The 137,906-nt window shown below is 37.8% G+C and overlaps 1 protein-coding gene and 1 non-coding gene across 3 annotated transcripts; both read right to left on the reverse strand.

Annotated features, from left to right (window-relative positions):
* Positions 1 to 1,332: 1,332 nt before the first annotated feature.
* MMRN1 (multimerin 1) lies at positions 1,333 to 105,976 on the reverse strand. Of its 2 annotated transcripts, none has more exons than XM_012179683.5 (9): positions 105,885 to 105,976; positions 83,781 to 84,617; positions 51,671 to 51,790; positions 48,474 to 48,580; positions 35,831 to 35,932; positions 34,042 to 34,212; positions 21,015 to 23,000; positions 3,755 to 3,907; positions 1,333 to 2,479 (listed from the first exon to the last, which is right to left on the reverse strand). In XM_012179683.5, exons 2-9 carry the CDS (start codon positions 84,368 to 84,370, stop codon positions 2,058 to 2,060), a joined length of 3,651 nt encoding a protein of 1,216 aa, XP_012035073.2. In that variant the 5' UTR covers positions 84,371 to 84,617; positions 105,885 to 105,976; the 3' UTR covers positions 1,333 to 2,057. The 2 variants fall into 2 exon arrangements, with proteins under 2 accessions (XP_012035073.2, XP_012035072.2); XM_012179682.5 differs by having other exon boundaries at positions 34,042 to 34,215.
* LOC114115453 (small nucleolar RNA SNORA57) lies at positions 24,684 to 24,832 on the reverse strand. Its single transcript, XR_003589793.1, has one exon. It is a non-coding gene; the product is annotated as a small nucleolar RNA SNORA57 (small nucleolar RNA).
* Positions 105,977 to 137,906: the final 31,930 nt, after the last annotated feature.

Here is a 137,906-nt window from a genome sequence, read left to right on the forward strand (position 1 = left end):
TGTGGATATATCTGAGTTTGCTTAAATATTCATCTGTTGCCTAACATGTGGGTAAAACCTAGTTTTTGGCTATTACATACAAAGTTACTGTCAACATTTGTATACACCTCTCTGCTTGGACATGTGCATTCAAGTTTTAGAAAATTTGAAAAAAAATTGTTTCTGCTCTGAGGAAATAATATTTTCACTTTTAAGATTGGCAGCAGTTTTAAATACTGTAAGTTTTGATTAGTATGTCTTTCTTGGGGGCAGTGAGTACTCCTTAACATGAGTAAACTGGATAACAATCTTCTCAAGGGCCTTTTGATAGAACTTTTAGCAAAGTAGAAATATACGCTTATCTTTTGTTCTTGAAATTCTCACAATTTCCTGAACTACTGTGAAACTTACCCACTTATGTGCCTCTGTTTCTCACCAGTGTAAAGAGAATAATACATGATACATATCTCATAAGGTTAGTACATTATTCATAGGATTATAATAAGCATTAAATAAATTAATTGATGAGGAATGTTTTCCATACCAAAAACTTTTACTTCTTTCTTAGAATGTCTTACAGGAATTTCTTCTTCAGAAATATCTTTTTAAATATATAAGGAATGTGTGTTTAAGAGTGTTCACTACAATAATATTGTTATAATGAAGCATTGGAGATAATCCAAATGAACTTCAAAGGGATTGTTAAATCAATTATGGTACATCTGTAGGAAGTAAGATAGAGAAAGGATGCAAGTGGGTGCTAGAGAAGAAGGTTCTAAATCCTACCTTAGTCCTTCCTAGCTGTGGAACTTGGTTAATACCCACCTTTTAAAAATGTTGTAAGGAATCAATGAGATGTTACGTATTAGCTGCATAGAAGAGAACCAGGGCACAGGAAGCATACCATAAATCCATACATCATAATATCACCATGGGATATATGCACCTGTTATAAAAATGCAATCAGGTCTGCATGTGTTGCCATAGGATACTTATTATAGAAAGGTGTTTTTTATTTTTCCCCTGTATATATTGTATGGGCTTCCTTGGTGGCTCAGTGGTAAAGAATCTGCCTGCTGGTTCAGGAGCCCCGGTTCGATCTCTGGGTGAGAAAGATCCATTGGAGACGGAAGTGGCAACCCTGCTCCAGTATTCTTGCCTGGGAAATCCCATGGATACAGGAGCCTGCTGGGCTGCAGTCCATGAAGTCACAAAGAGTTGAGTGTGACAGAGCACACATGGTTATTGTATGATGAAAGAAAGATAGAATATCCACTTCTGTGTCTTTAGACTTGGGTGTAAATGTTCGTGTGTTAACTATTTCTTTATTCTCTAATTATAGGAAGAAAAAAATAATCTTTTAGAAAAATTTTATTGATATATAGTTGGCTTACAATGTGTTAGTTTGTGGTGTATAGCAATTGATTGAGTTACACACATATATATATGGTTTTTCATATTCTTTTCCTTTATGGCTTTTCACTGGATATTGAATATAGTTTAGGAAGGAAACAATAGTAAAACATATTTCAATTTTCTAATTCAAGTTTAAAATTTTTAATTACAAGTGAAAATTTCAATATGTAAAATTTTAAACTAACAGAAAAAACTGAAAATCAAAGTTAAAGGAAGACTTCTTGGTCTTTGAGTGCTTTGAACTTATGATTTTAAGAAACATATGTTATATATTTATGCACACAAGGAATCACAAAAGTTAAATGTTTTGTTGAAAAGATTACTGTGACTGGCAATATTGACTGATTGTCCTTTTATAATATTCCTTTATATTGCAATGCCTTAACATGAAAGAACAAAAATAGGAATGGTTATGCTAAAAAACTAATTTTGTTTTCTATGCTACTAAACCTCTTTAGGAGCAAAAATTCCTTCATATATGGGTTGTCTAAAAGATAATTAAATAATTTTGTGAAATAAACAAACTTAGAGCCTTACTCAGATTTTACAAAGAGATTCGTTTTCATTCATGTTGAAAAACCAAAAACAGAGCAGATGTGCATGCAAAGATAAATAAAAACCCTGGCTGCTTCTCAGTAAAGGTGACTATCTTTCATGCTAATTTATGTACGGTATAATAAGTAACCACTAAATGTAGTGGCAGGGGGAAATTTGGCTGGAATTGTTCCTTTTACAAGGCGCAACCACACTTCCTGCCCATAATTCAATTCTAATAAGGCATCCCCAGTCAAAACCCTATCACAGTGTATTTCACTGTTTCCATTTTCAGACTCAAATGTAAGCTTGTCTACTCCATCAACCACTAAAAATCCAGATATATGAGCACTAACTGACTCAATGGTATACTTAAAAACATACACCCCAAGATAGGGGATTCTGAATTTTCCAGTTCTTGGCGTATATGAGGCTCCGTAGTTGACATCCAAGTTATTAAATAAGATAGGACCAGGTGTAGTCATTCCGAAAGTATGAGATGCAAAAAATGCCACCATCGGTGCATATCTGTAAGTTCCTTTTGAAAAATCTGTTAGTGGAAAAAAATGGAAAGAGTTGATTTTCATGTTTTGATCTTGTTTATATCTTTAATCTTTATCTCAGTTACAAAAAGGCTTAGTAGAAGTAAAATGGTCACTCACTGGACTTAACAAGGGCATGTGTGTCTGGATGTCTGCCTCTTTTCCTGCCTGAACTACCCAAAATTGCTTAGTCTCTCTGAGACTCAGTTTCTCCACTTAGATCATGGTAGAATGACAGTAACACTCAATATATCATTCACAAAAATGCCTCAAAGATTAATTTGTGTGTGTCTTTGATCTCTCCAGAGATGAAGGGATTCAAAGCATTTTATGATTATTATGGTATGCCAGAATGTTTTAAAGCCTCTTGCATGAATTAAAGCTGACATGATGTAGAAACAATTTTTTCTGCACGTTGTCAAACAGTTTCTGGAGGCTAAAACGGAAACCCAAGGAAATCATATGCACTATACAGAGGTAGACAAAAGCAATCTTCTATGTAATTAATGCCAAACGTACTTACAAAGGCTGAGATTTAAGAGCAGACTAAAAAATTCACTCTTTATTATGCAGCATATTATTAAGAAAAGCCTGATTTGAAACATATTTTTGCCATCATTTTAAAGAGAATATATATTAAGCACTGCACACATTTTTCTTGTGTGAAAATAAAAAATGATACACTCTGGAAGTAAATCTATAGCAACCAATACTTATGTAAGTAAATGGACAAAAAGGCATCTTGCTCTACTCACTACATTTTAGCATAGTCTAACAGCCCTCAGCCAGTCAGAACGGTATTATGACCTTCATAGAAGACACTGCTATGCACTTATTAAAGCTTTATTCAAGGGATCAGGTTTGATATGAATCAAAGATGTATTCTTGTTTGAGGAGAAAAAGTTTATATATATATATGTATGTATATACATTATGTATACATATATATTATATGGCATATATATAATATATATTTTATTTTAAGAAAGTATAATTTATATTTTCTTATGCAATATATATTTTAAGATGCACTAAAAAAAAACAAGTTGGGGGATTTTTAATAAACTACTTCTATTAAACCAACATTGAAAATTTCAACTAGTGTATATGAATTAGTTTACCTGACAAAACCATGTATGTTATTCAGTGAATTTCAGACGTAAAAGGAATTAATCCTGAAGTGAGTCCAGATTAAGCAGGTCTAAACATTCATTTGTAAACATTTCAAAAAATATTTTTGTTTAGGACATTGAGCAAATCCAAGGACACAAGCACTTTCTTACCTGGAGCTAAAGCATTTTCTCCTGCCACCTTGACAGTACAGTTGTCACCAGTAAAAGGATGTCGGCAAGCACAGATAAAGCTAGTTCTTGCATTTATACACGTACCCCCATTCTGGCACGGGGATCTACTACAGTATGAATACTCCTCTGTTACTGAAAAAGAATCAAGACAAAAGAGGGTAAAAATGACCTGTTTTTCTGTTGATGTCAAATTAGAGTTTGCAGCAGAATGGGAAAAACACTGAGTCAGAAATAGGAAAAATGCATTCCCAGGCCCAGATCACCCACCGATGCAGTCATGGGATTTCACGAAATATCTGAACTCTCTGAGCTGCTGCTTCTGAAGCCCTTTCCTGCTTCTTGGAAGTGAGAATAATTCTGTGATCCACTGCATTTATATGTGTTAAATATTAAGATTTTTGTCAACTGTAGAACTAATAGGCTATCTGGACACACAATCACATACAATTGAAACCAGTGCATGATGAGGGTAATATTTCAAATCACAGAAGGAAAACAGTCTGATCAATAAATGGTGCTAAACTAACTGTATTTTCATAAAAATATAAATTCCATGTGCATAAAAATACTAAATGTGAAAAATGATTACATTATAATCAAATAAACAGAATATCTTTGTTGAGCTTTAAAATTTTAGAAAGCTCTTTCAACACAAAATAAGAGAAAAATCCTGATGTTTGACCACCTAGACTCAAAACTCATTTGCAATGAAAGCCACACATTATGAAATTTCAAAGTGCTAGGTGAAGAGAAAATTTTGTTTTACAGACACAACAATCTAATGACTAATATCTATAATAAATAAAAAGTTCTGACTAATCCCCACAAAAAAGAGTGTAACCCTGTAAAAATTGCGGCAAATGAGCAAGTAATATGAGCTGGGAAGTCAGTGAACAACTATAGTTTAAAACTTATTCAACCTCATTACTAATTAAGGAGTAACAAATTACCATCAACAACATTTTATATCAGGTGGCAACATTTAAAAACAAAACAGGCATGCAGAAAAATAAGCATTCTCATATAATGTTGGTTAGACCGTATATTATTGGAACCTTTGAATAGGACAATTTGACAGAATTAAAAATGTTCATTTGCTTTGAGCCAGAAATTTCTCCCAGCAGAATATATATTCCAGACCCACTTGCACAAAGATAATGTTCAAGAAATTTCTTCATGATGTCATTTGCACTAGTGAAGAATAGTAGGACCCCTAAATGACCACTGATGAAGGGACTTGCTAAATGAACTATAAATCTTTTCAGCAGAGCTTCCCTGTGTCTCAGACAGTAAAGAATCTGCATGCAATGGAGGAGACCTGGGTTCTATCTATGGGTCGGAAAGATTCCCTGGAGAAGGGAATGGCAACCCACTCCGGTATTCTTGCCTGGGGAATCCCATGGACAGAGGAGCCTGGTGAGCTACAGTCCATAGAGTAACAAAGAGTCAGACAGGACTAAGAGACGAACACCATTACTACCACTCTCTTTTCAGCAAGGGATATTCAGTTCAGTTCAGTCGCTCAGTCGTGTCCGACTCTTTGTGACCCTATGAATAGCAACTCACCAGGCCTCACTGTCCATTACCAACTCCTGGAGTTCACTCAGACTCACGTCCATCGAGTCAGTGATGCCATCCAGCCATCTCATCCTCTGTCGTCCCCTTCTCCTCCTGCCCCCAATCCCTCCCAGCATCAGAGTCTTTTCCAATTAGTCAACTCTTCGCATGAGGTGGCCAAAGTACTGGAGCTCCAGCTCCAGCACCATTCCTTCCAAAGAAATGCCAGGGCTGATCTCTTTTCAGAATGGACTGGCTGGATCTCCTTGCAGTCCAAGGGACTCTCAAGAGTCTTCTCCAACACCACAGTTCAAAAGCATCAATTCTTCGGTGCTCAGCTTTCTTCACAGTCCAACTCTCACATCCATACATGACCACAGGAAAAACCATAGCCTTGACTAGACGGACCTTTGTCGGAATATTAGACAGCAGTAAAAGAGTGGGATAAATCCCCAACATACTCAATTTGCTGAAGACAGTGTTTCAGTTCACTTATTAAATATAGAATAATTTCAGTTATTTAGAAAGCCTCAAGTTATAAATATGGTCATAAACAATAAATATGGTTATAAACGTAATACATAATGTGGAAAGAAAAGGTTGTAAGAATACATTGCTGGATACAGTTACCGCTATGGCTCCACCTTGTGGAAATAGTGTAAACTGTTTACAATTCATTCACTTCAAAACATGGTCACTGATGGTTTTTAAATTTAAGGTTATTTGCTTTAACATCTATCTCGAGTGAGATCTATAAATATTTTAAATGCATTATACTTCATATTTAAATAATTCAAATTCACATAAAATGTAACCAAACTGCATGCCTGTGTAATTAGAATGAAAAAATTTTTTTAAAGTCCGGCTGATTTACAGTGTTATGTTACTAGTTTCAGGTGTACAGCATAATGATTCAATATTTTAATGAACTATACTCCACTTAAAGTTATGATAAGATATTGGCTATATTCTCATTTTGGAAAAATATTTAATGGATACTTGTTAAGTACAGAACCTTGTAACAAACAACTAAAGATGGGTTGGCACTGATTTGTCAGTTGAAGCTATTTCTACTTCATTACACAGTCAGCTACAAATCTACTTTTGTATATCATCTGATTTGTATTTTTTTTACTTTATTACTAAAATATTTTTTAAATGGTTAGATACCTTTATAAGTTCCTGTACATATTTGTGTTCAATGGGCAATTTGTCCTTGAATTAATAAAAATCAGACTCTAAATAAAACATCATTTTCTTTTTTGTTTTAGATCTTTCCTGTCTGTAGAATTGCATACATTCTTTTAATTGTTTGATGCTCTGAAGTTCCTGTTGAATTTATCAGGCCTGTGTGCGTGCTTAGTCACTCAATCGTGTCCAGCTATTTGTGACCCCAGGATTGTGGCCCACCAGGCTCCTCTGTCCATGGGATTTCCCAGGCAAGAAGACTGGAATGGGATGCCATTTCCTTCTCCAGGGGACCTTCCCCGCCCAGAGGTCGAATTCACGTCTCCTGTGTCTTCTGCGTTGCAGGTGAATTCTTCACCCACCGAGTCATCATATGATTGCACATTTGTGCCTACTTTCAATTAGAGTGTGAGCTTTTGTGAGGACAGGGCTCAGGGTTCCCACTTAAACTTTGTGTCACTACTGACCAGCGCAGTGCTTGACACATAGAAGTACTGAACTGTCTTTGTAAAGACGAATAAACAAAGCGATGGAAGATTGAGTAGATGATCTCACCCTTTATCTAATACTCTATTTCTTTCACTTTTTCTCAAAGATCAGGTAGTGTTTGATCCTATGATGTCGTTGGTGTGTTCTTCTAGAGACATGGAATTATTTCAAGCAAACTTTCCACAACTTCTATCTTGGGCAGAACTTCAAACTCCTTCTAGTCCATTTATTTTCTTTGATGAAGATCAGTACAATTAAGTTTGGCCAACTCAATATTCTCTCATTTTGTGCAAATAGTGTGACTAACCTGTTAAGATTCATTTCTCTGCTCTGAACAGAACTAAAATTCCTTTACCACTGTACTGGAATGTTTCATAAGTCTCAATTTGTTCTGATCTTTGCTTTCTGAACCCTGATATGTGCTCAAGTTATACTTCTGTATTAATCCTACTTTCACATTTTATAAAGACTCTTGTTAAATTTGAACTGCTTGAAGAACTCCTTACATTTTCAAAGCCCTCTGTCTTTGCCAATATTTACCATTCTTTATTTTAATTGCTTGTTTAATGTCTGAACTCCATGAGAAGAGAGGTTGTGTTTAATTTACCCCTCTATCCACTTAATTTTTCTCAGTGCTCATTCAGCACTTATTCAATAGGCATTTGGTGAATAATGGAGGGACACTTCATACTGATGTTTTCTACTTCTATTTTTGTTTGTAATACACTTAGCACCATACATGTTTTATATAATATTTTATTTTTATTTATTACTTATTTAAATTATTTTTATTTTTAATGCCTAGTTCTAGATTAGCATCACGATTTTATTTTTTTATTTCATCATTTACACAGTAACATTGTGCAGGACTGATAACTCTGATCCCTGCTGAGGTCAGAATGGAGTTTCTAACAGACTTGTGAGAAGACCTCTCAGTGCCTCTGGGCAACTTTTGTCATACACAGAGGGAAGCACTATATGAATCCACCAGTATCTGCTCTAGAGACTTTGTCTACACAACATTATAACTTTCCTTTATCTTTCATCCTGATGCCAATGCTAACATGTTTTCACCCTCATACTAATGTATGTATTAATTTCAGTGCTATTCTGTTTCATCATTTATCAAAACCATACCTATCAAATAAGTCGTATCCTTTCATTGCTCTAAAAACACTTCATCTGTCCCTTTCCAACAACTTCTAGAAATGTGAGCAGTTGTTTATATTACTTTTTCAGATTCATTGCCTGTTCATAATGAACAGGCACTCATACTCTGTTCATTAGTTAAAGATGGATGGAAACATTGTTTTCAACCATCTTTACTACTTTTCCTTCAAATTATCAGTTTTTATTCTGTTCTTTTAAATTCACATCTGTGGTTATTGATCTTGTTTGTGGGATCATTTTCTCAACACTTCAAATATAATTTAAAGCTCCTTTAATCATATCAGCAATCTTTACCAAATAGATTAGCCCTGTCTCACATGATTTACTCTAACACTTGTCATTTATATTTATCCTAAGTCACCATTCAGAAAACAAAATATTTTTTACTCAACATTATCATCTGTTTTTGCCTTTTTCTTTAGAGTTATAATCTTCAATCAAAAGAATATTAAAAATGGCAAAGGTACTGAAATATGTTCAACAATGTTAGTCATTAAGAGAATGCAAAATAATATCACAATTAAATACAATAATAATCTATTAAAATAGTAAAATAAACACTTGGCAATGCCAAGTGCTGATAAGATCATGGAGCAATTAGGATTCTCATACATTTCTAACGGAAATGGCGAGTGGTTGACCAGTTCTTACAAAGTTAAAATTATATTTATTTTATGACTAAGTTATGCTACTGCTGCATAACTCAGGAGAAATGAAAACTATGTATGCACAAAAACCTGTATGTATGAATGTAAACCTGAATGTTTACAGCAGCTTTATTCATAATCACCTCAAACTGTAAACAGCCAAAACATCCTTCAATTGCTAAACGGGTAAACAAACTGTAAGTCCATCCATACAATGGACCACTATTCGGTGATAAAAAGGAACACATGCAACAAAGGATCTCAAATATACCAGGTGAAAGAAGCCAGGCTCAAAAGCCTACACAGCATGAAAGATAAAGAAAAGTTATAATGTTGTGGTGGACATAGTATCTAGAACAGATACTGGTGGATTTGCATAATGTTTTACATGATTTAATGTAAAAGATACTCTGCAAAAGATAAAAAGGCAAGGGGAGAAAACATATCACTTTTGACAGTGACTGGGAGTAGAGGTAGATTTGATTAAAAAGGCACATAAGAGAATTTGAGGGTGTGATGGAACTGTTCTCCATCTTGACTTTTTCGGAGATTACATGACTACCCATCTGTCAGAATTCACAGACTGCATGTCAAAAATAGTGAATTAAAGAAAAAAAAAAAGTGAATTTAACTCCATGTAAATTATAGCAACAATAAATAGACATCTCCCCAACATTTTTATTTCTATTATTTTGTTTGCACAGGTCCTCCTTCTACATCATTATGTCTTTTAAAAAAATCTTTTCTTTTTTCTTAAAGACTTTGATTCAGAGGCTCATGTGCTTGCCTGGTTCTGACTGCTCCTTTTTCTCTCTCCCATGGTTCTATCTTCAGTTCTCTACTTTTTCTCTAGCTACCTAATTTACTTCTGTGCCCCCAACTATCATCTCACTGCAATAATTTCCAATTTTTATCTACAAACTCTTTTCTGGTTCCAGACCTACATTACTCATTGACTTTTGGACATTTCCATAGGGATAGAGGTGGCTTAGTGGTAAAGAATTCGCCTACCAATGCAGGTGATCTTCCCAACCCAATTGGGAAGGAGGGTGTGGCAACCCTGGAGGAGGGTGTGGCAACCAACTCCAGTATTACTTCCTGGAAAATTTCATGGACAGAAGAGCCTAGCAAGGGGCAGTCCATGGGGTCACAAAGAATCGGACATGACTGAGCGATTGGGCATGCAGAAGTTCACACACACACACAAGGATAGAGAGCTTTAAACTAATGTATCACAGACTAAACTTCTCTGCCCCTGTGCATCTGTACTTCCTTCTTAAACTTTCTCTTTCCATTAATGGAATGACTGACTTCTTATCCCTGATACTTTATTTAAATGTTGGTGTTATTTTTATTCTAAGATTTTGTGTTTTCAATCGGCTGTTTTCTGTTAAATATATATTCACATTTAACTAACGGTCCCAGTTTTCATTTTGTTCCTTTCTCTATCACCTATTGAGGTCTTAATATATTCCAGTCAGGATAGTTGTAATTTTGTGACTGATCTGTGGAAGAACTTATAATAAATCTTAATAATGCACACTCATGATTATGCTATCAGTCAGTTCAGTTGCTCAGTCATGTCCAACTCTTTGTGACCCCATGGACTGCAGCATTCCAGACTTCCCTGTCCATCACTAACTCCTGAAGCTTGCTCAAACTCACGTTAATTGAGCTGGTGATGCCATTCAACTATCTCATCCTCTGTAGTCCCCTTTCCCCCCTACCTTCAATCTTTCCCACCATTAGGGTCTTTTCCAATTAAAAGGGTCTTTTCCACCTGTTCTTTGCATCAGGTGGCCAAAGTATTGGAGTTTCACCTTCAACATCAGTCCTTCTAATGAATATTCAGGGCTGATTTCCTTTAGGATGGACTGGTTGGATCTCCTTGCAGTCCAAGGGACTCTCAAGAGTCTTCTCCAACACCACAGTTCAAAAGCATCAATCCTTCGGCACTCAGGTTTCTTTATGGTCCAACTCTCACATCTAAACATGACTACTGGAAAAACCATAGCTTTGAGTAGATGGACCTTTGTCAACAAAGTAATGTCTCTGCTTTTTAACATGTCTGGGTTGACCATAGCTTTTCTTCCAAGGAGCAAGTGTCTTTTAATTTCATGGCTGCTGTCACCATCTGTAGTGATTTTGGAGCTCAATAAAACAGTCTGACAATGTTTCCATTGTTTCCCCGTCTATTTGCCATGAAGTGATGTAACCCGATGCCATGATCTTCATTTTTTGAATGCTGAATTTTAAGCCGTCTTTTTCACTCTGCTCTTTCACTTTCATCAAGAGGCTCTTTAGTTCCTTTTCACTTTCTGCCATAAGGGTGGTGTCATCTGCATATCTGAGGTTATTGATTATCTTACACTCTTGCTCAAATATCTTTCATTGTTACTAACAGAATGAATTTAAACATATGATACTCCACACAGCGTATAAATGGTTGATTTAATGAATGCTCAGCCCAAAACTGCTTCTTTCATGAGATTTGCCCAAACATCCAGTTCTTAATAAGACGCTAAACTCTTATGATAATAAACTCCTATAACCCTCATTTAGTGCTTAGCATATGCTGTGACGTCTCTCTTCTTTCATGTTCAAAACAGCTATATCAACATGGTGTTCAGAAGCACATGGAAAAAACTTTTAAACATAAAACATAACAACAAAATACCACAGTACTCTATACGTACATCTTCCACTGTCAACTTGTGTTACAACAAAATTACAAAGTTTTCTTTATATTATTCCCATTGCCTTCAGGGTTCACTATTTTTCCAGATATTGAACCCTATCCCATGATTTTATTTACTAACACTACCCTTGGCTCCCTATACACACGCAGCACATCCCAGAGTACTCTGATTTTCTACCTTTCTCTACTTTTTCTTTTATGCATAACATTTATCACCTTTTACCAGATTATATAATTTACATTTTTGCTTATCTTTCTCTATCCCTGACAGAGTGTAAGCTCCAAAAAATAGAAATTTTTAAAAATGTTATATATCCCAAATATCTATAAAAGTACCTTATTTTATTGGCACTTAATATTTGTGCAGCTACCTCTTGAATCTATTATAAATATCGCTGAAAGTTTTTAAATTTAACACTTGTTTAAGATTATAAAGTCTAGAAAAGAGTTCTTAAGGCACTGTTGATTATAAAAATGATATCCTTTTTGGCAAAAGGTAGATGTGTATTTTAATTTCTACATGACTGGCAAAATGAGACTGAACAATTTTCTTTCACTGACTTCTTTAGTTCTCCAAACACTGTATAATAAATTTTTGGGTAATTAGTTTGAGAGGTAAAGAGACTTGAGTTTACATTAACCAATTATATCAACAAAACAAAATGCCATGTTATATTTCCCCTGAAAAACAGTGATGTTCAAAATAAGTAGATTTGAATAATTCAAATTAAATTTACAATAAAATACTTATTATTTCTCTTAAAAAATATTTCCTATTATTTAAAACCAAATAGTGTTTATTATTAAACATCTCAACTAGCCACTCTGGGACCATGAGAAAATATTAATACTTATTATTTCTGAGAAATAATACTGAGAAAATAGTTATTATTTCTTTTCAGATCCACTTTGAAGCTATGCATAGTAAAACTGGCAATTGTAAACTTTTGGGGTACGTTTTTCAAATTTCGTGTGCAGTTAACATATGGCATAACTATTTTTTTTATGTTGCAATTTTTTGTCAAGATGCGAGAATCATGTCCACTCAGACAGCTGTGCAACATGCTCACAATTTGCGATTTAATAATCCCAACAGATTATTCCTCATGCTTGACAATGAGTACGACACAAAATAATACTACAGTGTCAGGTGCAGTTTTGAAACTTATAGTGTTGTTAGCAACCAGTGGAAAGACATCCATTCACTGTATTTAATCACAGGCCAGTTAATAATTAGATCTGGTGTAAAATCTTTGGTGTCAAAGAAACACCAAAGATGTTGTTGAAAAATAGCTGTTGTGCTTCTTGTCAAGAGACTAATCTTAGCATATGTAGTGACTATGTAAATGAATCCTGGTATCCTGTCCCATTTCTTTTTTATCGTCAGATGCATGTGTTATAAATTTGGCTCAGATGAGAATGTCAAGCACAAAGCGTTCTGACTGTTCACCTAGATTCCATGGTCACTTTACGACATGAGGCAGGAAAGAATTGTCAGTTTTGCCAGCATCTTCTCTTCAACTGTCATCCTTCCATACACAGGGGAATCCTCTGAAAAGCTAGGGGATTCTTTTCTTCTTCTTGGGAACAATGAACAAAAACTACTTCATTTAATATTCTCTTTGACCCTGCTTTATTGACACAAACTGGGGATGCTATCCCCAGAGACAGGCTTGCTAACCAACTCTGGCACAAAGAATGTATTTAAGATCATGAGCAGAAAAGAGTTTATATAGCAGGCCTGAGACTGCTACCTTTAGAAATGCTGACTTTCAAGGATTTGCCCTTGATCCATATCTGGGAACTTGGCTTCTCTGATTAAAAAGTGTCTTCATAGTGCCCTGACTCATTGTACAAATGATATGTTTTAGGCGGAACTTCTGCTTTCCTTTTAGAGTTTTGATATGTGCTTACGTGACCAGCCCTGTTTAAGATGAAACTTTGTGTCCCCCACAAACTCATATGTGAAATTTCTAACTCCCAAAGGGATGGTATTAGGAGGTGGGACCTGTGGGAGGCATTTAGATATTTTGGGTGGAGCCTTCATGAGTAGGATTAGTGCCCTTTTAAAAGGGACCCCAGAGAGCTCTCTCCCTCCTTTCCTTTCTGTAATGTGAGAAGAAAAGAAGTTGAGTCTGCAGTCCAAAAGAGGTCTTTCATCAGAAACTAACCATGCTTGTCTGATCTCAAAACTGTGAGAGGTAAAGTTCTATTGATTATAAGCCACCTTACCTATGGTACTTGTCATAGCAGTATAGCAGTGTGAGCTGACTAACAAGCTCCAGTAAAAACCTTAGGAGTTGGATATCTGGTGGACTTCTCTGGGCAGAAAAATTGCATGTTACTGCATGTTTTGGTGACTGGGGAAAAAAAAAAAAAGATCCCACACACAAGTGTGACCCCCTTATAGAAGAGAGCCTAAGAAAGCCTATGCCTGGATTTCTTTAGATTCTGCCTGGGTCCTTTTCCCTTGCTGATTATATCATGCATAATTTCACTATAATAAACCTTAGCTGTGTGTGTAGCTATTTTCTGGGTACCATGAGTGCTTCCAGTATATCGGCAAACTTGCGTGACATTTTGGATACCTTATGAAACACATTGTAAACTAAATTCAAGCAACAATCCTTCAAACTTTAATTAGCTAATAGTCACTATTTTGTATAGAAGTCAACTTATCCTGAGGCATATGTGAGAATGATTATTTTTTATAACATGGAAAAGTATATCAAGAGCCGAAATACGGTGGATAAAACTCTAAAACTTCTGCAGATCTCTTTTGTGCTTGTAATGCACAAGCATTTTTATACATTAAAGCCTTTACATTTTTAATCTTGTTCTTTTTGACTTATTGTTATGTGATAAGCTTAAGCTCATTTATAAACATGTTGAGTTTAAAACACACAGACTTATAAATTAAAAGTAGAACAATGGAATACCATGAGCATTTAAATTATGTTAATACATGGAAATAATCACATATCAAATATTAAGTGAAAATATTAAAGAAAATAAAATATAAACTGAATATAGCTGAGAAAATTTTATCATATAGTCATAACCATGTTAATAACACACTGTGTTCCAGTTGATTTCTTTGATCCTTAAAATAAACTTTGTAAGATAGATATGTTATTCTAATTTTATAAATGAGGAAAGTATATTTTAGGAAAAAAGGCTTATTACAAATAAGTCTTGCTAGGCAATTCAGTGCTTCTTAGTCATCCACAACTGCCTCTATGCTGTGTCAAAAAATTTATAAATGATTTTAAAATGATATAATAGTTAAATGTTCACAAGTTTCTTATTTTTCTTTTAAACTGCTTATATTCACAGCAATGATCATTTTAAAAGTTGTATATCATACACTACCAAACCTTTTACAGAATCTTTCTTAAAAAGAGTAACTAAAGTGATCGTGATGAATGAGAGGTTTATTAAGGAGAGTTAAATATACCTGGTAAATACAGGGGAAATAGTTAAAGTAGAAAGCCAGTGGTCTCACGAGCGGAGGACACAGCCTCAGCCATGCTGCTGACATTGTTACCACAGGATTCAGCTTCTCTTGGAAGGCAAGCAGCCAAACTCTTTCTGTAGGGACAAGTCTGCCAACTGTACAAACAAATCTTCAAAGTGGAAATGAAATCCTCTTGATGTCTATTGGACTATTGTTTAGAAACAAATCAAATATTTAGGGATTCAACTGGAACAGTTTATCAGCATTGGCCTAGGAGGAATCATAGTCAGCATAACTGAATATGGAAATGGCTCAGAAGGAAGTGAGGGGAAGAAGACTCTCAATTTTACCTGCTATTGCATCAGACCCAAGAAGATCTTGTGAAAAACAAATGGTAACTTTCAATCACAACTGCCCACTGGCCATTATCATGGAAAAGCTACACTGAAAAACAGCCGCTTACTTCTCTCTGATGAGAAGCAGAAAAAAGTGGCAGTATTTGGATTCTCAAGAAAGCAAACTCCCTGGGAGTATCAACTCTGGTCACATGGAATATTCAGATGTGGCCAGACTCTGAAGTAGGTATGATGCATCAAACATAAGCAGAAGGAAGAGAAAGGCGGGTGAACACACTTCAGAGTCTACTTGAGTATCGTGGTTCAGCTGAGCCCTGGGTCCAACAGACCAGGAGTCAGGCTGTCTCACTTACAAGGCGTGACCTTACGCAGAGGGTTAGTTTACTCATCTTCAAAATAAGAATAATGATAGCTACCTCATAAATATCAAATGAAGGAACATATGTAGAATAGTTTGAAAAGAGCCTGGGATGTAGTGTTATTAAATAGTATTCAATATTATATCATTATAGTATTCCTATTACTAGGCTTCAAAGGAGGTTCTCAGTTATTAAGATTAAACAGAAAGAGACTCACAGATATAGAAAACATTTATGGTTACTAAAGGGGAAAAGGGAAAGGGAGGAGGGATAAATGAGGTTGTGATTAATATATATACACTACTATATATAAAATAGATAAACAGCAAGGACCTACTGTATAGCACAGGGAACCATGTTCCACATTTTATAATAACCATAAGGCGAAAGAGTCTAAAGAAGAATATATATAATCTAAAAAAGAATCTAAAGAAGAATATATGTGTGTCTAAGTGAATGCTGTGTTGTACACATGAAACAAAAAATATATTATAAATCAACTATGCTTCATTAAAAAAATTAAATTTAAAAAAGTATGTTTATGTGGATTTTATTTCTACAAATTGTACTTATTCTGCAAATGACAGTGGCTCAGTTCAGTTCAGATCAGTCGCTCAGTCGTGTCCAGCTACTTGTGACCCCATGAACTGCAGCACGCCAGGCCTCCCTGTCCCTCACCAACTCCCGGAGTTCACGCAAACTCATGTCCATCGAGTCGGTGATGCCATCCAGCCATCTCATCCTCTGTTGCCCCTTCTCCTCCTGCCCCCAAACCTCCCAGCATCAGGGTCTTTTCCAATGAGTCAACTCTTCTCATGAGGTGGCCAAAGTATTGAAGTTTCAGCAATAGTCCTTCCAAAGAACACCCAGGACTGATCTCCTTTAGGATGGACTGGTTGGATCCCCTTGCAGTCCAAGGGACGCTCAAAAATCTTTGCCAACACCACAGCTGAAAAGCATCAAATCTTCGGCACTCAGCTTTCTTCACATTCCAGCTCTCACATCCATACATGACCACAGGAAAAACCATAGCCTCAACTAGATGGACCTTTGTGGACAAAGTAATGTCTCTGCTTTTGAATATGCTATCTAGGCTGCTCATAACTTTCCTCCCAAGGAGTAAGCGTCTTTAAATTTCATGGCTGCAATCACCATCTGCAGTGATTTTGGAGCCCCCCAAAATAAAGTCTGACGTTGTTTCCACTGTTTCTGCATCTATTTCCCATGAAGTGATGGGACCAGATGCCATGATCTTAGTTTTCTGAATGTTGAGCTTTAAGCCAAACTTTTCGCTCTCCTCTTTCACTTTCATCAGGAGGCTTTTTAGTTCCTCTTCACTTTCTGCCATAAGGGTGGTGTCATCTGCATATCTGAGGTTATTGACATTTCTCCTGGCAATCTTGATCCCAGCTTGTGCTTCTTCCAGTCCAACATTTCTCATGATGTACTCTGCATATAAGTTAAATAAGCAGGGTGACAATATACAGCCTTGATGTACTCCTTTTCCTATTTGGAACCAGTCTGTTGTTCTATGTCCAGTTCTGTTGCTTCCTGACCTGCATATAGGTTTCTTAAGAGACAGGTCAGGTGGTCTGGTATTCCCATCTCAGAATTTTCGACAGTTGATTGTGATCCACACAGTCAAAGGCTTTGGCATACTCAATAAACCAGAAACAGATGTTTTTCTGGAACTCCCTTGCTTTTTCCATGATCCAGTGGATGTTGGCAATTTGATCTCTGGTTCCTCTGCCTTTTCTAAAACCAGCTTGAACTTCTGGAATTTCATGGTTCACGTACTGTTGAAGCCTGGCTTGGAGAATTTTGAGCATTACTTTACTAGAGTGTGAGATGAGTGCAATTGTGCTGTAGTTTGAGCATGTTTAGCATTGCCTTTCTTTGGGATTGGAATGAAAACTGACTTTTTCCAGTCCTGTGGCCACTGCTGAGTTTTCCAAATTTGCTGGCATATTGAGTGCAACACTTTCACAGCATCATCTTTCAGGATTTGAAATAGCTCTACTAGAATTCCATCACCTCCACTAGCTTTGTTCATAGTGGTGCTTTCCAAGGCCCACTTGACTTCACCTTCCAGGATGTCTGGCTCTAGGTGAGTGATCACACCATCGTGATTATCAGGGTCGTGAAGCTCTTTTTTGTATAGTTCTTCTGTGTATTCTTGCCACCTCTTCTTAATATCTTCTGCTTTTGTTAGGTCCAAGGAAATCCAGCCAATCCATTCTGAAAGAGATCAGCCCTGGGATTTCTTTGGAAGGAATGATGCTAAAGCTGAAACTCCAGTACTTTGGCCACCTCATGTGATGAGTTGATTCATTGGAAAAGACTCTGATGCTGGGAGGGATTGAGGGCAGGAAGAAAAGGGGATGACAGAGGATGAGACGGTTGGATGGCATCACTGACTTGATGGATGTGAGTCTGGGTGAACTCCGGGATTTGGTGATGGACAGGGAGGCCTGGTGTGCTGTGATTCATTGGGTCACAAAGAGTCAGACACGACTGAGCAACTGAACTGAACTGAAGGGATTAATATGGCTGAACTATATTTACCATATCATAGCAAAGGTCAAAGGAAACAGCCAAATTTAAGTAGTATTTCAGTGTGCCTCACAGCTGGTATCAAAGCAAGTAGTATATTTTGCAATTGGTTTATTCTTATAGGAGAATTTAGCCTGAATCCACTGATTTTATTACCTTACGTATATTTTACCTGCTCAGCTGTCCAATGAATGCCACTAGCTTCATGGCTCATAGAAGCAGACCTGGCTTAATGAACCTGAGTATCTATGCATCCACTTGAAAGGGCCCCACATATTACGTTGCTATTCCTGCATAAAGTGAATATCTACCCCACATATAAAATTAGGCCAATAAATCTCCATTGCCCTGACATCATTATGGGTTATCTTTACAAAGATAAAATAAAGAACTTTTAATTAATTATTAACTTTAGGTCTATAAAAATTCTACTTACAGTAAATAAAGAAACCAGAAGTAATTATATCAAAGCATCAGTAAAAAAAAAGAATCAATACTAAGTTAATTATTAGCCCATTAATATACTGGTATATAAATACTCAATGCAATTTTTATAAGCTCCTAGCATGCATTCTTTATAATGAAAGAATATCAAACTGTTAGTTTTTTGTTTTCTACTGAATCTCTTAATTTTGAAGCTATTTAAATGTATAGTTGCTGTATTGATACAGGTATTTTTTTGATTTAAGGGGGGAAAGACATGGCTTACCTGGTGTATGATCACACATCCTATGGAGCTTAACAAACTCATTTGCAGTGTCCACAGAGGAAAGACCAAGGATTAAAATAATATGGAGGAAGAACAACTTATTTTTCCTAAAATTATTATTATAAGAACATCTTGTATTGAAACACTGCCTTTTCTTGGAAATATGTAAAGCCTAAATAATTGTTCTGTGATCCCATAGGGCGGGATTAGTTCTCCTGAGTCAGATTAATTTGAAAGGAGTCATACATAAATAAATGCAATAGTTTAAATAGTGAAGAGATATCTCAACTTTGTATTATTCTGTGATTTTTAATATTATCAGAACATTCAGAGATAAAACATGAAGGGTCGTATTATTCTAGGATAATGACTATCCTTTTGTAATTAAAAAACAGTAAAGTACAAAATTCATCCAAATGAGTGTATAATTTAACAGCAGACTTGTATGAGAGGTACACTGTCATTTCTTTTAGGAATAGTATTCTTTTCATTGTGAAAAGATTATTTAATGTTACTCATATGCCAAACATCTCAATAAAACACTTCTTTCATACAGAGAGACTATTAAGTAGTTTATATGCACTACAATAAATTCCTCTTTCCTCTCAAATGTATGCTTCCCCTCTGGAGTTTACAATATTTGTCAATGGTACTTCTACCATCTCATTTCCCAAGTGCAAAACCACAGAATATTCTACTTTTCTCCCCTTCCCAAGTGCCATGCATTCAGGCTGTGAATGGCTCGCATATTTTTTTTTTTTAATGATCTAGTCTGTGACTGATACAGTCTGGGACTGGATATTTCTGCTAAGGAGCTCAGCAAAATACCTATTGCAATTCCATCACATGAATGGAAGAATCTGAGATTCAGAGAGGTGAACTTACTCAAGGCTACACAGACATACTGAAACAACTAGGACTGGAAATATGTGTTGTTGTTCCTTAGACCGTTAATTTTCCCACTATCTTTTCATCTCTGCTAATATTACTTTTACATTATTCATACCCATCTCCTCTGATTCAGCTACCTCTTCCCAAGATCTGGTTCTTACGATTTTGCCAATAATGTCCTAACTGGTACTCTTAATTTCATGCTACACACAACTACTTGCTTCATGCTCCTGAGACACAGTTCTCACCATACCCCAACACTTTGCCCAAAATTTCCAAAAACCACTCTTTACAAAATCATGTCTACCTGCCTGAAATGTATCTCCCAAAATTTATAGGTTGAAATACTAACCCCCACCGTTGATGATATTAGGAGGTGGGACCTTTGGAGGTGCTTTGGAGATGAGGGTTATGCCCTCATGAATGGGATTAGTGTTCTTATCAAAGACCTCACAGGCTCCCTCACCCCTTCTGCCATGTGAGGATACAGCTAGTGATTACCAGAATCAAGTGAACCAGGAAAAGGGCCCTCACCAGATTGTTACTATGCTGGCACCTTAATTTTAGTTTCCCCAGCCTTTACAATGTTGAGAAGTAAATTTCTGTTGTTTATAATCTACCCAGTCTGTGGAATTTTGTTAAATAGCCCAAAGGGACTAAGATACTTAGCTTGTCATTCAAGGCCTTCTGTCATCAGCCCAAACTGAATTTCTGCTCACTGTACATTCACTGGGCCAGTCATTCAACAGATATACTCTGAGTTCCTATGGCACACCAAACATTTCGCCAGGTAACACCAAAATGAACAGGACACAGTCTAGTCTTATTCATCAAGGAGCTCATTGTCTAATAAAGTCCTTTAATTACATATGCAAAGAAAATGTTCTACAAGAGCAAGCTTGATTGTTTTATCGGGGGCCTGTCAGAAAAAAAGTTAAGACATATAGAACAAGTATTTACACTATAAGCATTTGTTTTGTATTGATAACTGCTTTACACAGGATGAAATAAGATTCAAATAATATATCAGAGATCTTTGAATTACTTAGCTATTTGTCCAAGCTCAGTTAAGTGCCAAAGCTTATGATCTTGCTAAACCATACATATCTACTAAATAGACTTATATAGGAAAATGATTAAAAGTTATTTTTTGATAATAGCTTACCAGGAAGTAGAATGTTGTCTGTGTTTCTCTGGGCCCGGCCTATCTGGACAGTTGTCAGGTTCACTGTTGTTTTAAGAGTATTTGGTTTCTTCAGTGATGTTTTTATCTGCTTCTGTGACTTGACAATATTTGCAAGACTACTGGACAATGATTGATTTATATGCCAAGTTAAATTAGATAGGACAACTTGAGTTTTTGTTTCAATTACTGATTCCACATATTCTGTCAGACTTTTCTGAAGAAGTTGTATATTTGGTAGGGAATCTTTTATCCTCTTGGGTATGGTAGCATTTAGTTCTGATATACTTCTAGAAGCATCATGACATATTGTTACTACTTCATAGACAGTCTTGTTAATAGAAGAGAGATTAATAGAAAGATGGATGGATTTTGCTTCTAGTGCTTTAAATCTGGAATTTAAGACCTGCAATTGTAGAGCCTGGTTGCTCTCATTTGTAGCTGCACTGTCTTTTTTTAGTGAAACATAGTAAGGTATGAGCATCTTGGTCACTTTAGACTCAATGCCTTGCAATCGAGTTTCAAAATTTTTGGAAATTTTTGTGGCTGAGAGTATTTTTTCCTCCAGATGACTTATATTTTGCTGGAATTTTATCACTTGGGAACTGGTTTCATTGAACATTTGGGAAATCTTTTGAAAGTTGGATGGCCTTAGTTTTTCATCTTTAGGAATATATGCAAGGGCCTTGGCAACTTGCAGAATGAAGTTATATCTCTGATTGTCATTGATCAAAATCTGAATAGAGTCATTCAATTGTTGGAACTGAGAAATAAATGTCAATATAGTGTCCATATTTTGGGTACATTTATGATGGCTCTCTGGATCATAGTTTATTCTATGTAAAGTTTCTTTTAATACATAGTTGTCTTGAATGAAATCAATGGCATCATTTACAATAGTTATTGTCTTATTTATACCATCTTCCGTTTCTAAGGCATGTTCATCAATACGTCTCTCTAAGGCAACCCCACGACTCTGTACTTCATTTCTAAGTAAGTTGTATCTTCTTGTAAGTTCTTTGGTAAGTACATTAAGACTGTTAACAGCCCTAGTCAGACTTTCCACTTTTTTCTTTGTAGCTACTACTTCCTTTGGTTGTTCATAAGTCATTGTCTCTCTCAAGGATGCTCCCTGCTCGAGCAAAGGTTGAAGAATCTCCATATCATAAGTCAAATCATTTAGTTGCTCATTCATTTTATCCATTTTATTGTCCATTGGAAAGAGAAACTCAACCAATGTTTGGTTTAAAACTTGTAAATTCTCTTCTGTATCCTTAATTTGAACTTTAATATCATCTCTGTACTTGGATAACATGTTTTCACATTCCTCCCTGACAGATTCTTTCTCCATCTCCAAAGCAAGGGTGAGATTGTTTATCTTGCTGTCTTGGGCATGGAAATCATCAGATATCTGCAACAACATCAAACCTTGCTTCTTTATATTCTGATGTAGAGTAGATACGTATTCAGTGATGTTATTGCTAACTGATACAGGAACTGGAATAGTCTTCTGATTTGATGCTTGTTCAGTTGATAAAAGATGCTCTTGCACTTCCTTCATTTTAGAAAGGGTCTTGTTGAGGGATTCATAATATAGAATTCTCCTGGCGCGCTCCTGTTCTAGAGCATCTTCTAAATGCGTCTGCTTTGCTTCTAGTTCTTTAACAGGCCTCTCACACATAAAGGTCATTTCTTGTCTTATATTTACAATGTGATCTTTCAGGTCCAGTATATCAGTTGAAGTAGGCCTATTTTCTTGCATTAAAACGGACTTTTGCTGGACTGCTACTGAAATTACAGATTCATTAACTTGTTGAATTATTTGTCTGACATTTTCAAGTTCCTTGGAGACGGTTGATACAGTCTTGAAGAGCTGCGCTACGGTCTCTTCTATGTCAATTTGAAAAATTTTAAATTGTTCTCTTACTATTTCTTTTACCAGATCATTAATGCTTTTGGACTTTAGGCCTGGAGAAAGAAATAAGAAACAACAATAAATGACATACGATTTTAACTGTGTAAACTATATCTCTAAAAATATAAAAGTTTGTGACTAAACATTAATGACATGAAATAAAAACATTTCTTAACTACATTTCTTATGAAATTAAAAAAAATTACTGGCGTTCCTACAAGGTGATCATTTCTTAATTGGTAAGTCTTGAGGGAGAAAAAATCAGTTGCAGGTAGTACACACTAGAACTGTAGAACTAAGTTTCTTTGAACAAAAAGACATGAAGCAAATACGATGGACTTCAGTTAACAGACCCTTGTATGCAATGATTCTAGCCTTAGTTTTATATGAAAATAAACAGTTTGCGGCTTTCTGCCTCAGTACCTAACATTAGCTCGTGACTGTTTATTAGCTTTCTAGTGCAGTTGACCCTTGAACAAAGCAGGGATTGGAGCACTAGCCCTCTGCACAGCCAAAACTCCACATATTACCTGTAGTGGCCCTCCATTATATCCAAGGTTCCTCTGAATCCCTGGTGGCTCAGTGGTAAAGGACCTGCCTGCCAAAGCAGGAAACATGGGTTTGATCCCTAGGTTAGGAAGATCCCCTGGAAAAGGAAATGGCAACTCACTCCAGTATTCTTGGCTGGGAAATCCTGGCTTGTTACAATCCATGGGGTCACAAAGGAGTTGGACATGACTGAGTGACTAAATAACAAATCTCTGAATCCACAGTTCCACATCCTTAGATTAGACCAACTGACTGTGGATTGTGAGGCACTGTAGTAAGTACTACTGAAAAAAGTTTGCTTATGCTTATGTAAGTGGGCCTAGGAGATTCAAACCTATGTTGATAAAGGGTCAATTGTAATTAGGTTTCAGAGCTTGTATTTTGTGCTTCTAAAACTTAATATGTTGACTGCAGAAAGAAATTTCATGAGGTTCCCAAATGAGGAGCAATAAGAAGTAATAATCAAAATTCAACAATAGTTCATAATAAGAATGAAATAAAAATAATGAGATGTTTGGGGGAACCACAAAACTAAGTCAAACAAAGAGAGAAATTTAAGATATACATGACCTATCATAACATGATGTTAATTCTTTTTTAGGTGATTTTATTTATTTATTTTTAGTTTGATAATTCTTTAATTTTTTTTATTGAAGTATAGTTAATTTACAATATCATTACATTAATGCTTAACAAAAAGGGGAGAGGAAACTTGCCATTAATAAAATACATACTAATACCTCCCTTTTAGAAAGAACAGATTGATCACAAACCAGAATTATGGACATCCAAAAAGCAGCATTAAAAAAAAAGGAAAAGAGGAAAAAACTCTTGAACTATTCAGAATCGTTTAAAACAGGAAATAAATATCTTTAAAATGTAAAAACAGACAAACCAGTTACATACAAAAAAACAAAGTGGAAAAACTAAAACATATTTGAAGCATATTTATAGTATGTGGCAATGAAACAGATATAAATGGAAGATATGTCCATTCAAATCCAACAAGTAGCCAGCATTTATAATGCAAAATACAGGTAACATATTACAAAGTATTTTAAATTGTAGGTCTGCGCAATGGAGTATTGTGAAACAAGTTATGGCTACTATGAAGACTATTCAAGAAAAATGATTAGCAAATAAAAATATATAGTCTCAACATGTCTCTATTTTTTTTTTTTTTTTCTCTGTGTCCCGGCGCTTGAGGATAGAACCGGCGGACTGCTGGCCGCCGGTACCGAAGACATGACGCCGAGGGGGCTAGAGCCCGTTCCCTCTACCTCCGTACATTACGCGGATCGGGACTGCACGCCCGACCCGCGCCAAGAAAAGGAGGGTCATGTCTCTATTTTTTAAACAAGTTTTTAAAAGTATTTAAGTTGCTTGAGAGACTTACATAAAGCATATTGTGGAACAGCAATTATATCAAATGGAATGATGTATTGCTTGAGCATCTTATGTGGTACAAAGACAAAGCTGTGAATGGATAAATATTTCCTTAGAAATCCTAAACACTAAAGATGAATGTTGTTAATAGATCTTTTAGGGTCTAGGATTTCTAGAGCACAAAATTTACATTTCTAAACCTATTGGACACTGAAATAAACTTATAAGTAAGTGAAAATCAACTTGCATGTAATAGAAAAAAAAAGCATGTGAAGTATGAAATAGTAATCAGTGACACACAGTACCAAAATACTAAAGAAAAGCTAAGTTTATTAGAAAAGATTAAATAGCTGCAGTTAAGATAAATTATACTGAAACAGTCTAGCTTTTGCATTTACTAACATGAACAATTATACCAAGAAAGATTTTAAAGTATTTTTATTTTTTAAATTTTACTTAGCATTTGACACACCACTCATTTATACAACAAATCTTCATTGAGTATATTCTAGATGCTACATAGAAAATGAAATTTGGCCAATGAGATTTATGACATTTAAAACAGAATATGGTAGCTTCACTGAGTGTAAGGCACCACTTAATAGAAAAGATATTTTTATGGCACTTTATATAGAATCATTTAGTCATTTTCTGTTAGTTAAAATCATCTTTACTTCTCATGGCAACAACTAGATGAAACACAATAAAATAATAAAGGTTAGGAATCAGACTTCTCTGAAATTTATAACCTAACAATTTTGGCTTTAAAATGTTTTTCAAGATTGACAAGGTAGGGGCGGCGGTCCTAAGATGGCGGAGGAATAGGACCAGGAGACTGGTTTCTCCCCCACAAATTCATCGAAAGAACATTTGAGCGCCGAGCAAATTCCACAGAACAACTTCTGAATGCTGGCAGAGGACATCAGGCACCCGGAAAAGCAGCCCATTGTCTTCAAAAGGAGGTAGGACAAAATATAAAAGATAAAAAGAGAGACAAAAGAGGTAGGGACAGAGATCTGTCCCTGGAAGGGAGGCTTAAAAGAGAGAAGTTTCCAAACACCAGGAAACACTCTCTCCGGTGAGTCTGTGGTGAGTCTTGGAATCTCAGAGGGCAAAATAACCAGGAGGAAAAATAAATAAATAATTAAACCCCACAGATTATGTGCCTAACAGCAACTCCCAGCAGTGCAACAGCCCAGATGCTCACATCCCCCACTAGTAAGCGGTGGGTGGGGAGGGGGGTGGCCCGGGCTGGGGCAAGAACAGGGAGGGGTGGGCCGCATTGCTTAGGATAAGGACTGGGCCTGAATGCCCTGAGGGCAATCTGAGGGAACTAGCTTGAGATAGCAACCCAGACTGTGGGATAGCTATCCCGCGATCCAGGGAAAAGCCTTAACCACCACCAGGCACGCTAGCAGAACAAAGGACTGAGCACAGCTAGCCGGCTGCGGACCAGCCCATTCCCCTGCCAGCCGGGGTGGGGGTTGGGGGGGGGGGTGGGGGAGCCAGAGCCAGAAGGGGGTAATTGCGGCCCCAGAGAGGAATCCTATACCAACTGAAAGCAGACTTCGTTGCTAACCAAGACTTCTTGGGATTCTGGACAGTCAACCTCTGCTGGGAGGGTCGCAGCTAGAGATCAGCTTCTCAGAAGAGACACACGGAACACCTGAGAAGGTGCGCCCGTTGTACACCCACAAAACCGAGTGGCTGGGATGGGGGAGGGATAAGTTGCAGCCTTCAACTGGGGGCAACTATGTGCACCAAGGACCTGGTCACCTGAGATGCTCGGACCTGGGACGGGCACAAAACGCAGGCCCAACCAAGTCTGCGCCTTTGTGGAGTACCTGAGAAACTGAACCTGAACCTGAGCTGCTTAGACCTGGGAAATGCATGCAAACCAGGGCCCACGTCAGACAGTTCCCAGCAGAGCAACCTAGAGTCTGAGCAGTGTAGACTGGGAAAGCACACACGCCGTGAGCGGGGGCAAACCCAGTGTGGCTGAATCACTGTGAAGACATGCCAGTGATATTTGTTGGCAGTGTTCCTCCCTCCCCAAAGCACGACTGAACAAGCGAGCCTAAAAAAAGCGACCACCACTGCGCCTCTTGTTTCAGGGTGGAAAATAGACACTGAAGAGACTAGCAAACAGAAGAAGCTAAAATAAACAGAGGGAATCACTTTGGAAGGGACAGGTGCAATAGATTAAAACCCTGTAGTTAGCACGGACTACATAGGAAGGGGCCTGCTGCTGCTGCTGCTGCTGCGTCATATCAGTCGTGTATGACTCTGTGCCACCCCATAGACGGCAGCCCACCAGGTCCCCCTGTCCCTGGGATTCTCCAGGCAAGAACACTGGAGTGGGTTGCCATTTCCTTCTCCAATGCATGAAAGTGAAAAGTGAAAGTGAAGCCACTCAGTCATGTCCGACTCAGCGACCCCATAGACTAAAGCCTACCAGGCTCCTCCATCCCTGGGATTTTCCAGGCAAGAGTACTGGAGTGGGTGTCATTGCCTTCTCCAAGGAAGGGGCCTATAGACTGTGAAAAGTACAAGCTGGACCATGAAACTATCTGAAAATGAACTGACCCCACACTGTCTGCAACAGCTCCAGAGAAAGTCTCAGATATATTTTTACTATTATCATTTTTTAAAGTAAAAAAATTTTTTATTTTATTTTATTTTTTTGTTATTTTTAAGTCCCCATTACTCCAATAATTTTCATTTTTATAAGCTACTATTAGCTTGCAAAAAAAAAAAAAAAAGAAAGAAAGACCCTATTTTTAAAGCAAACTTCAAAACCAAAAGCTGGTTCTTTGAGAGGATAAATAAAATTGACAAAACATTAACCAGACTCATCAAAAAACAAAGGGAGAAAAATCAACAAAATTAGAAATGAAAATGGAGAGATCACAACAGACAACACAGAAATACAAAGGAACATAAGAAACTATTATCTGCAACTATATGCAAATAAAATGGACAACTTGGAAGAAATGGACAAATTCTTAGAAAAGTACAACTTTCCAAAACTGAACCAGGAAGAAATTGAAAATCTTAACAGACTCATCACAAGGACGAAAATTGAAACTGTAATCAGAAATCTTCCAGCAAACAAAAGCCCAGGTCCAGATGGCTTCACAGCTGAATTCTACCAAAAATTTCGAGAAGAGCTAACACCTATCCTACACAAACTCTTCCAGAAAATTGCAGAGGAAGGTAAACTTCCAAACTCATTCTATGAGGCCACCATCACCCTAATACCAAAACCTGACAAAGGTGCCACAAAAAAAGAAAACTACAGGCCAATATCACTGATGAACATAGATGCAAAAATCTGTAACAAAATTCTAGCAAACAGAATCCAACAACATATTAAAAAGATCATACATCATGATCAGGTGGGCTTTATCCCAGGGATGCAAGGATTCTTCACAAATCAATCAATGTGGTACACCACATTAACAAATTGAAAAATGAAAACCATATGATTTTCTCAATAGATGCAGACAAAGCCTTTGACAAAATTCAACATCCATTTATGATAAAAACTCTCCAGAAAGCAGGCATAGAAGGAACATACCTCAACATAATAAAAACCATGTATGATAAACCCACAGCAAACATTATTCTCAATGGTGAAAAATTGAAAGCATTTCCCCTAAAGTCAGGAACAAGACAAGGATGCCCACTCTCACCACTACTATTCAACATAGTTTTGGAAGTTTTGGCCACAGCAATCAGAGCAGAAAAAGAAATAGAAGGAATCCAGATTGGAAAGAAGAAGTAAAACTCTCACTGTTTGCAGATGACATGATCCTCTACATAGAAAACCCTAAAGACTCCACCAGAAAATTACTAGACAAGGCTATGGTTTTTCCAGTGGTCATGTATGGATGTGAGAGTTGGACTGTGAAGAAAGCCGATCACTGAAGAATTGATGCTTTTGAACTGTGGTGTTGGAGAAGACTCTTGAGAGTCCCATGGACTGCAAGGAGACCCAACCAGTCCTTTCTGAAGGAGATCAGCCCTGGGTGTTCTTTGGAAGGAATGATGCTAAAGCTGAAACTCCAGTACTTTGGCCACCTCATGGGAAGAGTTGACTCATTGGAAAAGACTCTGATGCTGGGAGGGATTGGGGGCAGGAGGAAAAGGGGACGACTGAGGATGAGATGGCTGGATGGCATCACCTACTCGATGGACTTGAGTTTGAGTGAACTCCAGGAGATGGTGATGGACAGCGAGGCCTGGCGTGCTGTGATTCATGGGGTCGCAAAGAGTCAGACATGACTTAGTGACTGAACTGAACTGAACTGAATCAATGAATATAGTAAAGTTGAAGGATGTAAAATTAACACAGAGAAATCCCTTGCATTCCTATATACTAACAATGGGAAACAGAAAGAGAAATTAAGGAAACAATTCCATTCACCATTGCAATGAAAAGAATGAAATACTTAGGAATATATCTACCTAAAGAAACAGAAGACATATATATAGAAAACTATAAAACTGGTGAAAGAAATCAAAGAGGACACAAATAGATGGAGAAATATACCACGTTCATGGATTGGAAGAATCAATATAGTGAAAATGAGTATATTATCCAAAGCAATCTATAGATTCAATGCAATCCCTATCAAGCTACTGGTATTTTTCAGAGAACTAGAACAAATAATTTCACAATTTGTATGGAAATACAAAAAAACATTGAATAGCCAAAGCAATCTTGAGAAAGAAGAATGGAACTGGAGGAATCAACCTGCCTGACTTCAGGCTCTACTACAAAGCCACAGTCATCAAGACAGTATGATACTGGCACAAAGACAGAAATATAGATCAATGGAACAAAATAGAAAGCCCAGAGATAAATCCTATGGACACCTTATCTTTGACAAAGGAGGCAAGAATATACAATGGAGAAAAGACAATCTCTTTAACAAGTGGTGCTGGGAAAACTGGTCAACCACTTGTAAAAGAATGAAACTAGAACACTTTCTAACACCCCACACAAAAATAAACTCAAAATGGATTAAAGATCTAAATGTAAGACCAGAAACTATTAAACTCCTAGAGGAAAACATAGGCAAAACACTCTCCAACATAAACCACAGCAGGATCCTCTATAACCCACCTCCCAGAATGTTGGAAATAAAAGGAAAAATAAACAAATGGGGCATAATTAAAATTAAAAGCTTCTGCACAACAAAGGAAACTATAAGCAAGATGAAAAGACAACCTTCAGAATGGGAGAAAATAATAGCAAACAAAGCAATGGACGAAGAATTAATCTAAAAAATATACAAGCAATCCCAGCAGCTCAATTCCAGAAAAATAAAAGACCCAATCAAAAAGTGGGCCAAAGAACTAAACAGACATTTCTCCAAAGAAGACATACAGATGGCTAACAAACACATGAAAAGATGTTCAACATCACTCATTATCAGAGAAATGCAAATCAAAACCACAATGAGGTACCATTTCACTCCAGTCAGAATGTCTGCTATCCAAAAGTCTACAAGCAATAAATGCTGGAGAGGGTATGGAGAAAAGGGAACACTCTTAACATTGTTGGTGGGAATGCAAACTAGTACAGCAACTATGGAGAACAGTGTGGAGATTCCTTAAAAAATTGCAAACAGAACTGCCTTATGACCCAGCAATCCCACTGCTAGACATACACACCAAGGCAACCAGAAAGGAAAGAGACAAATGTACCCCAATGTTCATCGCAGCACTGTTTATAATAGCCAGGACATGGAAGCAACCTAGATGTCCTTCAGCAGATGAATGGTTAAGAAAGCTGTGGTATATACACACAATGGGGTATTACTCAGCCATTAAAAAGAATACATTTGAATCAGTTCTAATGAGGTGGATGAAACTGGAGCCTATTATACAGAGTGAAGTAAGCCAGAAAGAAAAACACCAATACAGCATACTAACACATATATATGGAATTTAGAAAGAAAGTAATGATAACCCTGTATGTGAGACAGCAAAAGAGACACAGATGTATTGAACAGTCTTTTGGATTCTGTGGGAGACAGCAAGGAATGGATGATATAAGAGAATGGCATTGAAACATGTAAAATACCATATGTGAAACAAATTGCCAGTCTAGGTTTGATGCACGATGCAGGGTGCTCTCTGGGCTGGTGCACTGGGATGACCCAGATGGATGGGATGGGAAGGGAGGTGGGAGGGGAGTTTAGGATCGGGAACACATGTACACTCATGGCGGATTCAAGTCAATGTATAGCAAAACCAATACAATATTGTAAAGTAAAATTAATTAATTAATTAATTTAAAAAGAAAAAAAAAGATTTACAAAGTAAAATAAAACTTAAGTGTAACTGAATTTATTAATTGTGAATAATAGCAACAATAACAACAGATTTTAAAAGAGGAAAGCAGCATGATCTGAAAACCAGGAAAAGAATGAAAATAGGTGAAAACACTGTAAATAGGTATAAAATTCAGTATAGAATCCTGAACAAAGTAATTATGAAAAAATTAAACAATAAAAGTAACAATTCATGCTTTAAAATTTTAATGGAAAACTACATTGGGTAAAGGGTAAAAATTATAGCTAGTGTCTGAAAAGGAATCACAGATTATTACCTTTAAAAACTTGTTTCAAGAAAACAAGCTTTTCAGATAATATTCATATAATTTGTCATTATAGAAACATCTGTGCAAGAATCTAACTTTTGCAAAAATATGTCAAAATGCCTTATGTCAATATCTGAGGGAGCACATCATTTTAAGTGTAGTTTGATTCTGTTTTATGTGACTCAATGTGCTACTGCTGCTGCTGCTGCTGCTAAGTCACGTCAGTCGTGCCCGACTCTTGTGCGACCCCACAGACGGCAGCCCACCAGGCTCCCCCATCCCTGGGATTCTCCAGGCAAGAACACTGGAGTGGGTTGCCATTTCCTTCTCCAATGCAGGAAAGTGAAAAGTGAAAAGTGAAGTCGCTCAGTCGTGCCCGACTCTTAGCGACCCCATGGACTGCAGCCCGCCAGGCTCCTCCGTCCATGGGATTTTCCAGGCAAGAGTACTGGAGTGGGGTGCCGTTGCCTTCTCCCAATGTGCTACTACTTCCTAACAATTCAATATTGTATATGGTAACTTAAGAGATATATCTGATATCAGATACCTTGGCATGTCCCTCCTGTGTCTGTGAACGCATGGCCTATTCATAACATTTAGATAACTCTTTAAGTGTTGGGGCATTTGATTTTAAACAGTTTCTCCAGCTCCTAGCAGATAAAGCAGTGCTTCTCAGTCCGATGTAGTTTAAGTGAGAGAAGGGTCATGGTTTTGCTGGGAAAGTACAGTACCTTCGGGGTGAATTTAGCTCTTGTTCCCTGTATGAACGTTTATTAACAGCAAGCCCTCTGGTTCTTTTAACTGATTGGGCTCAGCTCACAATTAATGCCTCCTATTGAAGACGGACTGTTGTTGTTACTATGAGTGCATATTTTTCCTGTGTCAGGGCGTTTTTTTGTTAGTGGGTTCACAAAGGCTGTTGACAGGCCTAATTCTCTCAGGTTGTGATAACTAAATTTTGCTAAACAAATTTTATTACCATGGTTATAGTTGATTGTGTACTGTTCCTATTTAACTTCTTTCTCATGCTATCACTTCAGGGAAAATATATTCCTTTCTCATTCTTGCTATGAGTTTTAGCCATAGGGAACATACCAGAAACGTAAGACAGAGTCTTTCTTTCAGTTGGTTAATAGCACTAATAATTTACATGACTGAAAAAATAATGATGGCTCTGTACTAGTAAATAATATGGAAATCTTCACCTTTTTATTTCGTTTATTTGCGAACCACATAAAATAGAGAAAAAAATAACATGAGTGGTAGAAATGGGATGCACAGTGAATATTTTTTATGTACAAAATAAAGTGAAAGGGACAAGTAATCCTAAAACTTGGAAACATACAATAAGCCCAGTGAATTGAGATGCTCCTAGTAACCAAAACACATGTCTAGAATATCCATGGCCTACCTGAAATCTCTCTGCCAAATTAAGTCCTCCTGATCCATTACTTATCAGTTGACTTGGTTTTTCTTTGTAGAAGCCTTCCCTGATCCCTTTAGATTGGATTTATTGAAGTTATCAAGGGGTCCTATTGTATTGCTACCATACCAATTACTCACTATACATAAAACTCTCTGGTAGGCAGAATAATGTTGCCCCTAAAATGTTCAGCCCCTAATCACCTGAACCTGTGAATATGTTACCGTCTATGGAATCTTGACAGATATGATTAAGGTTAAGAACTTTGAAATGAGGAGATTATCCTGGATTATCCAGATGGGTGCAATGTAATCATATGTGTCCTTAATGAGAAAGAAGGCAGAAGAGTGGATCTGAGAGCTGCCATGAGGACTCAACAGCTGTTGAGTTGGCTTTTGCAAATGGAGGAAGAAGGCCATGAGCCAAGAAATGCAGTAGCCTCTAGAAGCTGAAAACAAGTTTAGTCATCAAGAAAATGGACCCTTAATCCTACAACTGCAAGAAAATGAATTCTAACAACTCAAATGAACAGGAAATGGATTTTCCTGCAGATCCTCCAGAAAGGAACAGAGACTGCTATTTCAAGAGCACAAAATTCAGGCCAAACTGACTCAGATTTCTATGAATAATGACCTGTGGAATTTAGAATATATTTTATTGATTATATTTTATTGATTATATTCCATTAGCTAGATCGTTTCTGGGGTAATAATATATTTTAGATTTATCCTCAATATCTTTATCAATATTGAGACAATCATGGATCTATGTGCCTTGATAAGCATCCCTTGACCTCATCTTTCTCTTGAACTGGAAACCACAATGGAAGCAGATTAAGTATAGCTCCATTTAACTATAAAAAATACAAATAAGGCTATAACTAGGTACACAGTGTCAGTAGGTCAGATGAAATATTTAAAGATTTGTCTGTATTAGTAAAAATATATTTAGATGATTCAAATTATTTCAGAAATTAAGGGATTTTAAAGTATCTTATTCCCCCAAAAAATCTGTTTTAGACTTCTCTACCTCCCAATCTAAAGAAAAGATCTTAAAATGATGTGGGAAAATATAAATGAGTCATTTGCCTTCTGTCTCAACTAAATGAATAATTTACTTTTACCTTTTAGAAAAGATTGAAATTCTCTGGTTTTGTCTTCATTGATTTTCTCTTCTAGTGAGGAATATGTGCTCCTTACATCACTCACGGCCAAAGAAATATTGTCAATCTTCTTCTGCAGAAGGGTTAGTTTCGTTGCCTGGTAGTTCATCTGGTCAGTCATTTTTTGTGTCACTGCTGATATATAAGGTGAGAACATAGGAAACATTTAAAAATTCATATTTAAAACCACTCAAATCTCATGATAGATCGTGTGGTAATTCAGATAAACCGTGTTTGTGCTTCATATTTGAAAATATAGATTATATACACTTGGCAAATGGCATCCTAAATTTTATACTATTTAGGGGAAGAAATTTATAAAAAGCATTCTAATATCTTAGAAGTCTAAAATGTTTTAATTTTGCCCAGAATTTTCAGTCTCTCTTTTCTTAAAGAGTGTCTGTTAAATTTTCAATAGATGAGGAAATTGAGAGTCAGAAAACTAAAATAACTTGCTTGAGGTTACCAAGCTAATGTCTCATCTTCTGCTTTCAAAGATGTAACTTTATATATATATATATATACATATACATGTGCATACATACTACATACATATACCTACACATGCATATATTACATATATATGTAGTTTGTATCTGTATTCTGAGAATTTTTTATTTACTGCTGCTGCTGCTGCTGCTAAGTCACTTCAGTCGTGTCTGACTCTGTGTGACCCCATAGACGGCAGCCCACCAGGCTCCCCTGTCCCTGGGATTCTCCAGGCAAGAACACTGGAGTGGGTTGCCATTTCCTTCTCCAATTCAGGAAAGTGAAAATTGAAAGTGAAGTCACTCAGTCATGTCTGACTCTTTGTGACCCCATGGACTGCAGCCTACCAGGCTCCTCCACCCGTGGGATTTTCCAGGCAAGAGTACTGGAGTGGGTTGCCATTTGTTTACTGAGCTATTCTTTAATGAAAGATAAAGAGATTCAGAATTTGGTTAGAATAACTTTATAAAGCAATGATACTTTCCATACCTTTACATGTGATTTCAATAATTCAAGGAGGCTTTCATTGTATTTTGTGAAAATACTGATGTTTGACCCCTTAACAAAAATTGAGTACAGTTTATAAGCTATATTCACCTGAATTCTTAAAGAGATTCCCTTAAATCAGATTCCTCAATTTGAGTGCCTTGTTTTGTATGACTAGATATATGCCAAATATAGATGTTTTTAGCAGTAACAAACTTAATGTTTCTAAGAGATGAAGCCTAAAAGGAATGGTGAAGTATTTATGATTAGAAAGATGAGAAAGTATGTGACATGCCAACTTTAGATCAACATGATATTCTTGTTGATTCTGAGCCACAATTCTTTGCCCTAGTCTGTCATCAATACACCTTGGCAATCTCTTATCAAACAAAGGAAGAAAGGCTTCTTAGCTGCTTTAAAAAGATCAAGTCCTGCCATCCATGCCAAAGTTCTTCCATAATTGTACTCTTTGGAGGACAATAATGTGATTTAAATTTGAAAACCTGTGAATTCCTTACAACCTAGTGTGACAGCATTTCTATTCCCTTCTGTGTCTGTACAGAGAGCTCCAATAATTACACACGTTCCCTTCATGTTGGGAACCAGCAATTCATTCAGTTTCACCTAATACACAGCAGCAGTAGAAAAGGGTCAAGAGGTACATTAATGTGTCCTCATCAAACATTTGACAGGCAAGTGATGTATTGTTTGTAAGTCTTCATAAATAGAGTTGACAATGATTGGGTTAGGGACAATAGTAATTGCAATCTGTGACCTGGGTCACCACAGTCTTGGGGCTGCTGCTCCAATCTTCCTCTGCCAACAGCCGCGTGACTTTCAGCCTGTTTGCTGTGTATCAGCTGCTGTTGTTCCTGGGCTAGATAGAAGCAAAAAGAGAAGAGAGAGAGAGTTAAGCACTGGGTTTACCTCATTTTTTTCCAGTCCTGAGCAGCAATGTGGCTAACATGCATTTTCACATGTACTGAAGCACGATGGTCATGGTCCAATATGACTGCAGAGTGAGCGGCTCTGCCCCTATCCACAGGATGATGTGCTACCACACTGGAAGTGTAAGATTCTAGTTCTCTTTGAAAAAAGTAAAATCATTCAGGTTTCCTTGTAATTGAAAATGGGTGATAGTTTGGGGGAAGCTGTGTAAACTGGGGGATGTATACTATCAGTATAATTGAGGGGACCTTAAACTCAGCTGTGTTAAAAGCTGTAGCAACTTTCTAAGTGGACTGTCTCAAAGACGGTTTGCTTAAACAAAGCAATTTCCAACTGGTGGCCACTTGAAAGTAAGGGAGAGCTGCAAGTGTTTTACTAAGAGAATATTTGCTTAATAGTGCCACTTAGAAGGGTTTTCCCCAGATTTTTAAGAAATACATAGGTTCAAAACAGAAACACTGTAAGTAAAAGCAAACCATTACAGGGCATGTCTAAAGGGGATCAAGCAGTAAAATCAGTGAAATTTCAGAAAAATAGAAATTCTTATAAAATAAATTTACTCTCTTGAAACATTGCTTCTTTTTTCCCATGAATCAAACAATATTTTAAATGGGAATATAATTTTTCACTGGGGAAAACAATTTAGAGGAAGATTTATTAAAAATATTGAACACACTAAGTAATATATGTCTGTAATTTGCAGACTTCTAATGAACAAATTTATTCATTGAGGTCTGAATATCAGACACGAGAAAACAAGTGCTTGGTGTCTGTGTTTCTTCCCATGTGAAATTATGTACCAATGAAACTGCACTTCTGGCATATGTTAATTATGCTCTGTAAGGATATGTCGCTGTGACAATAATACTAAATCATCTCTACTCCATAGAAAGTGTATATATTTGGCGCTAATTTGACTTAGTCTCTATTGTTGGATTAAATTTTGCATTGCTTTCTTTAGAGCACTGAGCTAAATTAATGAATCTCCATTCATGTCTGGAGTTTTTGTTTTGATTTTCTTCTCTCCACTGATTAATAGATAGCCTGGCATAATTTTTTATTTATTTGGAGGAAGAAGACAATCTGTAGCTTGTGGAAAAGTGTATGCATTTAGGAGCTATGGTAGGTGGTGAAGAGTATTAACTTTTATGCTAAATAATTGTATAATTTTTAAAATCAAGATACTTTCTTAGATGTAATAAAGCATTTTCTTGGCAGCTAAAATCTATCTACTTAAGATTGTTACCAAAGAGTAAAGTATTGGTTTTCAAACCAGGGTCCCTGAATCAGCAATATCAGCATCACCTAGGAGTTTTAAAAATACAATTTCTGCCCCCCCCCCCCCCCCACAGACCTGCTAATTTAAGAAACCCTGGAGTGAGGCAGAAATCTGTGCTTTAACAAGCTCTCCAGTTGATTCCAATGCACACTGAAGTTTATGAATCACTGGAATTAAATCCATCTATCAAGATAAATCATTCTTAGCAACTTTCAACCTCACTAACTTACCTGTTCCTCTTAGCCATGGAAGAGTGTTCTGGATATAGGCTTGTATTTATAGCAAAAGGAAAAGGTGGCTTTAGCAAAATGAACAAATGGTCTTTTCTTTTTTAACTGCTAACCTTTCTGAGCCAGATCATAGGAGAACAAAAAGAGCTGGTGCATTGGAATGCACGCCACAAACAGAAGATTTTGTTAGGAAGTAATGTGTGATTATGGTAAAAACAAAGACCACATATTTTGTGGAATACAAACATGGCTGCTCTTCAAACTTATTTTTCTATTATTAACTTGTAAAGCATATTATGTTCTTGCTTTTCTTCTTTTTTCCTAACATCTCTTTGAACTAGTAGTTTTTTGTCATGGATGGAAGTCAGAAGTGATTGTTAACTTTGAAACTAAGTGTCAACGTTCTGTCCATCATCCTTGCCCCATCTGAAGATTATGAATCATAGCTCTGTTCTAGGGAATTGAGAATGTGTGTATATATAGTTCTTTAAACTCTGTATGTGATTTCAATGCATGACCGTGGTTAAGAACCATTAATTTAGAACAAATTTCAAAATTTTCTAATTCTAATAAATAAAGTCAATGTTATAAGGCAGAAAATACCAGATTTTTCTTTTTCTTTTTCTTTTTTTTTTTTAGAAAACACCAGATGTTTTTAAGTTAAAAATTGCAGTCCAGATTACAATTGGATTGATCTTTCAGAAATTTTTAAACAACCACTAGCTTTGTTGATAGCAAGAGTACATGTTAAAGACTTGATTTAATAAGTGAATAAAAACCTTTAGTCTCCTACCATTCCATAGACAAGCAGACCTTTATAAGGAGTAAGTGAAGTGAGGTGGATGTGGAGAGTGGTTTTCACAGTTCCCATTCCCTACTATAGATAATACTATTCTCAGTGTTAGGACACACAATCCCCAAAGAGAGATTCCTAAGTGTGTGCATGTGAAATCTTTGAGATACCTACCCAGCAATCAAATCTAGAGCCCACTGACAATTTCAGTATGTCTCAGAAATAAAAGGGCCTTTCCACTCAAAGCCTAGGCTATAGCACCTCACTCTTATCTGGTAACATCCCACAACGCCCTAACTCCAAAACTGTATTCAATCAGTATGCACCAATGTGACCTAGCAATTATTAAAATATTGAAATACAGCCATACATACTGGAAAATATATTACGATAAAGTGTAATAACTCATAAGCACTTCCCTAGTGCCTCAGTGGTAAAGAATTTGCCTGCCAATGCAGGAGACACGGTTTTGATCCCTAGGTCAGGAAGATCCCCTGGAGAAGGAAATTGCAACCCACTCCATTATTCTTGCCTGGGAAATCCCATGGATAGAGGACTAGACAGACCTTTGTTGGCAAAGTAATGTCTCTGCTTTTGAATAGGCTATCTAGGTTGGTCATAACTTTCTTTCCAAGGAGTAAGCGTCTTTTAATTTCATGGCTGCAATCACCATCTGCAGTGATTTTGGAGCCCCCCAAAATAAAGTCTGACACTGTTTCCACTGTATCCCCATCTATCTCCCATGAAGTGATAGGACCGGATGCCATGATCTTCGTTTTCTGAATGTTGAGCTTTAAGCCAACTTTTTCACTCTCCTCTTTCACTTTCATCAAGAGGCTTTTTTGTTCCTCTTCACTTTCTGCAATAAGGGTGGTGTCATCTGCATATCTGAGGTTATTGATATTTCTCCTGGCAATCTTGACTCCAGCTTGTGCTTCTTCCAGCCCAGCGTTTCTCATGATGTACTCTGCATATAAGTTAAATCAGCAGGGTGACAATATACAGCCTTGAGGTACTCCTTTTCTTATTTGAAACCAGTCTGTTGTTCCATGTCCAGTCCCAACTGTTGCTTCCTGACCTGCATATAGGTTTCTCAAGAGGTAGGTCAGGTGGTCTGGTATTCCCATCTCTTTCAGAGTTTCCCACAGTACATGTATTTTACTAAATATTATTTAGGAATTTACAATAAATTATTAAAAACACTGGAAAAGAGACAAAAGTTTAAATTTTCAAAGTATTTTAGATATCATGAGTGGGAATATTTTGAACCTTAGAAAAAAATAAAAATGTTATCAATAATGAGCCAAGTCCTGGATTGTCTAATGATACAGTGCAAATATCAGTCTGGAACATCTTTTGCTATATAAGATATCAAAATCAAAAATAACAAATCAATATCAAAAATAAATTATATTTTAAAATATAATCTGTATATTTGAAATAAAATCTACTTGATTTTCAATACAAATTAGTGAACTGTTTTGTTTCCTTTTTTCAGTCCCTATGTTGTGTCCAACTCTATTGTTGACTCCATGGACTGTAGCCCATCAGCTTCCTTTGTTCATGGAATTTTCCAGGCAAGAATACTGGAGTGGGTTGCTATTCTTTTCTCCAGGGGATCTTACTGACCCTGGGATCACACCCTCCTTTCCTGAATTGGCAGGTGTGTTCTTTACCACTCAACAACCACAGAAGTTCATCAGTTTTTACTTAATATATAAATGTTGACTTCAAATAATGATCTAAATTTGTATCATTAAAAATTACTAGACTTTTTTTGTCTTCAATGACATTTGATTTCTGTTAAAATTAATTTGTTATCAAGAGAAAAATATTAAAGAACTTTATGAAATTGCATGTGTGCTAAGTCACTTCAGTTGTCTCTCTTTCAGACCCTATGGACTGTAGCCTGCCAGGCTCCTCTGTGCATGGATCCTCCAGGCAGGAATTCTGGAGCGAGTTGCCACTTCCTTCTCCATGTGCTCTCCCTATCCCAGGAATCGAACCCATATGTCTTATGTCTCCTGCATTGGAAGGTGGGTTCTTTACCACTAGAGCCCACTAATTAGTTTCATGAAACAAGCTTTTGTAACAATAAAAATTTTCAAGTAAAGTAAAGCCTTTGAAATAAAAAAACTTCAAAACGCTTTATCAAATATATTAGTAAAATTCAATAAAATAAGAATTTTAGAAAAAATTAGAACTTTTAACATCATCATGAAATTCAGATCAGTTTTATGTTTTACATTTGGAAAACAAGGTTGTTTTTTTTTCTACAGAAAGGAAAAGGAGAATTGGTTTTCATAAATGACATTCTAAATCTTTTTTAAACTTTATAAGGAAAAAATTATTTCCCTTTTAAACTGAAAATAACATGAAAACTGATAAAAGATATTTTAGATATGAAAAATGTTTACAGATACTACTTAATACAAAAATTAATAAGGGAGAAATTACATGAGAAAATACAGATTTTCTAATAACTTATGTGAAAATGAAAATTTTATGACAAAACTCAAAAGTATAATGTTTAAGCGCCTTGATTTATAATGCCCTAAGTTTGATTAAATGTTTGCGGAGCTGTATGAATTGATTAAATAGGACACTCCTATAAGAATTTTTATGATTTAGTTAATAATAAATATATTAAATATTTAAAAATACACATAGAAATAATGAAAAAACATAATGTAATCACTGTTAACTCAGTGATGTCTAGTAGATAATTCAGTCACATGGCAATACCATTGATGTTAAAAGAAATTATAAACTTACTGAGATTTCATGTCACTCATGGCTCTAAATCTGATGAAGAAGTCTTTAAAACAGACCGAGGCAGACCTATATTAATCATATCTCTGATGGGGAGATCATTTAGCTGGTGTCATCCATGTCAAAAAAAAGAGCACATCAATAATTTATAGAAATTACTAAATTGCTTAGAATTTACTTGAATGATACAATGACTGATTTGTGTTATGATTTATATTACTAGGTATATAGTTTTATAATATAAGTAACATATGCACTGGAGTGGGTTGCCATTTCCTCCTCCAGGAGTAACTTAAGAAAATAAAATAATATTCTTAATTTTTTATTTTTATATTGATTTATATATTAATCGATACCAAGTTAGTTGTCAAGTTTTTGAATATAACCCCTGCCCCTTGCCATAATCAAGAGGCAGATTAATTGAGGCAATCATGATCCTGACTAAAGTGGAGTAACCTCAATAAAAATTGCAATAGCTTTTTACACAGTACATTCCCAAGGGTTTAAAATACGATGCTAAAAGTTTTCATTACAAATTATAAGGCATTATTTTATATTGCATTATATTTTAATGAAATTAGGTGTCTTCTCTGTACAAAGTATTAAATCTTTCATATTTAATGTGGAGATTGTAACATTCTATTTCATTGAATGTTCCTGATTTGGAAAGTACCAGCAAAAAGAGAGTCGTCCACACACACACACACAGTCACACAAAAGGAAGTGAACAGTATGCTATGTGTGTTGGGTCTTATTTGAGGCAGACTATTTCATCCAATTATGGTTGTCTCTTTGCCACTCACTCCAGGCCAGATCCTGAATGTGCAAGAAGTGAAAACAAACCTAGGTAAGAGGTAAAGGGTCAAGAACAGAAAGGAGGTATACGAAAAGAATTTAAGTGTAATTTTCTATTCCCCTTAGGGTCAAAAGAATTTCAAGTAAATTTCATTCATGCAATCTGGAAAAATGCCACTGCATTGCCAATGAGAGAATAGTAAGTGACACACTGGAGCAAATCAGCAAATTAGAAATAAAAAGACAATAAAAAACTTTAGAATAAGAAAATGGGAGAAGAGAATTAAATAAAGAAAGCTTTCAGATAGTCTCAGATGGTAAAGAACCTGCCTGCAATGTGGGAGACCCAGGTTTGATCCCTGGGTCTAGAAGATCCACTAGGGCAGGGACTGGCTACCCACTTTAGTATCCTTGCCTAGAGAATTCCATGGACAGAGGCTACAGTCCATGGGGTTCGCAAAATGTCAGACATGACTGAGTGACTAACACTTCAGGAAGAAAAAGAGAAATAAACCAAAAAGGATAACGATGAACACAGAAATATTGACTGAAGCCTTTAGTTTTCTTGCATACTCATCTTTGGTGCTTCATTCCTCAGCATGTGGAAATATTTTTATGAAATAACAGTTAATATTTCTCCATATTTATATTAATTAATTTTTTATTTAATGATTGCTTTACAGAATTTTGTTGTTTTCTGTCAAAACTCAACATTAATCAACCATAGGTGTACATATAACCCCTCCCTTTTGAAAATCCCTCCCATTTCCCTCCCCATCCCACCCCTCTAGGTTGATACAGAGCCCTGTTTGAGTTTCCAGCCACTATGGAAGATGGTATGGAGATTCTTAAGTAATCTAGGAATATTTTTCTATATTTTTTAAAGTTTTAAAAAGATTGATTTGAAAGAAAATGTAAGTGGAAAGAAACCCTTTCAATATTGAATGACAAAAACTAATGTGATTGCGTGTGTGTGTGTGTGTGTGTGTGTCTGCATAAAACTTCGCATTTGCTCTTAGCTATAGTCATTTTTAATTAATTGTTTTAGGAGGAAATGGATGAAGAATTTTATTCCAAAGTAAAAGAAACAACCATTAAGCACCACAAAAGATCTTTGAGATCCAATTGTTGTATGAACCTCTTTTCTGTGGAATTCATTGGATGGGGTCTCTGCCAAGGCTGTTAAAAACCTGAAATGCCTGTTTAACAAATTCAATAGTTTGTTATCTTTTCTTAGCTCTGTTTGTTGACTGGAGTTCAATACTTGCATTCATCCCAATTTATTTCTCCGGATTTAGATGGTGGAGAAGCACTGATAGGATCTCTGAGAGTGGAGTCAGTTACTCTCCTGTGATAAAATTCCTGGTTGATCGATGCTTTTTCATTTTTTCATTTAGCAATCTTTCTGTCTTCCTTATGTATTCTCTACCACAGGACTGCCACGATTCTAGGTTTTCCAGGCAATCATCTTATCTTGCACTTAAGCAGAGACCTTTGTTTTGTTCCATAGGTACAAATTTCTAAGTCTTTTTTTCTTGATCCTTTCTAAGAGATTGGTGCTGAGACAAAAGGACATTTATTTAGAATAATTCTACCCAGATCTTTATGTTCTTCTGATTTTTACAAAGTTCAATATATTTTTAAAATTGTATTTCTTTTTTCTCTTTTCCAAATATAATTACTTTTTTTCCCCTTGCATTAGAATCTCTGATCTTAGTGGATCAGGGCTTAAGAGAAACAAGGTCAGCAAGTGTCAAGAGCAACCATTCCTTTATTAGGTGGTTTTCCTTTCTTTCTTTTAATTACATGGGTGTTATTTATTTTTTTTTTTAGTTTTTTATTTTTTTTAATTTTAAAATCTTTAATTCTTACATGCGTTCCCAAACATGAACCCCCCTCCCACCTCCCTCCCCATAACATCTCTCTGGGTCATCCCCATGCACCAGCCCCAAGCATGCTGCATCCTGCGTCAGACATAGACTGGCGATTCAATTCTTACATGATAGTTTTTCTTCCTTCCAGGCTTTTGAGGCATATGGAGGAAGTCATTAATGGCGTCTCAGTAATAGGAAGCTTGCTCTCTCCACCTTAGACCCAGACACCTTCCTGTGTGGTTTGACAAGGCCAGTTTCCAGCTGATCCTTTGATATCAACTCAACACTGCATGATGATGTTGAGTACATATGTAAACATTTACTGAGATTTAGTAGCTAAATAGAAAACAGTTTGATGCAACAAAAGTACATTGTGTTTTTTGACTAAACGTATCATACTATTATTGAGCAGAGGAGGTAATGTTCTTTTTCAGGGGAAGGTGTTAATCACTACCAAGAACTAGATATGCAAAAATATAAGAAATATAGTTTTATTTGTTTCAAATATTGTAATGAAATATTTAACTATTTAAAATTTAAATATTTAATTATTTAATATGTAATGAAATATGTAACTTTTATGGCATATTAATTGAAGTAATTTTCAAAATAATCTTACTAGAGAAGCCACATATTTAAAATAGTACAATAGCTCTTACATAATTTATTGAGTTAGTGCACACTTATGAAAATAAATATTTTTGTATATTCATAACATATGGCAGGGCCTGTTTATTCTAATAACCAACTAATTACATTTTTCAACATTCATAGTAACTATGATATATTTTAGAAAAGTTTTATAAAATACCTTTTTACTAGATAGAGGATCTGATTAAAGCTGACTGGATTTTTTTGAAAACAGATTTTTAGACAAGTTTCTTTTCCCTCCTCTCTAATCTAACATTATTTGAACTTAAATTCCTGTCCTTTGTGTTATTAGAGCAAGCCAAAATTTCCTTTAACTACTTCAGAACATTTTAGAGACATCTACTGGAAAAGCACATTATTGCAAAATTTATAAAATTGTTTTAGAAAGTATGTCATTACTGATATTTCAAAACATATCTTGGATACCATATCAGAAATCTAGGTCACTTTGTGAAGACAAGCTTGCTGACCCTCAAGAAAGGTGTAACAAATGTAGAATATATAAAAATGTTACTTTGATATTGGACTTGGTGCTCCTTTTTCTTACCAACAAAACTCTATTCACTTATGCTTTTTATTTTTATTTTTATTTTTTTTAATTTTTTTATTTTTTAAATTTTAAAATCTTTAATTCTTAATGCGTTCCCAAACATGAACCCCCCTCCCACCTCCCTCCCCATAACATCTCTCTGGGTCATCCCCATGCACCAGCCCCAAGCATGCTGCATCCTGCATCAGACATAGACTGGCGATTCAATTCTTACATGATAGTATACATGTTAGAATGCCATTCTCCCAAATCATCCCACCCTCTCCCTCTTCCTCTGAGTCCAAAAGTCCGTTATACACATCTGTGTCTTTTTTCCTGTCTTGCTTTTTAAAACTTAGTTTCTTCTTAAGAATGTGACTGTTATTTTAATAGCTAATCTAGAACTTCTTGCCAGAATTTTGATTCTCTGAGTTGCAGCAAAAACAGAATGTGTGGAAAGTTAGTAATAATATAAATAGTATGTTGGAGAATAAGACCACAGAAAGAAATGCTCCATGGGGTTTGTCTTTTTTTTGATGCTTTATCTTATATTGGTATATAGGTGATTAACAATGTTGTGCTGGTTTCAGCTGTACAGTAAAGTGATTCAGTTATACATTAACATGTACCTGTTTTTTTTTTTTTAAATTCTTTTGCCCCCATGGATTTTGGATCACACATCCTTTCCTAACAGGTTGGGGATTGGTCTACTGAAAGAGACAGAAAAAGAGAAGGGTAGAAAGTGAAGCAGGAGAAATAAATGAGAGTGTAGTTGCCAGCAATTCCATTTTCTGATCTATTGATTATATATTTAAAAAGACCTCCCTAGAGCAATTTAAATTAAAATTGTTTCTTTTTCTATTATGAAGTTAATTTTGTTGTGGGAAGGAAAGTTGTGGGGAAACAAGGATTTATGACACTCATGTAATACTTTACAAATTTTCCATGAATAAAATAATTCCCTCTTGTTGTAAAGGACTGACACGGAAGTAATTATAATCATAGCTACATAACCAGGTTATTTCAAACCCTTGAGGGCTCTGAAGGGATTTAAAGAATGGATCAGCCACACTGATTGTTCTTGCCATATTTGGAGCTGCTTGTCATGTGAGACAGCATGGAGAGTGCTGTCAAAGGGAACCTGACAATTTTCTCTCCCACATATGAATAAAAGACTGTTGGCACACATATAAGGTGTGATGAAAGGGGAGGAGTACCTTGGTATGTAATTGGGTAGGAATCAGAAGGAAAATGTGTGCACTCCCCCCTCACCCCGAACCCCTGCCCCAAGGATAGATGAGATAATGAAGAATGGTTCAAGGGACAAAGGGACACAGTACTCCTTGATACTACCAGTGCATCAAATGCGCTAATGAAAAATTCGACAGCTTTTATGTACTGCGATGTAAAGTGAAGACTGGGATGGTCAGGATATTGTAGGCAGCAACAGTAGGTTCCCTTGGAATCACAGTTGTATTAGGGTTGATTGTATGACAAAATGACACGATGGGCACATCTACCATCAGAAAATTATTCCCACTATAGATTTCAATGGAAAGACCTTCCCATAGCAGCGTAACCAGCAGATACCTGCATAATTCTAGTTACAGTATTGTGACAGACAGTCAGAGTCAGAACTGTTGTGGAATGTGTTTGTTAATGGGGATTCAAGATAACAGTTTGTGAATCTAGTATTAAAGGTATCTACAGGTTGCTTCCATTATACCAGAGGGTGTTGTTAAAAAACAAAGCAAATCCCGTTTGGATTCAGCTTAAATATTTCATATAATACTTTGAAAAAAGGGGAAAACAGTACCTAGTAGGTATGCAAAATTGTCAACTAGTCTCTTTTTTTATTGTGTGTGTATATTTATAATGATGGAATTCTGTGTTTTTCCCTCCTGGGCATAAACAGCCCACCTTTAGTGATTAATAATCCATTAGCAGGTATAAAAGGAAGAAGCATGAAGGAACATAGTCCTCATCAGCTGGAGACGATGACACCCTTTGACATACAGGCTTCTCTTCCTGCTACACGTCTGCATTCAGTCTGTTAGGTACAATAGAACGTGGAATGACATTCAAAATTTCTAGAAGGGTATATTGTGAACCCTTCTGAAAAACACTATATTTAAGAAATGATAATGGAATTAATAATCTTAAGGATCTTTTTTCATAAGAAGAGAAATATAAAAATGAACTGTAAACTTTAGAGTAGAGTACTACATATTCTCCAGAACTCTTAACCATCTGACACACACAGACTATAAACAAATATGTTTTACCACAGAGAGTATGTCTGTGTACCTGATGGAAATCAGAAATCCTTTGAAAGCTGGATCATATTTTGAGTTTTTTTAGAACATGCTAAACTACCTTCTTTGCAAATATTTTTGGTATAGATTATATTTTGCTTAAAACTTTGTTTTACCTGATGCTATACTCTGAAAATGTATTAAATAACATTTCTGAAATTCAGCCCAGATCCAGAATAAAATAGCAGTACAGTGAAATTTGCCTACAGATTCTCAGTGAATGGGCTAGAAGAACCATATATAATATCCTTAACTAAACTGCAAGTTTCCTAGAGCTTTTATATTATAACTTTCTTTTTTTTTAATGTGAATCATAATGGTTTCTCCACACTTACATTAATTTTTAATCACAGTCTCTTACACTGTTGATTGAATTCCCTGCTACCTCTAATGGCCTTTCTTGAAATATTCATTCATTTAAAATATATATTCTGATGCAGTATTTTATTTTTCAAAGGAAACCTATTTAAAGCCCAAAGCAAAATAATAGTCACATGGATGTTAGACCATAGCAGGTTACCATGCATTTGATCAAGCTTGCCACCAGACAATCCTTAAACTTTGTTGAAAAATGGCTCCATTAGGATATGTTTTAAAAAGGAGAATTTCACTTATAGATGATATTATTTAAAATGATTGAACTGGAGCAAAACTAGAAGGTGATTTTATTTTTACATAGGGTCACTTCTAAGACAGTTTACTTAAAAATATAAAGTTAGGATTTCTGATATTTTAATAAGGCATTGTTGATACCACAGAGCTAAGGGAAATTAAAATATTTAGACAGATCTCCAATTATTCATCATATGAAACCAATACAAAAATGAAAGAATTTAAAGGATAGCTTATGAAATTTTACGGTGCTGGAATAGCTCCCATATTAAGAAGCTCTAAAATAGTAACTCTTGGTAGTTTTACTTCATGTTAATTTACTTGAGTTCAAAAGAGAAAACACAACTCCTTTGGAATCAGTTGCTTATTCTTTAGTAGTTTTACGCTTCTCATTGTGATTATGAAATTACTATTAGAATATACCCTTTTAAAAATTTTAATTAGAGGCTAATTGCTTTACAATATTGTGCTGGGTTTTGCCATATATTCACATGAATCAGCCATGGGTGTACATGTATTCCCCATCCTGAACCTCCCTCCCACCTCCTTCCCCATCCCATCCCTCAGGGTCTTCCCAGTGCACCAGCCCTGAGCACCGTCTCATGCATCCAACCTGATACCTTTTAGCTGGCATTTTGGTCCACTGAATCCAGGACAGCACTTCCATTCTAATGAGGTAACAATCTTATGTTGCATCCTGTACACAGAATTTGGTATCTTCTGAGATCTAGAGGAGAGGAGCCCAATTGGGGGAAAACAGATTATTTGTCTCACATTAAATTATTAGTTGGAATAAAAGTGGGATGATGCCTGGAATATAATAAGCTTATGTTAAATGTTATCTGTTATTCTTCTTATTATAATAATGTTCATCATCAACATTGCTGTCAAACTTAGAGTTCTTTAAATACATTATAAAAAAATTAAGGTTTATACTCTTTGGTATTTAAAATTTATACCTATCATTATGTTTTCTAAAGATACTACAATTTTTCCCTTGATAATGCTTTTCACTAAACCAATGTTAAAATCTATTTTAATTCTAATGTTTAAATAGCTTATGGGAATAATTAGTTTTAGTTCTTACTATTTCTTATATCATTAGGGTTAAAAGAATCCATTTTCCTCCAGATCAATATTAAACAACTTGAAACAAGTTAGATATCGGTGATCTGATTAAAAATATGATAGCCACTATGATTTTAACCTGTACTTTCTTATCTCTCAAGTTTTTAAATTAAACTACCTATTATTTCTCTTATATAGTATCTCTCTTAGAGGGAGAGAGAGAGGGAAGAAGGGAGGAAGGGGAAGAGGGGGAGAGAGAGAGAGAAAAAAGGATCTAACATGAGAAAGTGTTTCTGAGAAGAAACCATGAAAGGGAAATGAAGACACTCTAGCATTTCAAGTTAATAATCAATATATTAATAAATAGTGAATGGCACTAAATTGCAAGCTTTAAATGTAAGTATAAATCATAAATACAACTTGGTCACATGATTCTTATCCCTATGACTTTAATATTTAGGTAATACTTCTTATTAAATGGGTCTGTGAAATTGGTTTGTATTATCTTGTTTAATCCCCATATTAGTTCTATGAGGACAGTATTACTACCCTGGCTTGGTGATGAGGAACCTATTATTATCTTAATTTGTCACATATGATTATGTGGAGACAACAGTAGCCACTATCATGGATAAACCCTGATTATGTGGGGAAATGTATTATAACAGGCTGGGTCTTAGTTTCTATGATAACTTGGGTGATTAATTATGTGTGAAATTATTTCTCAGTTTTAAAATGAGCTATAAGACATCTTCCATCTCTGAAAGTAGGCTAATCATTTATCTGTATTTATTTCTGTAAATAGTAATCAGCAAATAACTCTGTCCAGTGAAACAGCATCTCTAGTCCAGCAGCTAATGCTAAACAGGGAGTAAGGCAGTTTGGGAGAAGACGCTAGAGTTTATCAGGGTAAACTCAAGCAGTTAGTTGCATTACTGTTGGACTCAACTGTTCCTGCTTTGACAAACTGTATCCCTGGTGCATGTGGCTCAGACAAAGAAAAACTGACAAATGTTGCATTTGCACTGAAATAGAAAGTAAAAGGAGAGATTCACTCAAATGTAAAGAAAGATTAAAAAATGGGAACAAAGATGCATATTTCTAGTTTGTTCAAAGAGAAAAAAAAAGCTCACCTGAAACTCAGAAGGGCAGTGTGATTGGGGTTACTGTAGTGATATTTTCACTACTAAAGAATTAACAGTCCTTTCTTTGTATTGCACGTTGACTAGGAAATTGTCATAAAGGGAGGAAATGCCAGAAGAACTGGAGCTCAGGTCTCCCAAATCCCTAAGATGTGCTTAGCTCTTTGGACCTTGGACCTTGGACCTTAGCTATGCTCTTAGGGACTAAGAAACACCCTGATTTTATGTATCCTTACTGCACACTGTTCAAGACTAATTCATTGCCCGAGTTATTTGTATGACAATTTGCATAACGTTAGCCATCATGGCCTGAATAACAATTTTAGTTTTTATTGCAGGCTTTCCTGAAACACCCCCAGCTGAGCTACTGTGACTGCATGAATTCAGAGAATTTATCACTCAGCCTCACATTTTAGGAAAATTACATAATTAAAAAAACAACTCTAAGTAACATAAGTCATTAAAATAGACACAAGAAGAAAGAACCCACTTAGCTGCTTTACCAAGCATAATTGCAATTAGTGGCTTGCCAAGTTATGGGCTTCTTTAGCCTAGTCTGAAAGGGAAATTATCAATAAACCTTTAGAACCATATGAATTTCATGGAATTAAAGGATTGTGGTCTAGTCATAGAATATAAGTAATAGTAATAATAAAAATAGAAATAAACATAAGAGTTAACATTTATTAAAAACCCACAAAGTACCAGGCACTGGGCTAAGCATATTACTCCATTTATCTCACATATGCTAAAAACACCCATAAGGGGCAGTTCAGTTCAGTTCAGTTCAGTTGCTCAGTCATGTCCGACTCTTTGTGACCCCACGAACCACAGCACGCCAGGCCTCCTTGTCCATCACCAACTCCTGGAGTTCACCCAAACCCATGTCCACTGAGTCGGTGATGCCATCCAACCATCTCATCCTCTGTCGTCCCCTTCTCCTGCCTTCAATCTTTCCCAGTATCAGGGTCTTTTCAAATTAGTCAGCTCTTCGCATCAGGTGGCCAAAGTATTGGAGTTTCAGCTTCAACATCAGTCCTTCCAAAGAACACCCAGGACTGATCTCCTTTAGGATGGACTGGTTTGATCTCCTTGCAGTCCAAGGGACTCTCAAGAGTCTTCTCCAACACCACAGTTCAAAAGCATCAATTCTTTGACGCTCAGCTTTCTTTATAGTCCAACTCTCACATCATACATGACTACTGGAAAAAACATAGCCTTGACTAGACGGACCTTTGTTGACAAAGTAATGTCTCTGCTTTTTAATATGCTTTCTAGGTTGGTCATACCTTTCCTTCCAAGGAGTAAGCGTCTTTTAATTTCATGGCTGCAATCACCATCTGCAGTGATTTTGGAGACCCCAAAATTAAAGTCAGCCACTGTTTCCACTATTTCCCCATCTATTTGTCATGAAGTGATAGAACTGGATGCAAGGATAACTAGTTTGTGCATTTTAGCTAAAGATCACACATTTAGTTCAATGTGATGTGCTCTACCCTGACCCTACTGTACATACATGTACTTGGTATGATTAACTTTCTTTGCATATTCCAGGCCAGACATGATTATGGTATAAGCAGTGGGTATTTTCAAGAAACACTACATACCTTTGAGGACAGGGTCCACTGGTCCAGCCACAGGGCCCTCTGCCACTTGGAACATAAGTGACTTGGTTGTCCAGTATCACTGTTGGAGATAATCTGGTATGTACATAAGCACACCAGTTCCTAAGGAAGAGATCATTTATATTAGGAAAATATTATTGTCAGAGAGCATTCTTTTCATCAAGATTATTTTCTTAGACCTATGTCTACTGCCACTAGTGTGTATTAGATACATTGAAAATTTGATATCTAACTTTAAAATATCTAGAAATGAGAGAAAACATGCCTATTATTGCATGACTGTATTTATGGATAATAAACATTGTAAGATCAAAGTAAATTAAGAATAAATCAGAGATAAAACCAGAATCTATACTGTTCACCTTTAAGCTAAGTCAAAATCCAAGATTGCCCTTATGCAAATTATCAATACTGGACTGAGATAGTGACTCAGACATAGATCCATTGAACAATATGCAGTAAGACAAATGTAAGCAAATGAATGTTGTAAGGTTCAAAAGAGAAGAAAAATTGTTATTAGCTACAAGCGATACGATTGTGAATGAAAATACAGCTGTCTAGGTTGGTCATAACTTTCCTTGCAAGCAGCAAGCGCATCTTTTAATTTCATTTCAATCACCATCTGCAGTGATTCTGGAGCCCCCCAAAATAAAGTCAGCCACTATTTCCACTGTTTCCCCATCTATTTGTTATGAAATAATACAATTTAGGAAAAACATTCATAATCTTTCCCAGGTTCAAATAAGCCAAAAATATTAACATTAGATGAAAATGATCTATGGAGTTTTAAGCTAAAAATATGTTTAATATTTATATTATGATAACTAAGTACTATAGAACTTAAATGAAAGTCTTTAAAATACATACCAAGATATATTAATGTGTTTCTGTTTCAGCTCAGTCTCTCAGTCGTGTCTGACTCTCTGTGACCTCATGAACTGCAGCACACCAGGCTTCCCTGTCCATCACCAACTCCTGGAGTTTACCCGGACTCACTCTTTTAATTTCATGGCTGCAATCACCATCTGCAGTGATTTTGGAGCCCCAAAAATTGTCGGCCACTGTTTCCCCATCTATTTGCCACTGAAGCATAGCTGGAAAATCCAGCTGCCCTCCCATCTGTTTTGCATGACCTTTCAATCATCAGCAAATACTTCTGCCTCTAGGAATGGAAGACTGGGTAGGATATGGCTATGTGACTTTCTAAGCTATCACTATGGAAAGCATATTGAAACAAAATTCACGAATGCCAGGTACTGTATCCAGAAATTAGAGACTTGTCTAGATGGTGTTAAGGTTTTGACCTAGCTAGAGTGCTCACACCTGCTTCTTACATTCATGTTGTTAATCTTTTGTTCATAAAATGAGACATATTATGAAATATGTGAATGGACTTCTCTGGCTGAAGTCTTTAATGTTTAGGCTCCTAAACTGGTTCAAACTAAAATAACATTCATGAAATAGTGTCTTTTAGACTTCTAATGATTATATTTATTATATGCAGATGGCTATGTGATTTGACTTAACTCTCTGCTTCCATGAGAGCCCTGACTTGATTACAGTACCTGAGTTCTTGGTTGTAACAAAATGTTCTGAAAATAGGAAAAGAAGGGAAAAAATGACTAAAGAATCCCTTGAAAGGATTGTCATGAAGTTTACTCTTACACTAATAAATTTCATTCTCACACTAATTTGATGAGAAGCCAGTGGAATAGGTGCAAGAACACAGTTTGGTTTATATCAAGACCAATTTTAGCTGTTGTCAAAGAGAAGCAGTTATACTGAACAAAGTAGTTATCCATAAATATTTGAATCGAGCGTTTAAAGAGAGGGAACTTTGTTTAGAAGGAATATTGCAGGTGCTGGCATTTGATAAGTCTCTCTGAGCTGAACTTTGATTATCCTGGGATGAACTTAGGGCTTCCCTGGTGGCTTAGATGGTAAAGAATCTGCCTGCAATGTGAGAGATCTGGGTTTGATTCCTGGGTCAGGAAGATCCCCTGAAGGAGGGCATGACAACCCACTCCAGTATTCTTGCCTGGAGAATCCCATGGACAGAGGAGCCTGGTGAGCTATAATCCATAGGGTGGCAGAGAGTCAGACAAGACTGAGCGACTAATACAGAACAGATTGAACTTATTTGTAGGATTGCCACAGGCAGGCTAATAAGTTGGATAAATCAACAGAATTGATTTTTAAATTTTTATTCAATATTTATGTGGAGGGAAGGTTGAGTACTTTGTTCAGGGAGAAGAGTGGGTCCAGGATCCCTAGAGATCAACCTTCTAGGATGCTCTGATCCACTTAACTCTGCCCCATACGTGCCCACCCTGCTCAGCAAAGCAGCCCTCAGCCAGGACTAGCTGGTGTTGTTCGAGAGTCTCCCTAAGGAGTCACTCCCTGATGCTGTGCTACTTATTAAAGTATCTCATTCAACCCCATGAAGTTCTCTCCCCTAAAATCACCCCCCAAATCACAGTTTTCTCCCCCTCCCAATATTTCCAGTGATGTTCAGAGCTTCTCACGGATGGGCACTCTGGGCAACTGGCCACTAGACCAAATTCTTAAACTGGTGTTCCCTCCACTGAGGAACCACTGATCTTGGAAAAGCTACAGAATTTGGTTGAGTCTATAAGAGAAGAGTGAAAAAACTGGCTTAATGCTGAACATTTTGTTCTTCCCATTTTTCCCCTATAATAGGTCTGAAATCTTGGTCTACGCCTTGCTCATAAGATCTGTGTCTTTGCTGTTTCCGTAAATTGAGGGACTAACACATCAAGTCAAGAAGTCTTTTATTTTCAAGTAAAATCTTAACCAGAAGGGAAAATAAATAAAACCTATTAATAATGGAGTTCTCAAAGATAGAAATGGATGCTAAGGCAAAAACTCTGCTGGCTTCCCTCCAGGGTAACTGAGATGGCCCTGCTTATGAGAAAAGTTTGAAAACAAGTAAGTAAGAAACAAATCAATACTGTTAAAATTTTCTCTGCCACCGGAAGAAACAATGAGTTGTCTCAATGTGATTTTCTGGTGCTGGACTGTAAGCAAAGATGGGACAATAGCATCGTGGCTCTTTTTTTTTTTTTGAAGTATTCCATATCAAGGAGAAATTCAAGCACCATGAATCCCTTCTTTCTTTCATTAAAATGCTGAGCAGCTAAATGCAAATGGTCCATTTAACTCCATATAATACAAGTGGATTTTTAATGTCACTAGATATAACACTCCAAAAATAAGCTAGTATTTTCATAAGCCTATTCTACCAGAGAAATTAAATATGGCTTTGGTTGTACTAGTATTTTGACTTTCTGTTCTATTATATCAACACTCCAAATAGTTAATCTGTTCACCCGTATGAATCAAAAAATGGTACTTCTATCATAAATGGATTGGAAACGTTCTAGAGAAAACTTAATCAGATCTTCAGTAGCATTTCCCAAAATGTAACAATCTACCCATCTGTAAAAAGCAACTAGCTAATCAAAGTTTTGCCTCAGTTCAGTTCAGTCACTCAGTTCTGACTCTTTGCAACCCCATGAACTGCAGCACGCCAGGCCTTCCTGTCCATCACCAACTGCCAGAGTCCACCCAAACCCATGTCCGTTGAGTTGGTGATGCCATCCAACCATCTCATCCTCTGTGGTCCCCTTCTTCTCATGCCCTCAATCTTTCCCAGCATCAGGGCCTTTTCAAATGAGTCAGCTCTTCGCATGAGGTGGCCAAAGTATTGGAGTTTCAGCCTCAACATCAGTCCTTCCAATGAATATCCAGGACTGATCTTTAGGATGGACTGGTTGGATCTCCTTGCAGTCCAAGGGACTCTCAAGAGTCTTCTCCAACACCAATTCTTCAGTGCTCAGCTTTCTTTGTAGTCCAACTCTCACATGCATACATGACCACTCGAAAAACCATAGCCTTGACTAGATGGACCTTTGTTGACAAAGTAATGTCTCTGCTTTTTAATATGCTCAACATTCAGAAAACTAAGATCATGGCATCTGGTCCCATCACTTCATGGGAAATAGATGGAGAAACAGTGGAAACAGTGTCAGACTTTATTTTGGGGGCTCCAAAATCACTGCAGATAGTGACTGCAGCCATGAAATTAAAAGATACTTATTCCTTGGAAGGAAAGTTATGACCAACCTAGATAGCATATTCAAAAGCAGAGACATTACTTTGCCAACAAAGGTCCATCTAGTCAAGGCTATGGTTTTCCAGTGGTCATGTATGGATGTGAGAGTTGGAATGTGAAGAAAGCTGAGTACCAAAGAATTGATGCTTTTGAGTTGTGGTGTTTGAGAAGACTCTTGAGAGTCCCTTGGACTGCAAGGAGATCCAACCAGTCCACTCTGAAGGAGATCAGTCCTGAGTGTTCACTGGAAGGAATGATGCTGAAGCTGAAACTCCAGTACTCTGGCCACCTCATATGAAGAGTTGACTCATTGGGAAAGACTCTGATGCTGGGAGGGATTGGGGGAAGGAGGAGAAGGGGACGACAGAGGATGAGATGGCTGGATGGCATCACTGACGTGATGGGCATGAGTTTGAGTGAACTCTGGGTGTTGGTGATGGACAGGGGAGCCTGGTGTGCTGCAGTTCATGGTGTCACAAAGAGTCGGACATGACTGAGCAACTGAAATGAACTGAACTGAACTGATGCTTTATTATTTCCCAACTACTGTGTCCTATGTCTTGGAGAAAGATTATTCTCCAATGTCTTGGAGAGTTGTTGAGACATATGGGGTAGTACATGTGAACAAACCAGAGCTACAATCCAGTCTTTTTTTCGAGGCGACAGTAAGCGATATTACCCAAAATACAAATTCACGTTTTTAGTCCTTTGTCCAGAAAATGAGTTGTATTTTGTAATATCTGGATGGACCATTATAGCTTAAATCTCAAGTGTTCTCAAATAGGTTTGAAACTTGCCATCAACTATCTCAGAGACTCACAATGCACATTTAAACATATTTCTGTGAAAAAGAAAAATAATTAATAGTTTAAACTATGTTTTACTTAAATATATTTGACCATGAATGCTTTTACTTAAAAAAACTTTTATGTATCCTACATAATACAATTTGGGAAATATTGGCTCATCTTTTTTCTTTTTTTGGGTGAATACCCTTAGTCATGAAATTAAAAGTCTCTGGTGTTGGACAAGACTCTTGAGAGTCCCTTGGATTGCAAGGAGATCAACCAGTCCATTCTGAAAGAGATCAGCCCTAGGATTTCTTTGGAAGGAATGATGCTAAAGCTGAAACTCCAGTACTTTGGCCACCTCATGCGAAGGGTTGACTTATTGGAAAAGACTCTGATGCTGGGAGGGATTGGGGGCAGGGGGAGAAGGGGACGACAGAAGATGAGATGGCTGGATGGCATCACTGACTCCATGGACGTGAGTCTGAGTGAACTCGGGGAGATGGTGATGGACAGGGAGGCCTGGCGGGCTGCGATTCATGGGGTCGCAAAGAGTCGGACACGACTGAGCGACTGAACTGAACTGAACTGAACTCCTTGGAAGAAAAGTTATGACCAACCTAAACAGGATATTAAAAAGCAGAGACACTACTTTGCCAACAAAGGTCCATCTAGTCAAGGCTATGGTTTTTCCAGTGGTCATGTGTGGATGTGACAGTTGGACTATAAAGAAAGCTGAGCACAGAAGAACTGATGCTTTTGAACTGTGGTATTGGAGAAGACTCTTGAGAGTCCCTTGGACTGCAAGGAGATCCAACCAGTCCATCCTAAAGGAAATCAGTCCTGAATATTCATTGGAAGGACTGATATTGAAGCTGAAACTCCAATACTTTGGCCATCAGACGCAAAGAACTGACTTATTTGAAAAGACCTTGATTTTGGGAAAGATTGAAGGCGGGAGGAGAAGGGGACAATAGAGGATGAGATGGTTGGACGGCATCACTGATTCAATGGACTTGAGTTTGAGTAAACTCTGCGAGCTGGTGACGAACAGGGAGGCCTGGCGGGCTGCAGTCCATGGGGTTGCAAAGAGTCGGACATGACTGAGCAACTGAACTGAGCTGAAACTTTAGTCATGCTTGCCTTCACTTTTTAAACCAGAGGTTCTCAAAATTCTGTGCATATTAGAATCTTCTAGAGGGTCTGACTCCTGTAGTTTCTAACTCAGGTCTGGAGCTGGTGATTATCTTTATTTCTACCAAGTTCCGGGTGAAGCTGACTCTCACCACCTGAATACCAGTCTATGAGTAGCACCTGTTCTAAATCTCGGACCCATGCTTCTCGCGTTAATATGCAAATACCCCGAGGATCTTGGGCCTGAGCCCGCCCTCAGAGATTCTGATTGGGTGACTGGGATGGAGTCAATAACCCCTCATTTCTGAGCGGCTCTGATGGTATTGCTGGCCCACAGACCACGCTTGAAGGAGATGTTCTCTCGCTTGGATCTCTCTGAAGGTGAGGGACCTTAAGAGAATACAGGTAGAAACCAGCGTTTTTTAACTTCCTCCTGTGTCTAAGACCAGAGACACCCACTTCAGTTTCTGAAAATTAGTCAGTGTAAGTGATTATAATAAATGAGTTTAGCAATTTAGTGAAGATTAATATAAACATTTTTATAATTAATAAGAAGTTTAGACATATGGCTAAGATCAATTATAGTTACAATAGCAAAAATAAGATTCAGTTCAGTTCAGTTCAGTCGCTCAGCCATGTCCGACTCTTTAAGCTTATTAAATTTTAAACAGCAGGTAAAATGTTGACTGGCTTAACCTAGTTTCATATTAAATATATCATTGATTAATCAAATGGAAATAGCACCAGCTTAAAGGGGTCTTGCTTCCTTGAGTAGACTTTGGTTAATAAAACCTTGAGTTATTTCACAGAGACAGCACTGGGCATGTGCAAGACAGGAACCCTTATCTCCAGAATAACCGTAGGATCATGAATCTTTGGTTTGTGGAACTCAAGAGGATAGAAATGTTGCTACTTGAGGCTTTCATGAAATGAGAAGTTCTTCAGTTGGGAAAATCTGGCTTCCAGCAGCAGGGAGAGCTTACATGGACTAAGCCAATCAGGTTCCAAGTTTAAAATTCCTCTGAAAAAGTGAAAGTGAAAGTCAAGTCGCTCAGTCGTGTCCGACTCTTTGTGACCCCATGGACTGTAGCCTACCAGGCTCCTCTCTCTATGGGATTCTCCAGGCAAGAGTACTGGAGTGGGTTGCTATTTCCTTCTGCAGGGGATCTTCCCAGCCCAGGGATCGAATCCCAGGCTCCCTCATTCCAGGCAGACGCTTTAACCTCTGAGCCACCAGGGAAGCCCCAAATTCCCCTAATCCCTGAGCCCTGGACGCAAGAGATGGCCAGTCAACCTTGCAATACACTTTTATCTTCTCAAAAGCTGGTACCTTGGTATTGGCTTCTGTACACAGTGGGCAGAGAGGCCTTGCTAGGTAAAGATTTTGGTGACCCTAAGGGACAGAAATCTTGTGACTGTCTGTCAAAGGCACCAGGGGCACTATGGCCCCTGGCAGCAGGTGGACCCTTGCCACTGACCCTAAGTGGCCACCCAGACCAAGCTTGTCTAGGGGTCAGCAGTCACGTTCCTGTATCCTGCTGCTGCTCTCCAGGCTCCTTGGTGCTGCGTTCACTTTTGAGAGATGAAACTGCTCCAGGATCAGATGTCTTCCCAGTGAGAAACCTCGTTAAGAGGTGCCTGTGCTGAAACTGTGCTGAAACCTTCTCAGGATTGTTAGATTCCCACCCTAAGGGAGGATGGTGTGGTTTCTCTGGTGGCTCAGACAGTAAAGAATCTGCCTGCCATTCAGGAGACCTGGGTTCGATCCATGGGTCGGGAAGATCCCCTGGAAAAGAGAATGGTAACCCACTCCAGTATTCTGGCCTGGAGAATCCCATGGACAGAGGAGCCTAGTGAGTTACAGTCCACAGAGTCGGACAGGACTGGGGGACAAACACTTCCACAAGTTAGGGTGGGAATAAAAGGTTATAGCTGCTGAGGTACTCAAAGGACTGAGTCCCAGTCTTTTGGATTTCTTTGTCCATGCTTGTCTGTGTCTATTTTGTTAGGCTTGGTTAATAGCCATTGGCTTTTGGAATGACTGCAGCAAAGTATTAAACTTGATATATTAAAAAAAATTTTTATTTATCTATTTTAATTTTGGCTGTGTCCTGTCTCCCTTGCAGCTCGCAGGCTCTATAGTGCAGGCTCAGTAATTCCGGCAAATGGCCTTAGTTGCCAGAAGGCATGTGGAGTCTTCCCTGACCAGGGATCAAACCTGCATCCTCCGCATTGGAAGGTAGTTTCTTACTCACTGGACCCCCAAAGTCCCTACACCTGATATTAATGAGGGTCTTCTGATTCAGGAGAAGATGTCACTCTCTGACTAGAAATTTTGCTTTCTGCAGGGGTTGGTCTTTCACTCATGCCTATATGATTGCCTGGAGGTATAGATGTGTGTTCTTAATGGAACCAGCCCTGATTACTCTCTTATGTGAGAGTGTAAAGAAGAAATGAGGGAGTGTAAATCAGGAAAACTGCCCACTTCAGAAGAACAAAGTCTTTGCCTGGATTAGAGGAATTTTCCACCTAAGACACATCCTTGGTATCATTTCCCTCTAGTTTTCCTGAGGTATAGAGGGGAGACTTCCAAAATGGGGTATCTCAACCATTTACTTGCAAATTTAATGGGGGAAAAAAAAAGAAGTATGTGATCATACAATCAGCCTAAGGAGCAAGCATAGGAAAAATAAATGGGAAATACATGAAGTAAAATTAGTAAAATGGGAGCTAGAAGAAAAATCATCTATTTCCAAGTTGGTCAGCATGATATAAGACACCCATGTAACTTCAGAGTGAGTTAATGAAAGAGATTAAAACAGGTGGGGCAATGTTATTAGACAAATAGTAATTTAAGGAAGGTTGAGATAGTTAAAGCAGTAACAGGAAAAAAGAATTTTATATAATTACTTGCAGTTTAAATAAATATGGTAGTCAATTTGGCCTACATTTAGCCAGGTATAAAACAAAGCAAAAAAACACCTTCCAGAACACATAAAACTTTAAGAGGATGCTTGGTAAGCTCATTGAAAATAGCAGTTGCTGCTGCTGCTAAGTCGCTTCAGTCGTGTCCGACTCTGTGCGACCCCATAGATGGCAGCCCACCAGGCTCCCCTGTCCCTGGGATTCTCCAGACAAGAACACTGGAGTGGGTTGCCATTTCCTTCTCCAATGCATGAAAGTGAAAAGTGAAAGTGAAGTTACTCAGTCGTGTCCAACTCTTAGTGACCCCATGGACTGTAGCCTACCAGGCTCCTCCATCCATGGGATTTTCCAGGCAAGAGTACTGGAGAGGGGTGCCATTGCCTTCTCCAGAAAATAGCAGTTAAGTAGTATTAAATACATTTAAGAGTGGCTGGAGAAGGTTGAATTATCTCAAAGATGGAGACACTTTCTAATGGAAATATCTAAGAATCATTTGGTTACAGAACTCTATCAGTAAGTTTGTACCTGTCCTTTCTTATAACATGGCTCTTTCAATTATGTGCTTTTATTCTTTAAACGGTAACATGTTCTTGCAATTTCTATATAAAACTTCCTACTGTATATATAGTAAAATGAAGTTATGAAAAACAACAACAAAAAAGAAAATGGCTTTCTTTTGTTACACAGCATAGTTCTATCAGCTGGAGTCGGAGGAAAATGCCAGAGAAAGGTCTTTGAATTATAACACTCATTTACAATTAGACTTCTTTTGTAAAAGAGGAAAAATGGGAAGAAATTTGCTTTATCCCTGTTTGTTGAAAGGGAAGAAGCCTTTATACAGTTGAATACATTTTGGTTTTTCCTCACTGACAATTTTAACCTTCTTTTGTATGAGCCAAGCTAGCAGGCATTAAACTGGTTTTAAGGGTGTGTGTGTGTATGTATGCAGGGCTTCCCTGGTGGCTGAGCAGTAAAGAATCAGCCTGCCAATGCAGTAGACACAGATTCCGTCCCTGGGTCAGGAAGATGCCTTGGAGAAGGAAATGACTACGCACTACAGTATTCTTGCCTGAAAAATCCCATGGACTGAGGAGTCTGGAGGGCTACGGTCTTGGGAGTTGCAAAACGTCGGACATACTTTGGTGACAGACAACAACATATGCATTTAAGAAAGGAAACTCTGCCAGTAGGAACAAACATTGGTGGTGGTGCTCAGTGCCACGGACTGTAATGTGGAGGCGGCTTTGAGGTGAATGCTTTCTACCTGGAAATTGCCCAGATGTCTGTGGTCTCGCTGGGGAGGTAAAATGCTTTGGTTTTCTACTGGGAAGATTAAAACCCAACATGCTCTGACAGAAGTGAGCGCTTGATTATTTCAGCCTGTTTAGTTGTTCAGTTGTGTCCAACTCTTTGCAACCCCATGCACTGCAGCATCTCAGGCTTCCCTGGCCTTCACTGTCTCAACCTGTATCCTCTGTCAAATTCAGCTTTGAATCTCAGGCAGCCTCCTCACTTCACTTTCTTCAAGGTGATATGGTCACCTCTTCTACCCTCCTCATCAGGTAAGCTTTCAAGGTGGTGAGTGAGACAGAGCCTGGGCTTTCCTAAGATCCTCTGCCATAGGCAAGCCCACATCCAGCAAGTTGGAGAAAACTACTAAGGATCCGCTGACCAAGCTGGCGGCAGTCTTGGGAATGCATGGATGGATTTCCTTGGCAACTGGGTAACACCTGTGTACACTATACTTCTGACAACCATCTCTAATGGAAAGCTTTCCAGTGATCCCTGAATGAGTCCTCACATCCGAGCTGGTCACCTTTGAGACTGTCATTCTCTTCAGTGGTGTCTCGGGGACTTCTTATAGCCAAGTCACTGCTATGTTGGCTTGTTTCTTTCCAGAAACCAAACCAGACTAGGGACTGGTTTCTAAATCCTAAGGTTCTTCTTACTTTCTCTCTCATGCCTATTGAGGCTGTTTCATTTCCTTCTTTTTGAGGGGAGTAACAATCCATTTGCAATCCATTTACAATCCATTCTCAGCTCTTGAGTTTAAAATTAGGATATTGACCAAGCTTTGATGTAGAGGTTGCATGCCCACCCAGGTGCTCTCTCTCTTTCTAAACCTTCACTCTTGGAGGGGTGGGCTAACCCCTCAGAACCAGCATTACTGTTAAGAGATGGTGAGGAGGGCAAGGCTCTACTGTGCTCAGGTACTTCCTATGAAGGAAAATGTATGCTTTGAGCCCCAGATTGGTGCCTTCCTTCATCTCCTGTGAACTCGAGGGTGCAGCCAACGTTGAATCACCCAGACCTTGAGTTTCTGCCTATTGACACCAGACCCACCCCATGAATGTGAGGATAGGCCTTTCTAGGCTCTTGGTATTTTTGCTAGCAAACAAGCAAACTATTTTGAGCACTACTATGGAGGAAATCTTATCAGCCAACTGCAGGGCTCAGTTTCACTAAAGGGCTTATTTTTCCTCCAGTGATGGAGGACTCCTGGTTGTTCTACCATCAGCTCTGCCTTGCACTGTGGTTATCCACTTTCCTCAGATTAAGAATAGGCACGTACAAGTAATGGGGTCACATATTTCACTTCAACTGGTTTTTCCAAGTTATTAAATACATTTTTCAGCAGCAAAACCAAACTGGGTATTTATAGAAGAAGGAAATGGCAACCCACGCCAGTATTCTTGCATGGAGAATCCCATGGACAGAGGACCCTGGCAGGTACAGTCCATGGGGTTGCAAAGAGTCGGACATGACTGAGCGACTTTCATTTACTTCACTTCACTTCAAGGATTTGCAAAAGAGATGTAAAATTCTGATTCAGAGGGAAAACCTTCAGAAAATGCCTGTCTTGCCTGAGTCGGAGCCTAGTGATGACCTTGACTCTTCCTGTGGAGTTTCCAGTAGTTTTCTCCCTATATGAAGGGAGGAATCTCTTCAAGTGCCCCTGAGGTTTTCACCAATCATCCTAGAGCTGCAGGTCGAGCTCTGGACTTGTACCCTTCCTTCCAGATCATCAAAAGGGATTGGTCTCCCTTCCCCGTACTCACCAGAGTACATGATTTAGTCCAGGGAGTCCTCTGCCTCAGGCAGGGCAAAATCCCTCGAGACAAGTTCCCACAGGCCTGGATGACCAAGGTCTACCCCAGGGGATTTGTGTATGTCACTCACTCTTTTCTACCTTTGATCTATGATGGTGGTGGTTTAGTCCCTAAGTCGTGTCTGACTCTTGCTACCCCATGAGCTATAACCTACCAAGCTCCTCTGTCCATGAGATTTTCCAGGCAAGAATACTTGAGTGGTTTGCCATTCCCTCCTCCAGGGGATCTTCCCGATGCAAGGACTGAACCCAGGACTCCTGCATTGCAGGCAGATTCTTTACCAACGGAGCTACCAGGGAAACTCATATAATTTGATAAATAAAATGCTGTCCTACTGAGATGATCCTAAAAAGATTAAACTCTCCAGGCTATTCTAATTGGGAGAAAAACACCAACCTGAAATTCCTGAAAAGTTTCAGGAAGGAAAGTCTAGATGTTTGGGATGACAGGAGGGCAGTAAGAACCAAGATGGCTGACCCAATAGTAGTAAAAATTAGTCCAGGTGCCAGGACTCCAAATTCAAAGCAATAGCCTTTAAAAGAAGCATGTGGAGGAAAATATAAAGCCTTTGATAGCCACATTTCTTATATGCAAAGTAATCTGACTTTCTTAACCCCCACATAACCCTCCAATCCTGCTCGTACAAAAACTCAGACAGGGGTCCCTAGCGGGCTTCTGGTTAGGATTCCAGGACTGTGATGTGTGAAAGAAAGTGAAAGTGAAAGTCACTGAGTCACGTCTAACTCTTTGCGATCCCATGGACTATATAGTCCATGGCAATCTCCAGGCCAGAATACTGGAGTGGATAGCCTTTCCCTTCTCCAGGGGATCTTCCCAACCCAGGGATAAAACCCAGGTCTCCTGCATTGCAAATGGATTCTTTACCAGCTGAGCCACAAGGGAAGCCCTGTGATCCTGGTTCAGTACCTGGTCAGGGAACTAAGAGCCTACAAGCCATGTGACATGGCCAATAAATAAATAACAAAAGCTCAGGATCAGAGATTGTCATTTTTGTACATTTGAAAGTCATTAACCAAATTGTAGAGGATATATATCCTGTGGTGCCAAATACATATGCTTTGTGAAGAACTTTATCTAGAGCCTACTGCTGGTTTATAGTTCTGGATTTAAAAGATGCTTTTTACTACATAGCCCTGAGTCCCAAGAATTGTTTCCCTGCGAATGGGATGATCCAGAGACTAATATAAAGCAATATTTTTTGGATGGTATTGCCACAAGGATTTTAGCATGCCCCTCCCTGCTGCTGCCTATTTTGGGGGAAGCCTTAGCCAAGAATTCAGGGATCTCCAATTAATGGAGTTTTAATTCAATATGTGGATGATATACTAATTGCTAGTAAAATTAAGGGAGCTTCAGACCAAAATATAATCTTCACTTTAAACTTGTTGGTAGACCAGGAATATAAAAGCATACATTTTCAACCAATTTTAAGATATATACAATTTGAATTATCAAAAGGGCAAACAGATTTACTGCAAATAGAAGGAAAGTATTACCTAGAGTAGCCGTACTCACTACCAGATGGCAATTGTGTGGATTCTGGGGAATGGCAGGGTTTTGTCATATTGGGATTCCCAAGTTTGGACTTACGGCTCAGCGCTTATATGAGGCTCTTAAAAGGAAATGACAGTGAGCCTTTAAGATGGAACTTTTAACGTTTTACTGGAGGTTTTATTCAGGGTAACTGGGGAAGAGTAAAAAAAAATGGATCCATACTAAAAAGGAAGACGTAAAACTTATATTTGCATATTTCTTGCATGTAGGAAATTGAGTCCACTGAAACACTATTAGAGCTAATATGCAAATATAGCAAGGTTGCAATATATGAGAAATAGTTTTGTTTATACACATTAGAAACTACTCAAAAATTGAAACCAAGAGAGCAATTCCATTCACATTAGTATCAAAATAATCATATCCTCATGAAACATTTAACAAAGGAATTACAAAAATTACAAAATATCATGGAAAGAACTTAAAGGTGACATAAATAAATGAAAAGTGTTTACCAATTAGAAAACTTAACATTGTTAGATCAATTTGGTGAGTATTGCCATCCTATCTCTTAAACACAATCTTGATCAAAATCCCAGCTGGCTTTTTCGCAGAAATTTTAAGCTTAAAATTCATATGGGAAATGCAAGTAACTCAGAATAGCCAAAGCATACTGAGGGAAAAAAAATAGAGCACTCTGTACTTACCCTATCCAATTTCAAAGCATACTACAAAACTACATTAATTAAGACTTGCATTTGGCTTAATTAATTAGATAGAGATCAATGGATCAAAGTTAGAGTCCAGAAATAAACCTTTACATTTATATTCTGTTGATTTTTGTCAAGAGTGCCCAGCACTTTAAAGGAGAAAAGAAAACTCTTTTCAAGACCAGACAAATAGATAGCCACATGCCAACAAATGAAGTTGAACTGCTATCTTAAGCCAGATATGAAAATTAACCAAATGACAGGTCAAAGCTCTCAAAGGAAGAGCTAAAACTCTAAACCTCTTGAAAGCATAGACAAATATCTTTACTACTTGGGAACCTTTTCTAGTATAACAAGATAAGAGAGAGAAAGGCACATAGACTGAAAATAAGTAAATTATATTTACCTGCAGAAAACATGTTTTATGTGGAAGATTGTGATGTATTTACAAAAATATTTTGGAGGTAATGAGTGAATTTAGCCATCTTGTAACATATAAAGTACAAAAATAACCCTCTTGTTTTTCTTTGTACTAACTAAAATACTTAAATATATAAAATTTTAAAATTTCTATTCATGTGAAAGCACCAGAAGTAATCTAAAAAGAGACACTGTGGATCAGAAGAAAATATTTGACAAAGACAAAAAAAAAATCCAAAAAATATAACAAATTCCTACCAATAAGTAATATAAAGACAAAAAAGTAGAACACTGAAAAATGGATAAACTACTTGAACAAACATTTTATACAAAGAGATACTAATGTCTGTTATACATGTAAAAAGGTCAGTCTTGTCAACATCAAGAAAATGCAAATTAAGATCATAATGGAATAATACTTTATACCTCCAAAAAGCAAACATTGAGGATTTGACAGTCTCATGTGTTCAGAGGAGATAGAGAATTGGAATCTCATACATACTACTGGTGGAATTATAAAGTGGCACAACCACTCTGAAAACCAATGTATTAATATCATGTAAAAATGAACTTGGAATCCTCTGATCCCGTGGTTAGATAAACACTTTAGAGAAACCATAGCACGTATGTACCAGGAATCATGTGTCTGAGTATTTATAGCAGTATTATTCATAATTATCAAAGCTTAAAAGTAGTTTCAATGTCCATTTACCACAGAATGGTGAAATACATTCTGAAATATTTACACATAGATTTATTCATCAATACTTAAACTTGTGATGCAAGCAAGTTATAGAAATAATACCATGTGATGCTCTTTTCTTACATAAAGCTAAAAAATAAATCAATTTTTTATCAAATATCACACAATTTTAAGTATCCTTTAAGAATAGCATAAAAATAAATCCTGCCTTACAGAAAGATTCAGTTAATTGCTCTGCTGATCCATCTCTCATCAATTAGGCCATATAGTACCTATAACTTTTCTCAAGGCCATTTCTAAAAAACTTTGTTTATATCCAGGCATGTATGCTCACTCTCTTCAACATATAAGATAATAGAGGAATGTGAATTGACCATTCTCCAAGGAGGCTAAGAAACTGTAACAACATTAAAGTAGGTCATTTGCCAAAAATGCCATGATCAGACAAAAATGGCTTTTATTAAAGTACCTATTTTTAGTTGACATTCTGACAGAAACCATCCAAAATGATATTTAAAGATATTCCACACCTCAAGGAATCTTAAATTGAAGATATATATTAATGTTACAAATTAAGTTGTAGGGGAATGGAGAGTTAAATATTAATAGTTAAATGAGTATAGATGCAAAAAAATTATTTGCAATTTTATAAAAATAATTTATTAAACAAATCATATGAGAAAGAAAATTATCTAACATAAATGGATGAAACTTAGTTGCTATAAGCAGAAGGCTGGAAAATGTTTTTACTGTGCTTATAAATCTGAAAAATTATTTTTCTAATTTTTAATGGAATGAGACTGGAATATATAGATACTATTTGGGAAAACAAAAATCAGCCTCACTTCTGGTTGTAATACCAGTTATTTTATTATAAGAGAGATCCTATACTAAACTGTAAGAAAGTTCTTAATAACTATATAACTATATAACTTAATAACTATATAATAACAATAACTATATAATTGAATGATTGGATTATATGATTTTTTCATTCTTAGGTTTATATTTCTATCATTTTCCCTGTATATAAATATAATAAGATACATATTCCAGCTCATTTGTAACTGAGACTATTTTTCTTGAAGGTAGAGGCAGAAATGATTTACAGAGTAGCAAAGCTCATGACTGTAACATCAAACAAAAGAGCCTCTTGATGAGGGTGAAAAAGGAAAGTGAAAAATCTGGCTTAAAAACAACATTCAAAAAACTAAGATCATGGCATCTGCTCTCATCACTTCATGGAGAATAGATGGAGAAAAAGTGGGAACAGTGACAGACTTTATTTTCTTGAGCTTCAAAATCACTGCGGATGGTGACGGCAGCCACGAAATTAGGAGATGCTTGCTCCTTGGAAGGAAAGCTATGACACACCTAGACAGCATATTAAAAAGCAGAGACATCACTGTGCTGACAAAGGCCTATAGAATAAAAGTTTTTCCAGTAGTCATGTACAGATATGAGATTTGGACCATAAAGAAGGCTGAGTGCCGAAGAATTGATGCTTCTGAGATGCTTGAGAGTTCTTTGGATTGCAAGGAGATCAAACCGGTCAACCCCCCAAAGGAAATCAACCCCGAATATTCATTGGAAGGAATGATGCTGACGCTCCAGTACTTTGACCACCTGGTGCAAAGAGCCAACTCATTGGAAAAAACCCTGGTGCTGGGAAAGATTGAGAGCAGAGGAGAAGGAGGAGACAAAAGATGAGATGGTTGGATGGCATCACTGACTCAACAGACATGAGTTTGAGCAAACCCCAGGAGATAGTGAAGGACAGGGAAGCCTGGCATGCTGCAGTCCATGGGGTTGCAAAGAGTTGGACACAACTGAGCAACTGAACAGCAACAAATGAGTTCAAATCAGTATGAGACGTATGTTAGCAAATCACTAGAATATAAGAAATCTATGCTGCTTAAAATTATTAAAATAATACAACAATCAACCTAAATGTTAAAAACCAAAGAAGGAGCACATTTTTCCCCAGAGTCACTAAATATCTGCTTTGAAATATTTAGGTCTTCTACAAATAAAGCTGACTCAGTCATTCATCTATCTAAGGCAGATAAATTGAGCATTATACAGCTTATTGTGCAAGGTTCTTTTGAATGAGAAGTTTGACAATTCAGTTCCGTAAAGACATAAAAAGACATGTTAGCAAATTTTGTTCAAGTGTGTTGATACTTGGAAAAATAATGTGAAACAAAGAACTGGCAAAAACAGGTAACAAAAATTTAAAAATTAAAGACTACAATAAAGGGATATTTTAAAAATAGATTTTTCATGCAAATCCACTGATTATCCTAATTACAGAGAATGATTAACTTCAGCTGAAGCCCAGTTAAATTGTCTGTTATGTTAGCATTGGCTGAATGATTATGGAGGGGACAGTATGAGGCAGGAAAAAAGTACCACTGTCACTATATAACCTGGGTTTTTGGGGAAAAAAAAGATGATAGAAAGATAGCTAGATATTGTTTGTGAGAGTAAATCAGCATCACCTGCAGTGATTGTTTAAAACTCTTAATAGTAAAACCATTTCTTGACTAAAATAGTGTAGTAGGCAAAAAAGCAGATCAGTAGATTGCTTATGGCCCAGCAATCTTTGATCCAGTGTAAATTGGGAGAACTATCAACAGCCAAAGAGTCCCTGGTGTGACTCATAATTAGGTTTATGCTACCAATGAAATAAGCTCATTAAGGGATATTAAATATGTAAATATAATTTTAAAACCGAATAATTTGAAAATATAAGTTTTAAAATAGAAAATTCAGCATGGTGAAATGGTGACAGGCAAGTTTAAAAGCAATGTAATGATCCCAGACAAGCATTTTGCTTAAATCTAGAAATCCTTTGTACCTTTCCAGACTGATTATGGCAAACAGAGAGCAGTTTCTTTGAAGTGTTGAGCTTTCTGTGGGGTCCTAACCCTCCAAACAGCAGACTGCATTTGGGATTCTCTTTAAGGGTAATAACTTGCTTTTGTGCAGCAACATGTACTGGAAAAGGCTTGTATTGATCCTTTGGATTTTCCAAGTTAATAGGCAAAAGATTTGTTTGAGGGAAAAGCAGACATCTTTGGCTATTTATGAACATGAGATGCACTTGCAGAACTTAAAAAAGTAATGATAGAAGAAGATTCTATTTTGATTCAGACAACTTGAAGTCTTGTGGTTAATGAACTAAGAAAAGCAATGTAAATAAACAGTCATTCTATTTTGAAACATTTTAGAAATCCAGTCTTCCAAGGAGCCAGTGAAAACACTAAATTAAAAAATCCATGAGTTGGTCACTTGCCGTTTGCTGTGCACACTGACCAAACCATGGCCCACACATATCCATTCTTATCCTGAGTTGAGAGTGGACTGAAGCAACAAAGGATTCATTTAAATAATGACCAGGACACATATTTTTCTTAAGAAATAGAAAACACCAATCTAAAAAGATTAATGTAATGTATTTATACTAGTCCTTAAAATTCAGATTAATAAATTGCTTGTCATCCTGTTCATAGAAGACAGTGTTTAAAGGTTTATATTCACACCCTGTGATTTGAATTGACACAATACCATGAAAATACCAATTCCTGAGACTATACACTAGAAATCAAAGTCAACCAGCAAAATTCCCACCATAAACTAGCCAATGGTATGCAATTTTCTTTTGTAAATTGGATAAGATTTTGTACTTGGGGAGACTATGTATTTACAATAAATTTAATAATGTTACCTACCTCACAAATTGTCGTGAGATTAAGTGACTTAATATATTTAAAACAGTTGCTGCTGCTGCTAACGACTACATGATTCAGAGAGTTCAATAGGATATTTTTATGAAGGGAATAGATACCTATATAGCTGTATATATGTATGTATAAATCTCCCACTTTGTTTTTTGCCTCGTACAGTAGTAGAGATCGCTCCTTTTTCTTCTCTAATGACCTGATAAATTCATCTTAACCGTAAATGCTTATGTATATCAGGTCAATACAAAAGATTAATATTCTTGTGGTTCAATGCATATGATGAAGCTTAGCTCTCAGAAGAAATATATTCCAGATGTCTCTATAATCCCAAGAAGACATGAACCTAAATACTTCCCAAATGTTATGTAATCTTTATAGGAATCTTTATTTTCATTGGGCTTCCCTTGTGGCTCAGCTGGTAAAGAATCTGTCTGCAATGCAGGAGACCTGGGTTTATCCCTGCGTTGGGAAGACCCCTGGAGAAGGTAAAGACTACCCACTCCAGTATTCTGACCTAGAGAATTTCATAGACTGAATAGATTAGGATTTAGAGGTAGTGCACAAATTACAAAAGAGAAAGTAGTCCAAAGGAAATATACAATGTGAAAGAAATATTAACAGAGCTTGGAAGTATTTATATTTAGTGAAAAGATTCTTATTATGTAAATCAAGCACAAATAAAGCATTAGACATTTTATATTTAGTTTTGGCAGTTAGTCCAAAAGATAAGCCCATCTTGATAATAATCTCCTTAAGAAAATGACTATTTTCAAATTTTAAAAATTGTGGTTCATTTTATTTTAGTGTAATATAGCGGTGGCGGCAGCCAGTGCACTAAGCGCAGGGGGCAGGCGGTGGCCGAGAACTATCCCACATCCGAGGTCAGGGCAGCGGCCTAGAATGCCAGGCTGCGACGGCGCAGGAAAGGCTGAGAAGAGCTACCCCATGTCTGAGGCCAGGGGCGGCAGCCGAGAGGAGCCACCCCGTGACTGAGCAACCCCATGTCCAAGGAGTGGTGGCTGTGCGGGTGCAGGAGGGCCTAGAGGAGCCATTCCACGTTGAAGGTCAGGAAGGGCGGCAGGAGGAGATACTCCTCATCCAAGGTACGGAGCAGCAGCTGTGCTTTGCTGGAGCAGCCATGAAGAGATACCCCATGCCCAAGGTAAGAGAAACCCAAGTCAGATGGTAGGTGTTACAAGAGGGCATCAGAGGGCAGACACACTGAAACCATATTCACAGAAAACTAGTCAGTCTAATCACACTAGGACCACAGCCTTGTCTAACTCCATGAAACTAAGCCGTGCCTGCAGGGCAACCCAAGATGGGCGGGTCATGGTGGAGAGGTCTGACACAATGTGGTCCACTGGAGAAGGGAATGGCAAACCACTTCAGTATTCTTGCCTTGAGAACCCCATGAACAGTATGAAAAGGCAAAATGATAGGATACTGAAAGAGGAACTCCCCAGGACAGTAGGTGCCCAATATGCTACTGGAGGTCAGTGGAGAAATAACTCCAGAAAGAATGAAGGGATGGAGCCAAAGCAAAAACAATACCCAGCTGTGGATGTGACTGGTGATAGAAGCAAGGTCCAATGCCATAAAGAGTAATATTGCATAGGAATGTGGAATGTCAGGTCCATGAATCAAGGCAAATTGGAAGTGGTCAAACAGGAGATGGCAAGAGTGAACATCAACATTCTAGGAATCAGCGAAATAAAATGGACTGGAATGGGTGAATTTAACTCAGATGACCATTTTATCTACTACTGCAGGCAGGAATCCCTCAGAAGAAATGGAGTAGCCATCATGGTCAACAAAAGAGTCTGAAATGCAGTTCTTGGATGCAATCTCAAAAACAACAGAATGATCTCTGTTCATTTCCAAGGCAAACCATTCAATATCACAGTAATCCAAGTCTATGCCCCAACCAGTAACACTGAAGAAGCTGAAGTTGAACGGTTCTATGAAGACCTACAAGACCTTTTAGAACTAACACCCCCAAAAGATGTCCTTTTCATTATAGGGGACTGGAATGCAAAAGTAGGAAGTCAAGAAACACCTGGAGTAACAGGCAAATTTTGGCTTGGAACGCGGAATGAAGCAGGGCAAAGACTAATAGAGTTATGCCAAGAAAATGCTCTGGTCATAGCAAACACCCTCTTCCAACAACACAAGAGAAGACTATACACATGGACATCACCAGATGGTCAACACCTAAATCAGATTGTTATATTCTTTTCAGCCAAAGATGGAGAAGCTCTATACAGTCAACAAAAACAAGACCAGGAGCTGACTGTGGCTCAGATCATGAACTCCTTATTACCAAATTCAGACTTAAATTGAAGAAAGTAGGGAAAACCGCTAGACCATTCAGGTATGACCTAAATCAAATCCCTTATGATTATACAACGGAAGTGAGAAATAGATTTAAGGGCCTAGATCTGATAGATAGAGTGCCTGATGAACTATGGAATGAGGTTCGTGACACTGTACAGGAGACAGGGATCAAGACCATCCCCATGGAAAAGAAATGCAAAAAAGCAAAATGGCTGTCTGGGGAGGCCTTACCAATAGCTGTGAAAAGAAGAGAGGCAAAAGCAAAGGAGAAAAGGAAAGATATAAGCATCTGAATGCAGAGTTCCAGAGAACAGCAAGAAGAGAAAAGAAAGCCTTCTTCAGCAATCAATGCAAAGAAATAGAGGAAAAGAACAGAATGGGAAAGACTAGAGAGCTCTTCAAGAAAATTAGAGATATCAAGGGAACATTTCATGCAAAGATGGGCTCGATAAAGGACAGAAATGGTATGGACCTAACAGAAGCAGAAGATATTAAGAAAAGGTGGCAAGAATACACAGAAGAACTGTGCAAAAAGATCTTCACGACCCAGATAATCATGATGGTGTGATCACTCGTCTAGAGCCAGACATCCTGGAATGTGAAGTCAAGTGGGCCTTAGAAAGCATCACTACGAACAAAACTAGTAGAGGTGATGGAATTCCAGTTGAGCTGTTTCAAATCCTGAAAGATGATGCTGTGAAAGTGCTGCACTCAATATGCCAGCAAGTTTGGAAAACTCAGCAGTGGCCACAGGACTGGAAAAGGTCAGTTTGCATTCCAATTCCAAAGAAAGGCAATGCCAAAGAATGCTCAAACTACCGCACAATTGCACTCATCTCACATGCTAGTAAAGTAATGCTCAAAATTCTCCAAGCCAGGCTTCAGCAATATGTGAACCGTGAACTTCCTGATGTTCAAGCTGGTTTTAGAAAAGGCAGAGGAACCAGAGATCAAATTGCCAACATCCTCTGGATCATGGAAAAAGCAAGAGAGTTCCAGAAAAACATCTATTTCTGCTTTATTGACTATGCCAAAGCCTTTGACTGTGTGGATCACAATAAACTGTGGAAAATTCTGAAAGAGATGGGAATACAGACCACCTGACCTGCCTCTTGAGAAATCTGAATGCAGGCCAGGAAGCAGCAGTTAGAACTGGACATGGAACAACAGACTGGTGCCAAATAGGAAAAGGAGTATGTCAAAGCTGTATATTGTCACTCTGCTTATTTAACTTATATGCAGAGTACATCATGAGAAACGCTGGGCTGGAAGAAACACAAGCTGGAATCAAGATTGCCAGGAGAAATATCAATAACCTGAGATATGCAGATGACACCACCCTTATGGCAGAAAGTGAAGAGGAACTAAAGAGCCTCTTGGTGAAAGTAAAAGAGGAGAGTGAAAAAGTTGACTTAAAGCTCAACATTCAGAAAATGAAGATCATGACATCCGGTCCTATCACTTCATGGGAAATAGATGGGGAAACAGTGTAAACAGTGTCAGACTTTGTTTTGGGGGGCTCCCAAATCACTGCAGATGGTGATTGCAGCCATGAAATTAAAAGACACTTACTCCTTGGAAGAAAAGTTATTAGCAGCCTAGATAGCATATTCAAAAGCAGAGACATTCCTTTGCCGAGTAAGGTTCGTCTGGTCAAAGCTATGGTTTTTCCAGTAGTCATGTATGAATGTGAGAGTTGGACTGTGAAGAAGGCTGAGTGCCAAAGAATTGATGCTTTTGAACTGTGGTGTTGGAGAAGACTCTTGAGAGTCCCTTGGACTGCAAGGAGATCCAACCAGTCCATGCTGAAGGAGATCAGCCCTGGGATTTCTTTGGAAGGAATGATGCTAAAGCTGAAATTCCAGTACTTTGGCCACCTCATGCGAAGAGTTGACTCATTGGAAAAGACTTTGATGCTGGGAGGGATTGGGGGCAGAAGAAGAAGGGGACAACAGAGGATGAGATGGCTGGATGGCATCACTGACTCGATGGACGTGAGTCTGAGTGATCTCCGGGAGTTGGTGTTGGACAGGGAGGTTGGCGTGCTGCGATTCATGGGGTCGCAAAGAGTCGGACACGACTGAGCGACTGAACTGCACTGAATACCTTTATATAGCCCATCCATTTTCTAAAGTCTGTATAATATTTAAACTGCGATAGAAGTATTATAAAAGTTTTATAGAAGTATTTTATAAAATATTATAGAAGTTTTATAAAAGAATCATAGAAATATTTGAAACAGATCTTGAGAGGCAATCATGAAAATCTCAGATGATAGGAAATTTCTGATAGTTGCATTTTCTGGTTAATTTAGGTTTTAAGAAAAATAAAAAAACCTTTTATATACCATCCTTTGCAATGAATGTCTTTTGTCAGGCACCACTGATTTGCCTTCCATGGTGGGCACAATGTAGTGAATATAATTGTGTTTTTAATGACATATGCTCAGAGTCACAAATTATTGTGTATATATAATAATAATAATAATAGTAGTAATTTTCAGTGTAAAATTTTAGGAGAATGAGCTGAGGGTGCCCCCTGCCCAAGATATGCATGGAGTTTGCCTTTTGGACCAAACCTATTTTTCAAGTGGTAAAGCCAATGATAGAATATTCTTAAGAGGTACATAACATATGCATTTTTATAAGAAGCAATTATTAAAGGAACCTTAAACTTTTTTTCATACATTTGTTTTATTTTACCTCATTTTATGTTATTGTTGTTTTCCCCATCCTGTGACTTGAGTGTTTCAGGGATATTGTAAACTCTACTCCAGTAGGTGTCAGGCTTTCCCACTGTGCAAACTGCAGAGCCTCAGGAAAGGCAGGCTAATAGATGCTGTGATGCTTAATGCTATACTTAAACCAGTTGTTCCTGGAAACTGACTCTTTTAGCATCCCCCCCAAGTAACACATTTTTAAATTAACTTCATATTTAAGTAAACAAAGTATACAAACACTTCTCATCTCATCACCTGGATTACATAAGCACTCCTTAAAATCTGGCATGTATCATACAATGTGTATTTATATATTCAGCAGCAACTTAGTGAGTAAAAATAGCACAGAAATAAAAGAAAATGATTAACAAGAAAAAATTGAGATGCGGAATATACTTTAGTATTTTCACTGGCAATAATGTAGTAGATACATTTATTTCTCAAGGACATAAATGGTGTGTTTCCTTTTAGATATTTACAGCATGAGAGAATAATCCCCTTGGATGCTGCTAGGCCTTTGATAAGAACTTTGCAAACTACACATGTTACAGACTGAATGTTTGTGTCCCCCTCCAATTCCATTTGTTGACATCCAGATGCCCATTATGATAGTATTGAGAGATGGGGCTTTGGGAGTTATTAGGTGTAAGTTATTAGTGCCCCTATAACAGAAGCCCTAGAGAGATCCCTCATCCCTTCCACCATGTGGGGGTAAAATGAGAACTTAGAAACCTGAAAAAAAAGCCCTCATTGACCATGCTAGCAACCTGTTCCTGGGCTTCCAGCTTCCAGAACTGAGAAATAAATTTCTGTTGTTTATAAGCCACCCAGTCTTTCATTTTGTTATAATAGCCTGAATGGACTAAGATGTTATCTGAATTTAACTGACCAGATTTTTCACATCTAAAACCTCAGAATTTGCAGAATTAAGCAGAAAAATGCTTATTATGATAAACAATAGAATTAATTAGATGGTTAGTTTTTGTGATTTTAAACCATTAAATTTTAAAATTATATTTAAAATTTATATTTACAAGTGGTCTAATTAATAAAAGACTTGTCATATTTATTATTTTAGACATACTGTGCTATGCTTAGTCGCTCAGTTGTGTCTGACTCTTTGTGACCCCATGGGCAGCCCGTCAGTCTGCCCAGTCCATGGAGATTCTCCAGGCAAGAATACTGGGGTGGGTTGCCATGCCCTCCTCTAAGGGATCTTCCTAACCCAGGGATTGAACTCAGGTCTCCCGTGTTGCGGGCAGATTCTTTACTGACTGAGCCACCAGGAAAGCCCTTAGACATACTAGAAATCATAATTTATTTAACTTGAGCCACCTGTTTGTACTTAAAGCAAGTTATATAGCTTTTAGAAAGAGTAAACAAATGAAATTCTAAAATAATCAAGTTTCCAGTAAACTCAGCAAATGAAGTATTCATCTTGTTTCATAGTCAACTTTTCCCTTCTGGCCTTTTCAATAACATTTTACAATATTTATGGCTATTCTCTATGCAAAATAAAATACAGTGGCAACAAGAGAGTGGGAAACTCAGAGCCAGCTCTGATTTCTGCCCTCTCTCCCTTTTCCTTTTCATTTAAAAAAAAAAGAGAAAACCCCTCAATTGATTATCCATATTTTTATAGTTCTCATATTTTCCAAACTTATGTCTCTAGCCTTGATCTCTGCTTCAAACTCCAAATCCATCCAATAAGCTGTCATTCCACAGAATTTTATTTGGCTTTTTCTATGTGCATGGCACTTATGTTAGCAGCTGAAAAGAATAATAATTGAAAAGGGCAAGGTTCCTATTATCACAGGGTGTATTTTTGACATGAAAAAATATAAAATACATGGATGTCTGTATTAATAAACCCAATAATTTCAAATAAATGCTTTAAAAAGTAAAGGTGATAAGGATGGCAATTTGACATTGGGTTGTCAGAGAAGGTTTGCTTGAGAGAGGGACACCAATGCTAGAGTTGCATGAAGAAAAAGAATCCATCATTCAAAATACTGAAGTTAGAGCATTCTATCAAGAGCAAACAGGAAATTTCCTTGAGATAAATATTAACTTGACATGGTCAGTAACCAGAAGGAAGCCCACTGTGGCTGGAGAAAATGAAGTAGAGTGAACTTGGAGCATGGTGGAAATTTAGATCGTAAAGATGGGGGGTCATGAGCAAACCCAGTGTGCATAGTGAGGATTTAGAATTTTATTCTATAGGTAACAGAAAGCTACCAAGTGAATTTGAGCATGTGAGCAAAATACCAAGTTTCACCGATTTTTAAGACACATCTCTGAAATCAGGAATATGTTTTGAAATCAATGGTATCTTTTAGTCACTGTTGGTCAGACAGTAGGTATTATTACTGCTTTGCATTGGAGAAGGAAATGGCAACCCACTCCAGTGTTCTTGCCTGGAGAATCCCAGGGACAGGGGAGCCTGGAAGGCTGCCGTCTATGGGGTCGCATAGAGTCGGACACGACTGAAGCGACTTAGCAGCAACAGCAGCAGCAGAAATAGCTAAACCAGTTTTATTTATATTTTCATTTCAAGGGGCATAAGTGATATATAATAAAACTCTAAGAGATAAATCTAAAAACTTTAATGTCATACTTTCTTATTAGTACATAAGATAATGCATCACAGTATATGAATTCTTACATTCAATGAAATTTATTAACCTGAGTTAAAAAGTTTAAATGCCTTGAAGTGAAGTGAAAGTCGCTCAGTTGTGTCGAAGTCTTTGTGACCCCATGGACTATACAGTCTGTAGAATTCTCCAGACCAGAACACTGGAGTGGGTAGCCTTTCCCTTCTCCAGGAGATCTTCCCAACCCAGGGATGGAACCCAGGTTTCCTGCATTGTAGGCAGATTCTTTACCTGCTGAGCTATCAGGGGAGACAATTTTTCAAAACCTCAGGTTATCTCTATTTTCACTTGCAATCCCTAGCCCTTTTCAGTGTTTTTCAGATGGCTACCACTGTTTCAGCATCAAATCCAAACTGAAAATATCCAGGCACAGCATTATCCAATAGAACTTTCTGCAACAATGCAAATACTCTGTGTCTACACTGTCCCATATGGCAGCCACTAGCCCCAGGTGAACAGAGTGCTAGACCATGTAACTAGTGTGACTGAGGAACTGAGTTTTTAATTTCACTTAATTTAATTTTAAATAGACACCTGTGCTTAGTGGCTATCACAGTAGAGAGTGCATGTCTAGAAGAAGAGAAACCTCGAGTGTCAAGAGTGGGCAAGTTTTCCCTTGAGGTCCCCCTGTGGTTTTTCCCAGGTGTCTCTTTGGTCAAAAGCTGGTCACATGCCTACTTCTAAGTCAAACATTGCCAAGGGAAACCATTTCCACAGTTTGCTTAAAATTATCAGGATTCAGTGCGGGCGCAGTGGCCCTGGCCCTGGCAGCACCTGGGTGGGAGCGGGTGGCCGGGCACAGAGGGACTCAGAGGAGCCGAGTTCTATGTCAAACACACAATGTTCTACACCAAATTTACTCAATAAAAAAGTTTGAAAGATCTCACACGTGTGAAGGCAAGAGTGGAAATGTGGCCACGGTGAGAGATTGGTGGTGGATGATGGTGGTAAGAATGGGATGGTATGGTAAAGGTGGAGAGAGGCTAAGGGTTTGAAGGATGGTGGAGAGGACATTGAGACTTCTCAATTGATTATATAAAGGCCAGGGGAGAAAATGTAGAAGACACACCAAAGGTTTCCAGTTACGGAACTAGCCAGTCACTGAGATGAAGATCCAAGTACACATGTGCAGGCGTTGGGACTGTGAGAGAAGTTATTAGGTAGGCAGCTGATGGCTCTTGATATCTCATTTTGATATGTTCTGAATGAACATATCTTCATTCAGAATGTTGGTCCCCATTTTGATTCCACATCAGTATTTGTGATGCAGTCTTTTTTCCTCCCCATGCCCTCCTGGACTGCAGGTTCCATGAGGGCAGAGCAGGTGGGAGTTTGTTTTCACTGTTTTACTCTCAGCACAAGCACAATGCTGGGGACGTATTGAAAGCTGAAAGTGTTAGTTGCTCAGTCACGTCTGACTCTTTGCTACCCCAGCAACTGTAGCCTGTATTAGTCCTCAGCAAATATTGGCTCACTGCATAGATACACTAATTCTAATTTCTCCTTTTTATCCTGCCTGTTTAAAAGTGCTTGGTCACTGACCAACCTCCGTTGTGCTAGACAGGAAACCACAACTTTGGTGGGGCCAGGAGTTCTGTGGTGCTAAGATGAGACAAAATACAAGATGAGACAAGAACATGCCAGAAAAATTCTACTGATGTAACTATTCCTTTTAAGTGGAATTACTATAAAATTCCAAGAGTAGTAGGGGAAAACCCCCAAAAGCTAAAGATGAGATTATCTCCAGTCAATCAGGTTTTCTTATACAGAAATAATAATTCTTTAGGAAGGATTTGTTTATATATTCACATATGGATCCATAAACTTTACATTCAGTTCATTAAATATTGTGTACTTATTATAAACCAAATACTTTACTAGCAATGAAAATATGTCCCTAAATGCAAGGAGATCAGATATATAATTATAATACACCACTGTAAGTGTGGCGAAAGAATTCAGAATATATGTACAGTCAGAGAGCCCACCTGACTGAGTCTGAGAAGGCTTCCTGGAGGTATTGTTATTAGGTATAAAAGAAGTAGGTAATAGGAAAATAAGACTATGCTAGCCAGAAGTACAAACAGGGACCAGAGATGGGTTTAACAAAGTATACTGTGGACTAGAAAACTACACGTTTTAGTGGCCAGAAAGTGACAGAAGATGAGGCTGGGGAGATAGGCGAGAGCCAGGTCAAGGATGGTATTGTGTGACTGACTGGGTAATGAGTCTGGACCCTATTATGGAGCAAAGAATATGGAGCCACTGAAGCCTCAGAAGTGGGAAAATATACTGGCCACTTGTTTTTTCCAGTTAGGATAGTAGACTGTGTTCGCTGAGGGAGTATAATGTAGGGATAGAATGCTTTGTCTCTGAAGACAGTCAGCCTGGGTTTGCATTTTCGCCCTGCAATTTACTAGCTAAGTGACCCTGGTTAAGTTTCTTAATCTCTCCATAATGAAATAGTAAAAGAATCTTCATAGAATTACAGCGATGTTTAAAGGATTGAAAATTATGTATTTTCATGTATACACACACACATATACACACACTCAGAATAGTACAGTACTAGGGAAAATACCATAAAGTGTTTGCTACTATTATTGTTTGTTAATCAAATGAAAATATGAAAGATCTCTTTTGACCTTGTTAAGGTTTCTTTCATCAGCACTGTGTCCATAAGAGATGGGCCTAAATTTTCTCTAAACCATTATCAATTGCATGGCTTAGTGAGTAAGAAGTCTGGGACTTAATGAAAAGTTTACCAAAAGGAAACCTCAGGACCTCCCTGGTGGTCCAGTGGTGTATAACTCGGTGCTCCAATGCAGAGAGTTTCACCTCTGGTTGGGGAACTGAGATCCTGCATGCTGCATGGTTCAGCCAAAATGAAATAGAACCTCAGCTCTCCAGGACTTCAGGATGTAGACTTTCTAAGTTGTTGTTTTTCAGTCCTCCACTGTCTCCTGGAGTTTGTTCAAGACTCTCTAAGTACATGTGTGCTAAGGTGCTTCAGTCATGTCTGACTGTGCAACCCTATGGACTGTACTCTGCCAGGCTCCTCTTTCCATGGGTTTCTCCAGGCAGGAATACTGGAGTGGGTTGCCTTTATCTTCTCCAGGGGGTTCTCCCAACCCAGGGATCAAACCTGCATCTCTTGCATCTCCTGCACTGGCAGGAGGGTCCTTTACCTCTAAAGCCACCTGGGGAGCCCCAGAAATAAGATTATTGTCATTGGAAAATCCAAGGGATGGAGTTCAGCTCAGCAGGTTATAACTTTAATGTCTTGTTTCTTCCTAACATATAGTGAATTTTTAAAAATCTGAGACATGTTGGTGCTTACTTTTTATAGAAAATATTCCTTGGAAGCAGGAATTATTTTAAAAATTCTCGATTTCCCCAGAGATCAGTACAATGTTAGGCACATAATAGGCAATATATAAAAATCATCAAATAAGTAGGTGTTCATAAGCTTTGACAGTGAGGTCTCTGGGTAAAACAATTAGCATGTATCTAGTATTCATCAAGTTATCAATTACTACTTCTAATTATGAAACAACTATATGCCATTTCTATATGCCATGTAAAACTTTAAAAAGTATTTTAACTAGAACTGTTTCGTTTTTCTTTTGGTTGTATTTACTAGTCTATTGAAAAATCTTGACACACATCTCTAAAAAGTTCAAGTCATTTTCTATGAGTGCTTTCTATACAACTTATTTAAAAAAAATAAATCATAGAATATTACAAAATATTAATAGAGATGATTTTATAAGTGACTATGACTCTCAATAGTTTACATTTTACTATTATTTGATAGTCCATATTCTGTTGTTCATAAATGTGAGAAAGTTTAATTTATATCTGTTAAAATGTCTGTTATAGACAAAGTATATCCATCCCAAGTTAAACATTTTGTAATCTGTAGTGTTTATTTTATAGTACATTGGCATGTTCTCCATTCCAAGTTAATGTTTTTAGTTAAAATCACATTTACTTCCATATTTAAAAAATTCTATAACCTTTGAAATACAGTGAAAATGGAATTAAATAAATACAAATCTATTGGTTTATATTCCCAGTGTGTCCTCATCTTTATATCAAGAACATCTTTATATCATTAACACAATGCCTTTCATATAGCAGGTGTAAGTTGCTATTATTAACTTGAATTAGTTTATATAGTCAGGTATTTAACTCAAGCTTCCAAGGCATTATTTGGTGTCTTGAAATTTTTATTATAAGCAAAAGATATTTGAAAGTTTAATTTCATAATGCTAAACATCTAGTATTCCAAACATAGAAATAATTTTGGACAATAAATGAATAGAACATTGACTTGCATTTCTCAGTGTTTTGTTCTTGTTTTTTGGGCCTTTTAAAAAAGTCTTCTTTAATGATACTATTTTAAGCTTTGTTTTATTGTTTTGTTTCAACAATTCAAATTGAATTTTCTCTAATTTTAAATCAAAATCAATTTGAAAAATTGGCCTTTCTAATCAACACATTAATAATAATAGCATAACTCAGTATAACAGTACTAGTAAAATATGATTTGTTGAGCACCCATTCTGTGAGAAGTATGTGTCTAAGCACATTTCATTACTTTGAATCTTGCATGATAACCCTGCAAAGTTTGTGTTTTTATCTGTATTTCCTATCTGTATTTTACAAATGAAGAAACTTAGATTCAGGAACATCACTTGACTTGCTCAAGTCAAGGATCTAGACAGTACGGGAGCCAGGATTCCAATCCATCTATGCTTGGTGTGTTCTTGATAACTGTTTAATTTCCACAGCACCAGACTGTTTAAATTTTTAAATCTGTTCACACCTTAACTATATTGACATTTTTTTCTTTCACCTTGTGGGTATAATTCTGAGCACAAACAGCATATGCTTGATGTGAGTTAACTAACAAGTCACTGTAGGGTTACACTGTAGGGTTAGTGACCATCTCCAGTTAAAGTACCTCTATTTAGTAACTTGGACCACTTCAATTAAAACAAATTGTTGCATTTCGTTTGTTCAGCTTTTCCTTTTAAGATAAGGTAATGCTCAATTCCCTCATCTAACTGACATATGATCTGGTTTCCTCTTGAACATAAAATCCTTTCTGGAAATGAGACTGTTTAACTGTTAGCTTGCAATCTTATAAGCCATATCATTAGAAAGGGGGAAAAAAAAGAATTTTCTTACTTTCCTCTAGTTGTTTCAAAACTTGATTTTTGTTTGCTGATTCTTTGGCTTCCAGGGTGGTCACCTCTGCTGAGATACGTTTCCCGCGGCGATCGATTTCCCACGCCTCCAACTGAGTTTGGAGAAATGCCTTGTTCATCCGTCTTTCTGGCAAAGCTCTGAAGAAATTTCAGGGTGGAGTTGGAAAGAATCACTGACTCTGCTTTAGGACTGAACTTGAGGGTAGATTCCGTCTGGAGGGCAAGAGTTCGTAACTTCAGCATCCCTTCTTCTGTCTTCTCTGTGGGTGTGAGAGTTTGTTTTCTCACACCCTCAGGAGATGCACTTGTCTCTGAGGCCAGTGGTATTGATTTCAGAAGACTGTCTTCAGAAGTGTTGGAATCAGGAGCTGTGGCCACCTCAGTTGATGTGATCTGGGGTGTTGGCAGCACCTGGAGACTTTGTCCTTTGTTTGGAGGAACTGAAGCAGAGGTCGCATTCTTCTGGGAATTCTCATCCTCAGTTGTAGTCCAAGCGTGCATAGGGCCATTAAGCCCAAAGCCTCCACTCCATAAACTAGAAAGCAGGATAAATAGCCTTACTCCTTTCATTTCAGTAGTTTGAAGCTAGAAAGCTCAAGTACAATTGGGGGATAAAGTCCTTCTAGCCTTTCTGACAGCTGCTTCCACACTGAATCTGCTAAGAGAGAGGTTTGCCAATTTGAGATGTGAAGAGGAAACAGGTTTCTATGTATTGTAGTGGACTCAGGAAGTTTGATTTCCTGTTTCTGTAGGTTCTGTGTGATCTGTGACCTCTGGTAGGATGATCTATGGAAGCAGTAAAGCGTGTCCGACGAAGCTGAGGGTAAATGGAAAAACACAGGCAATGATTATCAGGAAAACCCATGAAAGAAACCTTCCCAGGTCCACATATTTCATGTGTTGTTCAGTTTTGAAGAGGAATTTCATGGTGATAATGGAATTTTGTTTGGATGGGTTAAGTCAAAGAGTTTACATTTTGTTCTACTATGCAAGGAAGTTGAGAAAAAAAAATGTGATACTTCCTTTCAATGGTGCCACATCCAGAGAGCCACGTTTTGTTTAAGGACATATACGCATGCACACGCACAAATGAAAACTTGGTCTGCAGTGCCTCTGCCCTTTCACACAGCACAGGCTGAATTGTGAAAAAATAAAAACATATCCCTATTTTTCTATCTACACTTTAGCTGTAGCATTATTTGAAGTCAATCTCAATGATGATAATAAAAAAGAAAAGCATAACTTACTGAATTATGTGAGTATACAAGAAACTCGCTTTAAATTTTGCTCTCAAAATTCCTATTAGAACCAATTAATGGAATGAAGCATCAGAAATTTAATTCTTCTATTTTCTAATGCTTATCTTCTCATGGTTGAGACTGATTGGTATTTTACCACTAAAAAAGGATGAAGAAAGAGTGGACTCATATGGAAATAAATTAAAGTGGAATCATACATATTAGTTTTTTTTATTTTTACTGTAGTGACAAATGTATCAGCAGAAGAAAATAGGGAATTGCATTGATCAGAGACTTTTCAATGGTGGTTTTCCCAGTAGAGATGCTTCATGGGATTTATGATTTCACTGTTCCGACAAATGTCTGATTCTCAGGCTTCCATTAAGCTCTCTGAACTATAAAAAAATTTTCCATAGCATACCCTTCGGACATATAAGTAACAAACTAGAATAGTTCATCCATCCGTATGTTTCTACTCTCTTTCATTCATTCAGTAATAACCCAGATCACCAGTCAGCTTTAGTGAGGTGCTCTCTTAGATGCTGAGATTATGAAGCAAGAATATTCTTGGGTCTCAGTGTACTTGTGTTCTGTTATATATTACCTGAAGGCTAGATCTCTGTGTAATTAATCTTTTTGTCAACTTCAATGCCTGGTATTAAGTTCTTGTTAAATATTCAGTCTTGTAATGTTTTCTTTCAGAACCAAAAAACTGGAAACCTCATGACTATTTTGTTATATATTATTATAGATATATACATCCTTTATACATGGGGTTGCAAAGAGTCCAGGGGGTTACAAAGAGTCAGACACAACTGAGCGACTGAACAACAACAGATATACATTCTTGTCTCTAATCCTACATACAGGACACCAGGTTTTGAAAGAAGACCTAAATTTCCTCTGAACTACTAACTTTTTGGTCTTAATACATTTCCCCCCTTCATTTCTGTCATTCTCTTATACAAGCTATTGTTGACATTTAGATAAGATCGGGTGCATTCAGAGTGTTATGGCTGTAGACTGTTGTTGACATTCACAGAGTATATAACATGAGGTTATTTAAACTACTGACACACATTAGTCAGCAGCAACCCAACTGACTTTGATATGTAGTATCAAAAAACATCTGTTTCTCAGATATATCACAGAGCAACTAACTAACTTTGCATTTGTAAAGGAGCAAATAGGTTCAGTGCAGACAATCCAGGCAGCAATTACTTACTAAAAAGAGTGATGAAATGCATAATTTTCACAACACAAGCATAGTTGTCAGTATTAAGAAAAAGACATTACAGCTTCTTTATCTGGAAAAGACACAAGCAACTATCTTTGACTTAGAACAGAATAGTAATTAGAAAGCTCTAAGTGAAGTATTTCTATTTAGTGTACAATTTTAAATCATTTTCTTAGATTTAGTAAAAGTGGATGAAGAGACCATCCTGAAAGTTTAAGAAATAATCAGAATAATGACACACATACAATTTTTTTGTTTCTATGATTTGAAAAAAAAAAAAAAACATTGGTCCTATTCAGGACAAATGAACTTGAGTGGTAAAGGGTCACACTCATTGGATCTATAAGAGATAACAAATGGCTCTCAAATGGTAATAAAAACTGAGCTGAGCTGAAGCAATTCATTTCTCCTCCTGTAACATATTGACCAATAATGATTTTTGTTACCCCTATCCTAGCTTACAAGTGACCTTGTGATCAGAAGGCTAAAGGTTCTGTATCTCATTATCAGTCCAATAAGCCATCTTCTGCTGTAACTCCCTAGAGAATCACCATCTCATCTGAGGGATTTAGATGTATGGATTAGTCCTTAATTGGAGACATAAAGTAAGTATCTATACTTAAGAAACTGTCAGAAGTCTAGCCTCAAATTCTGCTTTTTAAACTCATTAATATTCATCAACTAACAATTAAGAATAATAATATTCCTGGAATTAATGCATAAATATTCAGCCATTCTTCTAATTACTACAAAAACTATCCCTGGATTAAACTATATTGTCAGAGTTTTTACACCTGGACCCAGTCATTTTGCTATACCCCTGTGGTTGCTAAATTGTTTAAGTTACATTGTTTTACTCTATTGCCAGTTTTGTTCATTGAGTAATTTATAAGAAGTGAAGTGAAGTTGCTCAGTCGTGTCAAACTCTTTGAGACCCCATGGACTATAGCCTACCAGGCTCCTCTGTCCATGGGATTTTCCAGGCAACAGTACTGGAGTGGATTGCCATTTCCTTCTCCAGGGGATCTTCCCGACCCAGGGATCGAACCCAGGTCTCCCACATTGTGGACAGATGCTTTACCATCTGAGCCACCAGGGAAGTGCTAATTTATAAGAAAGCAACTATAAAACTCATTATATTGTGTACTACAAATAGATCGGAGAAGGCAATGGCACCCCACTCCAGTACTTTTGCCTGGAAAATCCCATGGACGGAGGAGCCTGGTAGGCTGCAGTCCATGTGGTCGCTGAGGGTCAGACACGACTGAGTGACTTCACTTTCACTTTTCACTTTCATGCATTGGAGTAGGAAATGGCAACCCACTCCAGTGTTGTTGCCTGGAGAATCCCAGGGATGGGGGAGCCTGGTGGGCTGCCGTCTATGGGGTTGCACAGAGTCGGACACGACTGATGCAACTTAGCAGCAGCAGCAACAAATAGATGGGGAAACAGTGGCAACAGTGTCAGACTTAATTTTTCTGGGCTCCAAAATCACTGTAGATGGTGATTGCAGCCATGAAATTAAAAGATGCTTACTCCTGGGAAGGAAAGTTATGACCAACCTAGACAGCATATTCAAAAGCAGAGACATTACTTTGCCAACAAGTCCGTTTGCTCAAACTCATGTCCATCGAGTCAGTGATATCATCCAGCCATCTCATCCTCTGTCGTCCCCTTCTCCTCCTGCCCCCAACCCCTCCCAGCGTCAGAGTCTTTTCCAGTGAGTCAGTTCGTCAAATCAGGTGGCCAAAGTACTGGAGTTTCAGCTTCAGCATCAGTCCTTCCAATGAACATTCAGGACTGATTTCCTTTAGGATTGATGGGTTGATATCCTTGCATTCTAAGGGACTCTCAAGAGTCTTCTCTAACACCAGAGTTCAAAATAATCAATTCTTTGGCACCCAACTTTCTTTATAATCCAACTCTCACATCTATACATGACTCCTGGAAAAACCATAGCTTTGACTATACAGACCTTTGTCAGATTTGTAGATAGTGCTATGTATTATTTAAAAGCCGTTTTATGGCTGCAAGAGTTATTGTCCTCTATAAAATATTGGGAGCAGGGAATAGCTTCAACTAGATTAACAGGGTTTCTTGGCAGCATCTTTCTTTCTCACAAAGAAATTCTTATCTTTAACATAGTATAAAATTTTGAAAATAATACTTCACTATAGCCCTTCTCCATAAGTTGGAACTGTCATGCCAAGTAAGTATTTAAGTCTCATTTTACTGATGGAAAATCAAGCTTAAAGAATTTAAGTAACCTCCTAAAGTAGCACATTGTTAATTGATGCATAGTATGTCCAATTCTTTATTGTGCCCATTTTGCATGAAATGTTCCCTTGGTATCTCTAAATTTCTTGAAGAGATCTCTTCTTTGCATTGATCACTGAGGAAGGCTTTCTCATCTCTCTTTGCTATTCTTTGGAACTCTGCGTTCAAATGGGTATATCTTTCCTTTTCCTCTTTGCCTTTAGCTTCTCTTCTTTTTTCAGCTATTTGTAAGGCCTCATCAGACAACCATTTTGCTTTTTTTGCATTTCTTTTTATTGGGGATGGTCTTGATCACTGCCGGTTTTACAGTGTCAGGAACTTCCATCCATAGTTCTTCAGGCTCTCTATTAGATCTAATCCCTTGAATCTATTTGCCACTTCCACTGTATAATCGTCAATTTATTAAGAAGAGGTGGCAAGAATACACAGATCAATTATACCACAAAGATCTCCACGACCCATATAACCATGATGGTATGGTTACTCACCTAGACCCAGACATCCTGGAATGCGAAGTCAATTGGGCCTTAGGAAAAATCACTACAAACAAAGCTAGTGGGGATGAGGGAATTCCCGTTGAGCTATTTCAAATCCTAAAATATGATGCTTTGAAAGTGTTGCACTCAGCAAATTTGGAAAACTCATCAGTGGCCACAGGACTGGAAAAGGTCAATTTTCATTCCAATCCCAAAGGCAATGCCAAAGAATGCTCAAATCACTGCACAATTGCATTCATCTCACATGCTAGCAAAGTAATGTTCGAAATTCTCCAAGCCAGGCTTCAACAGTATGTGAATCATGAACTTCCAGATGATCAAGCTGGATTTAGAAAAGGCATAGGATCCAGAGATCAAATTGCCAACATCCGTTGCATCATCAAAAAAGCAAGAGATTTCCAGAAGCACATCTCAGTTCAGTCACTCAGTCGTGTCTGACTCCTTGCAACCCCATGGACTATAGCACGCCAGGCATGCCTGTCCATCACCATCTCCTGGAGTTTACTTAGACTCATGTCCATTGAGTAGGTGATGCCATCCACCATCTCATCCTCTGTGGTCCCCTTCTCCTCCCACCTTCAATCTTGCATCAGGGTCTTTTCCAATGAGTCAGTTCTTTGCATCAGGTGGCCAAAGTATTGGAGTTTCAGCTTCAGCATCAATCTTTCCAATGAATATTCAGGACTGATTTCATTTAGGATGTACTGGTTGGATCTCCTTGCTTGCCAAGGGATTCTCAAGAGTCTTATCCAATACCACAGTTCAAAAACATCCATTCTTAGGTGCTCATCTTTCTTTATATTCCAATTCTCAGGTCCATGTATGACTAAAAACATCTACTTTGGCTTTATTGACTATGCCAAAGATTTTGACTGAGTGGATCGCAACAAACTGTGGAAAATTCCTGAAGAGATAAGAATACCAGGCTGCCTTACCTGCCTCCTGAGAAATCTGTATGCATGTCAAAAAGCAACAGTTAAAGCTAGACATGGAACAAAAAAATGTTTCCAAATATGTAAAGGCTGTATATGCAGCCTATTTATTTAATTTATATGCAGAGGACATTATGCAAAATGGAGAGCTGGATGAAGCACAAGCTGAAATCAAGATTGCCAGAAGTATCAGTAATCTCAGATATGCAGATGACCCCACCCTTATGGCTGAAAGCAAAAAAGAACTGAAGAGCCTCTTTTTGGAAGTGAAAGAGGAGAGTGAAAAAGTTGGCTTAAAACTCAACATTCAGAAAACTAAGATCATGGCATCTAGTCCCATCACTTCATGGCAAATAGATGGTGAAAAAATGGGAACAGTGACAGACTTTATTTTCTTGGGCTCCAAAATCACTGCAGATGGTGACTGCAGCCATGAAATTAAAAGACACTTGCTCCTTATAAGAAAAACTATGACCAACCTAGACAGCATATGAAAAAGCAGAGATATTACTTTGCCAACAAAGGTGCATCTAGTCAAAACTATGGTTTTCCCAGTAGTCATGCATGGATATAAGAATTGGGCTATAAAGAAATCTGAGCACTAAATAATTGATGCTTTTGAACTGTGGTATTGGAGAAGACTCTTGAGAGTCCCTTGGACTGAGAGGAGATCCAACCAGTCCATCCTAAAGGAAGTCAGTTTTGAATATTCATTGGAAGGACTAATGCTGAATCTGGAACTCCAATACTTTGGCCACCTGATGCAAAGAACTGACTCATTGGAAAAGACCCTGATGCTGGGAAAGATTGAAGGTGGGATGAGAAGGGGACAACAGAGGAAGAGATGATTGGATGGCATCACAGATTCAATGTACATGAGTTTGAACAAGCTCTAGGAGTTGATGGACAGGGAGGTCTGCAGTCCACAAAGAGTCAGATCTGACTGAGCAAATGAACTGAGATTGATGTCCAATTCTTCTATCATCTAACAGTAAACTCTGCTACCCCCAACTCCATGCCAAAAATAGAAAACTAGAAGCCTAGTTTACAAAAATCTAGAGAAAATAATTTTCAAGTTGTCATCATTCCTTTTCTCAATTGTTTTTAACTGTATATTTTGCTTTTATGTCACAGCTAAAACATATAATAAGATACTGCTGATAATATTGTGATTTATATTTGTTTAAATTTATGGAATTAGGAGATATTTTGTTTGTAAATTTGCTTTTTGTCTAATCTTTACAACTTTATTCTCTCATTTGGGTGCCATTTTCAATTCCTGTTCAGTATTGTAAGTGATATCACTGATCATTTGCTAAGTCATGTCCAACTCTTTGTGACCTCATGGATCCTCTGTCCTCCACTAACTTTTAGAGTTTTCTCAAATTCGTGTCCATTGAGTCAGTGATACTATCTTTCCCAGCATCAGGGTCTTTTCCAATGAGTTGGCTCTTTGCATCAGGTGGCCAAAGATTGGAGCTTCAGTTTCAGCAACAGTCCTTCTGATGAATACTCAGGGTTCATTTCCTTTAGGGTTGACTGATTTGATCTCCTTGCTATCCAAGGGACTCTCAAGAATCTTCTCTAGCAACACATTTCAAAAGCATCAGTTCTTCAGCACTCAGCCTTCTTTATGATCCAGCTTTACATCCACACACGACTCCTGGAAAAGCCGTAGCTTGGACTAGATGGACATTTGTCAGTAGTGTTGTCTATGCTTTTTAATCCACTCTCTAGGTTTGTCATAGCTTTCCTTCCAAGGAGAAAGTGTCTTTTATTTTCATTGCTGTAGTCACTGTCCACAGTGATTTTGGAGCCTAAGAAAATAAAATTTGTACTGTTTCCGCTTCTTCCCCTTCCATTGGCTGTGAAGTTACAGGACCAGATGCAATTGCCTTATTCTTCACAAGCACAGATAATAGGCTCTTTCACTTGCTAGAGCGAAACCTCCAGGACAGTAGGAGTGCTCATCCCCAGCATCTGGAATAGTGTTTGGCAGACATTCAATAAGTGTTTACTAAATTAATGAATGAAGGGAGAAAATGATGAAGTACTTCTATATAGCTGTAGTAGCACCTTTCAGGGGTTAGAGGGGAACATCCATTCCCCAACTCATAGCTAAACAAAAGAAAAAAAAAGGTAAATACATGGTATTCCTTCTATGAATACAACTTTAAGAAGTCCCCTAGAATACCCTTTTAATAAGATTACCTCTTGCATGCAAGTCCTTCTGAAATAAAACTCAGAAAGCCCACTGTTTCTACCTCATTTGTTTTCAAAATATGTTTGAGACGGTTTATCTTGAAACCATCACAGGCACATGAGAACCACAAAGCAAAGTCTAAGAGCTGTATAATAAAGGGTAATAAAGAAATAGTTATGCCAGAAAAATCTCAGGTGTGCAAACAAACCAAAACTAACTATAAAATTTAGGTCCAGTAGTCTGGTCCAGTAGTCTGGAAAGGAAATATGAAAGTATAATGAGTCAAATAATTTTTAATATTAAATGAGATAAGCTTATTAGTTTGTCAGGAAAGAACATATTCTGTCCTAATATAAAAATTTTGACTCTATAATTAGGAAAGTTAAGAGCAAATTGACAAAAGATGACCAAATAACCCTCTTAGGAAATGTTTATATTGTAGTTTGAAAATTTTCCTACTGCTTATTTTATATTTTCTGTTTAAGTAGAGCAATATACTTGAAAGTATTAAAAAGTCTTTAATTCCTTTTGCACATTTTAGAAATAGCATTTTCTTTTCCTTCATGAAAGTTACGGCTAATCATTGACTGACTTCTGCTTCTGGAATTATAGAAGCATTTGTTTCCCTCTTCCTCCTACTAAGCACATCTAAAACTTGTGGCCACTATGTATAATACAAACATAAGAAGACTCTGGAAGGTGAGGAAGGTGGATGGGCTAGGAAACCTGAGGAACAACTGCACTGGGCTCTCTGGATTTTCTTTTTGCCTAATATCTCCCTGACCACGTATGAGAGGATTTGACAAACTAGAAACACTGATGGCATAAACAATAAAAACCTCAAGAAAATCCAAAGGCCCAGAAGAAAATGGTCAACCTAGAAAGACAGAAGCATTTTTAGACAGTAATTGCTCTACTCCCACCAAACACCACGGAAAGAACTGTGGTGCTGCCCTTGTCCCTGACTGCAGAGGCTGAATGGAGAGCTTAGAGTCTACACTCACAGGATTGTTACAAGCAGCCTCAGCTTCCATCCCTTTCCTGGGGGAGTGACAAGAAGAGGCTAATAGAGGAGGAATTAGTTTTCACTAAGTCACTGCCATAACCCTCCAAAGGCTGCGTAAAGGGCAAGAGGACTGAAAATAAAAATGGTTTTGAGGTATGCTAGTCTTCACTGAGCACACTTCAGTGGTCTCCTAAAGGCAGAACAGAAGGCAAAAGGTGGGAGAAATATCCTCCAGAGTGTAGAAACCCAGGGGTGGTTCTGGAGAAGAAAGAAAACTCACTAGAGATAGATTTCTTACTGTAAAACAGGAGATCTCGTACAGCATTTTAATCATCTCCTCTTCACTGGTGGGGAATTCCCACCTTATGATGGTAGGGATGGATGACACATGACACCTGACAATGGGCAAATGAGATTGGTAGTCATTTGTATATATACTCACAGTCCTGGGAAATAAGACACTACACGCCACACTAGTATGCACTGAGGTTGTACCTGAGAACAGAGTAAAATAGCAAGGGGCTGTAAGGGGCCGGCTTTATAAAATCAAGAATGTAGGTTGCCCCCTGGCTCTCATTGAAGGGTGAAATCAGCTTGTTTGAATAATTCTACAAGCTGGCAGTAAACTGAATCCCATTACTCAGGGACAAGGAGGAACTGCGCTTGGTCCCCTTGATAAGGAGAATTATTCGGCCGGGGGACCTTATCCACTGGAGCAGAAAGGGGAAGGGAACTTGTGGTTAGGGCCATAAGAAGCCCTCTAGGTTTCACATGTTGAGGCAGCATATAATTGGAAACCTTATTTTTAGGCCTGTAACACACAAAGTTCAGAGATATTTTTTCTGTATTGCAAAGAATAAAGAACTCTTCAGAGCTTTGTTTGTGCTCGGATCGCAAGCTTAATTGAAAGGAAAATCCTGATCATACTCAAAGTATGATCAATTTTAAAACTCTGTTGAGTTAAAACAATAAAAGATGTAACAACTTTAGCTTAGATTAAACCTACCTCAACTACAAATTGGTGTGACTTAGACCCCATATTGGGGCTTCCCTGGTGGCTCAGTGGTAAAGAATCTGTCTGCAATGCAGGAGACCAGGGTTCCATCCCTGGTTGGGAAGATCCCCTGGAGGAGGACATGGCAACCCACTCCAGTAATCTTGCCTGGAGTATTCCATGGAAAGAGAAGTCCATAGGGGCACACAGAGTCAGACGCAACTGAAGGGACTAACCAGCAGTGGACCTCATATTTGAGGCCTGACAGGAGAAGTATGCCCCTCTCTGAAGTAAATATTATTTACTACAGTTCTTTTACACATAATACTCTCAAAAAAAAAAAAAACAAACCATGAGACAAATGAAGAAACAAGAAAATGTGACCCATAGTCAAGAAAGAAAACATTAGTAGCAAAAGATCCAGAAAAAGCTCAGCTATTATATGTATTGATATAATTTAACTTAAATATCCTAGAATGAGAACAACATGTCTGAATACAGAAGGAATGTCAGCAGAGACAAAAACTATAAAGAAAATAGAAATAATAGAAACAAAAATATATGAGAAATAATTTGATAAGCTTAATCGCGCAATGGAAATAGAAAGGGAAACAACTGGCTAATATGAAGACAAGCAGGTTAAAAACTGGGAACGCATGAACACCCGTGGTGTATTTAAGTCAATGTATGGCAAAACCAATACAGTATTGTAAAGTAAAATAAAGTAAAAATAAAAATTAAAAATAATAATAATAAAATAAAAAAAAAACAAATCGTCCAAACTGCAACCCAAAATGATAAAGGTGTAGACAAACAAAACCATATCTGAGATCTGTGGAACATTTTCATATGTTATAACATAGATGTAGGATTTAATAAAAGAAAAAGAAAAGATTAGGACAAAAGATACAGTTTTAAAAGATAACATAAAAATTTTCCAAAATTGATGAAACACATTAACCCAAATGCTAGAGAAGTTCAGAAAATCCTGAGAAGGAGATTGTGCCTGGACATATCGTAGGTAGAATCCTGAACAGCCAAAGAAAATACTGAAAGCACTCAGTAATTTTAAAAAATAAGTTACACAAAGTGTACAACTATTATGGCTGATTTTTAATTAAATACAGTGAATGAGAGAAGACAATGAATGATATCTTTAAAATATACAAAGGAAAAAAAGTTAAGTTAGAATTTTCTATCTATGTAATAAAAATATCCTTAAAAGCAAAGGAGAAATAAAGACATCTTCAATAGGCAAAACCTAATAGGATTTGTCTCTCCAAAAGACCCACATGCCAATATACTTATCAATTTAAGTGAAAGGACATATTATATTTTTATAAAAACTTGATACATAGAATCAAAAAAATCTTAAAAGCTACATTCATAATAGACTTTCCAACAACAACAACAAAACTCCAAGCCCATATGGATTCATTAGTAGGTTCTTTAAAACATGTATCACGTCTTCATGAACTCTTTTCAAAAGTAGAAGAGGAAGTAATATTTTCCTACTCAATCCATGAGGTCAGAAAAACACTAGAACAAAGTTTTTTTAATCCAAATATTTCAATAAAAATAAAACCACAGACTAACATTCTGCATGGACATGTAAACAAATATACTCTAAATGCACTATGTAAAAAGCTAATATATCATGACACCATGATGATTATTTTAAAGAATTCAAGGTTAGTTTACAGTCAGAAATCAAGCAATGTAATCCATCACATTAGCTAAAGAAAATACATAATGAAAAACTGTAGATATATATGTCTAAATAGATGCTGGAAAAGTGTTTGACAAAATTAAACACCAGTTCATATTAAAATCCTTTGGTATACTGGGACTAGAAGGGAATCAATAAAAACCTACAGATAATATCTGTATTAATCATAAAACATTTGAACATTTTTCCTCTGATTTAAAAAACAAGCAAAAATCTTTGATCATAGTCACTGTTACAAGGCAAACAAAAAAGACAAAAGCAGAGTGACTGAAAAGGAAAAATAAAATGCTGCTACTAGAGATAACATACCTATCTACATAGCAACTCTGTGTAATCCTCAAAAAATTTTAAAGAACTTCTATTAATTAATGAATTTAGGCAAGTTCACAAGAAAGTGAATCTAAAGTGTTCAACCAATTTTCAAAAAGAACTAAACTGATTAATTCTCACACCTGCTTTCAAGACAATCTATAATCTAAATAGAGCCGTTTTGGTATTCCAAATAATATAAGGCCAAGAGAGTTTTTTTCTAAAAATGGAACAGTTGAAGGAAGTAGTGAGTCCAATAGTCAATCAACAATGATTTGGAAGCAAAAACACTATCAATTCTATGATTAAAAAATCTTACTGATGAAAGATACTGGAGCAAATAAATATATAATTTTAAAAAATGAAGTTTTACCTCTATTTGACTCCAAACCCCCAATTAATTTAAGGTGGCTCGTGGACTAAATTTAAAACCTAAACCATAACCTTCAAAAAAGAAATGTAAGAGAATATCTTCATGACCTTGGTGCAGAGGAAGATTTCTTGGATAGGACACAGAAAGCATGCACCATAAAAAACTGATCCATCCAATCCCTTCAGAAGCTCATCAAAAGATACAGTTTTCTTAAATGAATAGCAAGCCTCACATTGGAGAAAAATGATAGACATTCAGATATTTGAATAAGTTACCTATCCAGATTATAAAATGTATTCCTGTAAATAAATAATAAAAAGAATCCAATTAATAAATTGGCAAAAGCCTTAAACAGACATACAACAAAAAATATGTATAAGTAGCCAACGTATGCATGAAAAACTGCCCAGAATTTATAGTTATCGGAATAAAGCAAAACAAAACTCTAATGAAATACCATTTCACTACCATTAGAACTAGAATTTTAAAAGAGTTACAACACCTGATGTTGGAAGAGAGTAAAACAATCAGAACTCTCATGTATGTCCTGTAGAAATGTACAATGGTGCTATCACTTTGGAGAACTGTGTGACAGTTATAAAGTTTAAATATGTATCTCACCCTTGACAAAGAAATTTTACATGGAGATATTTATCTAAAATAAGTGAAAACGTGTCCACAAAACGTTCTGTATAAGAGTATTCATGTGTGCATGCTCAGTCATGTCTGACTCTTTGTGATGCTATGGACTGTAACCCGCCAGGCTCCTCTCCATGGGATTCTCCAGGCAAGAGTACTGGACTGGGTTGCCATTTCCTCCTCTAGGGGATTTTCCCAACCCAGGGCTCAAATAGTGTCTCCTCTGTCTCCTTGCATTGGCAGGTAGATTCTTTACCAGTGAGCCACTTGGGAAGTCCCTTATAAGTGTATTCTGAATACAAGAGTAGTTCAGTTCAGTGGCTCAGTCGTGTCCAACTCTTTGTGACTTCATGAACCAGAACATGCCAGGCCTCCCTGTCCATCACCAACTCCCAGAGTTCACCCAAACTCATGTCCATTGAGTCAGTGATGCCATCCAACCATCTCATCCTCTGTCGTCCCCTTCTCCTCCTGCCCTCAATCTTTCCCAGCATCAGGGTCTTTTCCAATGAGTCAGCTCTTCGCATCAGGTGGCCAAAGTATTAAGAGTTTCAGCTTCAACATCACTCCTTCCAATGGACACCCAGGACACCTTTTAGGATGGACTGGTTGGATCTCCTTGCTGTCCAAGGGACTCTCAAGAGTCTTCTCCAACACCATAGTTCAAAAGCATCAATTCTTCAACACTCAGCTTTCTTTATAGTCCAACTCTCACATCCATATTTGACTAATGGAAAAACCATAGCCTTGACTAGATGGACCTTTGTTGGCAAAGTAATGTCTCTGCTTTTTAATATGCTATCTAGGTTGGTCATTACTTTCCTTCCAAAGAGTAAGGGAATTTCATGGCTGCAATCACCATCTGCTGTGATGTTGGAGCAAAAAAAATAAAGTCAGCCACTGTTTCCACTGCTTCCCCATCTATTTCCCATGAAGTGATGTGATCAGATGCCATGATCTTAGTTTTCTGAATGTTGAGTTTTAAGCTAACTTTTTCACTCTCCTCTTTCACTTCCATAAAGGGGCTTTTTAGTTGTTCTTCACTTTCTGCCATAAGGGTGGTGTCATCTGCATATATGAGGTTATTGATATTTCCCTCAGCAATCTTTATTCCAGCCTGTGCTTCTTCCAGTCCAGCGTTTCTCATGATGTACTCTGCATATAAGTTAAATAAGCAGGGTGACAATATACAGCCTTGACATACTCCTTTTCCTATTTGGAACCAGTCTGTTGTTCCATGTCCAGTTCTAACTGTTGCTTCCTGACCTGTATATAGGTTTCTCAAGAGGCAGGTCAGGTGGTCTGGTATTCCCATCTCTCTCAGAATTTTCCACAGTTTATTTTGATCCACACAGTCCAAGGCTTTGGCATAGTCAATAAAGCAGAAGTAGATGTTTTTCTGGAACTCTCTTGCTTTTTTGATGATCCACTGGATGTTGACAATTTGATTTCTTCTTCCTCTGCCTTTTCTGAAACTAGCTGAACATCTGGAAGTTCACAGTTCATGTACTGCTGAAGCCTGGCTTGGAGAATTTTGAGCATTACTTTACTAGTGTGTGAGATGAGTGCAATCATGCAGTAGTTTGAGCATTCTTTTGCATTGCCTTTCTTTGGGATTGGAATGAAAACTGACCTTTTCCAGTCCTGTGGCCACTAATGAGTTTTCCAAATTTGTTGGCATATTGAGTTCAGCACTTTCAAAGCATCATCTTTCAGGATTTGAAATAGCTCGACTGGAATTCCATCACCTCCACTAGCTTTGTTCATATTTAGAGCTGCCTTATTCATAATAGTATCCCCAAACTGGAAACAACCCAAATGTCCATCAATAGAAGAAGATATAAATGAAGATTGAAATGTTCATATGGTGGAACACTACTCTGCAATAAAAAGAACTGAAATACTTATGTATACAATAACATGGATTAATCTCAAAATCAATACATTGAGTGAGAAGTTTGAGACAAGAAAGATAGAAAAGAGCACAGTTCTAATTATAGGATATCTAAGAAAAGGAAGTACTAAATTATGATGGTAGAAATCAGAAAATAGTTTTTCTGGGATTGGGAGGACTTATTGGAAAAGGACATGAAAGATCTTTCTGAGATGTTGTAAATATTTTACATTTTGCTTTGGGTTGTGAGTACTGAGGATATACAGTTGTTAAATTACTGTGAATTTTAATGTATGTAATTTACACATTAATTTTTTATAAGTAGGAAAAGAATTTAATAAGCATAAATCAAGAACATTTGCCCCTTCTTAGCAGTGTGTTGAACTTTCTTAATCTAAGTGTACAGTCTTTCTTTTATCATATACAACAAATCTAGTACTCATATTCATTTGTAGAGCAGATAGGATCTCCAGGATAGAAAGTCAACTTGAATTGATATTAACCAAAAATTTAGTATGTCTGAAGGAGGAAAGGAACAGGCCGAGCTGACTCCACCTTGAAAAGGAAGGAAACTCCATCCTGTACTTTCAGTGAACTTTGGACTATGTGCCTGGTATCCATGGGGATAATATACCTAGGGCCGAACTGACCTCCTGGACTGATAAACACCAGACTCCATAACAAGATTTCCCATTGCCTAAAGGAATATAATAACCCCTGTGTAGTCAATCATCCTTATAATTTTTATGGCATCCATTGGTGTAGGCTACAATGTATAAGCAGCTGACCCTTCTGATTATTAATCATGGTTTTAACCTGATTATATCTCCCTTTAACATTTTCCAGGCTAGGTTTAAGGAATTTGGGGATGTGGGCTTGAGCAGTACACTTAAGGTATATAAGGTTTTCACAAAAGTCGGTCAGGGTCCCTGGCTAAAGAGGAGACTCTGCCTCAGACCCGCTGGTGTAATAAACAGCACTCCACTATCCATGCGGTCCTTCTGAGTGAGTTTGTTTCCTGGAGCATTTGGCTATAACATGTCTAGAACACGAAATGAAAGAAAAAATACAGTGGGACACTCAGTGAATTCTTCTGTTAGAATCAGGACTAAAATCCAGATTTTGTAAAACGAAATCAATAGTCTTTTTATACCTAATTCTGTCTTCATACGCATTCTCTTAAAAATACCTTAGTAAAGTTTACAGAGCTTAGATGATTTTGTCTAATTTTAATACTGGGAAAAATGTTGAGTGCTCTTTCCAGCTGACTAACCATGATACATAAGCACATGCGTGTGCACACACACACACAGAAACTTAATAATAAGTGATGATAAGTAGTTGACTAACAATCAAACAATTCATTTTTTTTTTACCAGAACAAAATTTCCCTAAAATAGGAAAATAAGAAGCCAATAATTTTGTCACATCTTAGAGGAATTAACTAAAAGAAATATGGTCATTCTGCAGAGACTTGATTGTAACACACAGAGACAAAATATGAAAGTAATTTTCCTAAGAAGTTTACTTTTCTTCAGCAGCAGGAAAATGGTTTAGTATCCTAATTTAAATAAGCTTAGCTTAAATTTAGAGTGATCCCAGCTGCTAACAAACTCTCATTAGTAATAAATTTAGGAAATGACCAGATGTTGTAAACACTGTTATAATCAAAACAAAAATAGCTCACAAAGGACTTTGCATTCATCTGAAGGATTCTCAGTAGTTGTGATGCATAACTTATTATACTCAACTCCTTCATTAGTAGTATCATTACTGTTATGTTCCCAAAAGCAAAACTGTAAGTTGAAAAGAAGACCTGCAAAAATGGATTCAGTATATTAGTCACAAAAATACAATGTATTGAAGAAGGTATATAGTCTTTTACTGGATAGATATATAAATCAACGCTAGTAGAACCATTATCAGAGTAGTGATAACAGTACTGAGTAGAATAAGACAACTCACGTTCACCATGGGCAACTCTGATAAACATAAAACAACTTTAACATTTCTGTCTCAATCTTTCATTTTAAAAAGGCATATAACTCATTCATACACCCATAAGCATTTACACAAAATGAAAACACTTTCATTTCTAACACTTTTATAGTTAAAAGAAATCATTTTAAGAAAACAACTGTATCTAACAGTAATTCTCAGGTTTTGAAGATTTTTACGTGTGATAACTAGAAAACAGCCACATTACCTTGGGTCCTTTAATATCTTAGAATAAACAATTCCTATATTTAAGAAATACATTGCAAATGCATTTGCTTCAACTTCGCAAATGGAATTTTGAAGTATGTATTTGCCAGATTGTAATTTAAACCTTAACTAGATATTAGCCTACATGCCAGTAAAATTAAGAAATTGCCTCCATTGACATTTGCAGTTCATTGCTTAGCATAGAGTATGCAGATCTGTGTATTGTTAGTTAAACTGAAGAAATAGAAAAGGGAATTATCCATTCAAAACATCCCTATGACTGTAGGCAAAGGACCTCTCTGGATTTGCATTGAAGCAGCCAACAAATGGCTTTCCCTTAAATTTACCAGCACTTCTGCTCCTGAATCTCAGTAAATAAATCTCTTTTCTAAATGCAGCTACCTCATAAAGCATGTAATTTTTCTCATATTATCATGAACCCTTTCTCTCCAAATTCTTTACCTATTTCTTTTAGAACCATAGACAGTGCAGTGTAGAAAGAAGGCGGCATGGCAAAAGGTCTCAGGTTTGAACCTGAGATCTTTCTCATCCATGCTCTGTCATGGACTGATGGTATGATCTTAGACATGTCCCTCAATCCTGCCAAGCTTCTCTTATCTCCTCTCTAGTGCCAAGCTTCTGTTATCTCCTCTATAGTCTCCTTCTGATGACTTCATGGGTCAGTGTACATGAGACTTTTTATACAATGTAAAGTAATATGTTGGTCAAAGTTGAGATGTTATTATATCAAGAAACCAGAGTTATACTTGATCAACCCAGTGCTTAATTTCCATTATATTTTCTGGTGGTGAAAGAAAAGTCCAGTGCTATAAAGAACAATATTGCATAAGAACCTGGCATGGTAGGTCCATGAAATAAGGAAAACTGGATGTGGTCAAGCAGGACATGGCAAGAACGAACACTGACATTTTAGAAATCAGTGAAATAAAATGGACAGGAATGGGTGAATATAATTCAGATGACCATTGTATCTATTACTGTAGGCAATAATCACTTAAAAGGAATGGAGTAGCCCTCATAGACAACAAAACAGTCCAAAATGCAGTATTTGGGTTCAATCTCAAAAACAACAGAATGATCTTGGTTTGTTTCCAAGGCAAACCATACAACGTCATGGTAATCCAAGTCTATGCCCCAAGTGAAGAAGCTGAACAGCTGACCTGTTCTATGAAGACCTACAAGACCTTTTAGAGCTAACACCAAAAAGTAGATGCCCCTTTCACCATAGGGAATTGGATGCAAAAGTAGAGAGTCAAGAGATAACTGGAGTAACAGGCAAGGTTGGCCTTGGAGTACAAAATGAAGCAGGGCAAAGGCTAACAGAGTTTTGTTAAAAGAACACACTGGTCATAGAAAATACCCTTTTCCAACAAACCAAGAGTCCACTCTATACATGGACATGGCCAGATGGTCAATACCTAAATCAGATTGATTATGTTCTTAACAGACAAAAATGGAGAAGCTCTATACAGTGAACGAAAACAAGACCTGGAGATAACTTTGGCTCAGATTATGAGCTCCTTACTGAAAAATTCAGGCTTAAATTGAAGAAAGTAGGGACAACCTCTATGCCATTCATGTATGACCTAAATCAAATCCCTTATGATTATAGATTGGAGGAGGGGGAAACAAATAGATTCAGGGATAAGATCTGGTAGACAGAGTGCCTAAAGAACTATGGGTGGAGGTTTGCAACATTGTGCAGAAGACTGTGACCAAAATCATCCCAAATAAAAAGAAATGCAAGAAGGCAAAGCAGTTGTCTGAGGAGGCCTTACAAATAGCTGACAGAAAAAGAGAAGTGAAAGGCAAAGGAGAAAAGGGAATGATATACTCAACTGAATGAAGAGTTCCAGAGAATAGCAAGGAGAGATAAGAAAGCCTTCTTAAGTGAACAAAGCAGAGAAATAGAGGGAAAAAATATTGGGGAACACAAGAGGTCTCCTCAAGAAAACTGGAAACACCAAGGGAATATATCATGCAAAGATAAGCAAATAAACGATAGAATGGCAATGACCCAACAGAAGGAGAAGAACTGAAGAGATGCCAAGAATACACAGATGAACTATACGAAACAAAAGTCTTAATGACTCAGATAACCATGATGGTGTGGTCACTCCCCTAGAGTCAGATGTCATGGAGTGTGAAGTCAAGTGGGCCTTAGGAAGCATTGCTACGAACAAAGCTGGTGGAGGAGATGGAATTCCAACTTGAGCTATTTCAAGTCCTAAAAGATGTTGCTGTTAAAGTGCTTCACTCAACTCAGCAGCAAATTTGGAGAACTCAGCAGTAGTGTCCACAGGACTGGAGAAAGGTCAGTTTTCATTTCAATCCCAAAGAAAGGCAATACCAAAGAATGTTCAAATTACAGTACAGTTGTGCTCATTTCACATGCTCGCAATGTAATGCTCAAACTGCTTCAAGCTAGGCTTCAGCAGTATGTGAACTGAAAACTTCCAGATGTACAACCTGGATTTAGAAAAGGCAGAGGAACCAGATATCAAATGGTCAACATTCACTGGATGATGAAGAAAACAAGAGAATTGCAGAACATCTGCTTCTGCTGCTTTGACTACGCTAAAGCCTTTGGCTGTTTGGATCAATAGTCATACTGGAAAATTTGACTGAACAAATTTTCCCGTCCAAATTGGAAACTGGAAAATTCTTAAAGAGATGGGAATAAACAGATCACTTTAACTGCCTTTTGAGAAACCTGTATGCAGGTCAAGCAACAGCTAGAATCAGACATGGAGCAACAGACTGGTTCAAAATTGAGAAAGCAATATGTCAAGGCTGCATATTGTCACCCTCTTGATTTAAGTTATCTGCAGAGTACATCATGTGAAATGCCAGGCTGGATGAAGCACAAGGTGGAATCAAGATTGCCAGGAGAAACACCAGAAACTTCAGACATGCAGATGACACCACCCTTATGGCAGAATGTAAAGAGGAACTATAGAAACTCTTAACGAAGGTAAAAAGAGTGGAAAAGCTGGCTTAAAACTCAACATTCAAAAAAACTAAGATCATGACATCTGGTCCCATCACTTCATGGCAAATAGATGGGGATAAAATTGAAACAGTAGCAGATTTTATTTTCTTGAACTCCAAAATCACTGTGGTCTGTGACTGCAGCCATGAAATCAAAAGATGCTTACTCCTTGGAAAGAAAGTTATGACAAACCTAGACAGCATATTAAAAAGCAGAGATATTACTTTGCTGACAAAGGTCCATATAGTCAAAGCTATGGTTTTTCCAGTAGTCATGCGTGGATGTGAGAGTTGGACCATAAAGAATGCTGAGCACCGAAGAATTGGAGCTTTAGAATTATGGTGCTGGAGAAGACTCTTGAGGGTGCCTTGGACTGCAAGATCAAACCAATCAATCCTAAAGGAGATCACCCTCAATATTCATTGAGAGGACTGATGCTCAATCTGAAGCTCCAATACTTTGGCCACCTGATTGAAGAGCTGATTCATTAAAATAGACCCTGATGCTGGGAAAGGAGAAGGAGGTAGCAGAGGATAAGATGGTTAGGTAGCATCACTGACCCAATGGACATGAACTTGAGCACATGCCAGGACACGGTGGAGGACAGAGGAGCACGGCGTGCAGCAGTCCATAGGGTTGCCAAGAGTTGGACAAGACTTAGGTACTGACCACCAACAACAATGCTTTACTTCCATTATATTTTCTATACTCTTGACAAAGTAAGACTTGGACCCATCTATTCTTGAATTTCTCTGATCTTCAAGGGAAGATTTTTCTTACTTAAAACACCAGAAATCCTTCTGTGTGGTTCATCTCTTTTTAAAATTTTTGTTGGACACATTTATATATTTTTCTGTTTCCTCTTATGGCCTTAGACAGACAAACAAATAACCTCTCCTGATAATTGCAGTAATATTTTAATTTTGAGGCTTTGCCCTCTTCCCAGGTTATCCTGATATCATGTATTATGCTAGATTCTTCATCTTTGTTGACACACAGAGGCCAGTTCCTGTTATATTAGAAAACTGGTTGAAATAATTAACATGGAGCTTGGTTTCAAAAGGAAAGAAGCAGTCAAATTTGCAAATAGAAAAAATGTCCTTCATGATTTCTGTGTCCAGAGCAACAAGAATATCTGTAAAATTATGGCAGCAGCAGTCTTTTTCCAAAATATTGACAGCTTCACAGTACAAAGTCTATTGATTTAGTTTATCAACTAAAGAAACAGTTAAATAATTGTGCCGTAGGCAATAATAGCTTGATAACAGTTTTCACCATAAATGCTTTCCTTCAGTCTGTATCGTTAAATTCTGCTAACAAGATTTTTTCAAGTTCCTGCTGAATTAAAAGTGCCACACATTTTAAAGGAAAATCGATGCCTTAAAAATAAATTTATTATGTGTTCAACAAAATACTAATACTGTTAATACTCAAAATAAACCTGTAATCTCATTAGAGTCAAGAATATCAAACTTCTGTTAAAAAAAATTTCCTTCAAGTAGAATGCTAATTTAGAAAAACTCCTTGATAGCTCTTACCTTAAAATTCTTTGCCCAGGGATATTAACTAGATGGTAACGTGTGGAAATTTCTGTTGGCCTCTTTGTAGTCTGTTTCCAAATAGTCACTTCAGAACCAGAGAAACAGGAGCTTAAGAGGGAAAGGGGGAAACCACCCTTAGACAATAGCCCTGCCTTTATTCTCTGTAAGTGCCTAGCAACAGAAGCCCAGAGAAAGAGAAACTAAGATGCCTGAAGGCACTGACCACCAGTCTGCTCCTATCCTTTCAATGCTGATGTGATCCTAAGGCTGTTACTAAGAAGTGTTATCCAACCTGGAGATTTAGCGACTGTAATGGGAGTGTTCTGACTAATATAAAGCTAAGAGAGTTTTCTCAAAAAACTTGATGGCATTATACTTTGGTAATTAATAACATTTAAGCCAGCATTGAAAACAGGCATAATATATCAATATATATAAATCTTATGTATTACAATTTAGTCTTAATTCTATCAGATTTAGGAAACAAAATAAAAAAGTGGAGAAAGCTAGGGAAACCTGTTCTAGCTTTTTGATTAACACAATTGCTGCAGGCCTGGGTTACTTTACTCAGAGCATTTCATAATCAGCCACCCCTGGCTGATAAAATCTGCTCTAATTCTTTGCTAACGTGATCTCTATAGTTTCTTATACAGCTCTAGGGAGTGGAGAGAAATTAGTTCTTGAGAGTTTGCCTCTGACAGAATTTTTCTAGAGTCTAAAAGTTTCAGTCAGCTAAATCTCTTTACTCTTAGCTTCTGCCTCTGTTTCAGCATGCGTTACATTTCTCCTGCTGAGTAAAAAGATTTTCCTCCACAAGCTCGTGGGAAGGGCCATGCGCATTGTTGTCTTTTGAATCCCATAGGCTTAGCAGTGCACATGATTAGTGATCAGTTCATGGTGTTCCTTCTGTAGCTCAAAGGAGTGAAAGCTTTGACATCAGTTTGATGTGTATTTTGCTCCCTTAAAGATTTTTCTCTCCCTGATCAGCTCAGACTCCCCAACTAAATGCATGGTTAACGACTGAAAAACAGTCTCCAGGTTATAGTACATTCAGATCTCTGTCTAAAATACATTTGAAAGTTTAGAGGCATATGGATGGAAGTGTATCGAGATTCCAGTGAGTCTTCAGTGTTCTGCTTTTGACACACACATACACACACACACACACAGTCTATTTGAGAAAAAAACCAACAAAATATAAACCCTGACTAGAACAATGTTCTTTTTAAAATTTAAAATCCATTTATGCTTCACATATTTGCATGCTTCATATACAAAAATTGTTTATAACCTTTGGAAAAAAAATGGTGTTGTTTTTTCTTTAATGATGTAAGCATTCCAATAGTTACCCTACTCTTATGAAATGGGTAGAATCATAGCAAAGTATCATAAATCTCTCACATGAAATAATCCAAAATTTTATCACAGATTTTGTGAAAATACAACATATAAAAGAGCATTGCATTCAGTTCTACGTTCCACTAAGCTATCCTATTCAGAGTCAATGTAGAAAACTTCTAAATTGTTTTATAAATATCTGTTAGGTGGTTAGAATAGGACAAAGGAGTCCAGAATGGCGGTGGCCAAAAGACAAGGAAGAGAAAAGCCTGCAAAAATAGAACAGAGGAAGGTCCAAGGACCTGAGTGAGGACCTCAGGTGGAACAAACAGCAGTCCCAGCTAGTCCAGTTTACACAGGGCAGGCCCAGGGGGAGGAGAAAGCATAGAAAAAGAGGAGCCAAAGGGCCGGGGGCCTCTCTCTCCCTCGCACACGAGCACGGGCATTCTCTCTCTCTCTCTTCTCTTTGCGTCTTTTGGGTCAGCATGGCCTCACGTCTTAAGGATGTATTTTCCTTTTATTTTCTAAATAAAACTGAGCTGTAAGACAGAGCTGTAACTCTGATCTGATCAACAGCTATAACATGGTCTGTCTGAGAGCTGTGACACGCCGAGGGCTTTAACGTCCGTCGCTTCAAATTTTTGTTGTGATGAGACAGAACCGAGGAAATGACCCACTCCCCTGACATATCTATCACAAATAGAATGAGTTAAATAATAGTTAGTCATAGGTAAACAAAAATATTTTTGCCTTGACACTAACTTTTGACTTATATTTAAAAATAAATGTTTCTTTAGGTATATTTTCACATAAAATAGGAAAAAAATATTTAAAATAATTATTTATTAAAATAAAAATATAAAATTATTTTTATAGAAACGTATAAACACAAGTTTGTGACTTCAACAGAGAATGTCCTGTGGTATATTATATAGTATTGGGCATGACAAAATTGAGATTACACTACAAAGTATTAAAGTTACTGCTGCTGCTGCTGCTGCTGCTAAATTGCTTCATTTGTGTCTGACTCTGTGCAGTCCCATAGATGGCAGCCCATGAGGCTCCTCTGTCCCTGGTATTCTCCAGGCAAGAACACTGGAGTGGGTTGTCATTTCCTTCTCCAATGCATGAAAGTGAAAAGTAAAAGTGAAGTCGCTCAGTCGTGTCCAACTTTTCACGACCCCATGGACTGTGGCCCACCAGGCTTCTCCATCCATGGGATTTTCCAGACAAGAGTGCTGGAGTGGGGTGTTTTCAGGTTTGTTAACTATTTGAATAAAAGTAGTAACTTTAATTACTACTATGTTAATTACTACTAATAAAAGTAGCAGTAACTAAAGTTATTACTTTTATTCAAATAGTTAACAAACATGAAAACTCTATGTATTAATGCATAATTTAGCATGGGCATATTATATATAACATCTATATAGTATTCTATACACATATATAATATATATACTATATATACATAATATATTCTGAGAGAGATGGGAATACCAGACCACCTGACCTGCTTCTTGAGAAATCTGTATGCAGGTCAGGAAGCAACAGTTAGAACTGGACATGGAACAACAGACTGCTTCCAAATAGGAAAAGGAGTATGTCAAGGCTGTATATTATCACCCTGCTTATTTAACTTATATGCAGAGTACATCATGAGAAATGCTGGGCTGGAAGAAACACAAGCTGGAATCAAGATTGCCGGGAGAAATATCAATAACCTGAGATATGCAGATGACACCACCCTTATGGCAGAAAGTGAAGAGGAACTAAAAAGCCTCTTGATGAAAGTGAAAGAGGAGAGTGAAAAAGTTGGCTTAAAACTCAACATTCAGAAAACGAAGATCATGGCATCCTGTCCCATCACTTCATGGGAAATAGATGGGGAAACAGTGGAAACAGTGTCAGACTTTATTTTGGCGGGCTCCAAAATCACTGCAGATGGTGACTGCAACCATGAAATTAAAAGACGCTTACTCCTTGGAGGAAAAGGTATGACCAACCTAGATAGCATATTGAAAAGCAGAGACATTACTTTGCTGACTAAGGTCCGTCTAGTCAAGGCTATGGTTTTTCCAGTAGTCATGTATGGATGTGAGAGTTGGACTGTGAAGAAGGCTGAGCGCTGAAGAATTGATGCTTTTGAACTGTGGTGTTGGAGAAGACTCTTGAGAGTCCCTTGGACTGCAAGGAGATCCAACCAGTCCATTCTGAAGGAGATCAGCCGTGGGATTTCTTTGGAAGGAATGATGCTAAAGCTGAAACTCCAGTACTTTGGCCACCTCATGCGAAGAGTTGACTCATTGGAAAAGACTTTGATGCTGGGAGTGATTGGGGGCAGGAAGAGAAGGGGACGACAGAGGATGAGATGGCTGGATGGCATCACTGACTCAATGGACGTGAGTCTGAGTGAACTCCGGGAGTTGGTGATGGACAGGGAGGCCTGGCGTGCTGCGATTCATGGGGTCACAAAGAGTCGGACACGACTGAGTGAGTGAACTGAACTGAACTAATGCAAACATAATCGTGCTCATGCTCAGTGGCTCTCATGCCCATGTTCAGTCACTCAGTCATGTCCAGCTCTTTGCAACCCCATAGACAGTAGTCTGCCTGCCTCCTCTGTCCATGGGATCTCCCAGGCAAGAATACTGGGGTAGATTGCCATTTCTTACCCAGGGGATCTTCCCCAGCCAGATGTCAAACCCATATCTCCTGCACCTCCTGCATTGGCAGGTGGATTCTTAACCACTGTGCCATCTGGAACCCATACACACACATACATACATAATATACAGTTATAGCATGTAGGATATATCTATATATATAATGTAGTATGCATATAGATAGTGTGTGTATGTATCACAATTAACTCTAATACAAAGTAAAAGAATGGTATTTTTAAAAAGCAAAAATAAATATATGAAGAGCTATAAGATTATTCAGAGATTACTTTTCATACATTCAATTTTATAAATTTGTGTTTGTGCATAGAGAAGTGATAGGGATAGAAACAAAATCTATAGAAAATTAAGCTTCATTAAACAAGATATTTTGTCTTTTTCTCATCACTGTATTTCTAGAGTGTGGAACACTTCTGTATTTATCAAATAATTGTTGAAAGCAGTTCTCAAAAATAATGTCAGGTTTTCTGAAGTCTTTTTAATCCCTAAGTATCTGTTTCTCAACTGCACCCAGAGATAATTTATGTAGCATACTACTCTGATCACATGTGCTTTCACTGGTGTTAAATCCCTGTCTTCCATTGTGCCTAGAAAATAACCCAGATTCTCAGGCACTGAGTAGTCTTGCCACTCTCATCTCATGTCACACAACTCTGTTGCTTACTGTGTCCCAGTCAAGCAGATGTTCTTCTAGTTCTCAAACTTGTCACTTTGTCATTGAATGGACCCCTTGCCTAGAAATCTGTGCTCCCTGAGGCTGCTTCCTCCTCATCACTAATTCTCACTTATATAGTTCCCTCTTTCCTATGAGCATCTCCTTCAAATACATATTTCATAATTAGTCATTTGTTTACTGTTTATTAATATTGTCTTTCTATCACATATCAAAATTAGCTATTATTTCACTTATTTACTTGTTTTCGATCATTCTCCCTAATGAGTCACTGAATGTCATGATGGCAAAGGAACACACCATCACATTCATTTGTCTTATCATGTTGTCTAGTGTGGTATCTAACATACAGTAAGGGCTTAATAACAACTGTAAATGAGTGGATAAACTGTACCCTCTGAAACCCACCCCTCTTTGTTTGAGTTTTTCTTTAAATACTTAGTTCTTCCAATCTTGTGTTTGAGTTCTTTGGAATGTAACTAGAAGGTAAGGTCCTCATTTGGCAAATGAGGCAAATGTGTTTTCTGTTTCCTACTTTATCCTCCACAGCAATCATACTTCTAGCAGTCTTCAATGGTAGATATTACAAGGTCCCTTTACAGGAATGAAGATTTTTTTTCCCCAAGTGCTGGCAAAGAGCCCTCAATTGTCACTTCTCTTTGGAAATTTTCTCAGCTGAAGAGAATTGTCTTGCCCAACATATCTTTCAGCAAGAGTCTGCAGCCTGCAGTAAGTGACCAAAGTTGAAATATGAAGACTGACTGCCCCTGCCCACTTCCAACAATGGACAACTCTGAATGGGACTGGCTTAGATCTTTGTTGGGACTGTGGAGCAGTTCAATGTCTCCCACAGGCATTCTCTTCCCCAACCTTTCATCAGCTGTTGATCCCAAGAACACTCTCCAATAAACTTCCTTGGAAATAACCTCTATCTCAGATTCTGCTTCCCAGGGAACTTGAAATGTAACATCTGCAAATATTTATTTCCCTCTTTCCCATACCAATAGAACCTGTTATTTTTATTTGTATCACCCAGAATGAAGGCTGCATGTCCTCATTTTCTCTGCAGTCAGCCATGGCCTTGTGGCTAAGTTGAGTGGTTGCAAGCAGAAGTTGTGCACCTAACTGCCAGAAAGTATCACTAAAGGAAAGAAATACACTTGCATCTTTATTTGCCTCTTCCTCCTGCCTTCTAGATGGAACGTTTAGAGCTCTGATAAATACCTGGTATCATAAAAATAACAAGAAATGAAAATCCATGTAGGCCAAAACATTAGGACAGACATGCCTATGTGCTGAACCTCATCATTATCACCATTTGGATTAGCAACATTTCACATGGTTGGTGATGCCATCTTTCTAGAAACACTATCTTCACTTGGAATATGGAGAATGTGACTGTCTTGCTTTTTTATCTCATCTCATTGCACAGTTTTTCTCAGTTTTTGTCCTTACTCCTCCTACACTCCCAACATCTGAGGTTAGAATTTCCCCTAGCTTAGTGCAATACATGGGCCTCTTGGATTCCCTATCTCTATTTAGTACTTGCTGCTAAGTCGCTTCAGTTGTGTCTGACTCTGTGCGACCCCATAGACGGCAGCCCACCAGGCTCCCCTGTCCTTGGGATTCTCCAGGCAAGAACACTGGAGTGGGTTGCCATTTCCTTCTCCAGTGCATGAAAGTGAAAAGTGAAAGTGAAGTTGCTCAGTCATGTCCGACTCTTAGTGACCCCATGGACTGCAGCCCACCAGGCTCCTCCATCCATGGGATTTTTCCAGGCAAGATTACTGGAGTGGGGTGCCATCGCCTTCTCCGATTTAGTACTTAGAGGTCATCTATTAAAAGATTTTTAATCTATATCCAGTTGACTCTGACATTTAAACACATTTATGTCTCTAATTCAATGTTTGCCCTCTAAACTCCCCATAGCCATAGCAAATTGACAAACTTTTCTATAAATCCTCATTTATATGTATAATGGGTAATTTCAAAACTGAACTTTTGATTTCTCTATCCCCATATTAACAGAATAAAAGTAAATATTTGTTCTCTAGCTGCTTCACTCATAGTAAATAATCATAATTCACCCAATTGCTTTCTCTCAAAATGTACATCTAATATAAAAACAAAAATGATAGCTTCCATTTTCAATATATATTTAGAATTAAACCTATTCCTATGACCTCCACTATTTCTAACTTAGTGTAAGTTCTCTTCTCTCTCCTAGACCTTTGTGTATCTCAATTCTACTCTGGTTTCTCTATTATAAGTACTGCACAGCTGTCAGAGTGAATTTTTAAATTGTAGGTCATATTATAAAACTACGTCTTAAAACTATGCCAGTTACTTCCTATCACAGTCACTATAAAATCTGAATTTTTTTGTCATAATATTCAAGTCATTTCATGACTCTCTGCCTGTTCTCATTGCCTATAATTCTCCATCTGGCTCACTTCTCTTAGCCATATTGATGTTCTTCCTGCTATAAAAACACATCAAGCTAATCCTATTTCAGGACATTTTATTTACTGTTTCTTCTGGTTTCATCTCTGTGTGCTTTTCTCCCTTAAATTTGTATGTTTTCTGACAAATGTCACCTTAAACATTTTAAAAAAAATTATGTAAGTATGGTTATTTACAATATTGTGTCAGTTTTAGATGTACAGCAAAGTGAATTAGTTATGCAGGTATATATATATATATTCACTCTTTTTTTAGATTCTTTTTCCATATAGGTTTTTACAGAGTATTGAGTAGAGTTTCCTGTGCTAACAGTAGGTTCTTATTAGTTACCTATTTTATATATAGTTGTGTGTACATGTGAACCCTTATCTCCCAATTTATCCCTCCCCCTCTTTACTCCCTGGTAACCATAAGTTTGTTTTCTACACCTGTGATTCTATTTTTGTTTTGTAGATAGGTTCATTTATACCCCACCCCCTTTTTTTAGTTTCCACAGATAGGTGATATCATATGATGTTTTTCTTTGTCTGACTTGCTTCAATCAATATGACAATTTGTCTATCCATGTGTATCAGTCATAGTTCTTTGTTGCAAATAGTAGGATTCATTATAGGCAATTTAAGAAGAGATAAATGTATTAAAAGATATTACATAACATATTACACCAGCACCAAAACTCATACCAATGATGCTGGGACCCCATTTACATCAATATTTGGGGGAAAATAAATACCAGAAATGGCCAATACTATTCTCCTGGACTGTGTATTACTACATTTATCAAGAAACTCAGTGTACTGAGTGAAAAAAAATCTTCAAGATGTTCAATTCCATATTAAAATCTATGTTAGTGAATATTATTTACAGAATCCAAGATAATGCCTGAATCCGACATGAAAGATGGCTATGAAAGTAGGTTTTCTGTTTTCCATTTTGGAAAAGGTCAAAACTCAATGTAGAAAACTCAAAATGTAATGCCAGTGCTCAAAAAGATTGTGTGTATGAAGTCACTCAGTCGTGTCTGACTCTTTGTGACCCCATGGACTGTAGCCTATCAGGTTCCTCCATCCATGGGATTTTCCAGGCAAGAATACTGGAGTGGGTTGCCATTTCCTTCTCCAGGAAATCTTCCCGACCGAGGGATTGAACCCGGGTCTCCCGCATTGTAGGCAGGTGCTTTACCATCTGAGCCACCGGGGAAGCTCTATTGGTTATCCTTAAATGACATATTCATTGTATATGTAAATGACATATATAAAGGTATATACTGCTTTTATTAATCTTTTTTACTGCTCTATCACTTTCTGATGTTATAGGCACTACTTATTTATTGCCAGGTTTTCTGTCCATTGAGATATAAGCTCCACGACCCCCAGCCAGAGCAAAAACTGTATTCAACTCCCAGTATGACACTCTTTGATATTCTATGATTTTGTTAGCACAGAGATAGACATATATTTTAACTTGGAACTGAATATCGTGAAGACTTTTTTCATTTAGGTCACTGAATTTCTTGAAAGATAAAGGTGTCTGGGTCTTCAGGAGCAGCATAAGTGAAGTGTCTGCATCCAAGTTATGCTCACTTTGGCATCCTCAGTTGCCTCACCTGTAAACTGGGAATCCCAGTGGTTCTTGCTTCCTAGTATTGTAGTGAAGTATAAATGAAATAACTTAGGACTCAGCAAAAGACTTTTCTTCCAGAAAATATTCAATAAATATTAAAGTTATTAATAATATCTATTTTACCTCTATCTTTGTATATTATTAAACAAAATCTCCAGCCTAATAGGACAATTAAGCCATCTATTGAGAGATACATCCTTGAGTGAACACAATGACTCATTTTTAAATTGGACATGTTAGTTGAAAGAAAATATTTTTTCTATTGAATAATCCACAGAAACTTGTATAGAAAAGAATCCAGGAGCTGCACTGGGTCATTGGAAAGAAAAAATGATCAAACAACCAAAAATTAATTAATGTAGAACATACTTATATTTAAAGTTTATCTGTAAAATTGGAAAACTGTACAATATTTTACAGTAAAGGTGGAAAAGCAATTCTAGCTACAGGAAGTTGATGGCATAATATTCAATGTTAGTCAGAAATCAACCTATATTATGAAAACTTTGTATGGTGACTTGAACATCTTAGAATTTTTAAACCCCCATCCCTCAAACTTGAAAAACATGGATAAATTTATCATCAGTCAGCATATGATTAAGGGAAAAGGAGGAGAAAATAATTAAGGTTGAGTCTCTTTCATTCAGTTCAAGTTCAGTAATGTGCAATGGAAAAAGACATGTCATATTTTTTTTAGTATTTAAAAAAATGGGGTCATCAGCATCCAATAATTTTGATCATTCTCTACACCAACTGATTTGGTTTTGAAGAATGTCTAATACAGAACATTAAAATGACACATACGTTAAGAGAGAGAGAGAGATGCTATTATTAATTTTGAGATAAAAAGGAAAGGAATGTTTAATTTTATAAAAACACAGGTGTAACTTTTAGGAAAACATTTGAAGGAAAAATGAATGGTTTTGTAAAAATCCTGACAGATTATATTGCTAAGCCTTCATGTAGCCAAAGTCAAATGCTGCTTTTTAAATGTGCCACAATAATATTGGAACTAAGACCTAACGTTTCTAATTGTAACATGTCGAGTGAATGCTTATTTGAAAGAACATTGGGCTACCTTTAAACCTTCTGATCATTCTCATTTTCTATGCTGTTAACACTTGGCCTGCTTTTTCCATTTTCTTTTCTCTAGGCATTACATGTAATGTTTAAATGTACCTAAACTTTATGTGTGTAAGCTAAGTCCTCTATGATTTAAAAAATAAAATAGCAGATATGTGATTTAGGTGCTAGTATAAAAAATTAGTTGCATTAGTATTAATAAGAATCAGTTCAGTCACTAAGTGGTGTCTGACCCTTTGTGACCCCATGGACTGCAGCAGGCCAAGCTTCCCTGTCCATCACCAACTCCTGGAGTTCACTCAAACTCATGTCCATCGAGTCGGTGATGCCATCAAATGATCTCATCCTCTGTTGTCTCCTTCTCCCCTGTCTTCAATCGTTCCCAGCAACTGGGTCTTTCCCAATGAGTCAGTTCTTTGCATCAGGTGGCAAAGTATTGGAGTTCCAGCTTCAGCATGAGTACTTCCAATAAATATTCAGGACTGATTTCCTTTAGGATGGACTGGTTGGATCTCCTTGCAGTCCAAGGGACTCTCAAGAGTCTTCTTCAACACCACAGTTCAAGCATCAATTCTTCTGGGCTTAGCTTTCTTTATGGTTCAACTCTCACATCCATACATGACTACTGGAAAAACCATAGCTTTGACCAGATGGACCTTTGTTGGCAAAGTAATGTCTCTGCTTTTGAATATGCTTTCTAGGTTGGCCATAACTTCCAAGGAGCAAGCTTCTTTTAATTTCATGGCTGTAGTCACCGTCTGCAGTGATTTTGGTGCCCCCTCCCCGCTAAAATAAGTGTCACTATTTTTACTGTTTCCCCATCTATGGGACCAGATGCCATGATCTTAGTTTTCTGAATGTTGAGTTTTAAGCCAACTTTTTCACTCTCCTCTTTCACTTTCATCAAGAGGCTCTTTAGTTCTTCTTTGCTTTCTTCCATAAGGGTGGTGTCACCTACTGATATTTCTCCCAACAATTTTGATTCCAGTTTATATTTCATCCAGTCTGGCATTTCACATGATGTATTATGCATAGAAGTTAAATTAGCAGGGTGACAATATACAACCTTAACATGCTTCTTTCCCAACTTGGAACCGGTCTGTTGTTCCCTGTCCAGTTCTAATGGTTGCTTCTTAACCCATGTACAGATTTCTCAGGAGGCAGGCAAGGTGGTCTGGCATTCCCATCTCTTGAAGAATTTTCCGCTGTTTGTTGTGATCCACACAGTCAAAGGCTTTGCTATAGTCAATAAAGCAGAAGCAGATGTTTTTCTGGAATTTTCTTGATTTTTCTGTGATCCTACAGATATTAACAATTTGATATTTGGAGAGGAGTTTTAGTTAAGGGCTAATTTTGCTTGACTACTGAGACAAGAGCATTCCTCATACTCTGATGTCTTATGAAGTAATGTGGTTTTCCACTTTATGTGTTAGGAACATGCACTTATCCTGACCCTGTGTGAGATGTAGAGTTTGTTTCTTCTAACTATATTCTGCATGGTTTTCCCCCAGCTTCAGATTGTTTCCTCAGATGAATATGCTCAACAGTACTCACCACGCACTTAAGGATGGCCCTCTGGAGAACTCTTGCTGCAGGTCTTTCGCTCAGTTTTCTGCCCTGCAAGCTCTTACCACCTTTACTTCTCCAGTCTCCAAGTTTGACTCACTGGACTTAAAGAGAACCTTCAGCTCCCTGTGTCATGGCTGGGTCCTTTCTCTAGCTTGTAATCTCAGGCAACCAAAAGCCTCACTGCCTTTGTTTCTCATCTATCAGTGATCACTATTGCCTAATATCCAAGGCCCAGAAAGCCATTATTTTATATTTTTTTCTGATTTTTTTAGTTGTATCAACCAAGGGAATAAAGCCAATCCTTGTTACTTCATGATAGATGTAATTAGAAGTTTGTTCATTCAACTTCCTTAGGGGCCTGTATCTGTTTAAGAGATGTAAGACTGAGGACTTGTTTACATTTGTGTAACATATACTGATCTGTAAGGTTATTTTCAAAACACTCAAAATCAATTCATCATTGTGAGGTTATTATCATTGAATGTCGTCTACAGCTAAACACAGAGAATAAAATAATCTTCTTGAAATCTTTCCTTATGTGAGCTATCAGTAGTGTCAAGAGATGAGTATAATACTTCACTCTGGAAATAAGTGGGATTAAAAAATTTTTTTTACTATTTCTATTTCCACTCTTAGAATAACTATAGATAAGAGTGTAATTCTAAAAAGTAGTTTTATAATTCCACTGGTAAATGTAGTAACATTAGAAAAGACTCTGACTCAAGCAAATTTGAAATTACCTACTATTGAATGCTAAGCCGCCTCTGTGAAAAACAGTATAAACTAACTTGAAATGTTGCTCAAACTAAGGGTTGTTTTATAACATCACAAACCTAAATTGTTTAGAAATTTCCTGGATACCCTTTTATCTATTAGTATGTAAACAAATTCATTATACCAACAAATCTTTTAGACAAACTGGGAAGAAGTTGACAGAGATGTAGTAGTAAATAATTTATATGCACAGAAGATTGTTGTTGTTTTTTGAAATCTCATGAACTGCAGCACACCAGGCTTCCTGTCCTTCTCCATCTCCCAGAGTTTGCTCAAACTCATGTCTGTTGAGTTGGTCCGTCTAGTCGAAGCTATGGTCTTTCCAGTAGTCATGTGTGGTTTTTCCAGTAGTCATGTATGGATATGAGAGTTGGACCAAAAAGAAAGCTGAGCACCAAAGAATGGATGCTTTTGAACTGTGGTGTTGGAGAGGACTCTTGAGAGTCCCTTGGACTGCAAGGAGATCCAACCAGTCCATCTTAAAGGAAATCAGTCCTGAATATTCATTTGAAGGACTGATGCTGAAGCTGAAGCTCCAATACTTTGGCTACCTGATGTGAATAATGGACTCATTGGAAAAGACCCAGATGCTGGGAAAGATTGAAGGCAGAAGGAGAAGGGGACAACAGAGGATGAGATGGTTGGGTGGCATCACTGACGTGATGGACATGAGTTTGAGCATGCTCCAGCAGTTGGTGATGGACAGGGAAGCCTGGCATGCTGCAGTCCATGGGGTTGCAAAGAGTTGAATGTGACTGAGCATCTGAACTGAACTGATTGAGTTGGTGATGCCATCCAACCATCTCATCTTCTGTCACCTCCTTCTACTCCTACCCTCAATCTTTCCCAGTATCAGGGTCTTTTCTAATAAGTCAGCTCTTCGCATCAGGTGTCCAAAGTATTGTAGCTTCAGCTATAGCATCAGTGCTTCCAATAAATATTCAGGGTTGATTTCCTTTAGGATTGACTTGTTTGATTGCTTTGCTGTCCAAAGGACTCTCAAGAGTCTTCTCCAGTACCACAATTCAAAAGCATCAATTCTTTGGTCATCGGCCTTCTTTATGGTCCAGCTCTCACATCCCTACATGACTACTGGAAAAACCATAGCTTTCACTATAAGAACCTTTGTTGGCCGTGATGTCTCTGCTTTTTAATACAGAAGATTAGCTGATTATGGAGGAAAAAATAGAGTGTTTAAACATATTTCTTTGGAATTCTGCTTTTATTTAACCAAGATACAGAGTCTACTGTAGAATTGTTTCATTTTTCAGCATACTAAAATAAACTCAAAATTTTTTAGTAATAAAAAATCAAAGACAACAATCAAGTATAATTTTAATTTTCTCTTTTCCTCTGGAATACAAACATTTATTTAGTATGTTGATTTTGTTATTATCAGTACTTAAAGATCTTCTGGCAAGATAAAAACAAAAACTACAGTAATTAAACATATAATCACATAAAAATATTTCCTTATATTATCCAAATGATTAAAATATATTTATAAAGATTATTTTATATAAGAATATCAAAATGAATATTTTGATGAATGAATAAAGTCATTCTTTTACTTTTATCTGCTTCTATAATGCTAGTTACATAGAGTATTTGAAATTTTCTGATTTTTTTTTAAACAAAGAGGAATTATATAATTTGTGTTTCTAAACAAGCTAAATTCTCCAAGCCAGGCTTCAGCAATACGTGAACCGTGAACTTCCTGATGTTCAAGCTGGCTTTCAAAAAGGCAGAGGAACCAGAGATCAAATTGCCAACATCCACTGGATCATCAAAAAAGCAAGAGAGTTCCAGAAAACATCTATTTCTGCTTTATTGACTATGCCAAAGCCTTTGACTGTGTGGATCACAACCAACTGTGGAAAATTCTGAATGAGATGGGAATACCAGACCACCTGACCTGCCTCTTGAGAAACCTGTATGCAGGTTAGGAAGCAACAGTTAGAACTGGACATGGAACAACAAACTGGTTCCAAATAGGAAAAGGAGTACGTCAAGACTGTATATTGTCACCCTGCTTATTTAACTTATACACAGAATATATCATGAGAAATGCTGGGCTGGAAGAAGCACAAGCTGGAATGAGGATTGCCGGGAGAAATATCAATAATCTCAGATATGCAGATGACACCACCCTTATGGCAGAAAGTGAAGAGGATCTAAAAAGCCTCTTGATGAAAGTGAAAGAGGAGAGTGAAAAAGTTAAAGCTCAACATTCAGAAAACTAAGATCATGGCATCTGGTCCCATCACTTCATGGGAAATAGATGGGGAAACAGTGGAAATAGTGTCTGACTTTATTTTTTTTTGGCTTCAAAATCACTGCGGATAGTGACTGCAGCCATGAAATTAAAAGACACTTACTCCTTGGAAAGAAAGTTATGACCAACCTAGACAGCATATTAAAAAGCGGAGATATTACTTTGCCAACAAAGGACCATCTAGTCAAGGCTATGGTTTTTCCAGTGGTCACGTATGGATATGAGAGTTGGACTGTGAAGAAAGCTGAGCACGGAAGACTTGATGCTTTTGAACTGTGGTGTTGGAGAAGATTCTTGAGAGTCCCTTGAACTGCAAGGAGATCCAACCAGTCCATTCTAAAGATCAGTCCTGGGTGTTCATTGGAAGGACTGATGCTGAAGCTGAAACTCCAATACTTTGACCACCTCATGCGAAGAGCTGACTCATTGAAAAAGACCCTGATGCTGGGAGAGATTGGGTGCAGGAGTAGAAGGGGACAATGGAGGATGAGATGGCTGGATGGCATCACTGACTGGATGGACATGAGTTTGGATGAACTGCGGGAGTTGGTGATGGACAAGGGAGGTCTGGTGTGCTGTGAATCATCGGGTTGCAGAGTTGGACACGACTGAGCAACTGAACTGAACTGAAACAAGCTAAATAATTTAAAACATAAATTTTATTCTTCCAAATCAAAAATGTAATTATGTATTGCCGTAGTTGAATAATCATTCAAAATTGATTATCTTCATTGTTCAGAACAAAAACTCATTCTCTTCTTTAACATTTGTAAAAAAATTTAGGATTCATTATCTTTTGAAACAGTCTTTATTATCTCCTATATCTGCTTTTTTGCTTTTCATTTTTAGTTCATTTTCATTGAAATAATTATCTTTTAAAATAGTTGTTAACTTTTAAATGCTTATGTAATATTCATATTTTTAGCAATTTCAAAGGTATAACACATGTTATACAATATATTAATAAAAGAAATGTCACATTCACTTGAATCCACATTCAGAAATGCAATGTGAATAAAGGACCATGTTTTTTTCTTTTTGATGATTGATAAACTGGTCCTAATTAGCAAGAAAGAAATTATAGCTTTAAGGCATGTGCTATTTTGTTTTTAAACAACAGATGGCAGCACCAAATTCGCTATTCACTTTATAATTTTTTTCTGTTTTCCTTTTATAATCTTTTTTATTTTAAGCTCATGATGACTTTCTTAGCATTAGAAACACAATCAGTTTTAATTCAAGAAATACAGTTTTACTGACATTCAGTCTTGAAGAATAATGTTTGCAGAGTCTTGAACAAAATACTGTTCTTTCAGAATTAATGACTGACAGTAGTTGAAGAGCTGATTGCTCAAATTTCAGACATTAACATCAAAACAAATGAAGTCAAACTCATAATCTAACAGATTACACTAATAGCTCTGGAATGCTCCAACGTTAAACCAGGATAATCTCCTCTGACGATCCCTAGGTTTTAGGAGGGTCCACCAGTTCATCCTAAAGGAGACCAGTCCTGGGTGCTAATTGGAAGGATTGATGCTGATGCTGAAACTCCAATACTTTGGCCACCTCATGCAAAGAGTTGACTCATTGGAAAAGACCCTGATGCTGGGAGGGATTGGGGGCAGGAGGAGAAGGGGACGACCGAGGATGAGATCGCTGGATGGCATCACTGACTCCATGGACGTGAGTCTGAGTGAACTCGGGGAGATGGTGATGGACAGGGAGGCCTGGCGGGCTGCGATTCATGGGGTCGCAAAGAGTCGGACACGACTGAGCAACTGAACTGAACTGATGAGGGGAAGTGCTGCACTGAAATAGAGTATGGCACCCCACTCCAGTGTTCTTGCCTGGAGAATCCCAGGGACGGGAGAGCCTGGTGGGCTTTCGTTGATGGTGTCGCAGAGTCGGACACGACTGAAGTGACTTAGCAGCAGCAGCAGCAGCAGCAAGTAGCCACTGGGAAGCCAAGACACACTGAGATTTTAAAAGGTAAATAAAATATTTGTGTTGTTTAGTCGTGTCTGACTCTGTGCGACCCCATAGACGGCAGCCCACCAGGCTCTGCCGTCCCCAGGATTCTCCAGGCAAGAACACTGGAGTGGGTTGCCGTTTCCTTCTCCGATGCATGAAAGTGAAAAGTGAAAGCGAAGTCACTCAGTCGTGTCCAACCCTTTGCGACCCCATGGACTGCAGCCCACCAGGATCCTCCGCCCATGGGATTTTCCAGGCAAGAGTGCCGGAGTGGGTTGCCATTGCCTTCCCCTAACAGTAACAGTAACAGTCACTGAGTCGTATCCCCAGGGACTGTAGCCTGTCAGGCTCCTCTGTCCATGGGATTACCCAGGCAAGAATATTGGAGTGGGTTGCCATTTCCTTCTCCAGATGATCTTTCTGACCCAGAGTTCATATCCAAGTGTCCTGCCCTGGGAGGTGGACTCTTTACCACTGAGCCACCAGCAGAGCCAAAATAAAATGTAAAATTTGCCAAACTGCCTTTTTGTGTTCCACTCAAGAACTATAGTCTCAGGTAGAGATGTGGGAAAAGAGCTGAGGAGAAGGAAGAAAGATGGGAAAAAAAAAAGTTTATTCTCACAATAGAGAAACAGTCCAGTCTGGTGTAGGAAGAACAGATTCATTTATAAAGAATTTTGCCATGAACATGAGTTATCAGCAGACGAGTTTAGAGTCAGCAGCTTCATCCTGTTGGCTTTCTTCTAGTGCATCCTGGGGCTGCCAGGCAGTGCTGGAGGCAGAGCTGCCAATCTGAGGCGCATGTCTGCTCATGTGTTCCGTGAGGTTCCACTTGCAGTATCCTCAGTGACACACCATGCTGTTGTACCAGATGCTTTTCTTAGAACAACATTTTGGAAATTTAGCCTAAGCTACTCTCTTGAATGATTATAGTTATCCCATTTGCCTTGTTTATATCCTTTTCCATTAAAAACATTTTTCTTTTCTATCTTTTTTATCACTCAAAAGTTGAGTTATCATATGTCTCTGTTCTCATGACTTATTAATAATTTATGCTTTTCCATGTTTCCTACTTCATTCTTTTCAAATCCTTACTATGCTTGACAAAATAGATTTTGAATATAACTAAACTATTTTAGTACCCTTTAATGTATTTTTTTCTTCTATTTTCTCTTTTCTGTATGAGAATATCACTGCATGGGTAGCTTAAAAGAGACCTCCACTGCAGTTTTTACATTCACTATTTTCACATCTCTACTGATTTATATAAGTGGCTTTTTCGTTTTGTTTTGTTTTTTTTTTTTGCTGTACTAAAAGCAGTGTACATTTGCTCTACTGATTTAATCACATCAAGAGTAAGATTTAACTGCTTTAATCTATTTTCCCAGAATTTAAAACAAAACAAAAAACCTCATTCCTGGTTGTGCGGAACTCTAGCATATTATTATAGTGGAATTATTATAGTGGAATGTCATGATGTTTTTAAAAAGAAACAAGCAAATGAACCAAAATACCAAGACAAATGTCAATGGTATCTAAGATGTATTGGAATCTCTGAGGTAATCTCTTATCTTACTCAGGTAAGCGAGGGGACGATAGCACCAACACGGCTGCTGGCATCTTGTTCGCCACCTAGAGCCCACCCAGAGAGTAAGAGTGGTAGCAGGGGGAGCAAGCTGAGGTGCTCACAGGTGACAGATCAGCTCATACACGAATGTGGAAGATCAGTCTTCCTAGAAAAATGTAGCTATCCAGTGCCATCTTTCCGATTTTCATTCTTGATACAGACGTGGCACATTAGGATTCCCTTCAATTGCAAACAGTAGAAAAATGCAAAATAACAATGGCTTCTATAAGATGGGAATAACTTCTCTCTTGTGGAGAAATTCACAGACAGTCAAGCACTGAGATGGCAACTGTATTCCAAAAAGTTGACAAATCTATATGCAATCCACAGCTCTGCCATTTCTAGTATATGGCCGCCAAAATGTCAGTGAGCATCAAAACACAAAGCAAGGACTTCCCTGGTGGTACAGTGGGTAAGAATCTGCCTGCTAATTCAGGGGACCCCGGTTCAATCCCTGGTCTGGGAAGATCCCACATGCTGCGGAGGAACTAAGCCCTTGGGCTACAACTTCTGAGCCAGTAAGCTGCAATCAGTGAAGCCCGTGTCCCCTAGAGCCTGTGCTCCACAAGAGAAGCCACCACAATGAGAAACCAGTACATGGAAACCAAGAGGAGCCCCTGCTCGCTGCAGCTGGAGAAAGCCTGTGTACAACAGAGACCCAGCGCAGAAACACACACATACACACACAAAGCAGTAACAAACACAGTACCATATCTGTGTTTCAGGAATTACCATGAAGAAATCTATGAAGAAGAAAAAGAGATCAAATGTTGTGTACCAGCTGTCTCCTTTTAAGGAAGGTCCTAGAAGCTATCAATGTGACATTCATGCCAACAATTAATTGGCCAAAACCTCATCTCATATCATACCAAACTGCAAGAGATTATAGAAAATGTATCTTTTCCCACTCTGCCTGGACATTATCCCAGAGTATTTCTCAACACAGAAATCAATGTGAAAAAGCCAGAGTGGAAGTATAAATGCTGTGCTAATTGCCTCTTTCATTATTGGTTGTGGCAATCAAATCCAAATGAGTTTGATTGAAATTGAAAATAGGGAAGATGCAGTATACTCTGTTGTTATGGTAACTGAGATAGTTGAAATATGTGCATTATTTTCACGGTATAAATGACATACTTCTAAGTATATATTTTGAAGATTTGCTGCAGTGTTTGCTTAATAATCAGAGTATAAAGGAATATTTGTTTCTCAGTTGGCAAAAATCAGTTTTGACTGATTAGACAAAATTTTAGCAGCTTTTTAGCAGCTCTGTACTTTATTTGATTTAATTTAATTTTCATCTTATCCTCACAATGAGTAACTTGAAATGAAATTTAAAGGTCTAAACAGGAAAAATTTAAATCTGAATGTGTTGGTTGGTCAACATAATTTTAACTTGCATTTCAGCAGCAGATAAATAAGTTATTTCACTGGATCTGAGCCATCTCAAAGAGAACATCATCAAATGTGCAGTCACTAGAGATTTAAAATAAACTACAGGACTTCCTGGGCTTCCCAGGTGAAGCTAGTGGTAAAGAACCCACCTGCCAGTGCAGGAGATGTAAGAAACGCAGGTTCAATCCCTGGGTTGGGAAGGTCCCCTGGAGGAGAGCATGGCAACCCACTCCAGTATTCTTGCCTAGAGAATCCCATGGACAGAGGAGTCTGGTGGGCTACAGTCCATAAGGTCTGTATGGGACAAAGAATGGGACACCACTGAAGTGACTTAGCATGCACAGGACCTCCTTGGTGGCCTAGTGGTTAGGATTCTGAGCTTTCACCGTGTTGGCTTGGGTTCAATCTCTGATTGAGGAGGGTCCTATAAGCTGTGAGGTGTGGTAAAGAGAAAAAACGTTAAAAAATAATAATAATAAAGTAACCTACAGATTAAGGTTATGTTCTTATAGTCCACAAAATGTTATAGTTCACGTATTCAGAAAAACATTTTGTTTATGATATGTGCATGTATAAGGTATATATATATATACACACATACATATGGATTATTGGGTATAAAGTTGTGAAAGATAAGGCAAATTTTAAACTTTTGACCATAGTTGAAACTTTATGTTTTCAAAAACTAAAATTTAAAATGTTTAGTGTTTTTGATAAATGCATCATGGTTATATAGATGGTAACATGAGAGGAGACTGAGTGAGAGATACACAGGGACTCTCAGTGCTTTACAACTCTTCTGTAAATGTTATATTATTTAAAATTTTTAAATGGCAGGTCTTAAATATACTAGAAACACTTATTCAGAGTCTTATTGGTGTTACAGCTAATATGTTAATAATGTTACATACAGAAAGACAAGGAAAATAGCCTGAATATGGCTATTAGATCATTCACATTCAGCCTTGTCAACTTTACCTCAGACTGGAGTATAACATCTCCCTAACTTAGATACATGGTTATACTCAGAATTTAAATCAAATACCAAGAGCATTGAAATATCAAGGACTCACTATGTGTCAGGAAATGATAAAGTCCCTTAACCTTTCTTCACCAGCTCCAAGTGTCTTAGAGAAAGCACAGCTTACACTCATGAGCTTCAAAAGGCAAGTGTGGAAGTATTTAATATAATGATTTATTAAAATGTTGAAATAAAAATTAATTCAGCTTTCCTTTTAGCTCAATTATTTTCCTACCTTCTTATTCACAACTGAAGCTAAAACCATTCCCCCAGGTGCCCAAGAGAAAAACTAACTCAGCAATGTATGATTTTGTAACAGAGATACAGCCTTGTTTACATTCAACCCTCTTCTCCACTGAGCCCTGCAGTTCAGCTTGATCTGAACTGTTCATCATCAGCTCCCGCGTAGTCTCTACCCACTCAGGAGCATAACAACCTTTTATTGTTTGCTCATATGATTCATTCCATACAGCACAATCAGCTTTTCCTAGTGCAAGTCAATATCTCTGGACCTTCCCTGAGATATGCTGCCCCACCTCACATACATACAAACATATTCAAGGAGTTTTAACACCTAACACTGAACTCTAGTTCTACTCAGTTCAGCAAAAAAACACCTTTCACTATAGGCTGTAAACTAAAGGAGAAGGCAATGGTACCCCACTCCAGTACTCTTGCCTGGAAAATCCCATGGACGGAGGAGCCTGGTGGGCTGCAGTCCATGCGGTCGGTAAGAGTCGGACACGACTGAGCGACTTCACTTTCACTTTTCACTTTCATGCATTGGAGAAGGAAATGGCAACCCACTCCAGTGTTCTTGCCTGGAGAATCCCAGGGACGGGGGAGCCTGGTGGGCTGCCGTCTATGGGGTCACACAGGGTTGGACACGACTGAAGTGACAGCAGCAGCAGCAGCTAAACTAAACACTTTTATTCACAGAAAATTATGACCAAATTTCTGAACTTATTGGCAATCTAACATTATATATATATTTTTGCATTGTCCAAAGCTGGTTTATTTTAATCTGAATGGACTGGGGATTTCCTAGATCTGCTATCCACTGCTCTTTTCCCTTCACTTAAAATGTCTCCCCTTTCCCGATCATTTTCTTTACAATGATCCATACAGATGGAACCAAAGGATCTCTGTTGTGAAATTTTCTCTAAACCACACAGCAACAAATGATCTCCTTATTTTCTTTTAAAGCAAACTTTTTTTTTTACACAATTACTGCTTACATATGAAGTTTCAAGACACAAGAGACTTGCCATTACAGTTCCCTAATATAACTTATTTAATGCTCCTTAGAGAATAACTTGTGATGTTGCCTGTGAATAATGGCTTTCAAAGACTCCAAGATTCTCTGTGCATTTTGTTGATGAGGATCACTCTTGCAAGTCTTTTAAGTGTACAGGGAAGTGTCAACCACAGCTATTTCCTGCCTTAACAGTGAAAAGTTACATTTACTGTTTGTAATTTTATGTTGTAGACTTAATCCATCTTCTGGTCATGTCTCCTCTTGAACTCTTCAGGAAATAAGCACTAAGCTTTCAGAGTGTGATCTCTTTTGATGTCGACCTCACCTGCCTCTTACACACCACTACCAACCGGAGGACTGGGGATGGGCCAGGGATAGAGCAAGAACAGCTGTCACATTTGTGCAGAAGTGTCCATTCCACCCGCAGCTTGGCTGAAGATCTGTTCACAAGAAAGCAACCTCATCACATGGAGGAGAAGAAAGAGAGGACATGTATCAGAATGGCCCATAGGTGATGTAGAGGAATGTCTTAGAAGCTCTCAGAAGAGATAGGTGTGGCTTCCCTGGCACCTGGGGATATATCTAACGGGTGGAATGGAGCCTGCAGAATGAATGGCATAATGGCTGGAGGGCACACAGGGCGGAAGATGCCTTCCAGCACTTTGGCCTATCCTAGTGCTCTATATTGGAGGATTCCCAGGTGGCGCTAGTGGTAAAGAACTCACCTCTCAATGCAGGAGACATAAGAGACTCAGGCTCAAACCCTGGGTCGGGAAGATCCCCTGGAGGAGGGCACGGCAACCCACTCCAGTGTTCTTGCCTGGAGAATCCCATGGGTAGACAAGCCTGGTGGGCTACAGTACGTAGGGTCACGAAGTGTCAGACGTGACTGAGCAACTTAGCATGCATACATGCACACATAGTGCTATATTTCAGAGGTGGCACCCTGAAGGAAATGTGAACAGGTAAGAGTCCTTGCAGGAGCTTAGACACAGAGCTCAAGCCCCCTCAGCCAGCTGTAGTAGGCTCCTAGCCCAGAACCTTGAACTGGTACTGTGTTCAGCATGAGCAGGTCACGTGAATTCAGTGTGTTGGCAAGATGGATTCTGACTGTCCCTTTGTGCATAGTCTCATTAAAGAAATATTTTCCAGCCAGCAGGAATTGATGCCATGATGTCCTCCTGAGCCTGTCCTCATCATAGGGCCCTCAAACAAAGCTAATAATATAAACACGAGCCCTGGGATTCTTAGGGGCATGTGGCCCACTCCATAAGGAATAGGACTGGGAAGTAGGGAGAGGGGCTGGTATTGGGAATCCTTTTCCAGATTTTGGATTGTCCCTTCTGGAAAGTTCTGCTGACTTGGCAGGTCCCAGCTCTGGAGGGAGAAGGACTTAGAGTTTTGAAGAAGGCACTCACTCCAAAAATCAGCAGGGTTAAATGTAGAGTTCCATCATGCAGAAAGTTTTAAAAAATCCCTTTCTCCCAAGAGGTAATAGGAAGAAGTTAAAAATGTATCTTTCCCAGTTTTGCCCAGTGTTTAAATTACCTTAATGACCTAGGGCAGAATAAGGCGTTAGGGAAAAACTTTAGGAGAATTTAGGGAACATCTCTATGGAAATCCGCGAAATGTGGGAAAACAGACCCTAATAATAGAAATGGCTACCTTTTCCGTCAGCCATTGAAATGAAAATTTAAAAGTTATTTTGCTTGTCCTTGCACCTGCCTACACCTTGGTCCCAGTTATCCAAATTGACTCTCATAGCAGTATCTACGTGATGAAGAGTGTTTCTTTCATCCTCACACTTTCCAATCCATGTTCTCTTCTGATCACCTTATGAATAATGCTTAAAGTTGGCTCACTTAAATCATAATTTTTAACTCCCTTATTACCTTTCTGAAGGTTCAAATACCTGAGTTCAGTTCAATTCAGTCACTCAGTCCTGTCTGACTCTTTGAGACACCATGGACTGCAGCACACCAGGCCTCCTAGTCCATCACCAACTCCCAGAGAGTGCTAAAACTCATGTCCATTGAGTCAGTGATGCCATCCAAACATCTCATCCTCTATCATCCCCTTCTCCTCTTGCCTTCAATCTTTCCCAGCATTAGAGTCTTTTCAAATGAATCAGTTCTTTGCATCAGATGGGCAGCAGGTATTGGAGCTTCAGCTTCAACATTAATCCTTCCAATGAATATTCAGGTCTGATTTTCTTTAGGATGGACTGGTTGGATCTCCTTGCAGTCCAAGGGACTCTCAAGAGTCTTCTCCAACACCACAGTTCAAAAGCATCAATTCTTCGGCACTCAGCTTTCTTTATAGTCCAACACTCGCATGCATGCATAACTACTGGAAAAAGCATAGCTTTGTCTAGATGGACCTTTGTTGGCAGAGTAATAATGTCTCTGCATTTTAATATGCTATGTAGGTTGGTCATAACTTTTCTTCCAAGGAGCAAATGTCTTTTAATTTCATGGCTGCAGTCACCATCTGCAGTGATTTTGAAGCCCTTCCCCAAAAAGTTTGTCAAGGTTTCCACTGTTTCCCCATCTATTTGCCATGAAATGATGGGACCAGATGCCATGATCTTAGTTTTCTGAATGTTGAGCTTTAAGCCAACTTTTTCACTCTCCTCAAGAGGCTTTTTAGTTCCTCTTTCCTTTCTGCCATTAGGGTGATCTCATCTGCATATCTGAGGTTATTGATATTTCTCCCAGCAATCTTGATTCCAGCTTTTGCTTCCTTCAGCCTAGCATTTCTCATGATGTACTCTTCATATAAGGTAGTAAGCAAGGTAACAATATACAACCTTGATGTATTCCTTTCCCTATTTAGAACCAGTCTGTTGTTCCATGTCCAGTTCTAACTATTGCTTCCTGACCTGCATAGAAATTTCTCAAGAAGCAGGTCAGGTGGTCTGGTATTCCCATCTCTTTCAGAATTTTCCATAGTTTGTTGTGATCCACACAGTCAAAGGCTTTGGCATGGACAATAAAGCAGAAGTAGATGTTTTTCTGGAACTCTCTTGCTTTTTCCATGATCCAGCGGATGTTGGCAATATGATCTCTGGTTCCTCTGCCTTTTTTGAAACCAGCTTGAACATCTGGAATTTCATGGTTCGACTTGGAGAATTTTGAGCATTACTTTATTAGCATGTGAGATGAGTACAATTGTGCGATACTTTGAGCACTCTTTGGCATTGCCTTTCTTTGGGATTGGAATGAAAACTGACCTTTTCCAGTTCTGCGGCCACTACTGAGTTTTCCAAATTTGCTGGCATATTGAATGCAGCACTTTCACAGCATCATCTTTCAGGAGCAAAACAGCTCAACTGAAATTCCATCACCTCCACTAGCCTTGTTCATAGTAATGCTTCCAAAGGCCCACTTGACTTCGCATTCCAGGATGTCTGGCTCTAGGTGAGTGATCACATCATCGAGAATATCTGGGTCATGAAGATCTTTTTTGCATAGTTCTTCTGGAGAAGGAAATGGCAACCCACTCCAGTACTCTTGCCTGGAAAATTCCATGGACTGAGGAGCCTGGTGGGCTACAGTCCATGGGGTCGCAAAGAATTGGACATGACTGAACGACTTCACTTTCACTTTCACTTTCTTCTGTGTATTCTTGCCATCTCTTCATAATATCTTCTGCTTCTATAAGGTCCATACCATTTCTGTCCTTTATTGAGCCCATCTTTGCATAAAATGTTCCCTTGGTATCTCTAATTTTATTGAAGAGATCTCTAGTTTTTCCTATTTTATTGTTTTCCTCTATTTCTTTGCATTGATCACTGAGGAAGGCTTTCTTATCTCTCCTTGCTATTCTTTGAAACTCTGCATTCAAATGAGTATATCTTTCCTTTTCTCCTTTGCCTTTCACTTCTCTTCTTTTCATAGGTGTTTGTCAGGCCTCCTCAGACAGCCATTTTGCCCTTTAGCATTACTTTCCTTGGGGGTGGTCTTGATCTCTGCCTCCTGTACAATGTCAACCTGTACAACCTGACTGTACAACCTGATCTCTGCCTCCTGTACAACCTTATCCCATAATTCATCAGGCACTGTGTCTATCAGATCTAATCCCTCGAATCTATTTCTCACTTTCACTGTATAATTGTAAGAGATTTAAGATGTATCTGAATGGTTTAATGGTTTTCCCTACTTTCTTCAATTTAAGCCTGAATTTGGCGAAAAGGAGTTCATTGTCTGAGCCACAGTCAGCTCCCAGTCTTGTTTTTGCTGTGTGTATATAGCTTCTCCATCTTTGGGTGTAAAAAATATAATCAATCTGATTTCAGTGTTGACCATCTGGTGATGTCCATGTGTGGAGTCTTCTCTTGTGTTGTTGGAAGAGGGTATTTGCTATGATCCTGCATTCTCTGGTCATAGCAAAACTCTATTAGCCTTTGCCCTGCTTCATTCCACATTCCAAGGCCAAGTTTGCCCATTACTCCAGGTATTTCTTTACTTCCTACTTTCACATTCCAGTCCCCTATAGTGAAAAAGACATCTTTTTTGTGTGTTAGTTCTAGAAGGTCTTACAGGTCTTCATAGAACCGTTCAGCTTCAACTTCTTCACATTACTGGTTGGGGCATAGACTTGGATTGTTATAATATTGAATGGTTTGCCTTGGAAATAAACAGAAATCATTCATCATTTTGAGATTGCATCCAAGTACTGCATTTCAGACTTTTTTGTGGACTATGATGGCTACTCCATTTCTTCTAAGGGATTCTTGCCCACAGTAGTAGATATAATGGTCATCTAAGTTAAATCATCCATTCCAGTCCGTTTTAGTTAGCTGATTCGTAGAATGTTGACGTTCACTCTTGCCATCTCCTATTTCACCACTTCCAATTTGCCTTGATTCATGAACCTAACATTCCAGGTTCCTGTGCAATATTGCTCTTTGCAGCATTGGACTTTGCTTCTGTCACCAGTCACATCCACAACTGGGTGTTGCTTTTGCTTTGGCTCTGTCGCTTCATTCTTTCTGGAGTTATTTCTCCACTGATCTTCAGTAACATATTGGGCACCTATGGACCTGGGGAGTTCATCTTTCAGTGTCCTATCTTTTTGCCTTTTCATTCTGTTCATGGGGTTCTCAAGGCAAGAATACTGAAGTGGTTTGCCATTCCGTTCTCCAGTGAACCACGTTTGTCAGGATTCTCCACCATGACCCGAGCATCTTGTGTGGCCTTAATGGCACGGCTATATTTTCACTGAGTTAGACAAGGCTGTGGTCCATGTGATAAGACTGATTAGTTTTCTGTGATTGTTGTTTTCAGTCTGTCTGCCCTCTGACAGAGAAGGATAAGAGGCTTATGGAAGCTTCCTGATCAGAGAGACTAACTGAGGGGGAACCTGAATGTGTATAAATACCTCATTTGTACACATTCACTTCCTGTGTTATTTGAGAATGCTGCATATGAAAAAGTTCCTAATTAAAAACCACTCCGAAAAGTCTCAATATTACTTCTTCTCTGCTTCAGATAACCTCTGTTTTATGATTGATTTCAGCCACAAAACTCCCCTGTCCCATGAGAGGATTTAGCCTTCAAACTTGTATTTGGAGCATCGTCATGCCTGCACTCGTGAAATACAGCTCCCCACTTCCCTATTTGGGATCCTTCCACAGACCCTATAAACATGCAATTACACGAGGCTCTATTATTGTCCATGGAACAAATTGTGGGCCAAAAAAGTAAAATACTCAGTGCTGTTTAAATGTATAAATATGCACAGCAGCTCAATGTGTTTTTTATTGGATTAACAACATGCTTTTACATTGTGATACTGCCAAAAAGCCTGATATTTCAAAGCTGGGAACATTCACACTGGAGAAAGAGGAAGAGTTGCTCCAGGTTATGTTGATGACCTCTTTGTAAAAATGTTGTCAGCTTCTTTGCCTAAAGCAGCACAAAAGAGTGCATGCCCAAGAACAAAACTCTGGATCAACCCAACCAGGGTCCATTGCACTAACCTGTGGCTTTGATACTCTATTTCCTTATCTGCAAAGCAAATATTATTATTAATGCCCAATACAGTTCAGAGGACTGAATGAGGTTAATTTAAAGCACTTAGCTCACTGCCTGAGTCATGCTGGTGTTAGCTATCTCTGACTGGAATGGGTGAATTTAACTCAGATGACCATTATATCTACTACTGCGGGCAGGAATCCCTCAGAAGAAATGGAGTAGCCATCATGGTCAACAAAGGAGTCCGAAATGCAGTACTTGGATGCAATCTCAAAAACGACAGAATGATCTCTGTTCATTTCCAAGGCAAACCATTCAATATCACAGTTATCCAAGGCTTTTCCCCTACCAGTAACGCTGAAGAAACTGAAGTTGAGTGGTTTTATGAAGACCTACAAGACCTTTTAGAACTAACACCCAGAAAAGATGTAGGGGACTGGAATGCAAAAGTAGGAAGTCAAGAAACACCTGGAGTAACAGGCAAATTTGGCTTTGGAATGTGGAATGAAGCAGGGCAAAGACTAATAGAGTTTTTCCAGGAAAATGCACTGGTCATAGCAAACACTCTCTTCCAACAACACAAGAGAAGACTCTACACATGGACATCACCAGATGGTTAACACCAGAATCAGATTGATTATATTCTTTACAGCCAAAGATGGAGAAGCTCTATACAGTCAACAAAAACAAGACCAGGAGCTGACTGTGGCTCAGATCATGAACTCCTTACTACCAAATTTAGACTTAAATTGAAGAAAGTAGGGAAAACCACTAGACCATTCAGATATGACCTAATTCAAATCCCTTATGATTATACAGTGGAAGTGAGAAATAGATTTAAGGGCCTAGATCTGATAGATAGAGTGCCTGATGAACTATGGAATGAGGTTCATGACATTGTACAGGAGACAGGGAGCAAGACCATCCCCATGGAAAAGAAATGCAAAAAGGCAAAATGGCTGTCTGGGGAGGCCTTACAAATAGCTGTGAAAAGAAGAGGGGCAAAAAGCAAAGGAGAAAAGGAAAGATATAAGCATCTGAATGCAGAGTTCCAGAGAATAGCAAGAAGAGATAAGAAAGGCTTCTTCAGCGATCAATGCAAAGAAATAGAGGAAAAGAACAGAATGGGAAAGACTAGAGAGCTCTTCAAGAAAATCAGAGATATCAAGGGAACATTTCATCCAAAGATGGGCTTGAAAAAGGACAGAAATGGTATGGACCTAACAAAAGAAGATATTAAGAAGAGGTGGCAAGAATACACAGAAGAACTGTACAAAAAAGATCTTCATGACCCAGATAATCATGATGGTGTGATCACTAATCTAGAGCCAGACATCCTGGAATGTGAAGTCAAGTGGGCCTTAGAAGGTATCACTACGAACAAAGCTTGTGGAGGTGATGGAATTCCAGTTGAGCTGTTTCAAATCCTGAAAGATGATGCTGTGAAAGTGCTGCACTCAATATGCCAGCAAATTTGGAAAACTCAGCTGTGGCCACAGGACTGGAAAAGGTCAGTTTTCATTCCAATCCCAAAGAAAGGCAATGCCAAAGAATGCTCAAACTACCACACAACTGCACTCATCTCACATGCTAGTAAAGTAATGCTCAAAATTCTCCAAGCCAGGCTTCAGCAATATGTGAACCATGAACTTCCTGATGTTCAAGCTGGTTTTAGAAAAGGCAGAGGAACCAGAGATCAAATTGCCAACATCCGCTGGATCATGGAAAAAGCAAGAGAGTTCCAGAAAAACATCTATTTCTGCTTTATTGACTATGCCAAAGCCTCTGACTGTGTGGATCACAATCAACTGTGGAAAATTCTGAAAGAGATGGGAATACCAGACCACGTGACCTGCCGCTTGAGAAATCTGTATGCAGGTCAGGAAGCAATAGTTAGAACTGGACATGGAACAACAGACTGGTTCCAATAGGAAAAGGAGTACGTCAAGGCTGTATATTGTCACCCTGCTTATTTAACTTCTATGCAGAGTGCATCATGAGAAACACTGGACTGGAGGAAACACAAGCTGGAATCAAGATTGCTGGGAGAAATCTCAATAATCTCAGGTATGCAGATAACACCACCCTTATGGCAGAAAGTGAAGAGGAACTAAAGAGCCTCTTGATGAAAGTGAAAGAGGAGAGTTAAAAAGTTGGCTTAAAGCTCAATATTCAGAAAACTATGGCACATGGTCCCATCACTTCATGGGAAATAGATGGGGAAACAGTGGAAACAGTGTCAGACTTTATTTTTCTGGGCTCCAAAATCACTGCAGATGGTGATTGCAGCCATGAAATTAAAAGATGCTTACTCCTTGGAAGAAAAGATATGACCAACTTAGATAGCATATTCAAAAGCAGAGACATTACTTTGTTGACTAAGGTCCGTCTAGTCAAGGCTATGGTTTTTCCTGTGGTCATGTGTGGATGTGAGAGTTGGACTGTGAGGAAGGCTGAGCTCCGAAGAATTGGTGGTTTTGAACTGTGGTGTTGGAGAAGACTCTTGAGAGTCCCTTGGACTGCAAGGAGATCCAACCAGTCCATTCTGAAGGAGATCAGCCCTGGAATTTCTTTGGAAGGAATGATGCTAAAGCTGAAACTCCAGTACTTTGGCCACCTCATGCGAAGAGTTGACTCATTTGAAAAGACTCTGATGCTGGGAGGGATTGGGGGCAGGAAGAGAAGGGGACGACTGAGGATGAAATGGTTGGATGGCATCACTGACTTGATGGATGCGAGTCTGAGTGAGCTTCGGGAGATGGTGATGGACAGGGAGGCCTGGTGTGCTGCGATTCATGGGGTTGCGAAGAGTCAGACGGGACTGAGCGACTGAACTGAACTGAACTGAACTGAATCTTTACATTCATTTGAGTGAGGCAATCACAGTGATATGTTTATAACTTACTTATCCACAAGATGGGTTTTCCAGATAGCAGTGTTAAAGAATCTGTCAGCTAATATAGGAGATGCAGGAGACTCAGTTTCGATCCCTGGGTTGGGGAAGATCCCCTGGAGAAGAAATGGCAACCCACTCCTGTATTCTTTCCTGGGAAATCCCTTGGACAGAGTAGCTTGGCAGGCTAACATGGGGTCGCAAAAATTTGGACATGACTTAGGGACTGAACATGCATGTACACCCTCAGAATTAATATAAAAAAATTCATTTTTGTAGTCTAAGTTGCTAAAAGAAATTGAAATTAAAATAGTAAAATTGTCAATAATTTGTGCTTCCTCGCCTCAGCCCTTTGGACGTTTCAGTCAGCTTATTTCTGTGGTTCTCCATGTATCCTTCTTGGGCCAGCAGTGTTAGCATCACCTGAGGAAGGAGCTAGAAATGCACATTCTTGGGCCTTACTCTGGGGCTGACTGAAAACCACTGTTTTAGTGCGATTAGAGGAAAACCAACCAAAGCACTGTACTTAGCATCATGTAGGGGGAAAAAAGAAATCTGATATTGATACTTTCCTCATTTTCAGATGTTTCTGCTTATAGAAATCAGATCAAACTATATGTTTAAAAATAAAGTTGAACATTTATTTTGCAAGGTATTTCCTCCGTTGTTTTCTGTGTTTAGGGAGGTGCTCATCCCTGAATTCTAATGTACACCCAGGATCGGCCTGTTTTCTCCCACCTGTCTCTCTTCTCACCCCTGTGTCCCCTGAACCCTAGTCTCCTTTCTGTCACAGAATGTTTTCCTCCACACCCCTCAGCCTGCTCTGTTTTATATGTGCATCCAAATGTACTCACCAGTACAGGCTCTTCTCCTTCCCATTCAAACAGCTGGAGCCTCCATCACTACCAGAGAACCCAGAGAAGCTCCCAGTGCCAAAGACAATGTCTGTGTAAGAGTCTCCGTCTCAGCGCTGTTCACACTATTCCTTCTGCCTAGAATGGTATCCATGTTTTACATCTTCACACGGTCTCTTCTGAAGATCTTTTTCTTAGATATCATTTCTCGGGAGTCTTTCTATGACCACTCATCAAAAATGGCCACTCGCCTCCCTCCAAGAACTCTCCAATCCATTCTTCTGCTTTATTTATTTTAAAATTAATTACTTCTACCCCTTATATTACATAATCCTTAATTGGCCGCCTTTAACCTTAGGTTCTAAACAGATCTTTGCTCCAAACCAATATGTAGCAAATAACAAACACACAATGAAATGAGCATTCTAATTTAAAACTTTGAAATCCCTTTTTTTTCTATAAAAATTAGTATATACACAATACTTACTTCAAGACACAAATATTCATTGAGTGCCTAATGCCTTCTCAGTATTTGAC

This window comes from Ovis aries, chromosome 6 (genome assembly GCF_016772045.2).
Source record: "Ovis aries strain OAR_USU_Benz2616 breed Rambouillet chromosome 6, ARS-UI_Ramb_v3.0, whole genome shotgun sequence".
In the NCBI taxonomy this organism is placed as follows: Eukaryota; Metazoa; Chordata; class Mammalia; order Artiodactyla; family Bovidae; genus Ovis; species Ovis aries.

Excerpts from the sequence above, each read along its gene's own strand:
- MMRN1 (XM_012179682.5), bottom strand. The coding sequence starts at position 84,370 with ATGAAAGGAGTAAGGCTATTTATCCTGCTTTCTAGTTTATGGAGTGGA. Across the intron at positions 35,933-48,473 it reads ACCAAAATGCCAGCTAAAAG|CCCAGGAACAACAGCAGCTG; the intron begins GTATCAGGTTGG and ends GCTTCTATCTAG. Across the intron at positions 34,216-35,830 it reads CCAAGACTGTGGTGACCCAG|CAGTGACACAAAAAATGACT; the intron begins GTCACAGATTGC and ends CTTATATATCAG.